At 39.4% G+C, this 144,179-nt stretch overlaps 1 protein-coding gene across 3 annotated transcripts; it reads right to left on the bottom strand.

Annotated features, from left to right (window-relative positions):
* Positions 1-15,754: 15,754 nt before the first annotated feature.
* LOC149260870 (uncharacterized) lies at positions 15,755-102,302 on the bottom strand. Of its 3 annotated transcripts, none has more exons than XM_089421186.1 (3): positions 101,570-102,302; positions 100,204-101,100; positions 15,755-18,394 (listed from the first exon to the last, which is right to left on the bottom strand). In XM_089421186.1, exon 3 carries the CDS (start codon positions 18,309-18,311, stop codon positions 15,933-15,935), a length of 2,379 nt encoding a protein of 792 aa, XP_089277312.1. In that variant the 5' UTR covers positions 18,312-18,394; positions 100,204-101,100; positions 101,570-102,302; the 3' UTR covers positions 15,755-15,932. The 3 variants fall into 3 exon arrangements, with proteins under 3 accessions (XP_089277312.1, XP_089277307.1, XP_089277310.1); XM_089421181.1 differs by having other exon boundaries at positions 100,204-101,137; XM_089421184.1 differs by lacking the exon at positions 100,204-101,100.
* Positions 102,303-144,179: the final 41,877 nt, after the last annotated feature.

The following is a 144,179-nucleotide window of genomic DNA, read 5'->3' on the forward strand; positions in this document are numbered from 1 at the left end:
TTTCAAAAAGATGATTTCATTCAAATTGTTGACTTCATACATGTCATTTATCTTATCATACATGTCCTTAGACTTTCTCAAATTTCCAACATACGCAAGTAAATTATCTTGTAAACCATCAGCTATAATTTGCTTTGCTTTTAACTCACCTTTCTTATGCTTGTTTTTGACAGCAATGGAAGCATTCTCTGGAGGCTCAGGTACTCTTCCTTGAATGAAGTCCAAAACATCATTGTTGTCAGCTATGATCTCCAACCTGACTTTCCATGCAGCAAAGTTAGATGAGTCACCCAACTTCTCATGCTCCTTGAAGAAAGAGGAAGACATTTTTACCAAAAGATTTTCCCTTTTTCGATCAACTGCTAGAAAATGGATGCTCTTGCTCTATGTCTCTTGGGCTTGTCTTCACCTCAGCTCTGAAACCATGTTAATTTTTCATCAATTTGTTCTATGTTGCAACTATCACTTCAACAATATCCAATAACATCCAATTTAACAATTTTACTTCTTCAATTATCCAATGACAATAGAGCAATAGTAGATAGAACAATTAAAAAATGCACAATGAAAGACAGCCAAGAGACAAGAGACACAAATTTTGGTCAATGACCAAAGAAAAATCCACTATGGGGAAAACCCTTGCAAATCTTCTTCTATTAGATTGTCTTCAAATGTTTAGCAGAGAAAGAGTACATCATCCAATATCCAATTTCAATATTCAATCCACTATCAAAAACAGAGACAAAAAGAGAGAGTTAACAAGAGTCAACTCAAGTTCAAATTGTCCCAGTCAACAGCAGAGAAATACAACAGTGTGTGCCCTAACCAGTGAACTTTCCATGATCAAAATAACTCTTCAGCAGCTCGATCAAAGGCAATCAAATGTGGCCTTGAATGAAGGACAAAGTCAGCCCAAAAACAACCCCCAAAACCTTAGCCAAACTCAGTCAAAGGAGAGAGAAAGTTCGCTATTGCAGTTTGCAATTTTCAATGATCAGACCAAAAAGTCAATCCCAGTCAAGCTGCTCAGAATTCCTCATTTTGTGTGTCCTCTAATGCAGCCTAGAGAAATCGAAATTTTCCACCCAAAAATACAGTCAAAGGAGGTCAACTTCACCCAAGTCAATGTTGGTCAACACCCTGAAACAATCCCGCAACTCGGCCCAATCAGAATCAACCACCTGTCCTTCACATGTGTGAGAGAAACCTTCCACTTCTGAGTTGTATGAACCAATAGGAAGAGGAGAGAGAAGATGTGTTGTGAGTTGATGAAGTGTCAAATGAGGTTTGAGGTCTCTTGTATTTATATGAATCCATGCAGGTGAAAAGGCATGTCTTTTGGGCTTCATCAGCCTACATGATGTTGTAGCCGACCTTGATAATCTGCACAAGAGTGGGTTTGAATTCAAAAACACACTTCTTCTTATCCGATTTGAGTTATCTTTAGGTCAATTTTGGTCCTCTCAAAAAGAGGAATTGAATGCAATATTTATCTTCATCAAATGAGTTGTCCAAAGTGGAATTTGACCCTAGTTTCATAAAGAAGGTCAAGGTTCTTGGGCTCAATATCATCTTCATTTGATGGTTCTCATCATGCCGATTCTATTGATAAGTAGTACACTTCAAAACTCCTCACAGTTGAGGAGATAGGCCTCTTTAAATATTGGAGCCCCATTCAATCGCTAAGAAACCCAAAGGAGATGCTACAAACTATCCAAGAAAATTTAAATTAAATGGGTGTATCCTAGTCAAAGTCAAAAAGAGAATTTTATTAAGGATTAATTGGCCCCGAAATCAGCACCTAAAGTTAAATTAGAAATATTTCCTATCTCCTAAAGTCGGCCTCAAGGGAAACTTATTTTTGGCTATAAAGTTAAATTCAAAAATCAAATTTGAAATTAAAATTTTCCCTCCAAGAGTCCAAGGCAACCTCCCTCCTAAAGGCCTCCACATCCAATATAAATAGGGCACTTTAACCCTCCAAAAGATCATCAATTTGTGTGCATAAGGAAGGTTATTTCTACAGCCTTGTGGAGTAACACCATATCTAAACAAGAGGAAGTCTGAAGCATTAGGTTTGTTTATCTTTTACAAGTTTTGGTTCTAGGTATGCGCTAGGCTACTGATCCCTATCTAAGGCCCTTCGGCCTTCATCAAGATCTGGTTCAATACAAGTATGTGGCATTTTCTAAGGTCGTGGCATGGATAGACGGCATAGGATCGTCAACCCTATGTTAGGGCAATTTCTAGTCACATTTGATGTAATTTTTTTGTGGAAGCGGTCACAATCCTTAGGTTAATCTAATTTGCATTTCTGAGGACATTCGGCCCTCCAAGCCAGACAACTTTGAAAGCTCACATCCACTAGGGATCAAACCATTGGTTGGCATCTTTGCGGCCTTTTCTGGGCATTTTGTAGCTTTACTCGTTGAAGTTTCAAGCTATGGTTCACCTTTGTATCAGCGTACCTAGGGTTTGGATTTGACTGATATCAAGAGACCTATTTGGCCCTTTAAAGGAACTAGGGTGCATACCTGTTTGAGTTAATTTCAATGGCTCCTAAGGTCACTTTCAGCCTACCAAAATCTCGCATTAAACTTGTCATATGCTCAAAAATAAAACTTTGTTCTCTCTTTTGAACTTGATCATATAGTATGATTATGTGGTTGAACTCTCAATATTGGTAGCAAGGCCCATTTTTTAGGCAATTTATGTCATGTGAATTAAATAAAATGAGCCCTGATCAGTGACCATTTGCTCAACATTGTAGTCACTTCAATGTTCTTTGTAGCATAATTTCTAAGGACTTTTGCAATCAAATTGTAATCACATATTTGTGGAAATTTGTGATTGAGGATTGCTTGATTTAAATCTCCTTTTTGAAGTTCATTTGTACTTGATAAAGAACAAGTGATCGTGTGGCTTACTACAAGAGAGAAGGATTCAAACTCAAACCCTTCTAAGGAATATTTTCATGGTTGACACAACAAGGTTGACCCTTGTGAGGTCTATTTTCATGGTTGACATGACATGGTTGACTCATAAAATATTAGAAAAGCAATCGATGGTTTTTCTCCCAAAAGGATTTCAACCTAAAAATTTCTTGCGTACTGTTCTTGTGATGTGTTGATGATTCTTATTTTGATTTATTGTTAATTCTCTGAAAACTAATAATTATCTAATTGTAAGTGAAATATTGATTCATCCCCCTCTCAATATTTCCAATAATTGGTATCAGAGTTGGTTCCTTCACAAGCCGTCTAACCACTGGAAGGGAGATGATGCATTACACAAAGAACGGAATTCTTGTATTCAATGGAGAGAGCTATGCACTTTAGAGTAGAACGATGAAGGCATATGTGCAAGCACAAGTATATAATGTTTGCCACTCTGTAAAGACTGGATATACAAAACCCTTAACTCCTCCAACAAATGATGCAAGTAAAAAGCTTTATGATAGTAATGTTAAAGTCGTGAGTGTTATTTTGAATTGTCTAACAGAGTCATTATGCATTAAAGTAATGCATTGCAAATCGGCAAAAGACGTTTGGGATAAGCTCCAAAATATATATGAAGGGGACAAAAAGGTCAAGGAGGCCAAGCTTCAAACTTTCAAAGGAAAATTTGAGTAGCTAAAAATGAATGAAGATGAAAATATTGTAGCTTATTTTCTCTGGGTTGATGAAGTAGTAAACGCCATACAAGGATTAGGAGAACCAATGGAAACAAGGTAATTGTCCGAAAGATACTAAGATCACTTCCGATGAGATTTGATGTTAAAGTCTCAATGTTAGAAGAAAGATTGGACTCAGAAAGTGTCACCATGGACAACCTACATGGAATACTTATAGCCTACGAAATGAGAACAGAGCAGGAGAATCCATCCAAGAAAGAAGTAGATTTTTCAACATCCACGAAGACGGGGAAAGACAAGCAACAGTCAAATCCAAGCCCCAGTAGCAGTTGTAGCAGAATTTTAGATGAAGAAATAGCCAACTTTGTGAGAAAGTTAAAAAGAGGAACAGGCAAGTACAAAGGTAAGCTTCCTTTAAAGTGTTTCAATTGTGGTGAAATTGGTCATTTTGCTTCAAAGTGTCCCTATGCAAAGAACTATGATGATGAAGAAGAAGTTCCTAGGAAAGTGAAAAATTCAAAGAAGATACAAGAAGCAAGGTAAAAAGAAAGGCTTCAAGAAAAGTTTCTACTCAAAGGAAGATAGCTCTTCATCCAAAGAAGAGAGTGATAGCGACAGTGAAAATGACACAGGAAGAGTATTATTCATGGCAAGGGATAACCAAAAGGAATCTCTTGAAGCACAAGAAGAAGATGAAGAAGAAGGCGAGGTTGATCTTGAAAGAGAACTTATCAATGCCCTAAAAGACCTTAAGGTGGAAAGAAGAAATGTCAAAGCATTGGAAGTTGAGTTAAGAGAACTAAAGGAACATGCCAAAAGTCTCAACAAGAAGACTATAAGAGTCAGATAAGATCATTATCAATCTTAAAGTACAATTAGAAGAGGCTAGAAAAATTGAAGAATCACTTAAAATGGAATTGGAAGAAAGTACCAAGACAAAGGAAGATTTGGAAGTAGAGATAGTCTCTTTGCGAAAGGAAGCACATAAAAGGAATGTCCACCAGAACTTTCTGAACAACTCCAAAGTGTTGGATAAAATTATCAGCAGTCAAAGATCATGAGATGACAAAACAAGATTAGCATTAGGGGAATTTGGAAGTCTAAAATGGGCCTCTTAAGAAAAATGTACAACCAAAATAAATTTTATAAGAACAAATAGGATTCAAGATGATGATGTCAACCATGGGGGATGATTCGCCATTTTTGGAGTAAAAAAGTAAAAAGATTAAAAAATAATAAAATTACTTTTTCAACTTGTATTTTTAACTTATCTCCCTAAAAGGTTTTACTCAAATTTCGAGCAGGAGTACTCGTTGGATGCAATATTTAATTCCTAATCCAAGGAGTACCCATGTTGCATACTGTCGATAGACCCTACTACACGAAAAATGAGAAATACATGAAAAACGTGATTGCAATCACATTTTTCATGTATTTCTCATGTTTCGTGTAGCAGTGTCCATCGAAAGCATGCAACATGGGTACTCTTTGGATGAGGAATCAAATTTTGCTTCCAACAAGTGTTGCCGCTCGAAACTTGAGTAAACCCATAGGGAGATAAGTTGAAAACACGAGTTGAAAAAATATTTTTTTCTTTTTTCCCTCTAAAATTTGATGATGTAATCTAATCTCATTTTATTATTTCCACTATTATTTTATAATTTCCTTAGGAGGCCCATTTTAGACCTCAAAACTCCCCTAATGGATACAAGCCCATGTTCGTTAAAGGTTCAAGCTCCACAATAACAGAAAAGGATGTCGAACAAAAAACATATGCAAATATCCTTTAGGATCCCATCAAGAAATATGAAAGCTTGTCAGCAAAAGAGAAGGCTCAAGATCAAAAGAAGCAAAATCAACAGCTTGCTATGAAGAGACCTCAAGAGGAAGGCCTCTGGAGAACTATACCATGAAGAAGATCTCCTCCCAGTTATCAAACCATCTTCCTTCGTGTATGTTATTCTTGCAATAATTTTGGACATAAGGTTGTAAGTTGTAAAGCTTATGCTAGGAATAGAAGCAACTTTGGAAACTACTCCAGGAATGATTATCTTAGAAGATCTCGGGAAGATTACAAACAAAGTTATAACAAATTTGGATACTTGAGTAATGAAGTAGAGTGCTACAAATGCAACAACTTTGGACATTTGGCTAAAGACTGCAAGTTAACCACTCCTCCAAGGGAACCACAGCATGTTGTAAATGCTCCCAGAAAGTTTGGAAGAAGAAAAATGAAAGTTGTGCAATTGCTCTAAAAGCACAAAGCAATAAAAGTGTATGTTATGTCGATAGTGGTTGCTCAACACATATGACAAGGGATAAGACAAAATTTGTATCTCTACAAGAAGAAAGTAATGGAACAATCTCATTCGGAAATGATGGCTCTGCAAAGGTGACAGAAAAGGGTACAGTTAAGCTCGGAAGCAAGAATACCACAACACAAGATGTGTTACTCATTGAAAACTTGAACCACAATTTGCTAAGTATGAGTCAATGGTGTGATCAAGGGCACACATTGTTGTTTGACTCAAATAAATGTGAAATAAGAAGTGAGAAATCAGGTAGGTTAGTAGCGACAACAACAAGAAATCCAAATGATATATACACCCTGGATGAAATTGGAAAGGAAGGTTGTTTCTTGGCAAAGGAGAATGAAAGTTGGCTTTGTCACAGGAGAATGGGTCACATAAATTTCAAAATTTTGGTAAAGATCGGTAGAAAGGACGTTGTCAGCGAAATGCTAGAAATTTCAAAACCAGCTAGCACCATGTGTAAGCACTATAAACATAAAAAACAAAGAAGAGTTGAGATCAAGACCAAGGAACATTCCATTTCAAAACCGTTAGAGTTGGTACACACCAACCTATGTGGACTGGTGAGAACCAAAGGATTGGATGGTGAACAATAGTTCATGCAATGATCAACAATTACACTAGTATGACAGCAGTAAGTTTTTTGAAGAAAAAGTCAGAAGCATTTGAATGTTTCAGAATTTACACAGCGATGGTTGAAAATGAAATTGATCTGAGAATAAAGCGTTTCAGATCAGATAATGGAGGGGAATTCACATCTATAGAATTCCAGTACTTCTATGAAGAACAGGAGATAAAAGGACAATTCTTAGCAACCAGAACACCACAACAAAATGGAGTCGTTGAAAGAAAAAACAAAGCAGTAGAAGAAATGGCTAGGACCACGTTGAATGATTCCAAATTAATCGATGTCTTTTGGGTTCAAGCAGTGGAGACAGTTGTGCACATTCAGAACAAAGGAATGCTTCGAAGCAATTGTGACAAGACACCATATGAATTATGGAAAGGGAGACCGACTAACATCAAGCATTTCAGAATCTTCAGAAGCAAATGCGACATAAAGAGGGAAAACAAGAAGATTGGAAAATTTGATTCCTGAGTAGACAAAGAAATATTTGTTGGGTACTCACACAAAAGCAAGGCATACAAATGCTATAATTTGAGACTCAACAAGATAGTTGAAAGCATCAATGTAACATTTGATGAATTTCATGGACAGAAAGACAAGCAAGGAGGCCCATCTTCAGAGAAACAAAAAGAAGAAGTAGCAGAACAAGAAGGAATAATAAAGGAAGAAGAACAATCAGACAAAGAGTCAACTGTCAACCAGGAAGAAGCAGAAGATAATCAACAGGCACCTTCTAAACCCCCGCCATTAGAACAAATCATCGGTGATATGAATGCAGGAATAGGAGCTAGAAGAATTTGGCAAATACGCATGCTAGAACAACGTCATCTTGTGTTCTCATCCACAGTTGAGCCTAGCAGCTTTGAAGAAGCTAGCTATGATGAGCATTGGATCAAAGCCATGGAAGAAAAACTGGAACAGATTGAAAAGAATAAAACATGGTAATTGGTTCCAAGACCTAGGGACAAAAATGTCATTGGCACAAAATGGGTCTTCAGGAATAAGCTGAATGAAAATGGACAAGTGACCAAGAACAAAGCAAGATTGGTTTGTAAAGAATACGTGCAGGTTGAAGGAATAGACTTCGAAGAAATGTTTGTCCTTGTTGCCAAGATGGAAGCTATCATAATGCTTTTGGGCTATGTTTGCTCAAGAAAGATTAAGGTGTAACAAATGAATGTAAAATCAGCTTTTCTGAACGGTGAATAGGAAGAAGTCTACATAGAGCAACCCAAAGGTTTTTTGCTTATTGAAATGAAAGGTTATGTTTGCAGGTTAAAGAAAGCCTTGTACGGTCTCAAACAAGCTCCTAGAGCTTGGTATGCTCATCTCGACTAGTATTTGCAGCAACAAGGGTTCAAAAGAGGAAGCGTTGCTAGCAACCTATACCTAAAGATTGAGCAAGACAGCTTGACTCTCATTGAATTGTATGTGGATGACATCATTTTTGGCAACAATGATGACACGCTGAGCAAAAAGTTTACCACCGATATCCAAAGTGAGTTTGAGATGTCTTTACTTGGTGAGTTGACTTTCTTCTTAGGACTTCAAATATCTCAAGAAGATGATGGCATATTCATCTCTCAAACCAAGTACATCAAAGAAATGATGAGGAGGTTCCAAATGGAAGATTGTAAACCAGTTAACACTCCCATGGTGACCAGCTGCAAGTTGAACAAGGGCGATGAATCCAAGGAAGTAAGCCTGAGACTATATAGATGGATGATTAGAAGTGTGTTGTATGTGACAGCTTCGAGACCAGATGTGATGCAAGCATTTGGGTAGGTGGCACGATTCCAAGAAGAAACAAAAGAATCCCATGTTATTGTTGTTAAAAGGATCTTCAGATACCTTAAAGGAACAGCATATTTTGGACTATGGCATCCGAAGGGGAATAAATTGACTTTAACAACGTATATGAATGCAAAATGGGTAGGCAATATTGATGATCACAAAAGCACCAGTGGAGTAGCCTTTTATCTGGGTGATTGTCTTGTTTCATGGTTGAGCAAGAAGTAGTCTTCAGTCTCCTTGACCACAGCAGAAGCAAAATATATCGTAGCAGTAGCATGTTGTACTCGAGTTCTCTACATGAAGCAAACTCTATAGGATCTCTAAGTAAAATTTGAGGAGCCAATTCTGTATTTTGTGACAACACCAACACCATAGTCTCTCCAAGAATCCTATAATGCATTCAAAGATAAAACACATTCCTATTAAATACCATTTTCTTCGGGAGCAGGTTGTTGAAAAGAATATCAAGGTAGAATACATTGGAACAAATGAACAAATAGTCGACATCTTCACCAAACATCTACCTCGAGAGACTTTGATTATCTTCGACAAAAGCTTGGGATTCTACTAGATTCACATTGATATGCATGTCATCCATCCAAGTAGACAGGAGGAGAAAGGCATGTTAAAGGAAGAGAGAAGAAGGTGTCTTGTCAGGGAGAGTCACCCTTTGCCATTTATGTGAAAGGGGGAGAGCAATCAAGAGAAAAAGATTAGAAGCATGGAATCAAGGGGGGCAATGTTCACAGGGGGAGCAAGTGTGTTGCCATCAATGACAAAGGGGGTGATTGTTGAAATTTGGTTGTCATTGATGTCAACCCAAGCAGCAGCCAGAAGAAGCCCCACTTTCAATGACAACAATGACAGGGAAGGTAAAGGTTCTTGGGCTCAAGATCATCTTCATTTGATGGTTCTCGTCGTGTTGATTCTATTGATAGGTAGTATGCCTCATAACTTCTCACGGTTGAGGAGATATGCCTCTTTAAAGATTGGAGCCCCATTTAGTGGCTAAGAAACCCAAAGGAGATGCTACAAATTATCCAAGAAAATTTAAATTAAATGGGTCTATCCTACTCAAAATCGAAAGAGGATTTTATTAAGGATTAATTGGCCCCAAAATCAGCTCCTCAAGTTAAATTAAAAATATTTCCTATTTCCTAAAGTTGGCCTCAAGGGAAACCTGTTTTTGGCTCCAAAGTTAAATTCAAAAATCAATTTGAAATTAAAATTTTCCCTCCAAAAGTCCAGGTCGGTGTCCCTCCTAAAGGCCTCCACTTCCAATATATATTATAAATAGGGCACTTTAGCCCTCCAAAAGATCACCAATTTGTGCACATAAGGAAGGTTGTCACTGCAGCCTTGTGGAGTAACGCCATATCTGAAGAAGAGGCAAGTTTGAAGCATTAGTTTTGGTTTGTCTTTTACAAGTTTTGGTTTTGGGTATTCGTTGGGCTACTGATTGATCACTGTCTAGGGCTATTTGGCCTTCATCGATCTGGTTCAATAAAAGTTCGCGGCATTTTCTGAGGTTGTCGTACGGATAGACGGCAGAGGATCGTCAACCCTGTGGTAGGGCAATTTCTGGGTTTGATGCAATTTTTTTGTGGAAGCAGTGACAATACTGAGGCTGATCTAATTCACATTTTTGAGGCCATTCAGCCCTCTAAGCCAGACAACTCTGAAGCTTGCATCCACTAGGGATCAAACCATTGACTGGCCTCTTTGTAGCCTTTTCTGGGCATTTTGTGGTTTTACTCGCTGAAGTTTCAAGATATGGTTCACCTCTGTATCAACTTACCTAGGGTTTGGATTTGACTGATATCAAGAGACCTATTTAGCCCTTTAAAGGACATATTTTGCAGACCTGTTTGATTTAATTTCAATGGCTCCTGAGGTCACTTTCAGCCTGCCAAAAACTCGCATTAAACTTGTCATCTGCTCAGAAATAAAACTATGTTCTCTCTTTTGAACTTCATCATATAGTATGATTATGTGGGTGAACTCTTAGAGTTGCTAACAAGGCAAATTTTTGAGGCAATTTATGACATGCGAATTGAATAAACTAAGCCCTGATTGATGACCATTTGCTCAACATTACAGTCGCTTAGTGCTATCTGTAGCATAATCTCTGAGGATTTTAAAATTTTTGCGGTCAGATTGTAATCATATATTTGTGGAAATTTGTGACCGAGAATTGCTTGATTTAAATCTCCTTTTTGAAGTTCATTTGTACCTGATCAAGAGCAATTGATCCTGTGGTTCAATATAAGAGAGAAGGATTCAAACTCAAACCCTTTTGAAGTCTATTTTCATGGCTGACACGACAGCTTAAGGCACAGATCTGAGCACTAATCAAAGAGAAAGTAGCTTGGTTGCGGTAGAAGTTGAGTCGCCTCTGTGCTATTATAATACACAGGGCTTGTTGTGATTAACTTGATAATATGGACAGAGTTAGATAAAGATCTCTCTCCCTGTGATCTAAGGAACTTTCTGGTTGTCTACTTGTGGAGCAAACTTTTATCCTTGTCTGCGACATTGAGCAGTCTGCAGGCATCTAGAGACAGAATTGTAATCATTCAGGACAGATTTGAGAGGGATTTCAAGTCATTGTTTTAGGAGCAGTGAAAATTGAACCAGAGATACAACTTGGTTGAAAATATCAGTGGCACTTTCCAGTGACTCCAAGCAGCTAGCAAATCTGAAACGATCTACAAGTAAAACAACGGCAGAGGACTAAAGGTACATATATTTCTCAGTCTGTGCATTTCAATAGCATTGTTATTCAGAAGCAATGAATTCTGAAGAAGCTCGAGGGTCACATTGGCAGGAAGAATTGGTTGAATTTTCTTGTAAGTGGGCCATTATCCCTGGTACGGGAGCCCACGGTTATTTCTCTACTCTATCATTATATTCAGGGTGGTTGGGTGGTGCAAGGCAGGAGAGTGAAGTCTCCTTCAGGGTGGAGCCTGAAAATACTTCAGGGTGGCAGGGTGGTGCTAGGGCAAGTTGAAGCTTGCAGAGTGTTCGAGGCTGGAGCAACCTTTCAGTTGCAGCGGATAAAACTAAGGCATTGGAGCGTCCTTCCAGTCTGAGCTGGTAAAACCAAGGTGTAGGAGCATCCTTTCTAGAGTACTAGGAAGTCGGGGCTTTCCTATTCAGTTGGCGTGGAAGTATTTTTGTACTCAATAAAATATTAGAAAGCATTCAGTGGTATTTCTCCCAGAAGGGTTTCAACCTAAAATTTTCTTGTGCATTGTGCTTGTGATATGTTGATGATTCTCGTTTCAGTTTATTGTTAACGCTCTAAAAATTAATAATTAACCAATTGTAAGTGAAATATTGATTCACTGCCCTCTTAGTATTTCCAACACAAAAACTTGCATTGTAAACCAAGCTTATAATCCAATCAAGGCACAAATTTGCAGCCACGATCAAAGGCCGAATTCAAACCCAAGTAGAGTACGAATTCACAAGCCAAAACAAAGCACAAGTTTAAGAATACAGAGGGCATATTCATGGTAGTCACAAATTGGAGAAAGTCTGGGAAATCGATTTTTAAAAGTGCAGGGACAGAGGCATGTACGGTTGTTATCTCAAGAAGAATAAAAAATCATTTTTTCGAATTTCACAACTTGTTCATAGACATTCAAGTAATTTCACTGAAAAGGGAGGGCATATTCGTGGTAGTCACAAATTGGAGAAAGTCTGGGAAATCGATTTTTCAAAGTGCAGGGACAGAGGTATGTACGGTTGTTATCTCAAGAAGAATAAAAAATCATTTTTTCGAATTTCACAACTTGTTCATAGACATTCAAGTAATTTCACTGAAAAGGGGTTTCTATAATAAAAAATTTACACAGTATTCAAAGGGTTATGATGATTATCACTCAGTTTTGTTATTTTTCAAACATTTTCGGGATTAAACTAATCACAAAACTGGTAAGTGTATGCACAGAGGAAAGAAACAATTATGTTTTGAATTTTTGCTCAAAATCAAAGGGATATATTTCTTCAAAATACATTATGGCTCATATATATATTTGGCTCTTGATATGATGAGTTTTTGGTAACAGTTGGAAGCCACAAAGATACTTTCTTCTTATTGATATTTCAGAGGAACTATACCCTATTTTTCAAGATCAGAATTGTGATATTTTTTATGGTAAAAACACTTTATCATTTTTCTTTTTCAACAGCAGAAGCATTGACTAGTTTGTAGTACATTTTTCACAGAGTTTGACATACAGTTGACATCAGCATACAAGCATTGCATAGAGATTGTCACAAGGATTAAAATATGGCAGTCCGAATTGAACCCTATGGGTTTGTGGTGGCTAAATATTACAATGACACCATCAGAATCTTGGAAAGCAAGGAAATGAATGGATTTCCTTTTCAAATTCAAAGGTTATAATAAAAATGTCTCAAAAGCCTTTGCACTTTTTTTATGGTGATTGTACCAAGATAGGCAATCTAAAAATTCACTTATCAGAGCATATAATCAGTGAAGTCATAGGATTGCCTCAGCAGGGTGAAAAGTGGTTTAAAACACATCATTTAGAAGGGAAGCCTTGGACCTATTTTATCAAGAAATCAAGGACAAATCCCAACTGGAAAAGAGGAATGCCCAGCACTTGGTTTAGACATCTTTGGGATGAAATTGCTTTGATAGTGCAAAGGTACATTACTTGTAAAGGGAGATTCAATTGATTTACCTTTATCATATCAGAGTGCTACAACATTTGAGTGGAGAAAAGGCAATGAACTTCCCCTGCTAATTTCTAAGAAGTCTTACCAAAATGGCAAAACAGATACAAAAGCATTCTGATAGTGAAATCAAGAGTTTATATCATCAAGGATTGATCAAGATGACCGTAGAGTGGGAATTGTCCAAGACTCAGCAAACTTGGGAATTATTCCTAAAATAAAATCAATTTGTTGAAATGGATGAAGATGAACCAATGGAAGGGAAGCACACTTCCATGGGGGAAGGGGCAAATGCAAGAAGATGAACAGGTATACATACAACAAAAGGAACAAGTACAGCAAACAGGTCAAAAGACCACGAGGATTACAAGATCAATGTCCAAACAAATTGAAAAAGGGGAAGAAAAGGGTCCAGCACTCATTAGCATAGCTAAAAGGCCATGAACCAGGAATACCCCAAGCACTGTTGAGATTGATGAAAACCAACAAATCCTATATGATTATACAGAATTGTTAGAGGCAAAGGATTAAAAAAAACAGCCATCCACAGAAAATAGTACAAAATACCTGAGCAGTACATTCTTGTTGATGAGAAGGATGATTACACTCTTATTGAAGATGAAATTGAAGAAATCATGAGAAACATACCATTAAGAGAGACTGAAAAAGTTTCCATAACTTCTCAAGAAGAAGCTTTAGATAAAAAGAAAAGGAAAATGAAGAAAACCATTCAAGAAATGGAAGTGCTAGAAAGATACCTCAAAACTCAAAATGAATTACTAACTAGGCACAACTTAAACTTTGTGGAAGAAAATGAGAGGGTTAAGGAAGAAAACAGGAAGCTACAAGAGGATAATGATATGATATCACAACAAGCTTATCTCTGGTATGAGAAGAAGAAAGCCCTTAAAGCTAAGAACAAAAATCTCAAGGTAAAGTTGCTCATGAAGAAACCACAACAAGAAGGTCAAACATCACAAGCACAATCCAAGGACAATGTAGACATCTCACTACAAACAGCAAAATCTATTTGACAAGGACAGCCACACACTTTCGTGAGACAATTTTAAGTTTGAGGACATGCTCTACCTTCAGTTCGGAGAGATGTCAGTCCTTTATTGTGACTCAATTTTCCTATGGTTTATCACTTCATTTGGCCTTAGGAAATCCATTTTGAGTCGCTTTTGATACTTTTTTATCATATTTTTCATAATGAATACATTCCCTGAGGTATTTTGTTGGTCATTCTTAATTTTTAGAAATTTATGAAATAACTACATTGTAAAACGCATTCACAAAACTGCAGTAAATTTTGTAATTGATCATTCATTCTCATATATGCAGGCCACCTAAGCGAAATCCACAACACGAGTTTTGTCGCCCAGCATCCAGAGATGGATGAATACCTATCCACTCAACCAAAATCAATGTTGAGATGCCTGGTTAATGCACAGTCAATGTGCCCGGTCTAGCAGAAAAAACACAGGGTAGTTTTATATTTTCATTCAGATCTTATTTTTATTAATTCTCTTCAGAATGTTGTTAAAAATTAACATGAGCAAGACAAGACAAATAGATTGGCAGAAAAGGCCTTAAGCCCTTTGTGTTCCATTGTGTTGATCTCAACATGTGAATTTATAATACATCAGTGTGACCTTCTAGATCTTCTAGATCTCACCGACAACTCATCAGTGGATCATGATGACACCTCATGAAGATAAACTTTACAACTCATGGTCTCGGACCTTGTGATTGTCTAGGGACTCACAGTCTAACATCCCCCCCCCCTCAATCACAAGTCTGAATAATTGTACAGCAACCTTTGTTATTTTCAATTTGAAACTGTTGAATTGAGATTTGATGAAAATATTCCTGAAAAACCGCCAATATCTGAATGTTTGGAAGTGAACAATAGCTATGTCTGAACATTTCTATTGAATAATTGAAATGATTTTCTATTGAGGAGACCAATTGCTACGCTGGAATTCTCAATTTATGAGTAAATGTTGATTGAAATGACTAATAAGATTCAGAAAGTCGAAGCCCGATATCTGATATTCCCCCCTATCAGGTGCAAGGTGAGGTGTAAGGTGAGAAGTTTTTCAATAGTGTTTATGTTTGGAAAGGATCCAAGCTGGGGCTTTGGATTCTTTAGGTGGTGGTTTTTTCGGTTGCCCACTAAAGATAGAAACTAGTGGTTAATGGTTTACCACTACCCATTTGCTTTGATTAATGTAGTGGTTTCTGGATTACCACTATCCAATCCACTTTGAATAATGCAGTGGTTTCTGGCTTACAACTAACCCATCTGCTTGAATAAGGCAGTGGTTTTTGGATGACCACTAACCAACTTCACTTCATTTATTTGTTCCCCCCCTTAGTGGTGTAGGAGAGTTTCTTTTATCATTGTGCTACCCCCCTTAAGGTGTGGAGAGTACAATACTTTTCTGGAATAATTGGTTCAAGACTTTTTGTTTTGTTCATTTCTTCAAGTAGCTTGTCTTTACTTCTGCCTTGACCAAATTGTAGGACTTATGGCATGTTCAATGGTTCATTGTTCACAGTTCAATGTTGATTCTTGAATCTTCATGTTATAACTTATTAACAATTGTACAAGGCTACAAGCACATAAGAAACTACTAACTAGAAATTTAGAAGAAATTAGATATTAAAACCATAAAATGCAGATTTTCCATTAAGTCATCAAAATCAAAATGTATTACATAGATACTGAGGGAATGCCACTGGAAAATACAAAAGAGTAGATACAAAATAAGTAGGAATATCATAGCTCGTCACTGTCATCAGTGGTACTGGTCATGACTCACTAGCCACGAGTCCACGACTTATCACTCTATCAATAGTCCATGTCCTCCTCCATGTCATAATCACCATCACTGCCACTACCATCTGACTCTACTCCATCCTCCTCCTCTATGCCCAATCCAAGATCTGCTATTGCATTTGTTGGTGTGGAGGATGACCCCTCAAGAGACTCATCATCAAAAGTCACTGGCTCTAGCACTGGGTCATTAAGATCCATGTTGGCTAACGCCAACTCAACACTATCGTCCAAACCCATATCATTAGGAAACACATCCCACATCTTTGTCTTTCCCTTCAACCACTCCTGCCTTTGCCTATAAATAAGACGAAGGTTGGTGTGCACATAGACCATTGTCTCCACCTTGGCTTGCTCAAGCTTGCTCTTTTTCAAACTATATAGATTCCCATAAGTGCTCCAATTCCTCTCACAACAAGAAGATGAAGTAACTTGAGAGAGGACCCTCAAGGCTAATTGTTGTAGAATAGGGCATGTTGCCCCATGAGTTGCCCACCAAGCATAGGCATCTTTGACCCCCCTATCTCCAAGTACATCATACCCCCCAAATCTCTTAGTGCCAGTGGAGAACTCTACAAAGCCTTCCTCCACCTCAAGAAAAGATGCTCTATCTTGAAATATCCTTCTAAATGCTATCTTCCTCCCCTGTGAAATCTCTCCATCCATGTGAGGAGGGTATCTGTGTGAGTCCCCACCACGGAGCCACTCTTGACTGTAGTACTTGGGATTCAAAGAGTGAGCTAAGCAATGCAAAGGTGTGCAATTCTTATCCCACCTAGAGATAAGAATATCTTGTATGGTGGACCATAAGCTCTCTGCTAATGTCTCATATCCAGGGCACTCATTCTCCATAACAATAGTCTTCACAGACTTCATCATGGAATCCCAACCCTCATAAACCTCTCCTAAGATGGGCTTGTCTGTGTCTGCAAACCGCAAGAAAGATATGATAGGGTTCACAATCTTTATGGTTAGATCCACCCTCTCCCACCAACCATCATTTAACACTATGTCCTTTACCTTTTTTGAAGCAGCTTGATCTGTCTTTCTCCAAAAAGACCAAAGATCTGAAATAACCATGGCCCTAAGAGCAGCCTTCACCTTCTTCAACCTCTTAAGCATGATGAATGAGGAAACAAACCGAGTATTTGCAATCTTCAACAATAATAGATGTGTGTACTCTTTATATATCGTAAGGGCATTGGTATGGTTTCGTACAAAATTTCGGATATGGCGTGCATCCTCAATAAGATTGCCAATCCATGTCACATCTGAAGCAATAGATTCAAGTGCTAAATTCAAGGAATGAACAATGCATGGTGTCCAAAATACTTGTGGATATTTAGTTTCCACAATCAAGCCAACAGCTTTGCAAAAAGGTGCATTATTTGTGATGATTTGCACACAACATTCAACACCTACATCTTCAATAACTTTAATAAACAACTCACCCATATATTGTGCATCCTTGTATTGTCCAAGAGCATCAACTGCTTTCAAGAAGACTGGTCCATTTTGGGAATATACCATGAAATTGATGAGAGGATGGTGTGTTGTATCTGTCCATCCATCAGAAACAATACTGACACCAGATGAGATCCATGATGATTTAATAGGTTGTAGAATTTTATCCACCTCCTTCCTTGCCTTAACCAACAATGTGGTTCTAAGCTTCTCTGAACTTGGAGGCACATACCTAATTGGAGCCATATCAACTAGAGCTCGACACATCTCAATAAACAAAGGAGACCGTGCAACATTAAAAGAAATGAAGTTGAGATAGAAAAATAATGCAATTGTAAGATCAACCTCATCTCGCTTCTCACGCTGAAAAATCTTGTCCATTGGACCACAAGTTTGGGCTGCCCTCTTTTTTGTTGGCTGAATTTCAGCCCCACTCCCAAATCTACTACTACTAGTATTCCTCAAGAATGGAAGAGGATCTTCAGTTTTTCTAATTTTCTTGCTTGCTGCCACCACATTCCCCAAGCCAGTTGCATCCTCCCTTTCCAAATCCGTTCTTTCTTTAGCACTGATATTTATGCATGCTCCAATTCCACAAGGAAGGCCCAACAAATGGCCCTTAACTCGAGAGTAAGTGCTCTTAAATTCACCCTTGCAGAAATTACAAGACCAAAGCACATTCCCTCCCGCACCAACCTTTGGCCCTTGTTTCTTGGTTACATACTTCCATAGAGGGTATTTTTTTAGTTGTGCTTGTTGTCTTGCTACAACAGCACCATATGTGGGCTGAGAAGCACCTAAAGCTTCACTTGAAGCACTTTGGGCACTATGACCAACAGATGTTGAAAAACTTGGACAGGGGGGACCACGAACAGCACCAACCTTGTCTTTCCTTTGACCTCTGCCAGCTGCCTTGGATGATTGAGCCATTAATCTTCTTGCTGTTATAAAGTCCACAGGTGTAATAAAAATGACTTGCAAGTGCAAGTTGCAACAGTCGCCAAATCCTTCACCTACAAAAAAAATGATTAAACAATTATGAAATTTCTTGAACAACAATATGGTGAAAAGTTAAAACACATGCCTTTTATAACAGTACAAGACAATCTAATTTTGTTTGAGGAAGCTTCTATTTGGGGGCAGCTGATATTTACAAACCACAATTCAACAAGCTTCTGAAACAGGTATTAATCTGAATTTCAGAAATGCTGAATACCAATTATGCTTGGCATGACTGAAATATGAACTGGCATTATTTGCTTTTATTAATTTAATTTTGTTTTAGGCTGCTTTTTAATCCACCGACTTCCTTTTTTTATAGAAGCCCCAAATCAGGACTGCAAGGAAACTTGGGGATGTCTTCCTTTGATTGTATTTAGTGACTTGGAAAACTTCATGTCTTCAGGTTTTTACTGTGGGAAATGATTTGTAAATTGCAATGTTTCTTGATTTAAGCTGGGTAATCTATCCAATGATCAATCTTATGCACCTACTGGAAACAGTGCATTTACAGCAACAACTATGATGTATTTATCTTGCACACAGTCAATTGATTAGGACAAGTTAACTAAAGAAGCTTATTAGATACAAACGAAAATGAATTCACACAAGAGCATACATGATTTGCACAAATATTTGGGCAGAGTAGCAACTTCAAAATATTTTTAAAGAAATAAGTTTATACAACAATGATGTGAACAACATGAAGCTTTACAACACATGTATCTATCTGACAATCAGCAATGCCATGAATGGAACCCCCATTATAATCAGAAGTCAGGGAATTAACACATCCCAAGGGCATACAATGCATTTTGCATGCTTAAATAATTGTGTACAGATGTCAGGAAGATGAGGAGATAGAGGGAAGGAGATGATGATCCATTATAAGTTAAATTCGCTTTATTTAACTGGCATAAGTGCATGTGCATCTTGGAAGAGGATTTGATGGACTGCTGAGGTTGGTGTATTCCTGGAAAGAAGGCCATTTACAGCTACACAGAAGACAGTAGATGGTCCAACTATGAAGGATTGGTGTGGAGGTCGTGGTGCTGGACAACATATCATTCCAAGGATCCAAGCTCAACTGGTGCTGCAAAGGCAGTTGGGAAGGTCCTTCCAGAGTTGAATGGAAAGCTAACTGGAATGGATTTCCGTGTCGCAACACCCAATGTCTCAGTCGTGGATCTGACATGTTGCCTTGTGAAACCAACATCTTACGATGATGTAAAAGCAACAATAAAGGTTGCGTCTGAAGGGTCACTAAAAGGCATCCTTGGCTACACTGATGAAGATGTTGTTTCGAATGATCGTTTTGAATGATTTCGTCGGCGATGCAAGGTCGAGTATCTTTGATGCTAAGGCTCAGAACAAACAGGAATTTGGACAAGGTTAGAGTTAGGCTCAAAACAAACAAGAATTTGGAAAATGCATACCTATTACCTGGCCCCACGCAAACATTGACCAGCAACTTCAGCGAGCTTTGACGGAGAAAAATTACCGAAAAAATGAAGCTTGCATGGGCTTTATGAGTGATTTTTGTGGGACACGTGTCCTAAAAGGAAAAAATGCTAGCGCATGTTTTTGCCGCATCAAACACGTGTCTCGATTGGAGGACACGATCAAAACCATATTGGACATGTTTTAGGTCGTATTTCATGTCCAGCACGTGAAATACACAACACGTGACCCTGGGGGATGATGCAAGAGCATGCGACTTGGAGGAAAAAATCTTCAAACTTATTCAAAAAATCAAAAAAAAAATCTACAGGCAAAGGAGTGGGGTCCTTTAGCCATCAATTTCCATGCTTTTCTAGTTTAGGATAAGGATAGAATTTAAGAATAAGATCATGTTGTAATAATCGCTTTATGGATAAGTTGTAGTAAGCTTTATGGATAATTGCTTTAATCGCTCTATGTAATTGGCATGCTTTTGTAAAGGGATAAGGACCGAGAGGGCTTTATCTATTATTTTAAAAAGGAAATAACGGGACTTCTCTGAGTTAGTCAATCCCGGAGGCATTGTGATCTTCGAAGAACTCTCTCTGTGCATTTGAACTGACGGTTCTCTGTTAACTGGTATTTGCATGTGTATTTGGTTGCGATTCTTTTCTTCTGAACCTTGTTAATGGTGATTCGACATTGTTTTCCCTATTAATACTTGATTTAAGCTTGTTGGTATGGTTTTTCCCTTATATCGGCACGCTTGTTTTCCTTATAAGCATTGTTGAGTTCCGCAAGTGGAAACTCTGTTTACACAGGAAACCCGTGAAAATACTTAGTCTGAATGAAGTTCTGGACCTAAAATCTTATTAAATTTGGCTCATACCCGTATTGAGTCCGAACCATTATCGCATTGCAGAATCACAAGTGGAGTGGGAAGGACCTTTGGAACCGCCGAAGTCCAAAACTCCGATAGCTCGGACCCGAAATGCTATAGAGCAGGGTGGATAAGTTATCGGGTCTGCAAGGCTTATCGCATCGCAAGATCGGAGCTGGAGGAGCCTAGCGTTTGGGATACTGGAATCGCTGATTGTGATTTCCAATAACACTACGTGTTATCGCATCGGGGGAAAGAATATTGAAAGGCCGATAGTACCGCCGATAGTGTTATCTTGTGCCGATAGTGTAATTCTTTGGAATTAACACTATAGTGGTTTTAAAGCGCCGATAGTGTTATTCTGTTCCTTTGGAACAAAAGCCCGCCGACTGTGTATTTTGTGTTTAAAACGCAGTTTCCTCATTTTAAAGCAACGATAGTGTATTTTTATAATTCCTATGGAATTATAGTCCCGAAGGAGGAAAACAGGCCTATGGTATGATTTGTGCCCGATAACAAGGGTTGGGGTGATCAAAAGGAAAACTCATGAAGCAGTCAATCTAACAATAGATGACTGATACACCAATTGAAACAAAAGGAGAAATTCAGCGAAAGTTAGAAGAAATTATATCAGGTTTCGGCCATTTGTCCATATTGCCTGCACCCAGGCCACCAGGGGACGTGTCTTGTGACTTAGCCTCTTACACCTTACTTCCCAAAATAAATATTACTAAACAAATTGTCATAAATTTTATGACATAAAAAAATGCCCATTAAAAGACAATACCCCTCAGTTTTATCCGTCATGTTTTTCTTTCTTTTTCAAAAGCTTTAAAATAATGATTTTCCATTTGTTTTTAAAACTAATGTCATCCATCTCATGAGAATGTCTTTTCAATGCATGTGACACACACACATGTTTTGCAAAAAAATCAAAAATGGACTCCTTTTCTTTTTACCTTTTCTCCCTGATCCCAAAGTATAGCTTCTTTGTGTTGAAGTTGATGATGACACACGAGATCCAAAATGGAACTGTATGCAACATGAATGTCTTCCAACAACCAAGCAGCCACACATTGATGTCGAGTGACAACCAAATATATGGCGATATAGCTCTTGATTTTTAACTTTGTAGATCTCTGTATAAAGCAGATTATGTTAGAGGAAACTTAAAAACTGCAATTTGACGTGCTTCACACTCTAGCTTTGCACCAACTAGATCATATACCTCACACCCAGTGTAATTCTACAATAAAAACCCTATTTATTATGCTAATTAGAACAAAACCCATGGAAACTTAGAAATCCACAGTTGTTGTAACCGTGAATCGAACCAAGTACTACTACACAAACTAAAGCAATCCAAACCTCAATTTGAAAATGAATCTCTACAAATCACTAACCAAAAACGCTCATCACATTTCCATAATGCAGATGGTCATAAATGTTGGAGTCTTGCTTCATCTGGTCATAGTCGGTGGGTTGCCTCCATGGACCTATAAAAAGAAAACTTGGTTCTATTGCATACCAAAGGAGGAATTTTGTGTTGCGGCTCTTATGTTTCCAACCCTGGCTATCATGTCCCTACCACAGTCACATGGAGATACTATGTCAAGTTTCTCTTATCATTTAGTAATAACAATAGTAACCAGTTGCTATACATGGGAAATGCTTCATTTAATTCTTCTTCACATAGTACATCGATCTCACTCCATCACAAAACATTGCATCCAGTGCTTCCCATCAGTTCCTCTCACATGTATAACTGCACCGGAAATGTTCTTTACTGTGAACCAATCACAATCTTCTTGACCATATTTACAACCACCTTCACCATATCCATTCAAAAGATTCCCCTTCCTAACGAGCTAAAGAATGTCAATGGCAATGGACTGGCCTTCATAAAAGTCCACAACTACAAACCCTTTATCCCCGATAGCTGTAGAGGTTTTATGGGCTTGTTCGATTAATCCATCGAGGGAAACACAACAAATTAGCTAGCCATTGAATTTGACAACAAAATTAGCATACCCTCTGTATCAAAAGGGCTAAAATTTCCAAAGAAAGATGTGGAGCACCTTCTTGTGTCTTTAATTTTAGATAGTCGTATTCTAGGGCTTGTTCTGTTGGACTTGTTGAAGTAGGTGTTGTTGTATATGACAATCTATGCATTGTTGTCTATGAACAAGACTTTGGGGCTCTAGATTTGCTACTAGTCGTCGCCAACGTTAATAATCTTGTTCCAGCTATGGGCCTTGGGACCAAAGTTGTATACCACAGCTAGAAAGGAGGTGTTAAGGAAGCACAGGCATAGATGATTGTGGCTTTGTTGCCGCCTTCAATGGCTTTACCAAGCCATCCATGTAACAGATTTGAAATTGCGTCACAAATCCATGCTTCTATAGATTTGGTGAAGTGTGTTAATCCATGTCTCAATCGTCCTTCCTCGCTAGATCTTGAAAGTTGATCCTCTAGATAGGATCTTATTTGATCATGATTCACAATTATTTCTCAAAAACAATGGCTTGCATATTTGTTTTGGGCAAATCTTCTATGGAGCAATTGCAGCTAGGGTTTGGCTTTTCATTGGCAGAATAGCTCAAATGACTAATAGTCACTCTTCTCAGTGGAAAACAAACCTCAGATTTGTATTTCTTCACACAGCGATAGCCTCTTCTAACAACGAATTGCACACTTAGATCATGTGCCCTCTCTCACACTGCAACCTTCTCCTCCTAACTGTAAGATGCACAAACTGCCACACTGCCAAATCTCATTGCTCTATTAAACCTCACCGCAACTCCAATATATTCATTCTCTCATAAGCTTCTAAACCTGGGCCAAAGCTCTGATACCATGTTAAGAATTAACATGATCGAGACACAAGAAGCAAATTGGCAAAAAAGGCCTTAAGCCCTTTGTGTTCCATTGTATTGATCTCAACATGTGAATTTATAATACATCAATATGACCTTCTAGATCTCATTGACAAATCATCAGTGGATCATGATGACACCTCATGAAGAAAAGGATTACAACTCATGGTCTCGAACTTTATGATTGTCTAGGGACTCACAGTCTAACAAATATGAGCCCAGCATAAGGTTGATTCGATCTATTTATAGTCCCAGGATAGCACATAATAATCAGTAAGGAGGAATTGTATGTTTTTAGTTTCATTGTTACCTATAAAATCAAGCAAATGGTGCTTGCTATGTAAGTTTGTGATTTCAAAACCTTGGAGAAATATTTAGTGAGCTCAGACTTGAGCTTTGAAGCTTTGCTTCAGCTTTAGTTCATATAATATATGCAACTCTTTCGATTCCTAATTGTTGGTAGTCACTGGTGTGCTCACTAAGGCATAGAGGGCCCCCACAACCTAAGCTTGTACACTCCATTTCATTTGATGTTCATCATTTATATGCTAGTATATCTTGCTTATATGACTTTATTTCATGTTCATACTTTATAACTTTCAATTTTTATGTCTTCTCAATTATTTTGTTCATACTTGTATTTTATGTTATTGTGCTTATAGTTTGCATATGAAATTGATATCCATATTTTATCATATATTGTTGTCTATGTTTCATTGATTAGAATATTGTTTATGAGCCATAATTATCACAAAATAAATGTTTCCTATGAAAACAAGCTAATTGATAAGTTAACATAGAGGACAAGGAGTGTCATCCACTACATTTCCTGGTGGAAAAGGCCCTAGCTCGTTCACAACTTCTCACTTAGTGTTGCAGCAACAAGCATCATAGTTCCTTGTTTTCTTGCTTTCATTCTTTCCTAGATTAAATCAATGATTTAGGTATACACCAACTAATGAGTTGAGTAAAAGACTACATGAGTGTACATCCACTTTCTCTTTCTTCGTGGAAAAGGCCACGTGCATTCTTGACTTTTTAAGTAGTGTTACATCGAAGTTTATTAAATTGGATAAAAGACTATTGAAGTCTCTGTGTGCTCTCACCGGCAGAAAAGGCCCTAGTGCATTACCAATCCATCAAACTCAACCTCTTAATCATTGTTTCTGATACCTGTCATTACAAGTATTTGATTTTAGTGTGAAAACTTGCAAATCCATTGAACATGATTACATAGAAGACCATGACCCGTGTGAAGGGCCTTAGTGCATGCTCAATCCTAAGTGTTCATATTTCAAGTATGTGTGTTTTATTTTCCAAGCAGTGTGATTAGATTAAGTTTTGTTTCATGCTTTCTTAGCTTAGCCTTTAACTTTTGCTAAAATCCTAGATTTTGACCTTTATTAGCTAACTTTAGTACTTAATCTTAGATGTGACAGCCAATCTAGCCTGGCTCTTTACAAAATGTATTGCGCTTCTAAGTTTATGAACTCCTAATTTAAGCAACTAAATTACCTTGACAATATGATCAAAAAAAGAATAAACCAAACCCTCAAATTAAACCTCAAGTTGAAGCCTTAGCTAGGGTTAGGGTTTCTTGGGCATAAAAATACTTTAGAGGATGACATCAGCACTACTAGGGTAAGTTTAACAATGCAAATGGCCACATTTTGAGTTAGAAGGATAACCAAGATAAAATTCAAGTTTCATTACCTCCAACGTACATCCACAAAAGCCCTAGATGAATCCGACCTTGCCTAAATGCCTTAGCAACTAGCCTTAAGGGGCATAGATGATAAGAAAAAGGGAAAATATTAAGGTTTTATAGTTATTTTATCAACACCGAGGTTGTCAATCCCTGATTCTACTTGGGTGATGGTGTCTTTAGGGCTACAATAGGAGATAATGGAAAAATGCTTGGAGTAAGGGCGAAAACCTCTTGTTTTCACTGAGATAAACCCTAACTATCTTTTTTGTGAGGGGAGAAATTAAATAGGAAATGCACACTAGGATTTTTCTATGTATTTCAAGGAAGATGTATCCAACATGCAAAAAATAACCAAGATTTTCCATATATAATTTGCATTTAGACATGGAGCATAGAAAAAACCTAATATAATTAATTACATTTAAAACAATGAAAAATCTGCAATAAGCTTACAATTCTTCCATGAAAAGACATTCCTTGAATCCCAACAAGACACCTCCAAGACAAAAGCCAATCTCCAATAGCAAAAACACCATAAAAATTAGATCTCCACAAGTGGCGAGTTCCATGAAGGCTCAGTCAAGCTCTCAAGAAGAGGCTAAATTCCAAGTTTGATAACGAAAATTGAGAAGTTAGTGATCCTCAATATATATGAGGTCTATCACTCATTAAAATTAGCCTAAAGCCCTATGGCAAGTTCAATTTTGAGTATACATCAAGAAAATCGGTTACAAGCTAGCCCCATAGCTCAACATAACAAAAGTATACCACAAAGGCCTGTGTTCCACGGGGTCGCGTCCACCCACTTGGGGGTTGAATTTCCTAGCTCCCTCGTGTTAGGGGGCTTGGGGAGGACTAGGGGTTGTTTCCCCACGCTCCCAAAAAGCAGGGTACGTGTGAAAACTTGTAAGGGGGCATTTCCTCGATTTTCAGGTAGAATCCTCCAAATGGGGTCGTTTCCTAGGTGAAAGGGGTCGTGTGGGATCGTGTGGGGTCATGAGGGGTCGTTTCCCTAGACAAAAATCGCAATTTTTTTAATGAAACAAAAAAATCCTAATTTTTATGAACCGAGAAGGGTTTAAACTTTATTTCCAATGTTCATTTCATATTGTTTCATCTTTTCATGATATCGCTCTTTTCAGTTGGATGCAGAGACTAGCGACTCATTACTTTGAGCAATTATGCTCATTTATGATTTATCATTTGATATGTTCTTATGTTATTAACTTATTTGCTTTTTTGTTTTAAACTTCAATTTATTTTGAATCTTGATATATGACATATTAGACTTGAGTCTTCACTCTATAAAAAATTGACTCTTGATGTATCAAACTTGACTTTTATTTCAATATTCAATGTTCATAGTTGGAACTTCAATATGGTTTAAACTTTAAAACTTTAAACATTTATTTCATTGTACATTGTTAGTAGTTACATTGTACAGTTACAAACTTACATGTATGATGTATGATTATATGATATCATGCTTTTTGTTTTAAATTTGTTTCAAAGTTCAATTATATGATTCATCGATTTATCATTTACCCTTCATGATGTAAGCATTACATATTATATAATGATAAAGGCAGTTACATTATAAATATTAAAATTTCAATGACATATCACATATTTTTATATTTATAAGTTTTTAAGTACCCGACATCCCCCCACGTTTCCTAAAAATTGGTGGTGAGCTTTTGCATAGGCCGCTCCTGCGTATCCCCGCTCCCTCGCCCCCACGTCCTGGAAACTTGGTGGAACATTGACAAAAGCCCACATGCATGGGTTGAAATTCTCCTCTAGCATAATGGCATGCCATTTTTGGGCAATTAAAAATCTAAAAGAGAATGGAATGGGCAAGGTGGATGTCCAATCACCATAACTAACCTTATTCTTGAGGGGAATCCCTCAAGACATGCCTCAAAATGCCTCCATGTGTCAAAACTCTGCTCGAGATGCCCTGCATCATCTTCAAGGATTCTAGAAGTATGATGTGGCACAATCTCTCTCAAGCACTGGGGCTCCAAATGGTAGCACAAGCCCTCCCTTGTCATCCTAGGGATGACCATCATTCGAAGTCAGGATCAAGTCATGCCCATCAAAAAGTGTCAAGGTCAACCTGGAGGCATGTTGGGTCTGTTAGATACAACACCAGGAATATCCAACACCAAGCAAAAAGAGCTCAACGTTTCAGCATCTAGGGGTGCTCTAAGGTGTTAATCAACAACTGGTATCATCAAAGAGCCCAACGCTCTACTTTGGAGCAGCAATGCTACATCTAAAAAGTCATTACTACTCTTTGAAATCATGGTACGACTTGGCCATCATGCGTTGTGTAGGCATGGAAAGTGAGCCCTCAAGGCCTCTACTACTATATGAAGGACCACCTAGAAAAACCATCTCAAACTCAAGTGAAAGTCACCAATCATTAGAGATAATGACCATAGATGCATCATAGTGGACAATACTTAATTATTAAGGGCATAATAAGACTTCAAATATCTAACTAGACCAAGTCCCATAAAAGTGTTCCCTACCTTGTTAGGGATGGCTAGATGGTCAACCCTATTAGATGCTTCCAGCACCTAAGAGAAGGTGACATGTCTAAGGTCAAACCTTCAATTCACAAGTGTTTGTCATAATGTGGCAACGGAGGGGAAATGCTTCATGGCAAGTTGCCATGATCATGGGACCAACTAATGGAGGTCCATCATCCTGAGTGTATACATGTGTGGAGGGAGCAATCATGGAAGCATGAGTTACCCCTTTCCTCGGCCTACTTTTACCACCCCTTTGGTGTGTCTTTTACCTTTTTCTATATATTTTGATAGAGAGAATAGCTCAAGTGTCCAAGCTTGCGTTTAATGATATAGCATTGATATACCCTTAAGATGAGTCAGCTTCTCGCTCATCAGCGTTGGGACATGCAAAGGTTCCTAATTATGTGATGAAGCATCAAGTGCTCGGGAATCGAGTGATGGCTAATGAAGGGGGTAAAGCTCATACTAGGCTTTTGCCCACTTGCTAATTAATGTCCTGCCCATCTTCTGCATTTTAACTTTTCTTTTTCTTTCATTGTGGCCATTTTTTGCTTTTACCTTTAACTACATCAACCCCCAGGCAAAGTTTTTTAGCCCTAACTCAAGGACACGAACACAAGGATGCCAGTCCCAATATACCAATGACAACAAACCCAAATGATGGACATGAAATCAAGGGAATGGTGAAAGGTGGCAAGTTTCCCAAGTGGTTCCCCTCCTATATGTTGAAAATTGTAACTAGGTTCGGTCTTCATAATCACCTAATTGTAATCATGACATTGTATATTCTTTATAAAGAAAGAAAAAGAAATTATATTTTGTTTTGGAGTATGGGTTTCATACTCATGTTTGAGTCAAAAGCATGTTCTTCGTGCTCTTAAGTTTTCTATGTCTTTCTAGGATAATGAATAATATTGGTCATGTGTCATAGTCCCATTGGACTAATTGAAATAAAGAAAGATATTTATTTTATCAAGAAAAAAACATTTTGTATCCCAAGACGAAGTCGACCCAAGAGCAGATCAACTCAACCTAAAGGAGGGTAACTCGACCCTCAAGAAAGGCTATATAAAGAAAGAATTTGACTCACTTGGAGAACATCTCATCTCAAGTTCGATCTACAATAGCGAAGAAGAGAAAGAGTAGTTGGGAGGGTGAAGAAGAGGAGCAGAAGTCGAAATCTTTGGAAGATTATCTTTTCTTGTCCACATGTGTGAAGTTGCTAGGGTTTGTGAAGCTGCAGGAGGCCAAAATTGCAGGGCCGAAATTCTGAGGAGCAGTTGCATGGCCGAAATTCTAAGGAGCAGTTGCATGGCCGAAATTCCAGATGAAGTTGCAGTAGGTTGAAGTTCTAGAAGCTGCCTTGAAGAAGATCTAGTTGAGGGTTGACTTGGCGCTTGGAAGGGTTGTTGGCTTTCGGCTTTAGGTCTTAGAAGTCTCATTGTAAGAAGATTATATAAGAAGAGAAGCATTTCTTTTTGGGTTTTCCTCTTGGAGGGGTTTTTCCCTCGCTTGGAGCCTATATCTTGTGTACTTTGTCTTGTTGTGATCTTCATTGTTTTGGTAATTGCTTGATGAACAAGAATTAAAGATATAATAAAAGGCCAACTAACATCTCAAGTAATTATCAAGTAAAGGAAAATCTATATAATCTCTAAGTATACTGATTTTTCGACATGGTTTTGGAGCTAAGGTTCAAAAGGGAGACTGAAGATCACATTCTAGTTGGCACTATGACAAAGGTTATAGAGAAGGATTTTAAGCGTCTTGGGAATCTCGCTACATCCATCAAAGATTGCATATTGAAGATAATCTCCCAGCTAGCAAAAAGATGAATAGAAGGAAGTTTGTTCTCCACTTTATCTAGCACTTTCAAAGACGAGAATGTGTGGGTTATTGACAATGGTGCCTCCAGACATATGACAAGAGAATGCAGTCAACTTCAAACCCCATCTAAGGAAACTCCTCTCACTCAATCAAACTTGAAGACAACAAGAGCTATCCAGTAAAAGGCATTGGATCTACTTCATTGGAGCTCGAGTCTGGTGGAAGCATTCACCTCAACAATATTCTATATGTTTCAATTTTGAAGAAAACTTACTTTCCATTTCTTGTCTAGAGGATAAGGGTGATAGAGTTGCTTTTGTTGATGGCTGGTTTGGGGTAAGGGCTCTAGTATTGATGATGCTAGGGTGATTGGGATTCGTGAGGGGACATTATATATACTTTTTACACCTCTATCTCAAGCCCTAGTCCACTTGGAAGTGAATCCTTCTGAACTATGGCATAGAAGGTATGGACACCTTCATTATAATATTTTTCCATCTCTAAGTCAAATGGTCAATGGCATCCCCGAATTGAAGGAAGAACATGAAGGGACCTGTAAGGGATGTGCTCTAGGCAAGAACGTGAAGAAGCCATTTGCAAGAAGTGATACCAGATCTAAGGAAGTTTTAGATCTCATACACTCAAATGTATGTGGACCTATGGCAGTTAAGTCTCTTGCCACTTGGTGGACATCAATAGTATGTGATCTTCATTGATGATTTCTCAAGGAAAACTTGGTTATACCTCCTCAAGAACAAAGATGAGGTATTCGAGAAATTTCAGGAATTCAAGAATGAAGTGCATAATCTAACCAAGAAAAAGATCAAGACTTTTAGGTCTGACAATGGTGGAGAATACACCTCTAAAGAACTAACAACTTTCTGTAAGGAAGTAGGGATCAAGAAAGAGCTTATCATTCCTTATAATCCTGAATAGAATGGAGTGGCCGAAAGGAAGAACATAACTATTGAAGAATGTGTCAGGGCCATGCTGCATGATTAAGATCTCCCTCAATTCCTATGGGGAGAGGCATGTGTGACAGTTGTTTACTTACAAAACCGAAGTTCTCACAAGATTCTCAACAACATGACTCCGAAAAAAGCATTTACAGGAAAGAAGCCAAGTGTGGATCACCTTCGAATACTTGGATGTCTTGTGTATATTCATATACCCAAGGACAAGAGAAATAAGTTAGATCCTACCAATGTAAAGGGCATATTTGTTAGGTATAGTGCTTCATCTAAAGCATACAGAATCTATATTAATTTGAACCATCGAATTGAAGTAAGCAGGGATGTTGTCTTTGATGAAAGTATAGCTTACAAGAAATTGAAGGATGTTCCAGTTGACTCTGATGAAGAAGAGATACCTATCTTTGAGGATATCACAAGGGACATGATGGTCAAGATCTGGCATCTACTCAAGAAGATGTTGAAGGTCCTAGTGAGCCTATACAACAAGTGATTATTCCAAAAAATCAAAAGAGGCTTGCTTGGTTGAGAACTACTCTATAAGAAGCAGAAGGACATACAGCATCAGGGACCTTCAGGGAAAGTAAAAGACCAAAGAGGTATTCTGGGTATGTTGCATATATGACAAAGCTTATTGAAGTAGAACCTTCCTCCTATGAAGATGCAACTAAACATCAAGAGTGGAGGAATGCAATGCAGGAAGAATACTAGTCCATAATGAAAATGATGTTTGGGAGATTGTCCCTAGGCCAAGTGACAAATCTATAGTCAATTCAAAATGGATTTACAAGATAAAGCAAACTGCAAATGGGAGCATTGATAAATATAAAGCAAGGTTTGTAGCAAGAGGCTTCTCACGGAAAGAAGGGATTGATTACGAGGAAACCTTTGCTCCTACAGCTACATATATAACAATAAGATAACTTGTTTTGTTAGTTGCTACTATGGGATGGAACATCCATCAAATGGATGTCAAGACAACTTTCTTGAATGGGACTATTGATGAGGAGGTTTACATTGAGTAGCCTCAAGGCTAAGTTGCATGAAACGCTGAAACTTTTCAGAGTTTCCAAAACGGGTACGTTTAGAAACGTCACCTCCCAAAAATGGAAACGTCGGCCGAAACGTCAGTTGAAACGTCATATATGTCCAGATATGTATAAAAAAGGGTTATAAATATGTGAATAACACATTATCTTGCAAGAAAAAAGGGAATAAGACCCATAGATGACAATTTAGGAGGAAAACCAAGTCTATATTAACTCTCATACATGATTACATGATGGTTGAGTTTTAGTCTAGTTTCGGCTGAGTTTTGGAGTTTGGAGTACGGGTACGGACCGAAACATCGGGTTCCTAGAAGTTTCATGCAACATAGCCTCAAGGATTTGAAATAAATCAGAGGGAGACTCATGTTTGCAAGCTGAAGAAAGCTCTATATGGCTTAAAGCAAGCAACTAGAGCTTGGTACGCAAGAATGGATGCATACCTATTGGGACTTGGTTTTACCAAGAGTTTTGTAGATCCTAACCTATACATCAAGGTGGTCCAGGGAAACTAGTTATCATACTCATGTATGTGGATGATCTACTTGTTACAGGAGTAGGGCCTCGAATCCAGGAATGCAAGAAGTAGCTAGCAGCCGAGTTTGATATGAAGGATCTTGGGATTATGCATTATTATTTTGGACTAGAAGTTTGGCAGAAGACAAGTGAGATATATTTTGGTCAACGTAAATATGTGATCAAGATTCTTCAGAAGTTTGGCATGATGGATAGCAAGTCGATGATGACTCCTATGATTACCAATTTAAAGAAGTTGAGGAGTTCAGAGTCTAGTTTGATGGATTCTACTTGCTACAAATTGTTGTTTGGGTCCTTGATATATCTAGTAAAAACAAGACCGGACATTTATTTTGCAGTAAATGTCCTTAGTCAGTTTTAGATGGAGCCAAAACATGATCATTGGATTGCAACTAAGCATATCCTAAACTATTTGTGTGGAACCATACAACACTGGCTCTGGTATACTAGTAATGAAATCCAATTTACGGGATATACAAATTTAGATTGGGGTGGTAGTGAGACAGATGGAAAAAGCACAACAGGTGGACGTTTCAGCCTAGGGTCTTCCATGGTCTCATGGATGAGCAAAAAGCAGGATACAGTTGCTTTGAGTAGTGTTGAAGCAAAGTATGTTGCTGCAAGTGAAGTCTGTCAGGAAGTTGTTTGGCTCAAGAATTTATTATCAGATTTGTTTGAAGGACCGATTAGCCCTACACATATACACTGTGACAATGAAAGTTGTATAAAATTGATAGCAGACCCAATGTTTCATGTTAGGGCAAAGCATATAAACAACAAGTACCACTACATTAGAATCTTGGTAGGATATCGGGTCGTAGAGTTGCATTATATGCCTATTGATGAACAGGTAGCAGATATACTGACTAAAGCATTACCAAACAAGAAGCTTGAGTATTTAAGAAACAAGCCTGGTTTGGTAGATATCTCTTCCCTAATTGAGAGGGAGTGATACTGGATAGTTCTTGTCTTTATGGGTTAGGCACAGTGTTGCAAGAAACGTCCCCCCTCCCGGATCAAAACCCCGATCCGCGATCCGTACGGATGCGTGGGGGAACCGTCGTCCGAATCGTGTTTCGGAAAAACCAAAATGCGTTTCGGACTAATAAACACGCTTCCTGGAAATTTCAGGAAGCGTGTGCCCGAAACGCGTTTCGGATGGCGCTCCGACCGTACGAAGCATCAAGCTTCGGAGTACGAAGCGGTACGGATCGTGAGCTTCCTCCATGTTTTTTTTTTGTATGAATTTTTTGAGCAATTCCAAGATGATGATGATCGTGTTGAGATGCCACCCCCATCTGGGCCCTTGGTTCCTAGGTTCCATGGTTCAACACCAACAGCAGGGGGTTCGTCTTCATCAGTTTCAGTGCCACAACTTCCACAGGCACCATCTTCTTCATTGTCACCACGTGGAGGCCCGCCACCACATTCTCTTCGTGGTGGAAGGAGGATTGATTAGTAGATATATTCACAATTTACTACTTTTGTCATAGATTAATCATTAGACTTTTTTTGGCTTGGCGGTGACCAAGTGACCTATTTTGTAAACATTATTATTTGAATTTTGGACATGACAAATGTTCACAGTTGCTCACTTGCTAGATAAATCATGATATACTCTATGTTTTATGTTTTATAATATGCTTAAATGTTTTATGTTTTATAATATGCTTAAAAGTTTGATGTATGTTTGTAATTGCTAGAAAATAGATGGTTGATGCTCGAATAATTAATCATTGGTGTACATACTACATACTAGTAACTACAATGGAATCTTGGATGCCATATCTATCTTGATTTATGCAAAAATATGCATGTGTTCATGTCTTCTACAACTAATTTAGTATTTGGGATGTTTGTTTTGAATATAAATGCAAAAAAAATATAAATATATATATATATAGCAGACGCTTCGCTTCCTAGATTTTTGGAAAATGATGCTTCCGCATCCCTGCTTCCAAAAAACATCCCCGTTTCGTCCCCACTTCGTGCAACATTGGTTAGGCACTAAACTAGGACTAACAATTGTAAGTCTTAGTGAAGGCCATAAAGAAAGAACGGAGTCCAGAGGATTGGATAAGCATCTAAGATTGGAACTTCTTATGGATTAGAGAATCCAAGAAAAAGAAGTTCTTAATCGATACTCTTTGAAGATGAGATAGGACGTCCAAGATAAGAGTAGTCAAAGAGGACAGATATTCTTTGAGGATTCAGGATTGGAAATCCAAGATAAGAATAGTCCTAAAAGGACATACCTGGTGAACATCCAAATGGGGTATGTGCTTTAGAGGTTGTGTAGCGGCTCACGTAAAGCCTCCCAGCATAATGCTCTCGAATAAAGATGAGCTTGTCTAGTTAAGGCCTTCAAGGACAGTTTTGGTTATGATAAAGATGCTTGACAAAGATGGCTTATCAATCTAACTCCTCTTTTGAGAATGCTTCAAGATTGATATTCCTTGTACTATGTAATGGGATTATGAATACCTTTCTGGTTAAGAGGGAGTGTTAAAAATTGTAACTAGGTTCGGTCTTCATAATGACCTAATTGTAATCATAACATTGTATATTCTTTATAAAGAAAGAAAAAGAAATTATATTTTATTTTGGAGTATGGGTTTTGTTACCGCTCAAACTAGCAGGGGTTCTAGGAGGGGATCCTAAAGGGACAACTACTAGGTCAAGGGCAACAATGGAGCGATAGCCCAATATCACCTTAGTGAAAGCTCCCTGCCTTTTACAGAGTTTCACCAATGGGAGGAGACCTAGTGTGAAGGGAATCACTAGATGAATAAGTCAATGAAGGGATAAAGGGTGATTCCTAAGGGCCTATTCACAAGAGAGACTCAATTTTGTGGTTTGCTTGCTTGAGAAGCAAAGTGTCAGGCTATTTAGGAAGGGCCAAGGGGATTTCAAGGGCTAGGGTTTGCAAAGAAGACTTGTAAGGGAGGGACATAGTCCTAGAGATCTTTGTGACAACTTGGATTCCAAGTGGTCTTTGTGAAATTATCTTCAAGAGGTCGTGGGACCACACGGGACGAAGTGGACCCAAAATTATGTCAAGTAAGAGGAATTGGTCACTTGAGGAGGGGCTTGACCTAATTGTGGAAGAGAAGAGGATCAATGGACAAATCTTCTTGCAGTGGAATGCAATAATCCAGATGAGGTCACTAGCCAAGGGAAACCTAGGGACAAAAACGGTCCTCGAGCTAGGGCTTGCAATATCTCAAGATCCCACTGTCGGATTTGCTTCAAATTTGGAGGGCCACTAGAGCAAACTCCAGCGCAGTTGTGGACCAAACATCGAAGTGTTTGGATGGCTAGATTATGAGATAATTGATGCCCTAGGTGACCTATGTAGGCTAGGCCTACAAAGAAAGAGAGAAAGGTGAGAAAAATATGCTTTTAGGTGACCACCTATGGAGGACCAATGCCTAATCCTTTAGAAGAAATGGAGTCAAGATGATCCCAATGCTTGGGATGATTTCACTTGGTCAAGGAGGCCTCTGGAACAATTTCACATTAGGGCATGCGACAATTGCTTCAAGGTCTTTATAATTCGATATGCAATATGTGATGACTTATCAAGATAAAATTTTGAAAAAATATCTTTAGGAACATTCACTTATTCAAACATGGCCCACGACATGATGCAACGCTATAAAAAGACAAATTTCCACCATTTCACACAAGGAAACCAGCAAATTTCAGCCTAGTATAGCGAAATTCCCCAACAACATGCATGGGACATAAGAAAAAGACAAAATAGCATTAAAAGAGCACTCACATGTCAGAACAAGTATATCCAAACATCATCATATGCCAATATAGAAGCTCCAAGACAAAAATGAAGAGATCCAAATATCAAAATTCATCCATTCATCCAATTTCATCCTCCAAAAGAGTAGCGAAAATCTCCCAAGAGAGAATGATCCAATCCAAGTGATGATGATCAAATGGTTCCATTTATACACTTCCTAATGAATTCGATTTAGCTAATTAGGCCTAGTTTAGCCCCTAAAATAAAATAATGTGCATAATAATAAAACTTTTGGTGACAAGCCCACCAAATAGCTCAATAATGTAAAGATAAGTCTCTCAAGAGGGTCAAATGATCAACAAATTGATGTCATTGGGCCTTTGAGGAGGCCTGATGAAGTCCAACGGGTGCCATGATGAAGAAAAAGACTCCAAACATAGTGGACAAGGGGTTCGCCCCTTGTTATCCAATCAAGAACCTGTGGTGTCGCCAAGTGGGTGCGGGGGCACAAGGACATCCTCATGAGTCTCCAAATGGATCAAATATGCCTATAGACCATCTGTGAGGGTTGGAGTGATGACATAAACCCTCCATCTGTAGCGAGAGGCATCCCGGAACATCTGCCAACTGTATGGTGCAACTAGGGAGTCGGCTAGGCATGGTGGACCAAGTGCATCATCCTCATCCAAAAGGTGGAACACGAGCAATCAATGAACACTTTTGGGGATCCATGAAGTAAAATCTACTATGGCGGAGAGCCATGGCTCTCAACGCTCACCCTACAAGTGCCAATGTGGCCCTCTGGAGGGGTAGGACCTTGTATAGGGAGACCAAGCCCCAAATGAAGACCCACCTGCAATCCTGCATAAGATCTAATGCGTCCCCTTGCCTTCCAATACAACAAATCATTAGAATAATCAAGTAATAATGCTTACAAGTTATGGGATCAATGGGGCACTTCATGGTGGTATGCCCTTCCATAATGGGCTTTGGCATGTACAAGTGCCTCCAAACTCAATAAAGGGTTAACCAAGAACCCTTTTAGATTGTTTCAACCTCTAAAGGGGGTGGCATGTCCATAGTACATCCTTTAAGAGGTAGGTGGCAAGTGATATAATAATGGAATGGAATGGGGGGTCAAGGGAATCATCCAGACCACATGTCAAGGTGCATGGGTAGTTATAATAAGGAAAGCCCACACCTGGGTATATGAGCGTAGGAGGGAGCATATCATGGTACATGAGTTACCCCGACCTTTGTTTTTTTTAATCCTTCTTCATATGTCTTTTGCCTTTTATTGATTCTTCTGCATAACTGCTTGGGGCAGTGTTGCAAGAAACGTCCACCCCCTCGATCAAAACCCCGATCCGCGATCCGTACGGACGCATGGGAGAAGCGCCGTCAAAAACGGGTTTCGGAAAAACCAAAACGTGTTTCAAGCTGATAAACACACTTCCTGGAAATTTCAAGAAGCGTGTGTCCGAAACGCGTTTCGAACAGTGCTTTGGTCGTACGAAGCGTCAAGCTTCGGAGTACGAAGCGTACGGCTCGTGAGCATCCTCCATGTTTTCTTTTGTATGAATTTTTTGAGCGATTCCAGGATGATGATGATCATGTTGAGATGCCACCCCCATCTGGTCCCTTGGTTCCTAGGTTCCATGGTTCAACACCAACAGCAGGGGGTTCGTCTTCATCACTTTCAGTGCCACAACTTCCACAGGCACCATCTTCTTCATTGTCATACGTGGAGGCCCACCGCCACATTCTCTTCCTGGTGGAAGGAGGAGAGATTAGTAGATATATTCACAATTTACTACTTTTGTCATAGATTAATCATTAGACTTGTACGCTTGTGAATTTGAACATTTTTGGCTTGGCGGTGACCAAGTGACCTATTTTGTAAACATTATTATTTGAATTTTGGACATGACAAATGTTGACAGTTGCTCACTTGCTAGATAAATCATAATATGCTCTATATTTTATGTTTTATAACATGCTTAAATGTTTTATGTTTTATAATATGCTTAAAAATTTGACGTATGTTTGTAATTGCTAGAATATAGATGGTTGATGCTTGAATAATTAATCATTGATGTACATACTACATACTAGTAACTACAATGGAATCATGGATGCCATATCTATCTTGATTTATGCAAAAATATGCATTTTTTCATGTCTTCTACAACTAATTTGGTATTTGCGATGTTTGTTTTGAATATAAATGCAAAAAAAATATAAAAATATATATATATAGCAGACGCTTCGCTTCCTAGATTTTTGGAAAATGACGCTTCCGCGTCCCCACATTCAAAAACCATCCCTGTTTCGTCCCCGCTTCGTGCAACATTGGCTCGGGGCTCCAGGGGATGGAGAGCATGATGTGTAATATATAGCATTGAATACCCCCTTGAGGTGTGGTAGTTCATTGCCCACCAGGGGTTGGGGCAATCATGGGTTCCTTAATAATGGAGGGGGCTCATCTAGGGCCCATAGGAACCAGGGTGATGGCCAAGAATAAGGGGTAGTAGAACTCATGTTTGGCTTTTGCCCACGTGCTAAATTTGTATGTCCCGGCCATCTTTTGCATTTTGTAGTACCTCCAGGGCATCGTTCCAAGCCCAACCCAAGGTGTGGACGAGGGGAGGGGAAGGCTAACCCTATGTGGACCCAGATGGGAAAAGAGATGAATGGGGCTCAAATGAGTGGAAAGAGGGTAATGTAGGTGGTGTCGGGAAGTGAGACCATGCAACCAAAATCAAGATTTCCCATGTAGTGCCAACCTAAAGCTAATGGCCAGTAAAGGAGATCCCACGAGACTAGGATATAAGGGTAACCACGAAATCGGGCAGTGGAGATAAGAATACAAACCAACCGACTCTTTCTGCTAAATCCCCCCACCAATTCGTGCCCAAAAGGGACCATGACAAGTAAGGAAAACTACTCCACTATACCAATGAAAAGTCGTACCTTTGGGGTCAGGAGGCCCACCTTCAAACATACATTCATAATAGATGGGTGAGGGACCACATGGCTGGCGCAGGTGGCAAAAAAAATGGCACATCGAGCTATCTAGGGGCTACAAGGGGTTATTGGATGTCGATTGAGGACCATCTAAGAGAAAAAAATTCTCCTATATATACTACCCACAGGTGGTGGATAATATCTGGCTCCAACTGGGACATGAGCTCTCGGAAAAGTGGGCGAAGCTACTCGAACAGGAGGTTATGAGAACTCCAGCAATCTCTTAGTTACCGTAGACCTATTACCTGCACATATCAAAGACCAAGCACATGGGGCAACATGTTTCTGTGGTGTCTTATGATCACCCATGCTTAGTGTTAAGTTGTAAAATCAACAGAAAAGTAAAAGCATGCAAATTTAATCTAAATGCAACTACTCTACCATGAGAAATAGCATATGATGTTAGTTCTAATGAGAAAATGAGCATGCAATGCATCCTACCTTAACATGCATACAACGAAGCTAATATTAAATGTAATCATAAAGTCAATACAACCAACGTATCATCAAATCAATATAAATATGTCTGCTTATATGATTACTCATGTAGCAAATCCTGAAGCGAATGCAAACCCAAACACATGGAGGACATTGCGGGCGGGAGGTGGGAAAATATGGTTTCCACGTGAGGTAAGATGAATCCCTAAGAGAAGGAACACGAGTCAATCTAGAGATGCGGAGCTCTCCCTCTAAGTACACATTGGTGGAATGAAAGATTATCCTTAAGAACTTATTATCACAACCATTGCTCATAATATTGTGCTTTGTACATGCCACAAGGTTGTGATGAGTGGGGAACGAAGGGGTGAGGGAAAGAAAGAGCGCAAGAAATAGGTTGCTCAAGGTGATGGTCACATTAGAGAGGGGAGGTCATGGAGTGATCAAAACCCTGAGAGTGTGTTCAAGGAGGTAAAGTATAATCAATGAGGGGCCCTTCCTCGACATTATACTCGAAAGGGGGAAGGGCTCACGATCACTTGAGATCATATGACAAGGGGTGAGGGAATCACTTGATGAAGACTCAAGATGATGAACAATAGGAAAAGGCAAAAGGGAGGGTGAAGTATTGTATTCAACAGGTTTCTCTTCCCCAAAATCATAATCTAAAGGCTCAAGTGATTTGAATATAGAATCATACTGAGGATAGGTGGGAGCCTTATCGATTTCCTTAGTATCAAAGATTGGGTCTCTCCTAAAAGGAGAATCGATCACTTCCAACTGCCCCTCTTCATGCAAGGGAAAATAATAATTCTCCTTCCCAAGGGTATCAATGGATATGTCATCATAAATAATGCCTAAGAGAAAGGGAAGACCAATCTCAACCTCATCCTCCTTGTTGGTGTCGTAAATGGGAGCACAATCAAATTGAGGACCAACAATTTTCCATTTCTCCTTTTCAATGTGGAAGTAATCTCCAATGTCATCTTCCAAGGGGCTAATGGGATCACCTTCCTCAAGGTTCTCAAAAGGAGAGTCATCAGGAGTAATATCCTTGAGAAAGGTAAGGTTAGTCTCAACTTCACCTTCCATAGACTCATCCTTCCCAACACGTGTTCTCAAAATCATCCTTTTCATCATGTGGACCCAATGAGGACTCATCTTCCTACTCATTACTTGATTTACAATGTCTTGATGATGCTCGATGAAGACTTCCTCTTGGATGCTTAATGCAAGGTATAGTTGAAAATGTCTAAGAAAGTCGTCAACGAACTCCTCAATATATGAGATGCTCTTAGGTTCATGATCATGCAACCATGAGTTATGACCACTGAGAGATCCCATGAACAACAACATAAGGACATCCCGGTGAACCACTTTCTCTTTTGAAGCATGTGCATTAAATCTTTCTACATGGTCAACTGCGGAGAGTGGATCACCATCAAACACAAGCACCCCACATAACATCCTTCCAGTGACATGATTAGGGTGCCCAGGGACGCTATTGATGTCCAAAGTGAGAAATCATCAAAGAAAGACACCCTATTTGAGATATACATGTAAATTATGTAAAAGTCGCCAAGGTGAATTTAAAGATGCCTAGAAAAATGCTTGCTTCACCGTACAAGCATCAACATTAAAGTTCAATCAAGAACTAGGGCATCGTTCTTCCAATGGAGTCGCAAATAATGATATGTTAATATGTCGTATGGGGAACAAAACACACGCCTTGTGTGTCTGGCAACGATGCCAAAATGTTACTGCTCAAACTAGAAGGGGTCCTAGGAGGGGATCCTAAAGGGACAACTATTAGGTCAACGGCAACAATGGAGCGATAGCCCACTGTCACCTCAGCTAAAGCTCCTTGCTCTTTACGAACTTTCACCAATGGGAGCAGACCTGGTATGAAGGGAATCACTAGATGAATAAGTCAATGAAGGGATAAAGAGTGATTCCTAAGGGACTATTCACAAGAGAGACTCAATTTTGTGGTTTGCTTGCTTGAGAAGAAAGGTGTAAGGTTCTCTAGGAAGGGCCAAGGGGATTTCAAGGGCTAGGGTTTGCAAATAAGACTTGTAAAGGAGGGACCTAGTCCTAGAGATCCTTGCGAAAACTTGGATTCCAACTGGTCTTTATGAAATTATCTTCAAAAGGTTGTGGGACCACACGGGACCAAGTGGACCCAAAATTAGGTCAAGTAAGAGGAATTGGTCACTCGAGGAGAGGCTTGACCTAATTGTGGAAGAGAAGAGGACCAATGAGCAAATCTTCTTGGAATGGAATTCAATGATTCAGATGAGGTCACTAGCCAAGCGAAACTTAGGGCAAGAAACAATCCTCAAGCTAGGGCTTGCAATATCTCGAGATCCCACTATCGAATTTGCTTCAAATTTGGAGGGCCTCTAGAGCAAACTCCAACGCAGTTGTGGACCAAAAATCGAAGTGTTTGGATGGCTAGATAGTGAGATAATTGATGCCCTATGTGACCTATGTAGGCTAGGCCTAGAGAGAAAGAGAGAAAGGTGAGAAAAATATGCTTTTAGGTGATTACCTATTGAGGACCAGCGCCTAATCCTTTGGGAGAAATGGAGTCCAGATGATTCCAATGCTTAGGATGAATTCACTTGGTCAAGGAGGCCTCTAGAACAATTTTGCATGGCAATGAGGGCATGGGACAATTGCTTCAAGGTCTCTATACTTCGATATGCAATATGTGATGACTTATCGAGATAAAATTTTGAAAAAATATCTCTAGAAACATTCACCTATTCAAACATGGCCCATGACATGATGCAATACTATAAAAACACAAACTTTTGCCATTTCAGACAAGTAAAGCAGCAAATTTCAGCGTAGTATAGCGAAATTCCCCAACAACATGCATGTGACATAAGAAAAAGACAAAATAGCATTAAAAGAGCACTTACATGTGAGAAAAAGTATATCCAATCATCATCATATGCCAATATAGAAGCTCCAAGACAAAAATATCCAAACATCAAAATTCATCCATTCATCCAATTTCGTCCTCCAAATGAATAGTGAAAATCTCCCAAGAGAGAATAATCCAATCCAAGTGATGACGATCAAATTCTTCCATCACACTTCTATTTATACACTCCCTAATGAATTTGATTTAGCAAATTAGGCCTAATTTAGCCCCTAAAATAAAATAATGTGCATAATAACAAAACTTTTGGTGACAAGCCCAGTTGAATAATGTAAAAATAAGCCTCTCAAGAGGGTCAATGATCAACAAAGTGATGTCGTTGGGTCTTTAAGGAGGCCTGCTGAAGTCCAAGGGGTGCCATGATGAAGAAAGGGACTCCAAACATAGTGGAAAAGGGGTTGGCCCCTTGTTATCCAATCAAGAACCTATGGTGCTCCCAAATGGGTGTTGGGGTACAAGGACATCCTCATGAGTCTCCAAATGGATCAAATATGCCTATAGACCATCTGAAAGGGCTGGAGTGATGACATAAACCCTCCATCTGTAGCGGGAGGCATCCTAGAACATTTGCCAAGTGTATGGTAAAACTGTGGAGCCGACTAGGCATGGTGGACCAGGTGTGTCATCCTCATCCAAAAGGTGGAACACGAGCAATCAATGAACATTGTTGTGGATCCATGAAGTAATATATGCTATGGCGGAGACCCATGGCTCTCAACGCTCACCCTACAAATGCAAATGTGGCCCTCTGGAAGGCAGGGACCCCGTATAGGGAGACCAAGTCCCAAATGAAGACCCACCTGCAATCCTGCATAAGATCCCATGTGTCCCCTTGCCTTCCAATACAACAAATCATTAGAATAATCAAGTAATAATGCTTACAAGTTATGGAATAAATGGGTCACTTCATGGTGGCACGCCCTTCCATATTGGGCTTTGGCATGTACAAGTGTCTCCAAGCTCAATAAGGGGTTAACCAAGGACCCTATTAGGTGGTTTCAGCCTCTAAAGGGAGTTGCATGTCCATAGTACATCCTTTAAGAGGTAGGTGGCAAGTGATATAATAATGGAATGGAGTGGGAGGTCAAGGGAATCATCCAGACCACATGTCAAGGTGCATGGCTAACTATAATAAGGGGAGCCCATACCTGGATATATGAGTGTAGGAGGGAGCAGATAATGGTACATGAATTACTCCGACCTTTGTTTTTTTCTACCCTTTTTCATATGCCTTTTTCCTTTTATTGATTTTTCTTCATAACTGCTCGAGGCTCCAGGGGATGGAGAGCATGATGTTAATATATAGCAGTGGATACATCCTTGCGATGGGGCAATTCATTGCCATGATGAAGAAAAGGACTCCAAACATAGTGGACAAGGGGTTGGCCCCTTGTTATCCAATCAAGAACCTATGGGGCTCCCAAATGGGTGTGGGGGTACAAGGACATCCTCATGAGTCTCCAAATGGATCAAATATGCCTGTAGACCATCTGTAAGGGCTGGAGTGATGACATAAACCCTCCATCTGTAGCGGGAGGCATCCTGGAACATTTGCCAAGTGCATGGTAAAACTGTGGAGCCGACTAGGCATGGTGGACCTGGTGTGTCATCCTCATCCAAAACGTGGAACACGAACAATCAATGAACATTGTTAGGGATCCATGAAGTAATATATGCTATGGCGGAGACCCATGGCTCTCAACACTCACCCTACAAGTGCAAATGTGGCCCTCTAGAAGGCAGGGACCCCGTATAAGGAGACCAAGTCCCAAATGAAGACCCACCTGCAATCCTGCATAACATCCAATGTGTCCCCTTGCCTTCCAATACAACAAATCATTAGAATAATCAAGTAATAATGCTTACAAGTTATGGAATAAATGGGTCACTTCATGGTGGCACGCCCTTCCATATTGGGCTTTGGCATGTACAAGTGTCTCCAAGCTCAATAAGGGGTTAACAAAGGACCCTATTAGGTGGTTTCAGCCTCTAAAGGGAGTGGCATGTCCATAGTACATCCTTTAAGAGGTAGGTGGCAAGTGCTATAATAATGGAATGGAGTGGGGGGTCAAGGGAATCATCCAGACCACATGTCAAGGTACATGGCTAGCTATAATAAGGGGAGCCCATACCTGGGTAAATGAGTGTAGGAGGGAGCAGATCGTGGTACATGAGTTACTCCGACCTTTTTTTTTTACCCTTCTTCATATGCCTTTTGCCTTTTATTGATTTTTCTTCATAACTGCTCGAAGCTCCAGGGGATGGAGAGCATGATGTGTAATATATAGCAGTGGATACCTCCTTGAGGTGGGGCAGTTCATTGCCCACTAGGGGTTGGGACAATCATGGGTTCTTTGATGATGGAGGGAGCTCATATAGGGCCCATAGGAACCAAGGTGATGGCCATGAATAAGGGGTAGAGCTCATGTTTGGTTTTTTCCCACGTGCTAAATTTGTATGTCTTGTCCATCTTTTGCATTTTGTGGTATGTTTCCTGTTGAGAGTAGCCAAATTATGCTTTTTACTTTCTTTTTAGCTGCATCAACCTCTGCGGCATCGTTCCAAGCCCAACCCAAGGTGTGGACGCGGGGAGGGAGAGGCTAACCCTATGTGGATCCAGATGGGAAAAGAGATGAATGGGGCTCAAATGAGTGGAAAGGGGGTAATGTGGTGTTGTCGGGACGCGGAACCACGCAACCAAAATCAAGATTTCCCATGTAGTACCAACCCTAAAGCTAATGGCCAGTAAAGGAGATCCCACAGGACTAGGATACAAGGGTAACCACGAAATCGGGCAATGGAGATAAGAATACAAACCTAACCCACTCTTTCCGCCGAAACCCTCCACCAATTCATGCCCGAAAGTGCTCATGACAAGTAAGGAAAACTACTCAACTATACCAATGAAAAGTCGTACCTTTGGAGTCCGGAGGCCCACCTTCAAACATACATTCACAACAGATGAGCGAGGGACCACATGGTTGGCTCAAGTGGCGAAGAAAATGGCACAACGAGCTATCTAGGGGTTGTTGACTGCTGGTTGAGGACCATCTAGAAAAAAAAAATCTCCTATATATACTACCCATAGGTGGTGGGTAACAAGTTTCGTACTCAAGTTTGAGTCAAAAGCATGTTCTTCGTGCTTTTAAGTTTTCTAGGTCTTTCTAGGATAAAGAATAATATTGGTCATGTGTCATAGTCCCATTTGGACTCATTGAAATAAAGAAAGATATTTATTTTATCAAGAAAAAACCATTTTGTATCCCAAGGCCAAGTCAGCGCAAGAGCAAATCAAGTCAGCCTAAAGGAGGGTAATTTGGCCCTCAAGAAAGACTATATAAAGGTGGAATTCTACTCACTTGGAGAACATCTCATCTCAAGTTCGATCTGCAGAAAAGGAGAGAAAGAGTAGTTAGGAGGACGAAGAAGAGGAGCAGAAGTCAAAATCTTTGGAAGAGTACATTTTCTTGTCCACACATGCGAAGCTGCTAGGGTTTCTGAAGTTGTGAAGTTGCAAGAGGCCCAGGGCCGAAATTCTGAGGAGCAGTTGCAAGGGCCGAAATTCTGAGGAGCAGTTGCAGGGGCCGAAATTCTGAGGAGCGGTTGCACGGTCAAAATTCTGAGGAGCAGTTGCAAGGCCGAAATTCTGAGGAGCGGTTGCACGGTCAAAATTCTGAGGAGCAGTTGCAGGGCTGAAATTCTAAGGAGCGGTTGCAGGGCCGAAATTCTGGACAAAGTTGCAGTAGGTTGAAGTTATGGAAGCTGCCTTGAAGAAGATCAAGCTAAGGGTTGACTTGGGCTTTGAAGGGTTGTAACTTGTTGGCTTTGGTCTTTGAGTCTTGGAAGTCTCATTGTAAGAAGATTCTATAAGAAGAGAAGCATTTCTTTCTAGGTTTTCCCTTTGGAGGGGTTTTGCCCTGGCTTGGAGCCTATATCTTGTGTACTTTGTCTTGTTGTGATCTTCATTGTTTTGGTAATTGCTTGATGAACAAGAATTAAAGAAGTAATAAAAGGCCAACTAACATCACAGGTAACTATCAAGTAAAGGAAAATCTATATAATCTCTAAGTCTCCTGATTTCCCAACACTATAACCCTAAGGCCTCAGAGGAGGTGCCACTAGACTAGAGCCAAAAACTAACCACCCTGGTAAGGTGAGAGAACAATTCTACAGTCAAGATCAATCAATCATCCAAATCACCACTTAATCCATGTTAAAATGCCCCTAAACATTAAATAAAAGCACATGATTACAAAATAGTTAAAAAACCTATGAAGTGGTGACCCACCTTCCTTAAAGAGGAATGTTGGATGCTAAGAGGTGTCTAACTTGTGCAAATGGTGGAGGAATGTGGCATATCATCATATACTAAGCAAATATAGGGATGTTGACTAGCTAATTGTCCAAGGCAAGAGAAAAAAGTTCTCCTATGGGATTACCCACTTTTGGTGGTTAACATCTAGCTCTAACTCGAGGACATGTGCTCACCATAGAGCGCATGATCCATATGCTCCAATAGGGAGTTCATGAGAACCCCAACAATATTTAGGCTCGCATACCTGTTACCTGCACACTCAAATCAACTTGTTTCCTAGCATGTCTACAAGGTGTTGATTGTCACCCTTGCATTTATATGATATATAAAACCATACTGAAAAGAAAAGATTAGCTAAATGCGATTTAATCTAGAATGCAAATACATCAACATGAATAATGAATAATTAAGATGCGCACACAATAATGTAACACACAAATGCAATGCAACTACATAAATATAAATGCATCATGTTCCATTAAACAAAGTAAGATGTTTGCCTCCCACAAGGGAAGGCAATAGCTCACCATCAAGTTTTGCAATATAGAAATATCTAACCCCTACTTTGCCATGGACCCTAAATTTTATGGGTTGTTGTCGACAAGGACTAAATCACCAACATAAAAATCTTTACCTTGTCTTTGAACCCATTGTTTCTTTTTGATGCTTTGGAAAATCGATTTCTTACTCTAGTTTACATGGGCATTTTTTATTTAACATACATTCCCTAATGATGATTCAACCTCCTTAGGTTTATTGTTAAAAATGTAGAGATGGGAGGTCTTCTGGCTTGTGCCTTAGCCAGTGAAGACCACAAATTAGTCCTTCTCTCACATGAGTGGAAATTCATGAGATAGACTTTAGTTCTGATGCGTTGATTTCCAGTTTACTGTAATGGTCATCAAATTTGCATGCGTAATGTTGGAGCTTCAGTTAGTTGGAATCTTCTTCAGTTTAACTATAGGATGAGGTGGTTGTGACAAGTTGAGTTAGAAAGAATTAAGACTTCAATGTTGATTGGAGAAAGAACAAGTTGAGTTCTCAATTAACTCGCAATCACAACTAGAGTAAATCAAGGAGGTGTTGAAGAATGTAACTAGGTTTGGTCTTCATTATTGTATTTGAGTCAAATGCAATATATTTGTAACGCAAAAATAATTTTATTATTATTGAAATTGGCTTATCAAAGCATGGGTTTCATGCTCAGATCATTTGTCTTAGGCCAAGCCTCCATTGTAGGCTTTATGTTATTGTCAAAGTCAATTTGTTTATTGGTCAAAGACTCCTCCATCAAAGTCTCCTTCAAGTCGACCTCAAAGGAATAGTCATGAAATGAACTCATGTTGGCCTACAACAAAGACACATCTCTTCATGATTCATGTCGGCTCTTCAAGTATCTTTGTGGCGAATTTCGGTGATCTCAGGACAGAAGTTTGAACAAGGCATTTCAGAGTTTTGGTGGCATTACAAGGATGAGTTTAGATGATTTCGATATAACCACAATTCGAGTGATGCTCCCACAGATCGGTGTTCTCACAGTTTGCTATTATGTTTGGTACTATGTTCCCACAGTTCGGTGCTACTTTAGTTCAATGTTACCACAGTGAGGTCTCTATGTAATCACAGTGTTGAAATCTCGGTGATGAAGTCCCAGTGTAGCAAAGTGACAAGAAATCGGAGTTAACACAGTGACATGGATCATGGTATGCAAACACAGTGAAAGGAGGATGACTTGATGGAGGTAGTCTCGAGTCTAAGTTGTAAGGGTCTTGGTCGTCTCATCTTGAATCTACTAAAGGAAGAATTTTGATTGGGTTTTCCCCTAGAGAGGGGTTTTGCCCTGACAGCGTGCCTACATCTTGTGTTCTCTTTTATTTGTTGCTTGGCATTAGTCTTGATGATAAGAAAAGATAATTCAAAAGAACTAATAATAATAATGAAAAACATCACAAGATAATGTCATAATAAGAGAAATCGTTTAACTGTCATCTCTATGGATTTCTCTAACATGGTATCAGAGCTATGGTCATGGTCAAAGGTAGTTTGAAGAAGCGCAATTTGAAGATTACAGTGAGCATATTAAAGACACCTAGAATGAAGGAGAAAGAAGTTGGATCATTCCAGAGAATGAGCTTGTAAAATTTCAGTGAATACACAGTACATCAAAGGAGTGACTTCACTATAAATTGTAGAAAGATTCTCGGCATATAAGTAACAATGAAAACAAGAGAGACAACTTCGGTGATATAACAAGTTCGGATCTTTTCCAGGATAGATTTATAGCATTTCCGATGATGGCACAGCCTTAATATTAATATTTTCGGTGAAAGAACAGTCTCAACACTTCTTGAAGGCACAATATTGACATTCCGGTTAATGTACTATAAAGATAGATATAACTTTGCTATATATTTCAGAGATGGCTTAAGTGATACTTCAATGACAGGGTCCCGGTATAGTAACACAGTGTCAGTGCATTCATTGTTTCAGTGCAATAACAGAAAGATCTCAGCGACACATCACAGTGAAGTCTTCGGAGCTTCCAACAGTGAGTAGGTTTTGATGAGAAGGTTTCAGTGTTACTATAATAACAGTTTTTTTACTTCATGAAGGAAAAGGAGTTTGGTGCTACCACAATGGTTCGATGTCACTATAATGTGAGGAGTTCACTACAGTGAGAAGGGATGGAACTTGGTACAACTGCCTATGAAGATCTATCAAGTACAAGCACAAGAAACCAACTTAAGAAGTTCAAGTAAGTATTGTCAAAATGCACATGCAAGTCTAAGAAGTTATCAGAGGTATGTAATCACAAGGTACATATAACATAATCTTTTAACTTTTCGATGATCCTTGTTTATGGCTAGTCTAGGATAAAGATTGCAACATGCATTCTTATCCTCTAGGGATTACAAGTAATCTAGGATGTCAAGTAGAAGTCCTTGATTGAAAGAAGGAATAACTTTTATAGGATACCATCCTCCATGGTTATGTAGGAGATCTAACTTAAGAAATTAAATCATGTTCATGGTATCACGTGTTTTGCTTGAAAGTATGTGTTATCGCTATAGAAGACCATGGTTTACACTTCCTACAAGGTTTGTCAAGAAACATCTCCAGGTATGTCTTAGACCATACATCTTGTAAAATTCTCTTCATCTTATTTTGAAATTTGTGTTACTAACATCGTTATGTCTAGTTGTCTTGAATCATAAAGATTCTTGTTTTGGGTGATTCATCACTTGATAAATCTACCCCCCCTCATATTCTTAACTGACTTTGTAGAACCCTAGACAGGTTCTCGGAAAACCCTAACCTAAGGGTATGCTAATGTTAATGTCTGAAACCCTAAACTGCTTACGGTTATTGAGAAATGTTATTTGAAGTTTTTATTGATGATGTCATGGTGATTTTGGTATGATCAAGAAAACCTAACTTGTTAGGGTTGAATGATAAAGTCTAAAATCCAGAACCTTTGAAGTATGGGTAATTTTGGGTTTGTTATGTTCTTATATTGAAACCCTGACTCATTAGGGTTTGGTGGAATGTGTAAGCAAAACCTTTATAATGTCTTAGAAATGATTTCCTCGGAATGTGTGTTTGTCCGATCAAACCCTAGCCTAATCAAGTTTGTTATATGTCTAACTCTTATTGATATTTGTGAAATTGGGATTGACTAACACATGATATGAAATGCTTATGCATGATAATGAAGTCTTAGATGTATGAGTTGACCTGTTTATCGGTGATCATGAATCCTAGGGTTTGGAACTAAGCCCTAGTCAAAGTTTGTTTCTCTAGGATGGTAAGCATTTGTGAAATTCTAGGGTTTTCGAATTAAACCTTAGTAGAAGTGAAAAATCTCTAATGTACAATGACAATGTGATAATTTGAGATTTGTGTAAGATAGTTGAAATCTGAGTTTTAGTTGTGATTGATGTTTGATTGAAAAATCTAGGGTTTTGCAACTAACCCTAGTGGAAGTTGGTCATGTTGACAACTAATCTGTTTTCATGTATGAAATCTAGGATTTGTATGAAACCCTAGTGGGAAGTCTAACATATGAATTTTGAAAGTTGTTAGATGCTTTGTAGATATATATCTGTTTGAATTGTTTCTAGTGTTTGCTATATGTTGTAGTAGGGTATGTCATACCTTTGGAAGAAACATTGAAACCCTAAATGTAATGAAAGTTGTTATGAAGTAGTCTAGGGTTTATGACAAAGTCCCTAGCAAGATGTTGAAGAGTATGTGTCTCTTGTTTGTAATTAAGTTTGGGTATCTGATATATATATAAGGTTGAAATGCTTCTGTAATTCTAATATGACTAACTTCATGCTTCTATAGATTTGCTTGTACTTGCTATCTAAGTTGTGCAGGGACACAATCTTCAATATGGTGAATATGTTCGTTGATAAGCATGATGTGAATAATGATGGCAATAATAACTCTAATGAAATGGTTGGAAGCCACAAAAGATTCTCCGATGTCGAAGTAAAGAAGTAGATCTCCCTGAGATTAAGAGGGAGCCTGGATAAAGGGAAGCTCCCTGGTTGAGAGGGAGGGCATAACATAGGTTTGACTGGAGAATGAATTTTTAAGGATATGTTGTTGCATGTGAAGTAGGAAAGGAAAGTGTATGATTAAGGAATCTTCTGTCAAAGATTCAGTTGATCGTCCCACTATGTTGAGAAGCAAAACCTGTTGTCTAAAAGACCCCGAAGGTTTGTGTTTGAATATGTGAAAGTATATTATTGATTGGGGTTGTGCTTGTACAGATAAATCTCTCGAAGGTTTTGATAGCATGTTGGTTACTGCTCAGTTTGATAGGGAGAGATTTCTTGTCCTTGATCTGCAAGATCAAGGGGTGTTGAGGCTTTGTCAGTGAAGCATTGCCTAGGAGGACATTTGGCAGGCACTTTGTGTTGATGTCTAGGTCTCGAAGTTGGAAAGGTGGTGTTGGTTGTAGAGATATGATTTTGGATACACACCTAGATCCCTAGGTTGATGGTTAGTAAGTAAGCCTGATGGTACCTAGAGAGGCTGAAAGCTTGAGTCCATCTTAGTCCCACCCAGATAGATTGCCCTAGTCAGGAATCTAGTCTATGGCATTGCAGTGCCTAAATTGTTGAAAGACCAATGGATAGATTACCCTGGTCAGGAATCTAGTCTGTGGCATTGCGGTGCCTAAATTGTTGAGAGACCAATGGATAAATTGCCCTGGTCAGGAATCTAGTCAGTGGCATTGCAGTGCCTAAACTATTGAAAGACCAATGGATAGATTGCCCAGGTCAGGAATCTAGTCCATGGCATTGCAGTGCCTAAACTTCTTCATAGAGAAAGTGAGATCTTCCATGTACCTCTTTGATTATATGTAAATATGAATACCTCCCTAGTTTGAAGAATGTAACTACGTTCGGTCTTCATTATTGTATTTGAGTCAAACGTAATATATTTGTAACGCAAAAAGAATTTTATTATTATTGAAATTGACTTATTAAAGCATGGGTTTCATGCTTGGGTCATTTGTCTTAGGTCAAGCCTCCATTGTAGGCTTTAGGTTATTGTCAAAGTCAATTTGTTTATTGGTCAAAGACTCCTCCATCAAAGTCTCCTTGATCATCATCAAGTCATCCTCCTCAAAGTCTCCTTCAAGTCAGCCTCAAAGGAATAGTCATCAAATGAACTCATGTCGGCCTACAACAAAGACACATCTCTTCATGATTCATGTCGGCTCATTTAGGATGGACATACCACTATATATACAATCCTGTGATCTTCGCATTACACCAGCTCAATAGCTCGGATTTCAAAGAAAGTTTCAGGTGTCTCTATGGAGAATTTCAGTGATCTCAGGACAGATGTTTGGACAAGCAATTTCAGAGTTTCGATGGCATTACAAGGATGAGTTTAGATGATTTTTGTATAACCAAAGTTCGAGCGATGCTCCCATAGTTCGGTGTTCTCACAGTTTGCTATTATGTTCAGTAGTATGTTCCCACAGTGAGGTCTCTATGTAATGGCAGTGTTGAAATCTCGGTGATGAAGTCTCAGTGTAGCAAAGTGACAACAAATCGGAGTTAACACAGTGACGTTGATAGGTGGTTGTCATTGATGTCAACCCAAGCAGCCCCAGGAGCTACCCTGATCTTCCATGGCAAATTTTACATGATAATTGATGGAATCTTGTGTCAAGATACTTCCAGATAGATTCTCCTCGACGAGATGTTTCCGTTGTTATATGGTACGCCTCGTGGTTCCTCCTGGTTTGAGAGAAAATTGAGGTTGCAGTTGAAGACCCAATTCTGTGTGCTGAAACCCCAAGGGGTAGAGACATGACACCTTATTCACCAACGATTGTCAATATATGACAGGGATTCTCACCGTAATCTCACCACATATAAGTTGAATAACTTCAAGATCCAAAGGTAGTAAACCAATCATTGACTTCACACTCAAGTAGGACCATATGCACTAAGCCAATCATTGATTTCACATTTCTAAGTGGAATTGAAAATATTTCTAAGAAAGATCCTTAACACAATATTAAGGGTTAGTTATTATTATTTAATTAATATTAATAAAATTATATTATTTTGTTAAATTATTTTTACTTATCAAATGAATTAACATTATTTTAAAGGATTATTCTTTTCTCCAACAGATTACTAAGAAACCCTTTGAGATCGAAAGGTCTAGGTATTATTAAGTGTTGATTTGGGGTAGCATCAGATGTTCTCTAGCCACGAAATTTGGTGGAGAGGCTAAGGCACATGAGATCTCCAATACCTAGAAAGGGTTTGGGCAGATTCTAAACAGTTTGGGAGATATTAAAATAATTAATATTTTTAATGGAGCCACTAAGTCTAAACTTAGGGAAATTAAAATATTGATGTGAATTAATATAAAACTGTGTTAGAATGGTCCAAAAGTCATGGATCAAGCCAGATCTAATCTTAGTCGTTGATTAGAGACTTAATCTCGGTCGTTGATTTGTCAACGAGAAAAGTATAAGAGGAGGCTTGAGGGTCACTTGGAGAACACACCAAGAGATCAAGATTTCGATTTTTTGGGGTTGGGTTTGCTGAGAAAGTTGAGAGAGTGATCTGGAGTTACAGCTGAGGGGCAGTGAATACAGAAGCAGAGAGGCAGAGATAGTGCCAGGAGGATCAGCGGAACTGCCGGGAACAGCCAGAACTGTCGGGAACTGCCGGAACAGTGGGGAAAGCTAACACAAAGGGCAAATGTTGGAACTATCGAGAACAGCCGAAACTGCCGGGAACTGCCGGAACTGTCGGGAACGTTGATGCAGAGGGCAAAAGCCGGAACTGCCGGAAAAGCTGGCGCAGAGGGCAGAAGCCGGAACTACCGGGAATTGCCAGAACTACCAAGAAAGTTGGCGCAAAGGGCAGAAGCCGGAACTGCCGGGAACAGTCGGAACTACGGGGACTGCCGGGAAAGCTGACGCAGAGAACAGAAGAGGCTAACGTTGGGGTTTTTCGTGGGGCAGATTGGAGCTAAGAAGTTGTCGGAGTGTTTATCCGGGGTTTCAGCCAGAGCATCTGTCTCCAAAGGAGAGGTACTACTGCCAAGATTTTTCTCTGTTGGGTGAGCCGGATTTGGCACCCAGATTGTATTCTGAAACTGCTTAATAAATCAAACCCTCAGATAGTTGCACCGGTTTTCCCGCATTGGGTTTTTCCGGGGACATTAGTCCAAAAATAACAGTGTCATTTGTGTGCTTGTTTCTGTTTCCTTCAGTTGATGATCTATAATGTGTTGAGCATGTACTTGTGTTTATTTTCAGTATTTACATGGTAAATAACTTGTTAATTAATCAAAACAAGTAGGAATGAATAAATCAGAAAGTACATGGAGAGTTTCTAACTGTTAGACTTAAAAACTTCAACATGGTATCAGAGCGTGGTTGCAAATCACAGGAGAACTGAGGACATCAGCCATGCAGAGCAGCAGTAGTAGAAAACAGTTGTCCCGAGTGACAGAAGTTGTTCCTAGCAGCAAACAACAAGGAAGGGTGACGCAGTGCCTGCATCATCAAGTTTGGGCCAAGAAGAGGTTGCGCAGAGGTTGAGGGAGGCAAAGACAAGCTCACGCAAAGCCACACAGAGGCCAGGAGGGTTGACGCAGTTGACTTAGGGAGCTAGTTTGTCGGTGTTGGGACTGCGCATAGCCTAGGAGCTCTCACCTTCAGGTTGTTGGGGTTTAGAAGGTTGTGGATAAGTTGCAGAGTGGAGCTAGTGGGGTACTGTTGTCAGAACAGTACCTAACAAGGCAAGGCCAAGGAGGAGGGAGTTGCTACCGAGGGTTTCTAGTTGAGAAATCTGGATCAATGGTGCGGTTGCACAGACGATCAGAGTAGGGGGCATCTCGACATCGGCAAAAGGATTTCCAGGAGGGAAATCGAGGCTCAGAGGGAGTCACATCGAGAACTTCTAGGAGGGAAGTAGAAGAGCAGCGGAATGGCACTACATGGAGTAAGAGACCAGGACAGACTAGACGGAGCCTCAAACTTCGTAGTCTGGAAGGCCAGAATCTTATCCGTACTTGACAGAAATCGTGTCAAGCACTTCGCCTTGAAGACGATAGCGGTCCCAGTTGACCCAGCTGACAATGACAGGTATGAGGAAGCAATGGCGAGGGCCAAGAGTATCATTCTTGATGGGGTCAAAGATCATATAGTACCAACATATTGTCGAGAAGAATACGCACGGGAGATGTGGGAGGCCCTGACCAAGTTGTATCAGCATACTTCCGTGCAGAGGAAGATGCTCCTAGAAAATCAGCTGCAGTCATACCAGATGCAGAAAGGAGAACAGATCGACACCTTCCTCAATCGATTGAAGGAGATCCGAGATCAGTTGACTTCCATAAGGGCCACACCAGATCCAAAGTTGATGTTGATGACATCCCTGAATGCAATCTCAGAAGACTGGGAGGTGTTTGTCCAGAGCAAACTGGGCAGGGCGACCCTTCCAGATTGGGAGGAAATGTCGACGGCTCTTCGCCAAGAAGAGATCAGGAGGGTGACCAAGATGGGAAGCAGCAACAAGGGGATCAGAATCAAGAAGGAGGAGGAGGTGGATGCTACCCTAACATCTGAGGGTAAGCAAGAAAAGTGGAAGACGAAGGACCTCTCCAAGGTCAAATGCTTCCATTGTGGGGAGTTGGGTCATTATGCGACCCAGTGTCCGAGGAAGAAGAGCAAGGGAGAGGCTTCCGAGACCAAGGCAGCGCCAACAAGGACAGAGAAGGAAGTGGAGACAGACGATGACTGTGCCATGAGTGCACACACACCACTTGAGCAAAAGTGGGGAGCCATCGAGTTGTAGTCAAGAGGACTACAGAAGATGAGGGGCAGGATCCTCGAGGTACCCAACCTCTTGGATTATATCTGGCTACGGGAGCCCCGAAGAGGAGTAGCAAGACTGGCGGATGTCGGTAGAGACGGATGAGGATGGAGCGGCAGAGAGAGCTACACTGCAGGATTCCCAGGACAGTGCGAGAGGCACGAGAGTGTTGCACCAGTGCAGAATGGCACAAAGGGGTGTGCAACGGTGACAGATGCAGGGAGTTGTTGCAGCAGCGCAGAGGTCAGAGAGGGAGCACTTGTCAACGACAGAGGGAGCTTCAGCATTGGGAGTGTCTCTACCCTGAAAGAGATGTCAGAGTTGGGAGATCAGTTACTTACTTCTCAGTAACTAAGTTGCAATGCAGCAGTTAGCAGTGGTGGTGCTATGGGCAGCACGATGCAGCATGATGAGAGGGGATGAAGTGCAGACGGAGCAGTGGCAGTGGCAGGGCCATGTGCAGCAGCACAGATGCAGAGGGAGCTGTCGTATAGATGCAACAGTGGCAGTGGTAGAGCAATGGGTGGCAATACGAGATGCGGCAGTACAGATGATGGGCAGTAGGCCTAGCATCAGGGACCGATGCCAGATGATCAAAGTAATACTCAGTAAGGAGTATTGTTAGAGCATAGTCCTCGCTAAGAGGGAGTATTGATTTGGGATAACATCGGATGTGCTCTAGCCACGAAATTTGGTGGAGAGGCTAAGGCACATGGGATCTCCAATACCCAAAAAGGGTTTGGGCAGATTCTAAACAGTTTAGGAGATATTAAAATAATTAATATTTTTAATGGAGTCTCTAAGTCTAAACTTAGGGAAATTAAAATATTAATGTGAATTAATATAAAACTGTGTTAGAATGGTCCAAAAGTCATGGATCAAGCCAGATCTAATCTTAGTCGTTGATTAGGGACTTAATCTCGACCGTTGATTTGTCAACAAGAAAAGTATAAGAGGAGGCTTGAGGGTCACTTGGAAAACACACCAAAAGATCAAGATTTCAACTTTTTGGGGCTGGGTTTGCTGAGAAAGTTGAGAGAGTGATCTGGAGTTGCAGCTGAGGGGCAGCGAATACATAAGCAGAGAGGCAGAGATAGTGCCGAGAGGATCGGTGGAACAACCGGGAAAGTTGATGCAAAGGGCAGAAGCCGGAACTGCCGGAACAACCGGGAAAGCCGACGCAGATGGCAAAAGCTGGAACTACCGGGAACAGCTGGAACTGCCGGGAAAGCTGACGCAGAGGGCAAAAGCCGGAACTGCCAGGAACAGCCGGAACTGCCGAGAAAGCTAACGCAGAGGGCAGAAGTCGGAACTGTCGGGAACTGCTGGGAAAGCTGATGCAGAGGGCAGAAGAGGCTGACGCAGTCCCTAGAGGATGACGCTAGGGTTTTTCGTGGGGCAGATTGGAGCTGAGGAGTTGTCAGAGTGTTTATATGAGGTTTCAACCGGAGCATCTGTCTTCGAAGGAGAGGTACTACTGCCGAGATTTTTCTCTGTTGGGTGAGTCAGATTTGGCACCCAGATTGTATTCTGAAACTGCTTAATAAATCAAACCCTCAGATAGCTGCACCGGTTTTCCCGCATTGGGTTTTTTCGGGGACATTAGTCCAAAAATAACGGTGTCATTTGTGTGCTTGTTTCTGTTTCCTTCAATTGATGATCTGTAATGTGTTGAGCATGTACTTGTGTTTATTTTCAGTATTTACATGGTAAATAACTTGTTAATTAATCAGAACAAGTAGGAAGGAATAAACCAGAAAGTACATGGAGGGTTTCTAACTATTAGACTTAGAAACTTCAACATTAAGGTTGAAAATATATTAAAATTAAGTGCCAAAAAGATAGTGATCCTTCCCTAATCAAGGAGACTTTTATTAAATGTTTTTGAGCACTCCCTTGACCTCAAACAGTCATCTTGTAAAGCCCTTACATTATACTCAAAAGTATAAATTTAGCTCTCATTTCTTACAAAAAAATGTGTGCACTTCTAACAAAAGATCATTAGGAAATTGCTCTAAAAAATTTTGGCTACCTGATGGAGATAACACAGACATTCGCTAAAGATCACGGTTTGGTCAAATTTTTGTTTGGTTTTGGAGATTCGTTTGAGTATTTGCTTTGCAAATTCAAGTGAACATTCAAACTGAAGTATATCTGCAATCAAGAATTTGGAGATAGAAGTCTGAGTTTCGAAGGGTATTTATTACAAAACAGCGAAGGAGATTATGGCATAAAATAATTACAACTGGTTGCAAGGACGTAACATAATAAGGATTCAACGGAGGTGTTCTCTGTCACATCATTGTCTACACAGCACATCTAAGACTTTCTAGCAAAGAAATATATGGTCTACCTTCTGAAATTTTGTAACTAAAGTCGGATCCCAATCACAGTAAAGTGGCACCAGTTTTGGTCATAATATGCATCATTTTAAGGCTCAAATTATCACTGTAATGAAGTAACAAAAAGAATTGAGGCTTCAAGTGGAGCAAAGTCTGTTGTAGCCTTTCAGCATCTCATCTAGGGCACAAAAATAACTACAGGACTCAACTTCGGGACAGCAAGTCCTAGGTTGATCGTAAAGTTGGTGGACAAGTCAAGAGACATCATAAGGGCAGTACACAAAGCACAAGCTTACTTCAGGTACGTATCATTATCATTTAATTTATAAACCTTGCATATTTATTGTTTTATCTTTAAGTTGGGGTTTTGCTTGGATACGTCTTATTTGCAGGTGCAGACCTTCTCCAAGAAAAGATCATCCACATCACCTACAGCTGTGAAGACATGAGAAGAAAGGGCAGCATGGAAGAGCAACGTTGTTGAAAGACAAATTAAAATACCACAAGCAACCAAGCCTTGAAAGGGCAGTCCATCATCCCTGACCACTTCTACGGCAATTATGATCATCAGCAGCAAGGACAAATTGTACAACAAATGTCAAGTCCCGTAGTATTTTGTAAAGAGTCTATTTTCCTAGAGTTGAATGAGGCAATTTTTGGGGACAAGGGTTTAGGTCCTAATGTTATTGATCAGTCAAAGAAAATCATTGTAATATCATTGTAACGTGGATCATTGTCCCTAGTACGGGAGTCCACACTTTTGTATTTATTTTTTGTCTTTATAGGGCAGTAGGGGGGTGCTAGGCAAGTGAATGAAGTCACCTACAGGTGGCCTGTAAACACTTCAGGGTGGTAGGGTGGTGCTAGGGGGAGTTGAGGCTCGCTAGGGTGTTGGGGCATCCATTCCACTGAGTGCTGATAAAACCAGGGCGTTGGGGCGTCCTTCTAGTGGACGCTGGAGAAGAATGCTTTTCTAGAGTTATAGGAAGTCGTAGCTTTCTTTTCAGTTGAGGCTGAAGATTACAAAACTTATTAGAAAAGCGTTCAGTGGTTTTTGACCCGAAGGGGGTTTTCCACCTAAAAATCTTGTCCCTACTGTCTCTATTTTTGCATTGTTGTTTACTACTCTCGCTGAACAATAATAATAATAACTGAAGATTAACTAATGCTTTGAAAAGATTAATAAAGTGCTAATTGCTAAGAAATATTGATTCACCCCCCCTCTCAGTATTTCCAATAATCGATCATGGTATGCAAACACAGTGAAAGGAGGATGACTTGATGGAGGTAGTCTCGAGTCTAAGTTGTAAGGGTCTTGGTCATTTCATCTTGAATCTACTGAAGGAAGAATTTTGACTGGGTTTTCCCCTAGAGAGGGGTTTTTCCCTGGCAGCGTGCCCACATCTTGTGTTCTCTTTGATTTGTTGCTTGGCATTAGTCTTGATGATAAGAAAAGATAATTCAAAAGAACTAATAATAATAACAAAAAACATCACAAGATAATGTCATAATAAGAGAAATCGTGTAACTGTCGTCTCTATGGATTTCTCTAACAGGAGGAACTCGAGCTAGCAAACTAGGACTTGCTCTGGTTAACTTGCAAAGGAAACGCGTGACACTAGTGTGAACTGAAATTCGACTAGGTCGCCCGCATGCATCGAATCCTACCTATAAAGAGAAGGACGAAGGCACAAGAACACAAATCATTCTTTATGTGTGGAGTGTGTATGATTGAGGATCAATTGTGCACAAGGATTTAGGAGCAAAGTGCACTAGGAAATAGAAGCTAGTGCGCAAAGAAAATAGGCCCAAGTGCGCAAGAATTTAGTAGAAAAATAGGGCCTCAAGTGCACAAGGATTATGGAGCAAGAGGATCAAGATTCTCAAGGCAGGTCTAGACTATCTTCAACAAAGATCGAGATCAAGAGCTAAGAATAGAGAGGAGAAGCTTAGCGCTTTCTCATAGACAGAATGTTGGTTGCAGTAGCAACGTGAATTGTAAAAGATCCATTTTCTCAAGAACAATCAACAAAATACCACAACAAAGAACGCAAGTTTTCCCTAGTTTCCTGGGTAAAACTTGCGTGCATGTTTTTTACCTCTAGTGTTTTTTTCGCTGCTTATTTATTGTTAAGAAACTCTATATCTTAGTGAGAGTAAATTTGGTTCAATTTTCAGTAATTCATCTAAGTAGTGCGCAAAGTTTCAAGAAAATTAACATTTATTAAGGATCATTGGCTCAAAGTGTTTTTGCTCCAAATGTAGGTCTTTATTAAGCATCTTGGTCTTGGCTTTGCCAGTGGGCTTGGGAAAAGGGAATGGCTCTATGTTTTCAACATGCTCAAGCATGGGTGGCTCTCTATGTTATTGCATCCACAATGAGTACAGTGGGTATGGTAGCATATGATAGATCCATCTGTAATTGCCTATCTATAGAGGCACACCATTTTCTAGGCAAGAGCATACCCCAAGCATCCTACACATCAATGACTACAATATCTATTAGCATTGAAATATCTTTATTAGTAGCCAATGACACTTTAACGTTTTTCATCAAACCATACACAAGGTTATACTTTGAGTCAAAGCGACACATTCTTATATGGCATAGTGATTGTATTTCCAATTGATTCATGACTCTCAAAGGCATTAGATTCGCTGAGGCATCAAAGTCAAACATATAGTTGTGTAAGATCATATTATTCACAACTAGAGACAGTAAGAAAGGTGCATGCCTTCCATTTTTTCAATCATGATACATGTTTTGAAGGATCACAAGAGGGTATTCAAACTCTTTTTCAAGGTTGAATGGTTGTTAACTTGCCACTTTTAGGGTTCCAACTTAGCCAACTCCAAAAGAGGGAATTGCACATTCATCTTTGCTAAAATACTTCCAAGTCAACATCCAAGGACATGTTAGGACTAGGTGCATTGGGCTTTTGGATGCTATTAGGAAATGAGGGTCACCTAACACTCTTTTGGGGGGCACTATTACTACTAGTACTTGCTTGAGAGCGTTTTTGGTCATTGTTTCTCCCAGAGTAGTGCAATCCTTTCAATATTCCTCCCTCTTCGACAGCCATAATCAGCTCATCACGATCACTACTAGGTTCTTCAGTGGTCTCCTCATGTTGTTGTTGAGAAGAGCAAAATGATTCTCCAAGCAAGGTATTAAATGGGGCATTCTCATTAATTGTGTTAAGATGCTCCAACTTTCCTCCTCTTCCATGGGATTATATGGCCACTCCTCGACTATGAAATTCATTACATATTTGACACCGAGAGGGCCCTTCTTGGCCAACCACATTAGTTGGGGCAAGAGTATTGGACACATTTTGTTGTGAGACGTTGCTTCCATTATAGGGATTCTTCTTGGAAGACCATTCCTCCTCTTCCACTTGACAATATGGGCACTCGTGACTATGAAATTCATTACATGTCTGATACCAAGAGGGCCCTTCTTGGCAAACCACATTGAGCACATTTTGTTGTGAGACATTGCTTCCATTGTAAAGGTTCTTCTTAGGAAGCCTTTCCTTATTGAACTGTGGTTAAGGAGGAAAATTTTGACAGGCTCCCCTTTCTCTTTCCAAAATTGAGAACTTGCTCATCATGGCGATCTCTCCTTGCATTAGATCGGTAATGACTCTATCAAGCTTTTGGGCAAATGCCTGCAAGGCATGGTCAACTTGGGCACTTGGCTTAGCTTTAAATTCAACTTTAGCCCTTGGGTAAGCAAGAAAATCAATCTTGGATGAGCTTAAATCATGCTCAATTTTCACAGCTAGGACCTTGGAAGAGAAGGACTTAGATCCCTTGTCAAGGATAGTCTAGTTAGTAGGATTGTATAGGGGAAAGACTTCCTTGAGCAATTTGTCAAACCTTTGTGTGAATTCTTTAACAGACACATTCCTGGGTTTATTGGCTCCCTCAAACTTATCTAGGAGTTGTATGCCTTCTTTGACCATGGCCCATCTTTTGTCAAATGCTTGATGGAAGAGATCTCAGCTTTTAAGACTTCCTTCAGGGAAATCTAGGTAACAATCCCTAGCACTCCCTTCTAAGGACAAGGCAAACAACATCATTGCAACATCTTTCTCTTCTATCAACCTTCCACCCACAGCCTAATAGAATTCATGCATGTGTTTCTCAATTGTGCAACATCAGTACCCTTGAATTTAGGCAACCACTCTTCATATTTATCAGGAAATTTGTGAGAAGCATAAAGGAAGCCACTCACATCCAACGGTTAAAATGCAGCAATGAGCCATGGTTTAGCCATGGTGTCAAGGGTGGATGAAGTGCCAAAGCAACTCCCAACCACAAGATTCCTAGTAACTATGGGAGAAGTGGAAGTATTGACAGTCGTCTTGCGGGTAGTTCCTTTCTTTCTTGGAGTTATGGTCTCATCAGTGTTAGAAAATCAAAAAAGTAGAAATATTTTCTTATCTTGATAATTACTTGTGATTTCTTAGCAATCTTATTAACTTATTTTATGTCTTATTTTATCTTCTTATCATCAAGCAACTACCAAAACATAAATGAATGAAGATCAAAACAACAAGGACACAAGATATATGCTCTCAGCTAGGGAAAAACCCCTCTCCTAGGGGAAAAGCCAAAATTCTCCTCTTCCTTTAGAACCAAACCAAATGAGACAACCAAGACCCTTGACAAAGACAAAGACCTCCTTCAATCCACCAAGTCAGCCTCCCAAGATAGTCCTTCCAATCAACTTCTAATCAACAATAGTCAACCTTCTTTAGTACTGCAACAACCATAAATTTCGGCCTTACTACATCAGAATTCTGGCCTTACTGCAGAAATGTAATTTCGGCCCTTTCTGCAACTTAGAATCTCTCACATGTGAGGGTAAACAAGAGAAAAATGAGCTTCTCTTCTTCGCTAGGGTTCCTCCTATCTTCGCTAGGTTTTTTCCTTCTTCTTCAAGTCTTCTTCACTTCTTTGCACCTCTCTTTTATTGCAGATCGAACTTCCTTGGTTGGATGCTCAAATAGGTCAAATGCACTTATATATATAGTCTCTTCAAGGTGGTCAAATCCCTTCAATGATGCCGACTTATCTCCTTTTGAGGTTGACTTGGTGGAGGAGTGACAAGTGACCTTTTACATCAAAAACAATTGTATTTTTCAATACAATGAGCCTAAGAAGGGTCTAGTACATAATGACGAGAACAATGACTCAAGACACAAATCTTAGAATCACTTAATGGGTGCCTTGACCTAGAAACAAAATAAATAAAGCATGAAACCCATGCTTATAAATAATTTTCTTTTACAATATTTTTTACTTTTCTTTTCTTTTGACAAATACATAAGAATTACAATCAATTATGAAGACCGATACTAGTTACATTTCTCAACAATCAGGCAAATTACTAGGGAAAATATATGGATTGGACCTTGGAGTCGCCAGGAGAGAATCCATGTTGTTGCTTATTAGGTATTCTCACCAAAATGTTAATGAAACTTAGACTTAGGATTTCAAGAAGGTTGACTCAACTCCTCCCTAGCAATGACACCAAAAATATTACCTTGAAATCTAACAAGCCTTGTGTGAGAGGACTCATAGGGCAAAGGCCATACCTTGTTGTAATAATGAGGTAGATTGCCATTATCACCTCAGCAATCTTCCTTCTACTCTTTAGTGGAATTGCATCACAAAGGAGGCTTACCAGTGATCACTTGAGAGGATATTCTATTTTATAAGGTTTAAGGTGATAAATAATAAATACATAAAAGAGTTGAAGACACTCTTTAATGGACAAAGGCTCAATTCTTCTTATTAAGGAATAGTGTATCATACACCAAACTTAGAGATGGTACATATGGCCTAGGGTTTATTGATATGTAGCAACAAAGGAGTTTCTAGATACATATGATCAAAGAAAGGGTTCACTAAAGATATGATCAACAAAGGAATAAAGCAAACCCTCAAATCAAGCTCAAGTTGAATCCCTAGCTAGGGTTAAGGTTTCTAGGGCACAAAAATACTTAGAGGAGGATGACATCAGCCCTACTAGGGTAATTTTAACCATGCAAAAGACTAGATTTTGAGTTAGAAGGATCACCAAGGAAAAACTCAAGTTTTATTACCTTCAACGTCCACTCACAAAAGCTCTAAATGAATTCAGCCCAAGCAGCTTGCTTGAAAGACTTTGAAGATAAGAAAAAAGTAAAAATATTAATGTTTCTAAAGTTTTTTATCAACACCAAGGTTGCCAATGCCTAATCCTACTTGGGTGATGGAGTCTTTAGGGCTACTTCAGGAGATAATGTACAAATGCTTGAGTAAGGGGTAAAACCTCTTGTTTTCACGTAGATAAAACCTATCTTTTTTGTGATGGGAAAAATTAAATAGGAAATACACACTAGGACTTTTCCTATGGATTTCAAGGAAAAAGTATCCAACGTGCAAAAATTAACCAATATTTTCCATAAATAATTTGCATTTAGACATGTAGCATAAAAAGACCCTCGATATAATTAGTTACATGTAAAACAATAAAAAATCTGCAATAAACTTACAATTCTTCCATGAAAAGACCTTCTTTCAATCCCAAAAAGACATCTCTGAGACAAAAGTCAATATCCAATAGTAAGAGCACCCTAAAAATTACATCTCACAAGTAGCGAATTTAACAAAGGCTAAGTTGAGCTCTCAAGAAGAGGCCAAATTCCAAGTGTGATGACGAAAAATAAGTAGGTGATCCTTAATATATATATAAGTTCTATCAGACACTGATATTAGCCCAAAAGCCATATGATAAGTTCTATTTTGAGCTTATATATAGAAAATGGATTACAAGCCAACCCAAGAGCTCGAAATAACAAAAAATGCCACAAAACCCAGGCGTGTGGGTCAAAACTCTCATCTAACATGACGTCATGCCCTTTTTGGGCAATAAATGCTCTAAAAGTGCATGGAATGGGCAAAGGCGGATGTCGAATCACCATAATGAACTCTATCCTTGAGGGGAAGCCCTCAAGACATGCCTCAAAATGCCTCCACAAGTCAAAACCCTACTCTGGGTGCCTTGCGTCATCTTCAAGGGTGCTAGAAGTATGACATGCCACAATCTCTCTCAAGTGTCAAGGATCCAAGCGGTAGTACAAGCCCCTTGTCATCCTAGCGATGACCATCACCATTTGGACTCTAGATCAAGTTATGCCCATCAAACAATGTCAGGGCCAGCCTGGGGAAATGTTGGGTTCGTTGGGTACATCATCAAAAATATCCAACACCAAGCAAAAGGAGCTTAACGTTTCAGCATGTGGGGGTGCTCTGAGGTGTCAATCAATTGCCGGAATCATCAAAGTGCCCAACGCACTACTCTAGAGGGGCAACGCTGCATCTAGAAGGTCATCATTGCTCTCTAGAAATCTAATATGGTTTGGGCATCATGATTAGTGTAGGCATGGAGTGTGTGCTCTCAAGGCCTTTGTTGCTCTGTGAAGGACCACCTGGAAAAACCATCTCAAACTCAAGTGAAAGTTACCAATCATTAGAAACAATGACCATAGATGCAACATAGTGGACCATACTTAGTTGTTAAAGGCATAATAAGACTTTAAATTGGGATCACCTTCAAATATCTAACTAATCCAAGCCCCATATGTTAACACTCAGGTTGTTCCCTTTGACTCCTAAGGGAATACGGCCGAGGTAACCACTAACCAATCTTTGGCCACAGGTCCTAGCCTACCTGTAACTAGAGAGGGTTCTCTCTTTCTGTTTAACTTTGTGTTGATAAGGTTTTAGGCTAGCTATGATGCACAAGGTTTTGTTTTGAATTTGTTGGATGGTGATTTCAGTCAGAATAGGTATGTTTTTGCAGGGTGATCTTGGCCATTGGGCATGGAGTCCATGATGTTTAATTGCTTGATATGCTTGTTTTGAAGAAACAGTGATGCTACAGAGCCAGACAGGTGTCTGCAGAACAATTTTTCGAATCTGTAATATGATGGGATGAAATCAGGGAGTGAAAGGCAACTAAGGATCTTTCAGTAAACTGATATGGGGAATAGTGGAAACATTACTTAGGAGCATTTGAGAATTCCTTAATAACATTTATGTTGATAGAACGAATACAAACATGAGCAACTAAGAATTCATGTTTATGATTAATTCTGAAGAAAACATATTTAACAACAGAGATTGAGCACAGGGTGTGATCAAACATTTCCTATACCATTCTTTTTCTCTATTGCTAGATTAGTGAAACATGTATATGATTTAAGTAGACATAAAAAAGGACAAAACATAGTTCAGGATAACTTATTGTTCCATTAGACACCACAGGAATTCTGTAACAGCACGCAGAGCTTCATTGAGACATCAAACACTCAAGGGATAATGAACTTCTCCAGTCTTTTCATTAGACCATCTGAAAATATACAATATAATGTCTCAGAGAGAAAATCACCAACCCCAAATACGCTGTAAGGGGAGGTATATATACAAAATTTAGGTACAAAAATATCTCGCTGATGAATTAATGGCTCATAAATACTGTGCCAACTCCTGAAGAATTACAGTTGAGAGAGTAAATGCTGAAATAACTGCTCAGTGCATTAGCTGTCCAAAATTGTCAGAAAGTTTTGACTTTGTGACCCATTGAGTCGGCTGGAGCCGTGTTGCCCACATTTGCGTGTTTCCTTTGCCTTGGCTTGCTGTCGCAATGTCACGCTGAGTCACTTCTTTTAGCCGCTTTGCCTGCTCTCCTGATTCTGCTTTTTGACTTTGGTTGACCGGAAGCTGACTACGATAGACCAAACTGAGATTATTGAGGCAAAATCTGGAGCATTGCCTGCCACCAATCTTCCTTGGGCAGTTGGTGTCTTCGTATTTTTATCAAAGTTTCATCTGCCTCTGTATACCTGTAAAAATTTGGTGGGACCTCAAATAAGTGATTAATCTCATGTTCAATGTAGAATAGATTTTCAAGCTTGTCATATAGGCTCTGCCCTGATGGAGGTCCTATTTCCTCAGAGGTACTGGTGGATGCTGTGATCTGATTTTCAATAAAATTTGTCATCCTAGTAGCATATTGCTCACGGGTGAGCAGTCTTCCTGTGCCGGTCAATAGGCTGGGCAATCCTTTATCTTGCAATGCTCCCATTCTAAGTTTGTAGTCATCTAACTCAGCCTGCATTTCCTGACATTTTCTTTCTACAGTCTGCACAAAATTTCTGAGGGTCAGCACTTTTTTAACTGTTAGAACAACATCTGTTCTGTTGCTGATGTTCAGGGCTGCCAACTCCTCCTTGGTGTGATTATTGAGGAAATATATCATCCTGTTGGCTTGCTCAAGCTTATTCCCTAGTGCTGCTCTGGCCTTCTGGCTTTCAAATTGTGCTTGGCCTATTAATTCCATCTGCTCATGCACTGTTTTGATTGACTTCCACTGTCTGGTAATGGAGTGGTCAATCCGGGCCCACAAAATCTTTTTTATTTCTACCAGAGTATTTTCTAATTTTAGCTCCTTCTTTAAGGCCTTTATTTTGTCCTTTAGGGCCTTAATCTCTCTGGTCTGCTCGGCCACTGTCATTTTAGATCTATCATACTTAGTTTCCAGCTCTGCCAATTTCTCTTTGGCTTGTTTGATCTCTGTAGCCTGCAGTTCCAGTTCTTTGACAGCTTTGGTCAAATCATCTAGGCTTATATTAGCCTCAGGAGCTGTTGTTGTTGCTGCTGCCGCATCTGTTGTTGTTGTAGCCGTTGCAGGGGTCGCTGCTGCCTCTGTAGTTGCTGCAGTAGTTGGGGCAGTTTGAGGAGGTTGGGAGGTTGATTCTCCCTGTTTGTCTTGGAGTGCTTTTTCTAGCTCCCCTTCCAGATCAATCACTCTTTGGTTCAGCTGCATCATTAGATCCAATTGATCCTCAGCTTCCTTTTCTTTCTGCAATTCTCCTGTTTGAGGGTGCTCAGTAGGAAGCAATTTTAGTCTCTTCTTTAATGCAGCAATGTCATCATCTTTCTTCTTCATAAGGGCCCTCACACCCTTAGGATCCTTAGGATCATGTCCTAAGTCCACAATAATGTCCTCCAGTGTCTTGATTCTGTTATCTTTGGCCGTGGAGGACATTCTCTCTAAGTCTAGCTGAGTATTGGTGTTCTTCAGAGATTCTTTTAATTCATGGGCCATTGTGGCCCTGTCTACCAGTGTGGCATAGACCATTTCCCCCGTTTGCTTATGTAGCTCTATCTGATCCATGGGGTGAATGTCTTTTGCCATGACCTCCAGTTTTGTTCTAACAAAATCTGCAGCTGAGTGAGGCTGCGGTATTTTGGGTTTGAAATGGCTGAGGACTATCTTTTCCTCTTTGATATCATATGCTGCCATTAGCCTTTCTTGCTTAGCCGGCGTTGCCTTGAGAAATTGGTCGTATAGCTGCACTCTTAGCAGCTCATTTTGTGCCTTGATTTCTTTGAAAGTGGCCTTGGTACTGGATGGCTTCTTGCTTTGCTGTGTGGAGGAGGACACCTCCATGCCATGTTGTCTTTCCTGCTCTTGTTGAAAAGAGCTTGTGGCTGTCTGCTGGCTATCTTCTTTTTCTTTCCTTGGGCTTTCAAGGATCTCTTCACTGACTTCTTCTATGATTGGAGAATCAACCCTTTGCCTTTTGGCTTCGGGTTCCTGAGTGGACCCACTAGCCGGTGTAGACTCCTCTCGGTCTCGTTTCTTGCCTCTTTCCTCATGTGCAGGGGTCTGTAAGGCAGGCACTGTTGGTGCCTCTGTTTGTGGTGGAGGAGTCTGTTCTTGCTGCTGCCCAATTGAGGAGGCAGGCTTTTCTGTGACTATTTCTTTTTTTGCACCCAATATCCCCTTGCCCTTCTCTGTAGCTGTTGTTGATGTAGATGGCCCTTGGGTGGCTGGTGCGGTTGCAGCAGTGGATGTGCCTTCCCCGATTTTGTGTCGCTGTTTGAAAGTTACCTGCTGCAGAGAATCTAAGTCAAGAGTTTTTTCTAAATCCTTGACATTTTTTTCATTATTTCTTCTTGAGTTAGTTCCTTAACTAATGTGCCTTGCAACCATTCATCTTGGTTGGCATACTGCTCAATTTGTGGATATTTACAGTGATCATATCCTAGCAGCCTGTATTTGACTCTTCTAGCACTGATGAAGCCTTCGGAGTCATAAGGGACCCACCAGAAGCTTCTCTTTAGTTTATATTTATCTCTGAGAATTTGATCAGCCTCTTGCCAGCCCTCTTTCTTATTCATAATAAAGGGGCCCATATGGTCTTTGAATTTGAGGTGGGCTTTCTTCTTGGCACTATGAAAGTGGGTGAGGTCAGAGCTAATGAGTTGCCTATAGTATTCCAAGGCGAACAATCTCATCGGTACATATCTTGGGAGCCTATATGGACAGAGCTCACAGCCATAAATTCTAATCACTGTATGGTTTTGATATAGGTACCAATCACCTATTTTATAATTCTTGGACAGCTGCAGAGTTTTCTGGATCTCAAATGATAGTCTGGGAGGAGGGGATCTCATCAAAAGGCAAGAGACTGGGTAAACAAATTGGTCAACAAACTCACAGTAAGAATATGGTGAATCTTGAACTTGGTGGAAAACTGATGACCAAAAGATAACAGACCTCTTCTCTCCCCTGGAATCCAGTTTCTTGATGGGGCATTGAAAGACTTCAGATTGATAATACATGAACAAGTGGTAGATATAGGATGAATATTTGAACACACCCTCCCTATCCACTTTCAAGAGCTGGTCATGTATTTTATTGGCTATAAACTTGACAAAGTTATATTTGTAAGCAGGAGGCTGGCCTGGGCTATATGCAGCTAATAATACCAGCACCGTCTCATCAATGTGCTCACTAGTTTTGAAGCCAAGCACATAAGAGATCATATCAACTAGGAGCCTGCCCACATCAGTGAAATGGACATATAAGAAAGGAGGTGGCCCTGTAGGCTGGCGGTCTGCCCTCATGAATGTCTTGGTGATCTTTTCAATGTCAGCAGTGGAAAGTTTGGCTCCTGCATCTAGCAAATAGTTCATGGAGAAGGGAAACAGCGGCTGAGTCTGCTTGAAATTTAGTATTTGGTTGATAGACTCAGGATTGATGTGGAAAAGTATGCTCCCAGATGGAGACTTGACAGTTCTCTGAGTTGGATCATAATTCTCAGCACATAAGCGGATGATTTCTGGAAAAATATTAACAGATGGAAGGAAATAGTAAGGCAGATTGGATTCCCATATCCCATATGTGTCATTGTTGTTCAAAAAGCTGTCTCTCAATTGGCAGAAGGTCTGTAAATGGTTCCTGTCACCCACAAGATCTTGGATAAGGTAATCTCTGTCAGCAAGAGGCATGGCTTCAAGCTCTTTGTTTGGTGGGTTCATAGGAGTGACACTGAGAGCTGATGGTGTAGCCATGTGGAATTTTCAGGAGTTGACTATAGAATGCAGTTTCTTATTATAACAATCTGAATCTGATAGCTTATGAGGCTTAGAAGTGAGGTGGCAGAATGAGTGCAGTTGGGGCCAAATTTGCCTTTTGAAAGGAGTAACTTGAAAAATTTGGCTGAACTTTGGTTTCTTCTGTGGATTCTCAGGACTTATAGACAGTGAGGGCAATTTGCGGAGGAGAGCAGGATTACAACCTGGTGTAATGAGGTCTTTAAATTAAACACTCGGCAAAAGGGAACAATGTCGGGCAGTTGGGAGAGTAAGTCAAATTTAAGCCCGAGAACGACCGTGCAACGGTGAAAATTTGAACAGAGGGTGCTTTAGATCTTTTTATAACAGGCCAACACCATTAATTTAGGAGTTCTTAGGCAATTTAGTGGAAAATTTGCAGAGAATGGGAAGAACACGGGCAAACAGGTTGGTTTTGGCAAATACCTGGTTTAGCCAATGCCGAGGGTCGTCGAATTGATGAGAAGACGAAGAGTGTCGTTGAATTGGCGGGTGGCAGCGTCCGCAGCAGTGAATTTGAGCTCTAGAGGTAGTTGGAGGTGACCAGCGAAAACGGCGTAGCTGCGTTGTATCGTGAAAATGACACAAAATGGTCACTTTTGGCCTTTTAATAACAAATTTTCCGCATATGCACTTTTGGCGCTTTTCTGCGATGACGTCAGCATGACGTCATCAGCGGGCCCGGGTACGGATGGTGACGTGGGCGCTGACTGGGATGACAGCTTGGCGGGACACGGTGGCGGAATGCGGGAGCGGCAGAACAAAGTGGCAGATGACGTGGGAAAGCGGCGGGGACCCGGGCATGACATCGTGCTGACGAGGTGCTGACGTAACGGGCGCGGCGGTTTGCGGGAGGCGGTTTCCGGTTTCCCCGCACCGCCTTTGGGGAAAGGTGGTTTCGGGGGGGAGGGCTCCGAACACCCCGGGCTACCGACACGTGGCAGGGGTATGGCGGCAAAACCGCCCATCCCCCAGACGTTAAAGGTCGGCACATCTGGTGCCCATATCGCCCGCCCACCGTTGGATCAAGCCTGGCGGGAGATCAACGGTTGGCGGGGCGCGGCTGTGTGGCGTGCAAGTTTGGAAACGGGACCCGCCCAAAATTAAATTAATATTTTAATGGTGCGGGCCCAAAACCTTGGTCGGGTGGGTTTTTTAGTTTTGAATCAATGCATGCGATGGCGCCATAACACATAATAAAGGTTTTTAACCATTTTTGTCAAAACATTGGGTTTTAACTTTGAGGGGGTAAATACTTTGCAAGGGTTTTTGGATGAACTGTGGTTTAGGAATAGGCTATTAATTTAACCAGGGGTTAGATTAATTCCAGGGTAAGGACTCGGAAGGGTTGACTATAGTCCCAGATGGACTAATGTCTCCCATGACATGCTATTTAGCTATAATGCTAAAGGGGGGGGATATTTAATATATTTTTTGGGAATTTTCTATAGTTTTTGTAAGAAATAGGGGTGGGGATAGACTTAGGGAGCTATATAATAGGGTTAGAAGTTAATATGGGTATGTGTGGTGCAGTGGGGGGAACTAGAGATGGATGAAGTGTGAAGTGATGAGTTTACACAAGAAATGTGGCTTCCTTTTGAAGAAGAAGGCCCAGCTTGCAATGGTTTTCACAAAGGAGAAGTGCAGGGAGGACTGTTTAGGCTGGTCCTAAAGTCCTCAAGGGGATGTTAGTAAGAAATCCTCTGAAGGGGAATGAGGGAAGTTAGACATGCTTTGATAGTTTGCCATATAGACCATTGTTCTTTTTTTGTCTTATTGGTGAGATCAAATATGATATTCCATATATCATGTGGCTGGACCTTATTTCTGCAACCTCCAACTGCCTACCCTGGCTAACAGTCCTAACATTTTTTCTTCTTTTTGATGGGTGCACTTAGCCTTGCAAACCCTGATAATCGTCTTTTCTTTTTGCTGCCCTCCTATCTAAGTTTACCCTTATGCCTTCCAAGGGCCCAGATTAAGCAATTGGGCTCCTCCCTTTCTCTATCCAGCTAATCACCTGTCAAGCTTGAGCTGTTTGAACAGGTATTCATTCTCTAGTCTAGAATAGGCAATTTAAAACATGGCATGGCCCAGCTTGAACTGTTGGGTCACCCATCAAGATAGCAGTGGCATTTTGGTTGGCCACTTTCCTGGTCTTTCTTTGGGGTTCATTTCAATTATTTTTTCTGACCAATTCATTTTCTTGCCTTTTGATTATTCTTTTAAGGCATACCCTCTTTAAATTTTTTAACTGTCTGCCTTTTTTTTTTTTCACAAAAGATGGAACCTTTGTATCACAAAAGATGAACATTTTTTGCACTTCCACTGTCAATCATGAAAAATGAAATCCTATTGGTATAGGAGACTAACAGTGGCTCCACTTGGGGATGACTTTTCCAGATGAAAAGTCAAGAACAGCAGGTCAGACTGCCTTATTTTTTCAATCTTGCTGCAGCCTGAATTCTTCTCTTCTTTTGTTTAAAGATCACTCATCTAAATCTTTAGAAGCTTGTGTGAAATACCCTGCAAGCTGATTTGCTGTGAAATACAGCCCTGTTTTTTGCTTATTTCTCTTAGTTTTCATCATCACCTTGGTAGTTCCTAAGTAGCTTTCCCTTGTTTTCCGGTGATGGGATCAAAATATGTATCAAAAATGGTGTAGTACCCTGATCTTTCTCAAAATTAGATCCACTTGGTCTCTTATTTATTTGCTGTAAATAGAAATGCTGAAAATATAAATATTTATGTACAATATATGACTGTGCAGTGTTTCATCAAAGGGGGTCAAAATAATGCTTAAGCATCCTCCCGTTGACAGGGCCTTCCTCAGTGTTGGAGCCATCCATACTCTTTAGAAAATAAGTGTTATTACCTTGTACCGCATAAATGACATAGGGTCCTTTCCATAAGAAATCGAACTTGCCATGTTTTCCTTTATCCTCTCTCCTGGAATCCCATCTCAACACTTTACTTCCTATGAAGAAGTCTTCAGCTTTGGTTCTTTTGTCAAATATTTTCTTGAGCTTGTCCTGCAGTACTTGGGTTCTCTGATAGACTTCCTCTCTTGTTTGTTGTAGGTGAATTGTCTGATTGATCCTTCTTTGAATGTGATTTGGTTCAGCTTGTGTCTCCTGCAGTAACTTCATTACAGGGACCCCCAAGGATGAAGGAAATCTTGCTTCCATTCCATAAACTAGTTCATATGGGCTTGTGCCAATGGATCTCTTGGTGGTCAGCCTGTCTGCCCATAGTGCATTTACCAGCTTTTTATGCCAATTCTTTTTGTTTTCCTCCAAAACTTTCTTGATGATGTTGATGAGGCTTTTATTGGAGGACTCAGCTAGGCCATTACCCTGTGGGTAGTAAGCTGTGGAATGTCCCAAGGTGATATGATATTTATGGCAAAAGTTGATCATTTTTTTGGACTTGAAAGCAGCAGCATTGTCTGTAATAATTTTATCTGGACAGCCAAACCTGGACAAGATGTTGGTTTCTAGAAATTGTATAATAATGGAGTCATTGGCTTGCCTACAAGGGATGGCTTCTATCCATTTGGTAAAATAGTCTGTAGCAGTCAGAATCCACCTGTGCTGGCCAGAGGATGAAGGGTGGATTTCACCAATGAAGTCTAAACCCCATTGCTGGAATGGTCTCTCAGTTGAAATAGGTTTGAGTGGTAAAGGCAACAGCTTTCTTTTGCCTTCAAAGATTTGGCATTTGTGACAGGACATTACAAATTTTTTTACATCAGTAAACAAGGAGGGCCAATAAAAACCAGCCCTTAGGATTTTATCAGCTGTGGATTTCCAGTATAAATGTCCTCCACAGTCACCTGCATGAAATTCCTTGAGGACATTGTTAGTTTCATCCAAAGTTAGGCATTTAAGTAAAATTCCTTCATGATTTCTCCAAAACAAAACATTGTCTATGATACAAAACTTTGATGCTTTCATTTTCAAGAACCTTTTCTTAGTTCTGGACAACCCTGGAGGAGCTTGCAGGTTTAATAATACAAAACATATATCAGCATACCAGGGAGATTGCAAAAAGGCTTGGTTGATCTGTGGAGTCGCCATCTCCTGTTCGTTGTCCAATTCATTAATGTCAAGGGCTTGGAAATTAGTTTCAGTCATCAGCTTGGCTAGACCTTGTCCTTTTATAAGTTTGGTAGGCTTGATTTCAATGTCATATTCTAAGATGCTGGCAATCCATTTGCCCCTTTTGCCTTCAATTCCTTCTTGGGTCAAGATGCCCTTAACCACTGCATTAGGGACATAGGCAATTATATGAGAGTACAGAATATAGATTCTAAAGTCTTTGATGGCTTTTACCAGTACATAGGCTTGCTTTTCCATAATCTGATATTTCAAGGGAGTATCTCTAAGGGCTCTGCTAAAGAATGCAATGGGTTTTTCACAGCCCTGGTCATCTTTTTGTAATAGGACTGCAGCAATTGTATGCTCAGATGAAAAGGAAAAAATGATGAAGTCTCTATCAAACCTAGGACTTGTTAGAACTGGTGTGTTTGTCAACGCTCTTTTAATGTCTTCAAAGGCTTGCTTGGCTTCCATGGTCCATTTGACCTTGGAATCCTTCTTCAACATATTATTTAACAGTCTTATTAACTCGGCCAGATTAGGAATGAATCTTCTCAAGAAATTAATCTTTCCTAAAAAACCTTGTAGTTCTTTGATATTTCTTGGATGGGGAACCTGAAGGATAGCTTGAATTTTGTCCGGATCAATCCTAATACCATCTTTTGAAATGATATGCCCTAAGAGTTTACCTTCCTCCAGGCCGAACAGTGATTTCTTTGGATTCAAAGATATGCCATATTTTCTACAAATTAAGAAAACCTGCCTCAGATGCTCTAAGTGTTCTTGGTCTGATTTTGAAAAGGCAGTAAGATCATCCAAGTAGACCACCAGAAAATCATGGATTTCTTTGGCAAAGGCTATATCCATTGCTCTTTGGAATGTGGCCCCTGCATTTTTAAGTCCAAAAGGCATTTTGACATACTTGAAAGTCCCCCAAGGTGTTGTAAATGTAGTTTTGTCTTGATCATCAGGGTGAACTAAAATCTGATTGAATCCAGAGAATCCATCTAATAATGAGATCCTAGAGGCTCCCACTACCCTTTGTAGGATATGATCCATTTTTGGTAAGGGGTAATGGTCTTTGAGAGAGACTTTGTTCAAATTCCTTAGGTCAACACACAGCCTGATCTCTCCCGTCTTTTTCCTAGTAGGCACTAGGTTTGAAATCCATTCTGAGAACCTGATTGGAGCAATGATCCCTGCTTCATACATACGTTTTACTTCTTTTTCAATGAGGGGAAGGAGTACAGGGTTCACTCTTCTAAGCTTTTGTTTAAAAGGTTTTTGGTTTTCTTTTAAAGGTATGGTGTGCTGGATGACTGAGGTATCATAGGACTTAAGGTCCTCATAACTCCAGGCAAAGACATCTTGGAACTCTTTAAATAACTCAATGTATTTCAATTTCTGATCAGCTGGTAATGCTTTAGATAATTTTATCATTTTGGGATTTTCTGTGGTTCCAATGTTACAATCTTCAATTTCAGCATTCAGTGGTTGCATTTTTGGTTTTCTTGAGATATCATTTGAATCAAACAGATCCTCCAAAGGGGTTAAACCTGTGGGCAAAAAATTATCCTTTAACTCAATTACCTCGGCTTCTGTTTCAGCTATTTCATCTACATCTATTTGCCTCAATTCTTGTATATTTTCGTTGTTAAAGGTGGTAGGGTTCAAAACCAAATTTGTTGTTTCAGCTGATATATTTTGCTTGGCTGTGTGAGCCTGCGGTTGATCATTCATAGTGCTAGTATCAATGTTGATGCTGGAAAATTCTTCTTTTAGAGTGAGGAAGTTGTTTATTTGTGTGTCACTCTCAAAGACTTGCCAATTCTTGATGTTGTCCGGGACTGCAGGTCTATGTTTGATTTCAGCAGTGAAAGTGTGATTGGGTTTGAAAGGTAGCTTGCAAGTGCTGGCAAAGGTTGCCAAGCTATGAGCATGTAAATTGAGTTCTCTAGAAATTTTAGTTAACTGAGATTCTGAGAAGGTATCAAGTATTTGGATAGCTGCTCCTTTATAAGCTCTTAACCTTAGATCATTTGTGATAAAGTTTCCTTTCATCTGTTGTATGATCAGATCTGAATCTCCTAAGATTGAAATTTTGGTTGCACCTAAATTTTTTATGAGTTTGAGACCTAACAGAAGGGCTTCATACTCAGCCATATTATTTGTGCATCGAAAATTTAGCCTATATGCATGACCTTCAGCTCGGTCATTCCGCATATTGTGAATCCAGACTCCTGCTCCAGCTCCTAACTTGTTTACAGAGCCATCAAATTCTAGGTACCATAAGGTTTCATGATCAAGATTTGGATTGAGATTTTTAGAAAGTTGGATCATGGGCAGATTGGTTTCTTGCAAGTCACTTGATACATCATGCTCCTTTGTTATATCAGTTATGCCAAAAGTTTTTTGGTCTAGAGAGGCAATTGGTTCATTCAACCCCTCTGCCTCTGCTGCCATTAATAGTTCAGAATAAGCCTTGCTGCAGATGTCAGCATTATAGAGAATAAATGAATCCATGTCAGAGTGTATTGAATAGATTGGGAAGTTTTGGGGCTTCTCTTGACTGCTCACCACATATTTCATTAATGTTTCGCGGTATAATCTCTTTGGCTGCCCAAAGACTGAAATGGTAGCGTAAGACATGTCTAATTGCAAAGATCCTTGGAGTTTGGCCCCCCAAGATCTGGACAAGAGCATGTCATACTTAGGAGGTATGTCAGCTACCACCACATCCATTAAAATTGTTTTGGTTGGGTATTGGACCAGGGAGACACACAAATCTTTAATCAATCCGAGGCACCTAACTTGGCTTGAGTCAAATGAGAATAGATCTTTGTAAGGTCTTGTGATATCTAGGTCCAGTTTTTCCATTACAGATTTGGACATAAGTTGTGTGAGGCCCCGGAATCAAACATTGCATTGTGTAAAACCTTGTCATGAATGTTTAAACTAACATAGAAGGGTGGAACCCCTCCATTTGTTGTTTTTCCATTAACCTCAGGACCAAACAGTAACTCAGGTTGATCATCTAGAACATTCACAGCATCTTTATTGTCCGATACTTGGAGTGATCTGTTGATCTGCTGTCTATACACTTCGTGTTTAGCCAATTCGGAGAGAGGGACAGATATCTTTAGCTTACTTATTTCTGCTTCCAAGTTAAAGGGCTTTTCCATTTGAGTCTTGGCATTAAGTGCAGCAGATTTTTCCTTTTCAGCTAGGTTTTCAGTAATCCTTTCTTCATGATTGGTACGATTTTGAGTGAAATTGGTACCATATTTATTTTCAGGGATGGTGTTTGAACCTGCCTTTGAAGGATAGGGTGGGGCTGGCTGGTTTTCAGAGGGCTGTTGTTCTGAGATATCCTCCATAGTGACTTCTGTGGTATGTGGGTTTGAGTTATCAGCGGATTCTGGAAGAACAGTCTTGTCCTTGGTCTTTTTTGGCTGCTTACTGTCCTTTGGTTTAAGAGGTTCAGGTACATCTATAGTTCTACTCCTTAGTTTATACTGTTTATGTACCTCATATACTGCTGCATCATAACCTTCCCTAAAATCAAATGATTCTCCTGACTTAGTTTGAAATTGATTGCAATTATAAACCTCTTGATCTTCTTGTGTTAAAAAGACCTGATGTTCACTGTCTAGACCCATTAGGTTGATGTGAGGATCCTCGGTTGGTTCGCTAGATGTTGAAGCCTCAGCATAATTTTCTTGGAACGGAGGTCTAATATGTTGGTCAGGATCAACCCTTCCAACATTTGGATTTTGATTCTTTCTAAAATTAGGGTTTCTAGCAGTACTTGGTTGACCTTCCCATGATGATTTTCTTTCTATGGTTTCTACCCTGTCCCCAAGTCTGTCCATGCCTTTGATGATTGCATCTAGCTTTTGTTCAAATGCTGAGGGTTCTTCCTTAAAAGTGGTTCTTCTTTCAGCTCTTGCCCGATTTCTTTTGGCAATCAGATTTGCCTCTACACTTACAGCTATGTTTTGCATGTCTGCCAGGGTCGCAGGGGCTCTTTCCCTTAGTTGATATGCCATATCAGCATCAAACCCATCCGGGAATTTGATTAAGGCTAAATCAGGTGGAGGCCTAAGATTTTGAGGAATGGCATCATAAACACTGTTGAATCTGGTACAATAATCTAGGACAGTTTCTTGTGGGCCTCTCCTTATGGTGTCATACTCAGATAGAATATGTAGAGGGTCTTTTTTCTTTTCCCATCTGTTCAGGAAGGATTGATAAAGAGCACCCGAATTGGCTATGGAATTTGCAGCAAGTGCTCTGAACCAAGTTCTTACTTCACCTGTTAAACTTTGGACAAAAATTTTCATTCTCACATCATCATCGTCTATTTCATAGTTTTCAAAGTAATCTTGCATTTTCTTGGTATGCTGTAAGGCAGTATATGTGTTGGTTCCATCAAAGTAAGTGATCTTACTTTGGTAGTCCTGAGGCATAGCCCCAGGATTACCAGGTAACTGAAGGGGGGCAAAACGATTTGCCATATTTACAGGGATCGATGGGACAACAGGTAGAAGGGGGACAACTGGGAGAACAGGGACAGCAATAGCAGGGTGTGTATTGGATAGAGGAGTGAACAGTATGTTTTGAGAAGTGGATGAGGAAGAGGGGGAAGACGAGTTATGTAGGGGTGAACTGATGGTTTAACAGGGGTTGGGATATAAGTTTGCTGAACTGCCTCAGGGCTGGAATCAGCAAATTTTCCTGGTTCCTTTTGGTTCCTAAGAACCTTGGGAATCAAATTAGGATTATCGAAAACAGGTGGAGGATTTGGGTCAGGATTTGACCTGGTATGCCTAGTTCTCTTTTTAGGAGCCAGCTTCCGAATTTGTTTTAGGTATTTTTGAGAATATTTTCAGAATTGTCAAGGAACTGCTCAAATTTTGGAACAGCTGTCTAGAGCAGACAGAAGTTGAAAAAATTCGTTCTTTCCCCAGTGGAGTCGCCAATTATGTTAACACTTAGGTTGTTCCCTTTGACTCCTAAGGGAATACGGCCGAGGTAACCACTAACCAATCTTTTGGCCACAGGTCCTAGCCTACCTGTAACTAGAGAGGGCTCTCTCTTTCTGATTTAACTTTGTGTTGATAAGGTTTTAGGCTAGCTATGATGCACAAGGTTTTGTTTTGAATTTGTTGGATGATGATTTCAGTCAGAATAGGTATGTTTTTGCAGGGTGATCTAGGCCATTGGGCATGGAGTCCATGATGTTTAATTGCTTGATATGTCTGTTTTGAAGAAACAGTGATGCTACAGAGCCAGACAGGTGTCTGTGGAACAATTTTTCGAATCTGTAATATGATGGGATGAAATCAGGGAGTGAAAGGCAACTAAGGATCTTTCAGTAAACTGATATGGGGAATAGTGGAAACATTACTTAGGAGCATTTGAGAATTCCTGAATAACATTTATGTTGATAGAACGAATACAAACATGAGCAACTAAGAATTCATGTTTATGATTAATTCTGAAGAAAACATATTTAACAACAGAGATTGAGCACAGGGTGTAATCAAACATTTCCTATACCATTCTTTTTCTCTATTGCTAGATTAGTGAAACATGTATATGATTTAAGTAGACATAAAAAAGGACAAAACATAGTTCAGGATAACTTATTGTTCCATTAGACACCACAGGAATTCTGTAACAGCACGCAGAGCTTCATTGAGACATCAAACACTCAAGGGATAATGAACTTCTCCAGCCTTTTCATTAGATCATCTGAAAATATACAATATAGTGTCTCAGAGAGAAAATCACCAACCCCAAATACGCTGTAAGGGGAGGTATATATACAAAATTTAGATACAAAAATATCTAGCTGATGAATTAATGGCTCATAAATACTGTGCCAACTCCTGAAGAATTACAGCTGAGAGAGTAAATGCTGAAATAACTGCTCAGTGCATTAGCTGTCCAAAATTGTCAGAAAGTTTTGACTTTGTGACCCATTGAGTCGGCTGGAGCCGTGTTGCCCACATTTGCGCGTTTCCTTTGCCTTGGCTTGCTGTCGCAATGTCATGCTGAGTCACTTCTTTTAGCCGCTTTGCCTGCTGTCCTGATTCTGCTTTTTGACTTTGGTTGACCGGAAGCTGACTAGGATAGACCAAACTGAGATTATTGAGGCAAAATCTGGAGCATTGCCTGCCACCAATCTTCCTTGGGCAGTTGGTGTCTTCGTATTTTTATCAAAGTTTCATCTGCCTCTGTATACCTGTAAAAATTTGGTGGGACCTCAAACAAGTGATTAATCTCATGCTCAATGTAGAATAGATTTTCAAGCTTGTCATATAGGCTCTGCCCTGATGGAGGTCCTGTTTCCTCAGAGGTACTGGTGGATGCTGTGATCTGATTTTCAATAAAATTTGTCATCCTAGTAGCATATTGCTCACGGGTGAGCAGTCTTCCTGTGCCGGTCAATAGGCTGGGCAATCCTTTATCTTGCAATGCTCCCATTCTAAGTTTGTAGTCATCTACCTCAGCCTGCATTTCCTGACATTTTCTTTCTACAGTCTGCACAAAATTTCTGAGGGTCAGCACTTTTTTAACTGTTAGAACAGCATCTGTTCTGTTGCTGATGTTCAGGGCTGCCAACTCCTCCTTGGTGTGATTATTGAGGAAATGTATCATCCTGTTGGCTTGCTCAGGCTTATTCCCTAGTGCTGCTCTGGCCTTCTGGCTTTCAAATTGTGCTTGGCCTATTAATTCCATCTGCTCATGCACTGTTTTGATTGACTTCCACTGTCTGGTAATGGAGTGGTCAATCCGGGCCCACAAAATCTTTTTTATTTCTGCCAGAGTATTTTCTAATTTTAGCTCCTTCTCTAAGGCCTTTATTTTGTCCTTTAGGGCCTTAATCTCTCTGGTCTGCTCGGCCACTGTCATTTTAGATCTATCATACTTAGTTTCCAGCTCTGCCAATTTCTCTTTGGCTTGTTTGATCTCTGTAGCCTGCAGTTCCAGTTCTTTGACAGCTTTTGTCAAATCATCTAGGCTTATATTAGCCTCAGGAGCTGTTGTTGTCGCTGCTGCCGCATCTGTTGTTGTTGTAGCCGTTGCAGGGGTCGCTGCTGCCTCTGTAGTTGCTGCAGTAGTTGGGGCAGTTTGAGGAGGTTGGGAGGTTGATTCTCCCTGTTTGTCTTGGAGTGCTTTTTCTAGCTCCCCTTCCAGATCAATCACTCTTTGGTTCAGCTGCATCATTAGATCCAATTGATCCTCAGCTTCCTTTACTTTCTGCAATTATCCTGTTTGAGGGTGCTCAGTAGGAAGCAATTTTAGTCTCTTCTTTAATGCAGCAATGTCATCATCTTTCTTCTTCATAAGGGCCCTCACACCCTTAGGATCCTTAGGATCATGTCCTAAGTCCACAATAATGTCCTCCAGTGTCTTGATTCTGTTATCTTTGGCCGTGGAGGACATTCTCTCTAAGTCTAGCTGAGTATTGGTGTTCTTCAGAGATTCTTTTAATTCATGGGCCATTGTGGCCCTGTCTACCAGTGTGGCATAGACCATTTCCCCCGTTTGCTTATGTAGCTCTATCTGATCCATGGGGTGAATGTCTTTTGCCATGACCTCTAGTTTTGTTCTAACAAAATCTGCAGCTGAGTGAGGCTGCGGTATTTTGGGTTTGAAATGGCTGAGGACTATCTTTTCCTCTTTGATATCATATGCTGCCATTAGCCTTTCTTGCTTAGCCGGCGTTGCCTTGAGAAATTGGTCGTATAGCTGCACTCTTAGCAGCTCATTTTGTGCCTTGATTTCTTTGAAAGTGGCCTTGGTACTAGATGGCTTCTTGCTTTGCTGAGTGGAGGAGGACACCTCCATGCCATGCTGTCTTTCCTGCTCTTGTTGAAAAGAGCTTGTGGCTGTCTGCTGGCTATCTTCTTTTTCTTTCCTTGGGCTTTCAAGGATCTCTTCACTGACTTCTTCTATGATTGGAGAATCAACCCTTTGCCTTTTGGCTTCGGGTTCCTGAGTGGACCCACTAGCCGGTGTAGACTCCTCTCGGTCTCGTTTCTTGCCTCTTTCCTCATGTGCAGGGGTCTGTAAGGCAGGCACTGTTGGTGCCTCTGTTTGTGGTGGAGGAGTCTGTTCTTGCTGCTGCCCAATTGAGGAGGCAGGCTTTTCTGTGACTATTTCTTTTTCTGCACCCATTATCCCCTTGCCCTTCTCTGTAGCTGTTGCTGATGTAGATGGCCCTTGGGTGGCTGGTGCGGTTGCAGCAGTGGATGTGCCTTCCCCAATTTTGTGTGGCTGTTTGAAAGTTACCTGCTGCACAGAATCTAAGTCAAGAGTTTTTTCTAAATCCTTGACATTTTTTTCCATTATTTCTTCTTGAGTTAGTTCCTCAACTAATGTGCCTTGCAACCATTCATCTTGGTTGGCATACTGCTCAATTTGTGGATATTTACAGTGATCATATCCTAGCAGCCTGTATTTGACTCTTCTAGCACTGATGAAGCCTTCGGGGTCATAAGGGACCCACCAGAAGCTTCTCTTTAGTTTATATTTATCTCTGAGAATTTGATCAGCCTCTTGCCAACCCTCTTTCTTATTCATGATAAAGGGGCCCATATGGTCTTTGAATTTGAGGTGGGCTTTCTTCTTGGCACTATGAAAGTGGGTGAGGTCAGAACTAATGAGTTGCCTATAGTATTCCAAGGCGAACAATCTCATCGGTACATATCTTGGGAGCCTATATGGACAGAGCTCACAGCCATAAATTCTGATGACTGTATGGTTTTGATATAGGTACCAATCACCTATTTTATAATTCTTGGACAGCTGCAGAGTTTTCTGGATCTCAAATGATAGTCTGGGAGGAGGGGATCTCATCAAGAGGCAAGAGACTGGGTAAACAAATTGGTCAACAAACTCACAGTAAGAATATGGTGAATCTTGAACTTGGTGGAAAACTGATGACCAGAAGATAACAGACCTCTTCTCTCCCCTGGAATCCAGTTTCTTGATGGGGCATTGAAAGACTTCAGATTGATAATACATGAACAAGTGGTAGATATATGATGAATATTTGAACACACCCTCCCTATCCACTTTCAAGAGCTGGTCATGTATTTTATTGGCTATAAACTTGACAAAGTTATATTTGTAAGCAGGAGGCTGGCCTGGGCTATATGCAGCTAATAATACCAGCACCGTCTCATCAATATGCTCACTAGTTTTGAAGCCAAGCACATAAGAGATCATATCAACTAGGAGCCTGCCCACATCAGTGAAATGGACATATAAGAAAGGAGGTGGCCCTGTAGGCTGGCGGTCTGCCCTCATGAATGTCTTGGTGATCTTTTCAATGTCAGCAGTGGAAAGTTTGGCGCCTGCATCTAGCAAATAGTTCATGGAGAAGGGAAACAGCGGCTGAGTCTGCTTGAAATTTAGCATTTGGTTGATAGACTCAGGATTGATGTGGAAAAGTATGCTCCCAGATGGAGACTTGACAGTTCTCTGAGTTGGATCATAATTCTCAGCACATAAGCGGATGATTTCTGGAAAAATATTAACAGATGGCAGGAAATAGTAAGGCAGATTGGACTCCCATATCCCATATGTGTCATTGTTGTTCAAATAGCTGTCTCTCAATTGGCAGAAGGTCTGTAAATGGTTCCTGTCACCCACAAGATCTTGGATAAGGTAATCTCTGTCAGCAAGAGGCATGGCTTCAAGCTCCTTGTTTGGTGGGTTCATAGGAGTGACACTGAGAGCTGATGGTGTAGCCATGTAGAATTTTCAGGAGTTGACTATAGAATGCAGTTTCTTAGTATAACAATCTGAATATGATAGCTTATGAGGCTTAGAAGTGAGGTGGCAGAATGAGTGCAGCTGGGGCCAAATTTGCCTTTTGAAAGGAGTAACTTGAAAAATTTGACTGAACTTTGGTTTCTTCTGTGAATTCTCAGGATTTATAGACAGTGAGGGCAATTTGCAGAGGAGAGCAGGATTACAACCTGGTGTAATGAGGTCTTTAAATTAAACACTCGGCAAAAGGGAACAATGCCGGGCAGTTGGGAGAGTAAGTCAAATTTAAGCCCGAGAACGACCGTGCAACGGTGAAAATTTGAACAGAGGGTGCTTTAGATCTTTTTATAACAGGCCAACACCATTAATTTAGGAGTTCTTAGGCAATTCAGTGGAAAATTTGCAGAGAATGGGAAGAACACGGGCAAACGGGTTGGTTTTGGCAAATACCTGGTTTAGCCAATGCCGAGGGTCGTCGAATTGATGAGAAGACGGAGAATGCCGTTGAATTGGCGGGTGGCAGCATCCGCAGCAGTGAATTTGAACTCTGGAGGTAGTTGGAGGTGACCAGCGAAACGGCGCAGCTGCGTTGTATCGTGAAAATGACACAAAACGGTCACTTTTGGCCTTTTTAACAACAAATTTGCCGCATATGCGCTTTTGGCGCTTTTCCGCGATGACGTCAGCATGACGTCATCAGCGGGCCCCGGGTACGGATGGTGACGTGGACGCTGACTGGGATGACAGCTTGGCGGGACACGGTGGCGGAATGCGGGAGCGGCAGGACAAAGTGGCGGATGACGTGGGAAAGTGGCGGGGGCCCGGGCATGACGTCGTGCTGACGAGGTGCTGACGTAATGGGCGCGGCGGTTTGCGGGAGGCGGTTTCCGGTTTCCCCGCACCGCCTTTGGGGAAAGGTGGTTTCGGGGGGGAGGGCTCCGAACACCCCGGGCTGCCGACACGTGGCGGGGGTACGGCGGCAAAACCGCCCATCCCCCGGACGTTAAAGGTCGGCACATCCGGTGCCCATATCGCCCGCCCACCGTTGGATCAAGCCTGGCGGGAGATCAACGGTTGGCGGGGCGCGGCTGTGCGGCGTGCAAGTTTGGAAACGGGACCCGCCCAAAATTAAATTAATATTTTAATGGTGCGGGCCCAAAACCATGGTCGGGCGGGTTTTTTAGTTTTGAATCAATGCATGCGATGGCGCCATAACACATAATAAAGGTTTTTAACCATTTTTGTCAAAACATTGGGTTTTAACTTTGAGGGGGTAAATACTTTGCAAGGGTTTTTGGATGAACTGTGGTTTAGGAATAGGCTATTAATTTAACCAGGGGTTAGATTAATTCCGGGATAAGGACTCGGAAGGGTTGACTATAGTCCCAGATGGACTAATGTCTCCCATGACATGCTATTTAGCTATAATGCTAAAGGGGGGGGATATTTAATATATTTTTTGGGAATTTTCTATAGTTTTTGTAAGAAATAGGGGTGGGGATAGACTTAGGGGAGCTATATAATAGGGTTAGAAGTTAATATGGGTATGTGTGGTGCAGTGGGGGGAACTAGAGATGGATGAAGTGTGAAGTGATGAGTTTACACAAGAAATGTGGCTTCCTTTTGAAGAAGAAGGCCCAGCTTGCAATGGTTTTCACAAAGGAGAAGTGCAGGGAGGACTGTTTAGGCTGGTCCTAAAGTCCTCAAGGGGATGTTAGTAAGAAATCCTCTGAAGGGGAATGAGGGAAGTTAGACATGCTTTGATAGTTTGCCATATAGACCATTGTTCTTTTTTTGTCTTATTGGTGAGATCAGATATGATATTCCATATATCATGTGGCTGGACCTTATTTCTGCAACCTCCAACTGCCTACCCTGGCTAACAGTCCTAACATTTTTTCTTCTTTTTGATGGGTGCACTTAGCCTTGCAAACCCTGATAATCGTCTTTTCTTTTTGCTGCCCTCCTATCTAAGTTTACCCTTATGTCTTCCAAGGGCCCAGATTAAGCAATTGGGCTCCTCCCTTTCTCTATCCAGCTAATCATCTGTCAAGCTTGAGCTGTTTGAACAAGTATTCATTCTCTAGTCTAGAACAGGCAATTTAAAACATGGCATGGCCCAGCTTGAACTGTTGGGTCACCCATCAAGATAGCAGTGGCATTTTGGTTGGCCACTTTCCTGGTCTTTCTTTGGGGTTCATTTCAATTATTTTTTCTGACCAATTCATTTTCTTGCCTTTTGATTATTCTTTTAAGGCATACCCTCTTTACATTTTTTAACTGTCTGCCTTTTTTTTTTTCACAAAAGATGGAACCTTTGTATCACAAAAGATGAACATTTTTGGCACTTCCACTGTCAATCATGAAAAATGAAATCCTATTGGTATAGGAGACTAACACCGTAAAAGTGTTCCCTACCTTGTTAGGGATGGCTAGATGGTCAACATGTTGAAGTTTCTAAGTCTACTTAGTTAGAAACCCTCCATGCACTTTATCTGATTTATTCCTACCTACTTGTTATTTTACTTAACAAGTTATTTACAATGTAAATACTGAAAATAATTAAACACTAGTGCATGCTCAACATATTACAAATCAACAACTAAAGGAGACAGAAACAATCACACCATATGACACCATTATTTTTGGACCAATGTCCCTGGAAAAACCCAATGTGGAAAAATCGGTGCAGTTATCTGAGGGTTTTCTTATTATGCAATATCAGAGTACAATCTAGGTGTTGAAACTGGCCTACCTAACAGAGAATTTCCTTGGCAGTAATACCTCTCAGTTTGAGACAAATCTCCTAGCTGAAACCCCAAATAATCCTTCTGGCAGCTCCTCAACACCAATCCGCCCCAGAAACCCTAGTGTCAGCCTTTTCTGGACTGCATCAACCCCTCTCTGCCCAGCGTTGGTCCTGCGTTACCTCGGATGGGTCTGCATCAGCCTTAGGAGGCCGTGTGTCAGCCCTCTGGCCCTCTATGTCAGCAACGCTGGCCCCTCTGAGGCTCTGCACAGCTATCGGTTGCCTCTACGTGGCCCTACGTGAGCCCTGGCTGGCTCTGCATCACACTCCCTGGCTATTGCACTGCTCTCCGACACTATCTCTGCCTCTCTGTACTCAATGCCCCTCAGCTGCAACTCCCGATCACTAATTCTATCTCTCTTAGCAAACCTCGCTCTAGAGAATAGAATGACTAATCACTCTAGTGTGTTCTCCAAGTCACCCTCAAGCCTCCTCTTATACTTTTCCTGTTGACATATCAATGGCTGAGATTAAGTCCCTAATCAACGGCTACGATTAGATATGGCTTGATCCATGTCTTTTGGACCATTCTAACACAGTTTTATATTAATTCCCATTAATATTTTATTTTCCCTAAGTTTAGACTTAGGGACTCCATTAAAAATATTAATTATTTTAATATCTCCTGAACTGTTTAGAATCTGCCCAAACCCTTTCCAGGTATTGGAGATCACATGTGCCCTAGCCTCTCCACCAAATTTCATGGCTAGAACACATCCGATGCTACCCCAAATCAACACAGCACTATTAGGTGCTTCTAGTCCCTAAGGGGCGGTGACATGTCCAAGGTCAAGCATTTATTCATAGGTGTTTGTGATAATGTGGCAACAGAGGTCCATCATCCTAAGTGTATAGATATATGGAGGGACCAATCCTGGAGGCATGAGATACCACTTTCCTCGGCCTACATTTTCCACCCCTCTAGTGCACCTTTTACTTTTTTTTTTACAGTGCTTTGATAGGGAGCATAGCTCAAGTGTCCAAGCTTGCCATTAATGATATAGCATTGATTCACCCCTTAATTATGAGTCAGTTTCTCACTGATCAAGGTTGGGACATGCAAGGGTTCCTTATTATGTGATGAAGCATCAAGTGCTCAGCAACCGTGATGGCTAATGAGGGGGGTAGAGCCATGCTAGGCTTTTTCTCACACACTAATTAATATCCTGATCATCTTTTGCATTTTAACTTTTCTTTTTCTTTCATTGTGACCATTTTATGCTTTTACCTTTCTTTTAGCTACATCAACCTCCAAAGCAAATTTTTCAACCCTAACTCAAGAATGGGGATATGAGGGTGTCAAACCCAATGAACCAATGACAGCAAACCCAAAGGATGGCCATCAAATCAAGGGAATGGTGAAAAGTGGCAAGTATGGAAAGGTTATGGACATGCTACTTCAATCCAAGTTTCCCAAGTAGTGCCCCTCTTATAACCCTAAGGCCTCAAAGGAGGTCCCACTAGACTAGGGCCAAAAACTAACCTCCCTATTAAGGTGAGAGAACAAGTCTACAATCAAGATCTGTCAATTATTCAGATCACCCCTTAATCCATATTAGAATTCCCCAAACATTAAGTAAAAGCACGTGATTGCAAAATAGTTAAAGTACTTGCACAGTGGTGACCCACTTCCCTTGAATAGGAATGATAGGTTAAAGTACTTGCACAGTGGTGACCCACTTCCCTTCAATAGGAATGATAGATGGTGAGAGGTGTTTGACCAGTGTAAATGGCAAAGGAATGTGGCATATCATCATATGCTAAGCAAATATAGGGCTACAAGTTGGCAAGATGTCCAAGGCATGAGAATTTTTTTCTCATATTGTCAGACAACTACCATTGCATACATAATTACCCATGAGAGTGTTGATATGGGTACCACTCTCAACGACTACCAAGACATACACTTTTGGTGGGTAACACTCTCAACGACTACCAAGACATACAGAATTAAATTAACAAATAAATATGTCTTTCCATGCTCTAATTAGAATAGGAAAGAAATGTTCTTTCACATAAATACAAGATTATTTTCTATCACGGAGTTTTGTCATCTTTCATCTTAGAAAAGACAAGGCTATCAAAATCTGAGGCAATTATATATTGGAAAAGATTCAGCTATCAAACCCTCAAGATAGCTATAATCATTATATAAGGAACCAATTCACGAAGTCCAAATTAACCATCCATTTACTTATGTGTACAACATTGAAGTAATGGCGCTAATACAACAATACATGTAAATTATTCTGATTTTTGGTTTCAAATTCAACAAGGTAATTAAATACATATACATTACCAATTCAATACATGCTCAGCTAACTATTTCATCATCCCATGTAATCAATGGGCTTTAAATTCGAAGGGTTTAGGAACAGGTTTATAGCCTTCAACACATATCAACAACTACCATTGCATACATAATTAAATTAACAAGCAAATATGCCTTTCCATGCTCTATTTAGATAAGAAAGAAACTCCCTTTCACACAAATATGAGATTCTTTTCTATTACAAAGTTTCTTAGCTTTCATCTTGGAAAAGGCACAGTTATCAATACATGGGGTAATTATATATTGGAAGAGATTCAGTTATCAAACCCTGAAAATAGCTATAATCATTATATAACAAACCAATTCATGGATTCCAAATTAACCATCCATTTACTTATATGTACAGCATTGAAGTAATGGTACCAATACAACAAGACATGTAAATTATTCACACTTTTAGTTTCAAATTCGACAAGGTATTTAAATACCAATACATTACCAATTGAATCCATGCTCATCTGTCCTCATACCCATGTAATCATCGAGCTTTAAATACAAAAGGTTGAGGAACACCCTTTTAACCTTCAACACATGTCACATATCAATTTGCCTCCCGTGCAAGGACTATAACGAAGGAAATTTCAGGATTCTCAACATTACCCTTAGAGTCGTACAACTAGGTGACCAAGTGAACAATTGTATGAGGAAGACTTCCCTAACTAAGTGAACAATTGTATGAGGAAAGGTTGTAAGAAGTAATCCCCCCGTTGGCTCCTCTTCCATACACACAGTGACACGTAGCAGCGAGGAGAGAGAAGGAAACCGCTTTTCAGGTTGATTTGGAGTGCGCAAGTTAACGGGTCGATATGCGTGTGAGCCGTTAGATCTGGTGGAGCAAGATCGATGGTTGACAGACGTGGAGCAAGTTCGAGGTCGGGGAGTGTTGTGACCGTTGGATCTTGAACAGATCAACGGTGAAGAAGTGTCGACGAGTGTTTAGAAGGCGGATTTCAAATTTATTAAACTATCATTTGTACTACCGTCGGGTCTGGACTAGTGGAAGTTTAGCGGAACTCTGCGACTTTGGGATGGATCTGCTAACTTAGCGGAATCTCAAAAGTTGTCAGTGGATGACAAAGAGCCCGTTGAACCAACAAATACACCTGCAAACATAAGTAGAAGATATAATCTCACAATTTGGGAGATTAACACTCGTTCCTACACCCAGACCGTCGCCATTAGTGGTATCAGAGCAACCTGTTGACACTGAATTGAATCTTAGAAGCAAGAGAAGGAAATCCAATATGGCTTTCAGAGTTGGAAGAGGACGAGGACATGGTAGAAGAGGACGACCAGTTGCAAATGCTGAGGTGATGGAAGCTATGCAACAGATGCAGGCTAGATTAGAAGCATTAACAGCAGGGAGAAATATAGATGATGGAGATGTTAGTGAGCCTGAGGTTGAAACTGAAGAAGAGGAGGAAACTATAGCAGTTACTCCTGAGATGAGATTCTTCCAATCAGTGTTGAGATCCACAGCTAGGCCAAAAACTGAGGTTTCAATATATGCAGGAGGATTGAATCCAAAAGAATTGATAGACTGGATTAATGGCATGGAGAAATTCTTTGATTATGAAGAAACAGAAGATGAGAAGAAAGTAAAGTTTGTTGTCACCAAGCTAAAAGGACATGCAGCACTTTGGTGGGATGGAGTGTAGGCAGAAAGAAAGAGTCGTGGCAAGCAACCAATCAGAAATTGGAATATGATGGTAACAAAGCTAAGAGGTAAGTTTCTACCAAGTAATTATCAGCAAACCTTGTTCAAACAGATGCAGAATCTCAGACAGAGGTCTATGACGGTGAGGGAATATACAGAGGAATTTTATAAGGTAAGTATAAGAGCTGGACAAACTCAGGATAAAGATGAGAAGGTGGCTAGATATGTGAATGGTCTTAGGATGGACATCCAAGATGAGATAAGTATATTGTCTCCTAAAACAGTAGAAGAAGCTTATCAGGTGGTACTGAAGGCTGAAGAAAAACTCGTGAGGAAGCAGTCTGCCAAAGGAAGAGGTACTTTCCGAGGAAAAGGAAGTCAAGGTGGTAGAGGAAGATCTACAACACCTAGAGATGGAGCTAGCAGTAGCTCAAACCAGCATGCAACCACAGGAGGTGATGTAGGTGGCAGAGGGAGTTTTTCTAGAGGAAGAGGAGACAGAGGAAGAGGAAGAGAATTTAGATGTTACAGGTGTAACAAGCTGGGACATAGAGCTTTTGAGTGCCTAGAGAATGCAAGAACAAGTCAGAGGAATGCAATTGTTGCTCAAGTTGAGGAAGAAGCAGCAGCAGTGACAGAAGAAGAAGATGTACCAGAGAGAGGAGAATCTTTGGTAGTTAATAAAGTTTTGCTCAAGCCAGCAAAGGAGATAGTTGAACCATCACAAAGAAAGACTTTGTTTAGAACAGTGTGTAAGGTTCAAGGGAAATGCTGTCAGATGATCATTGATAGTGGCAGCGCAAATAATTTGGTCTCTACAGAAGTGGTGGAGAAATTGAAGTTGAAGACAATGAGACATCCAACACCTTACAAGGTGTCATGGTTACAAAAGGGACATCAGTTGTTAGTGAATGAACAGTGTGAAGTGGAGTTGCAGTTGGGCAAATATAAGGATAAAATTGTATGTGATGTGATGCCTATGGATGTGTGTTACATATTGCTTGGAAGACCTTGGCAATATGACAAAGGAGCTATGCATGATGGGAAAAGAAACACCTACAAGTTTGGTAAAGATGGTGTCAATCATACATTACTGCCTATGGAAGAAGAGGATGCATCAAGAAAGAAAACTGATCCAAAAACTCTATTACTAGGAGGAAAGGAATACTTACAACAGATTGAAGAAAACGAGGTAAATTTTGTTGTAATTTGCAAGCCCAAAGTAATAATGACTTCTACTAAAGTTTCTGATTTACCCATTGAAATTCAAGAAATGTTGGACAACTATTGTGATATCATTGTTGATGATTTGCCTAATGAGTTACCACCCATTAGAAGAATTAGCCATCATATAGATTTGATTCCTGGACCAAATCTACCAAACAATGCAGCTTACAGAATGACTCCTACAAAAAATGAAGAGGTTAGAAAGCAGGTTCAAGAACTGCTTGATAAAAGACTGATCAAAGAAAGTTTGAGTCCTTGTGCAGTACCAACAATGTTGAGTCCAAAGAAAGATGGAGGCTGGAGAATGTGTACTGATTCAAGAGCCATCAATAAAATCACAATCAGGGACAGATTTCCTTTACCCATAATTGAAAATTTGATGGATTGTTTGAGTGGAGCAAAGTATTTTACAAAACTAGATCTTAAGAGTGGGTATCATCAGATAAGGATAAGAGAAGGGGATGAGTGGAAAACTGCGTTTAAGACAAATGGAGGATTGTATGAATGGAGAGTAATGCATTTTGGGTTGTCAAATGCACCAAGTACGTTTATGAGACTCATGAATGAAGTTCTTAAAGAGTTTATTGGTAAATTTGTAATAGTATATCTGGACGATATATTAGTTTACAGCAGGTCTAAGGAGGAACACTCTTAGAAACACATGAGACATCTGAATTATGTCTTACAAAGGTTACAGCAAAAGAAATTACCGCTGAATTTGAAGAAATGTTCATCCATGAAAGAGGAATTAGTGTATTTGGGTTTTGTTATTTCCGCTGAAGGATTGAAGATGGATCCAGAGAAGATCAAGGCAATCATGGAGTGGCCTTCACCTAAAAGTATTTTTGAGGTAAGAAGTTTTCATGGTCTTGCTAGTTTTTATAGGAAATTCATAAAGAATTTTAGTAAGATCAATGCTCCTATTGTTGAGACTATAAAGAAGGATAAACAACCATTTAGATGGACTGCTGAAGCAGAAAAGAATTTTCAGCTGTTGAAGAAGAAGATCACTGAAAAACCTATTTTGGTTCTACTTGATTTTAGTAAACCTTTCCAAGTGAAATGTGATGCCAATGGAGAAGCTATTGGAGGTGTTTTAAGTCAGGAAGACAAACATATAGCTTAATTTAGTGAAAAGCTGAATGGTTCAAAGAAGAAGTATTCTTCTTATGATAAAGAGTTTTATGCAGTTGTGTAATCATTGAAGAAGTGGAGACATTATCTAATGTCAAAAGAGTTCATACTTTATTCAAATAACCATGCATTGCAGTATATTATGCAACAGCCAAAGCTTAACCAGAAACATGCCAAATGGGTAGAGTATCTTCAGGGTTTCCATTTTGTCTTGAAGCATATAAATGGCCAATCAAACAAAGTTGTAGATGCTTTAAGTAGGAGAAATACATTATTTCAAGAGAGTCAAATTCAAGTGTTGGGTTTTGATTTTCTTAAAGAATTGTATGAGACAGATTTAGATTTTAAAGAGGCATTTGAAGCTTGTAAGAATCATGTTTTGATGGATAGGAATAAATGGTTGGATTATTTCTTACAAGATGGATTGTTGTTTAAGAGAAATCAGTTGTGCATACCAAATTGTTCTATGAGGGAGAACTTAATCAAAGAGAAACATAGTGGTGGACTTGCAGGACATTTTGGTATAGATAAGACTTATGAGCAGTTGAACAGATTTTATTTCTGGCCGAAAATGAGATCTGAAGTGGAAAAGTATGTGAAAACTTGTAAAGTCTGTCAATATGCAAAGGGAAGAAGCCAAAACACAGGTTTGTATGTTCCATTACCAATTCCAGATAGGCCTTGGGATATGGTAAGTATGGATTTTGTTTTGGGCTTACCAAAGACTCAAAGAGGAAATGATTCAATTTTTGTTGTAGTGGACAAATTTTCAAAAATGGCACATTTTATTCCATGTTATAAAACTAGTGATGCTACTCACATTGCTAATTTGTTTTTCAAGGAGATTGTAAGATTGCATGGGTTGCCTAAGAGTATTGTCTCAGACAGGGATTCCAAATTTGTTGGACATTTTTGGAGGACACTATGGAAGAAGCTAGGAACTAAACTGAGTTTCAGTTCTGCCTATCATCCATAGACTGATGGACAGACTGAAGTTGTGAACGGGAGTTTGGGTAATCTTTTAAGGAATCTTACTGGGAAAAATCCAAAGCAATGGAATCAAGTATTGGCACAGGCTGAATATGCATATAATGACTCCCCTAACAGGAGTACAGGGCAGAGTCCATTCCACACAGTTTATGGAATGCATCCAAGAGGAGTGATTGAGTTAAGAAACTTGGGAAAAGATGAGATGAAAAGTGCAGAGGGAGAAGATTTTGCTTCAAAAATACAAGCAATACATGAACAGGTGAAACAACAACTATAGGATAGCAACATCAAGTACAAAAACAGAGCAAACATGAGAAGAAGAGAAGTAAACTTTGAAGTTGGGGATTTGGTTTTAGCACACCTAAGGAAGGAAAGATTTCAAAAGAGAGAGTATAACAAATTGAAGTTCAAGAAAATTGGACCATGCAAAGTATTAAGGAAATTTTCTGCAAATGCATATAAAATTGAATTACCCCCTAATGTTGGAATATCTCTAATTTTCAATGTTGCTGATTTGTACAAGTATGAAGGTGAAATTGCAAATGATACAGAAGAAGACCAAGAGACACAGGAAATTGACTGGGTAAAATAGTTCCCTACAGCAAAGGAATTACAACCAGAAAGGATTTTAGACAAGAAATTGTTCAAGAAAACCAGAGGATAGGAGTACTTTTAGTATTTGGTCAAATGGAAGGATCAGCCAATTGCTAAAGCTACTTGGGTAACAGAAAACATGCTACGAGAATTGGGCAGTTCTGTAGAAAAGCTCATGGACAGGAGCCCATGAAGAAGTTTGTCCTCAGGAGTCTAATACAGGAGCATAAGGCTTGAAGACAAATTTGAAGAATTATTCCAAAAATACAAAAAAATATTACAGGCAAAGGAGTGGGATCCTTTATCCATCAATTTCCATGTTTTTTAGTTAGGCATAGAGCTAGAATATAGGATTTGATCATGACGTAATAAATTTTAGTTAGTTAGCTGTAGTGGAGATTCTCGAGGAGAATGCCTCGCAGGACAAATAGGGTTAATAAATTTTAGCCTTTGAATTAGGATCTGGTTGTTAGGATGAACCAGTAGTTATGTAATCTTCACACTATTGTAAGGGGATTTTGACTGTTGAAGAAATTTGGCTTTCCTGGAGCGAATTCAATAAATTGGGAAAATTTAGTTTCTGTGTATGTGGATGAGAAATTCCCTATCAAATCCCGAAGGATAATCTCCTTCGAAATCTCTATGTTATTGTGAAATTTGAAGTTAAATGGTGTTTTGTGAGATTGAATGAAATTGTGTTGACTATGTTAAATTCCGTGTTTTTTTTCTTTTAACTGAGTTTCTCGTGAATTCTGAGTGTATTGAGCGGAAGGTTGAGATCAGCGGAGGAAGATCAAGGACACAGCACATGAAGATTGATTTTGGACCGATAGATCTCGATCGAGACAGATCAACGGTGTTCGGGCGAGGAAGTTACCCGACAGTTAATGAGTAGAAGTGGGTTGGAGAAACCCACAAGTGGATTTCGGGCAGAGGAAAGGCTGTAAGTGGTAATTCCCCCGTTGGCTCCGATTCCATACACACAGTGACACGTAGCAGCGAGGAGAGAGAGGGAAACCGCTTTTCGGGTTGATTTGGAGTGCGCAAGTTAACGGGCCGATATGTGTGTGAGCCGTTAGATCTGGTGGAGCGAGATCGACGGTTGACAGACGTGGAGCAAGTTCGAGGTCAGGGAGTGTTGTGACCGTTGGATCTTGAATAGATCAACGGTGAAGAAGTGCCGACGAGTTTTTAGAAGGCAGATTTCAAATTTATTAAACTATGGTTTGTACTACCGTCAGGTCCGGACTAGTGGAAGTTTAGCGGAACTCTGCGACTTTGGGAGGGATCTGCTAACTTAGCGAAATCTCAAAAGTTGTCAGTGGATGACAGAGAGCCTGTTGAACCAACAAATACACCTGCAAACAGAAGTAGAAGATATAATCTCACAATTTGGGATATTAACACTCGCTCCTGCACCCAAACCGTCATCACTTTCACATGACTTCAATGGATGGACCACCATCCAACAAAGTTGGGTTGCGGGGGAGCGCTCCCGCTCCCAATTCGCGCTCCGGGCGGGAGCGACTCGGGAGCGCGCTCCCCGCAAATAAAAAAAAGCGCTCCCTGGTTTTTCGGGAGTGTTTAGTCTTTTTTGCAAAAAAAAAAATGCAGTAATATTCCAAATGCAATTTTTTCAAAGAAACAAATAAGTTTTGGGTGGGGCAAGTTTTGAGTGGGGCAGCCTAATGATCAAGCCTATGGCCCTAGTATTGATATGTGATTCATCGTAATGTTAAATTCTTCAAGTAAAAGTGACATTCTCCTTAATCTTCATTTTCATCTGTTTACTTAAATTTTTAACATTATCATGAAATGACTCGGGATGTTTGAGAGTGGTTCCGACCTCATTGGATTTCATATGGAGAAAGTAGAATTTTAGATTTCATTCAAAATCCAGCAGATTTATCAGTTTTTCAAGATTTCAAGATTGGTGGGATTGGAATGTTTCCATTGGATTTTGTCATGTATTAGTGTATGGAACTCGTATTTAATCAAGAGCACCAATCCCTCTATGTACCTTGATGTTAGTGAAATTGGTTGTCGAACTCCTCTATCATGACCCTCCTAAAAATGTACTCATCACTCAAACAAAATCTTGACTTGACATGCTATGTTTTTTCTATCTTATGTTAATGCTTAGAGGGTGATATTAATGACAAAGATCCCTATACAGATCTAGAGGTAATGACAAAGATACCTCTGGATATTAATGCTTAGAGGGTGATATTGATGATAGATCCTGATTTTCCAACAAGACTAAAAAATTAGACATTTCTCATGGCTCAATATGTTGTATGTTACTAACTTATGGACGTGGTTGATGAAAATTATAACTTCTAGATGATTGTTGTTATATGGTTTAATCTATGTTTGTTATGTTTTTTTATATCTAATTCATCATTCTACATGCTTTTGTTGGCATATGCATCAAAATAATAAAAATATAAAAAACGCTCCCGAAATCGCTCCCAGACCAAGAGCTTCTGAAAATGTCGCTCCCGCTCCCGCTCCTACTCCCAAGTAACCTTGCAATGAATCAAAGAATGTTGTCAAGTGTTGGACCCCCAACCAAGCATCCACACTAACGCCCAATGTCCAACATCCTCCAAACAGAAACTAAGCCAACTCCGTCATTGTAGCACCCCCATATGGAAATGAGAGGGCATCAAGCCAAGCATTCTCACCTGCACTATACCACCCAAGAGACTTCCCAAGCTCTACTCAACAAGGAATCCTAGCATAACATGAGAAATGCTTTCGAAAATTGGATTCAAGCAAGGATTTCAGGCACAATCTTATCATGTATATCTGCATACATTGCATATAAGATGCCTAATTACCCATCATTATCATCATTCTTCACCATGATCCCATTTCCACACAACTAATGCAATCAAAGTAAACACACATGAGGACTACTCCCATCAAAGGATCCTCAATTCCCTATATCAACATTCTCGTATTCTGGCATCCACACAAGAAATTCCTACATCTAAGAAACAGAAACACAACAAAAGCATCACTTAGTCTTAACTACAAATCATCACTCATAATACATTGGATAGTCATCAAGAAAAGAAGCCTTAACACTCATCTCAAATCTCAAGTTGCCAATTGACTAGAAATGGGCTATTTTCCACCCAACCATAGGCTCAACTGCACACAGGGCTTTTTACAGTTGACCACCCCCAGCCAAGCCATGATACCACCACGGGAACTCTTAGTTCCTTGGGCAATAGTAATTGCAAAAGGCCACTCTCTCTCACAAGCAATAAACCGCAGAAGTCCCTCTTGCCCGTTGAGCATAGGGTGTCCACGAATTTTAGAGGCCTCTCCAACGGGCTCGCATAACACTAGAAAACCCTTTCACTACTAAAACAATCCCTCAACAGTTCCTTCTCAGTGTCGCCCTTGCTTGCTTAGCAATGCACCAATTTCACAGCCCTCTCAACTCGTGGGGGATACCAGAGTTTCCCTGTTCTATCTCAAGGAAAAATTTGAGTGTAATGGTCCTGAATCTACCAACAAGCTTCTACACACATGTGGGTGTCTTCTCTACACGATTTTGGCAACCAACTCAAGCTCTACTCACCCAGAATGCTCAAGGAATGAATTCCTTTGAAAACGCACCCATGCATAAAACAGTGCTAAACCACCCATTTTTCCCTCACTCCCTTGCACATGATAAATTGTCTTCCCCAAAACCACCCATGCACCTCCCTACTGCTCGATTGACTCTACCCATGTGAATGCTCTAATTCTTCCATCCATGAAATAGAAATTCGTGGGTCAGTGGGAAAATCAAGGTGGGTACTTGCCCGTACCTCTGCTTGACATTCCCCAATTGTTTCAACCACCTCTCCATTCTTGTGGCAAGTGGGCTCTAAACCACCAAGCTCCCTCATTAACCAAGTTTTTGGGAAAATGGAAGGAAGAGGGAATACTTTTCAAATTCAAATTCTAGCACATGGCCTTGGTGAGGTTTTGGCAATTGCAAGCAAAGTCAATTCCCCTAACCCCTCACCAATTCCCGTTCACGGTATCATAATCTGTATCGGTGCTCATATTCCCACTCAGCTACTCAGCATTTTCGTTGTAGAGAAAGTAATAAAAACATGTATATCTTTTTGGTTTAACTTTATTCAACTCATCATAACAACGACAAATAAATGCCAATACAAGCATTGTCAACATAATTAATTAGAAATTCTGGGGTCAAAAGGGGGAGCCATTTAGAACATCATATGTGCTTATGTAGTGATGCAGTTCACCTAATTCCCTGCATGTTTTGTGTGTGGGGGGGGTATACATGCACACTACTATGTGTGTGTGTGTCTATATATAAATAGGCATAGACACACACATATGCACACTACTGTTTATATCTATACACAGACCTTACAGACAACAAAAATTCTGTTCAATAGAGATATTATTTTTTTAAAGGGTAACAAAAAAATTTAGATTAATATAGAGACAACAAGATTAAATAAGTATATAGAAAACAAGTACAGCAAGGGAACCCCAGCCATTCCTGTAAATGTTACAAGATGCTTGAACACAGACAATTAAAATACATTCGTACCTGAATTGCGATAACAAGATTAAATAAATATATAGAAAACAAGTACATCAAGGGCATCCCAGCCATTCCTGTAAACACTAGAAAATGCTTGAACGCGGACAATAAAAATACATTCTTACGTGAATTGCCAAATTTCTGTCATAAACTGTGTAGGAATCAACACATAAGTAAGCATAGTGACCAATATCATTAGTTTCATCCTTTCCCCTTGCTTGAGAACAACTTTGAAAATTTGTAGAGCTGAGGTGACTTTATGGTAGTTGGCACGGAAAATTTTAGGGGTTAAACTCATCATTTGGTTAATTCTCCTTTTTCTTTCCAAAAAGGATTTCACCATTTTTGCTTAAGGTTTCTACAGATTAAGATAAATATGAATCGATAAGATTTTCCCTAATAACTGGATTTTCACATCCTTCTGATGCATGAGCTCAGCAAAGGTGGAGTCTTCCTCTCCTCGATCTTCTTTCGTGTTAATTTTTCCTTTCTGTTGACAAGTTAAACGAGCTTAATCTTTTGCTAATTCTTCAGTGCCTAGTTCTTCACCTCTGACTGTTTTACCATCCACCTGTCTTTCTTTTCCTTCACTTAATTTTTTTAAAGCTATCCTTGGTTTGTTGTAATTTAGTCAGTGTAGCCGTTGAAGAGTACCCTTGACACTTTGGATCAGCTTCTTGAATTTGATCCCTCTTTGGAAAGGCTCCCATTAGATGCCCTGATACCTGACAGTGCCTACACCAGAATGTTGTATTTTCATATTCCAATGAAATCCTTCACCTTCCGAGTTGATATGATCAGGAAACCCTTTGCTTAAATATAGCTCTACACATTCCAGCATAACTAAAAATTCCGTCTTGCTCCATAGTTTTATCATCTCTGATACACTGACCCAATTAGTTGCATATCGTCTCTAATGCGCCCTCTTCCCAGCAGAGGAGAGAATGGCTCGGAAGCTTCACCCGCGCGAGAGTTGAGGTTGAGGTCATGGGAACCGATTAAAATCCAGCAACCGGGACTTTCTGAATAGACAAGTGCCGCTCTATGATCCGATTTTATCTTCAAAGTTTTCAAAGTAGATGATTTAAAATACCCTTAAATAGAAAGTTACAACCCTATCTTTTGTCCAGTGTTCATTTATTGAAAACCAAAAAATTTAAAATGCTTGGCTAGATGCTTTTATATCTACATATTTAAGCACTTTTCTCGTCTATTCTTACATAATATGATGCATTATCTCCAAGGTTTTCGAAGCAAAACATTAAAAAAAACTTTGAAAAGAAATTTCTCTCGTCAAGTGTTCATTTATCGAATCCAGAGGATCTGGAATGATTGAAAAGAGGCCATTAACTCAACGATTAAAATCGTTTTCATTGTATATCCTTATACAATATGATGCACATTCTGGAATCTAAAAAACAGACATACCCCTTTTCGTGTAACAAAGAATTTCCCCAAAGGAACCGAGTACATCCAAGAATGCGGTCTTACCTGACAAAAGAGCATTCTTTAACAGGCGTGATTGCAAAGGGTATGCATTCCCGGAGGAGCAAGAACCTGACAGCCACCAGAGCCACGGATAAAAGACTAGACGGCTGCATTCTTTGAACAAAGACGCTGGAGACTTCCGGAAAACTGAATTTCCAATCGGAAAGTGGTGTGGAGAAGCGTTCTCATCCTGCACCTGAAAGGCAGCCAAGCTTCTCTGACTCCAACAGAGCACAGAAAAACAGGGAAACGGACGGAGAATAGCATATGCCTTTACACCGCTACATGGCCTGGCCAAACTGTTTCGCCTCGCGACCACCCGATGCGTCTTTACTTAAGCTCTGGTCATTACTGCGTCATCCGATATTATGGTTCAACTTTTCAAAAAGAAAAAGCCAGCACAATGTTTACGTTTTCATGAAATATCCTTGATGTGTTCCATACACAGAGTTGCTACATTTTCATGAAATATCCTTGATGTGTTCCATACCCTGGCCAAACTGTTTCGCCTCGCGACCACCCCGTGCGTCTTTACTTAAGCTCTGGTCATTACTGCGTTATCCAATATTATGGTTCAACTTTTCAAAAAAAAAAACCAGGTCCTTGATGTGTTCCATACACAGGGGTTGCTACATTTTCATGAAATATCCTTGATGTGTTCCATACGGGTTGCTACATTTTCATGAAATATCCTTGATGTGTTCCATACACATGGTTGCTACATCTTCATGAAATATCCTTGATGGTTTCTACGATTTGGCTTTTGTACTTTATTTTATTAGGATTTTGTACTTTATATTATTATTATCTAATTTTAAAGTTATTATATAATTAAATTATTTTAATATTATTATTATTGAGTAAAGATTATATTTTTATGAAATATTTTTGATGTGTTCTCTACAGAGGGTTGCTACAATCATGTGTAGATTTTGTCCTCTATTCGAATATTATTATTATCTAATTTTAAACTCATTATGAAGTGAGGGATCACATTTTCATGAAATATCTTTGATATGTTCCTTACACAGGGTTGCTACGATTATGTGTGGATTTTGTCCTCTATTCTAATATTATTATTATCTAATTTTAAAGTCACTACCAAGGGAGGGATCACATTTTCATGAAATATCCTTGATGTGTTCCACACACAGGGTTGCTACGATCACGTGTGGATTTTGTCCTCTATTCTAATATTATTATTATCTAATTTTAAAGTCACTACCAAGCGAGGGATCAAATTGGTGTATGAGATTCTCTTGTTTGTGGGATCAAATTGGTGTATAAGATTTTCTTGTTTGTGGGACATTTTGTCCTCTATTCTAATATTATTATTATCTAATTTTAAAGTCACTACCAAGCGAGGGATCAAATTGGTGTATGAGATTCTCTTGTTTGTGGGATCAAATTGGTGTATGAGATTTTCTTGTTTGTGGGACAAGGGACCCACCTGTACGAAGGCATACATACTCTACTTCTCTCTGGTTTTGAACTTTTGACCTCTTAGGAGGAAACACCTGCTCTTAACCATTAGGCCCACTAAGCCTATATCTTTTGAAACTCAGGGAGACTATCTACCTCCTTTTGACCCAAAAAAAAAAAAAACCTAATCCGTGGACTTTCAAAAAAATCAAGAAATTTGACCATGAAAATCTATTATGCCTTCAATGTCATCAAAATACAGCTTACAATAAAAATATATATTGAACGACACATATATATATATATATATATATATATATATATATATCCCCATTCTCTCAAGCAAATCATGGCATAGAGCTGAAAAATAGATTTCTCTAGGTTATTTATTGCAATCTTCTTTTACAAGAAAATTGGAGGAGCATAAATGGTGCACACAAACAATTCGTATATTTCATTCAAAGCCAAATTACAAGCCACATAAATAGTGCTCATGAGATCCAACAGATTCCAAACAAGGAGAATATTGTTGAGAAAATATCTCAACAAAACTCCAACAACCAACAACTCAATCCTACTTATATACTAATGTAAGCATTATTCCAAGTCCCCCATTTAATGCTTACATTACATCATTACAAAGATTAATACAAAAATGACAAATTACAATTCACATGTCACATCTGTCTAACTGGTCTTCCTCGACACTTATCCCCACTCTGAAGTTTCCCTGACAACATTATTTTCACCACCACAATCTTCGAGCATCCCATTCAACTCATTTAAGACATAATCGCCTCTATCCATCTTTGATGAACTTTGTAGTTGACGTTTCTCGATCTCCCAAAGGACAATCTCAATATTGGACTGTATACATCAGTCAATTATGCAACTGACCTTTCTACACACATGGATCTCATAACATAACTTGTAACTAATGTTCTTGAAGCCCGAAGCACAACAAGGTCCATCAGCATATAACAAATTCACACAATTAACTTAGCGATACATTCTCTTGGCACTGAAGAACGAAGAGAATCACTAATTTAATTATATTACTTTGTTCATTTAATTGGTTCTGCACTTTCACTTATCTGGCAACTAAACCAATAACATGACATCCTATAATTTTCATCCCACTACAACATAACTTTAACGAATGAATAAAAAAGATTCACTAATATCCTACTGACCAACGGAAAAAAATGTATCACATGGGGATTTTGCAGGTTAAGGGAATAGAAAGAGCCAAACCTAACCCTCGGTGCAATTCCTATGAGTTTGGTGTTATATAAAAATTAATTACTCTGTAACTAATAATTTAATTAAGACAAAGGGCATGGTCAAAGATCATGCCCATTCACCAAGAGGAACCTAGGGTTGTATTTAAGTCAGGGTCTCTCACTCTGTAACCATAAATTCATTCATTATATATATATATATATATATATATATATCTTTTGTGAGAATTGTTGAGTTTGACTCTTTCATCTGGTATCAGAGCAGTTTCCGTTGTCCCTACGTCATTCCTCTTGCATCATTGCTCCATCCGCTGTCAGCACTGGTCCATGCCCACGCCTGTTCCCCCACCTTCTCCTCCACCATTGTAGTATTTGCTTCCTCTGTCGACTAGTATCCACACTGCCACCACATCGGACGTCCTTCGCCACAGTTCCTGTTCAAACTGCTATCGGAATCCTGTTGAACTGATATGATGTTCATCTGTTGACCGACAAGCTCCCAAACGTCAAGTTTTTTTAATTTACAGTGGACACGATTTCGTGATATATATATATATATATATATAGACACACACACATTGGATAAGTATACCCCACCTCATACACGCTCGATGGTCGCATCAATGTTGATGGTCGATTTCAATAAAAAATCGATAGAACTTGAGGCTAAGGTGACCGAACATGGTGACAAAATCGAGGTAGTGCAAGACACAACAAAGAAAATAGAGAATTAGCTCGAGGAGAATAAAAATGAATTTAAAAAGGATCAAGTAGACCTTTAAGTTAAAGTGGATAAAGAGATGGTGACATTGCCCTGTATTTGTAACACTATGAAGATTACACCCGATCAAATACCCTAGAATAATGAAGCTACTCAACATCTCAATTCTCCAGATTCGTCAAACTCGTCAGACTCACATGAGAAGCCCGAGTCTCCAAAGACATCTTCCACACCTAATCAAGGAAATAGTAACACAAATTTTGAAAATAGGCAGCTCTGGAATCCATACACCAATATGTCGTTTTCAAATCAATACCCTTCTTTACTCCGCTAATAGTGACATATCAACGAAGAGCAAAGCTTGAGCTATCCAAATTTAACGATAACGAAAAATGCAATGTTGCTTGGTTCAATAAAGCAGAAGAATATTTCGATATTTACAATATTGACAATGATGACGAAAAGATCAGGCATGCTTCCATGAAAATGGAAGGCGAAGCATATAATTGGTATATGTGGTGGAAAAAGATGACACTTGCAATCAGTTGGAGGAAATTCAAAAATGCATTCTTTAAAAGGTTCCAAGGTGTCAAGGAAGAAGAATTCTTCTCAACACTCACCAGATTACAACAAAAGGGAGATGTGGATGAATACACTCGAGAATGGGAGACTTTAGCAACACGAGTACCTGGATTATCAGAAACTCGTCTCATTCAATCGTACACCTCGGGACTTAAACCCCATCTACAAGCAAAACTTGAGCTTCATGACATTACCTCGATAGAAGTAGCAAGACAAAAAGCAAAAGTTGTTGAAAAGAAATTTGAAAAGATGTTGTGGTCAAAGGCTGAAAGAGTATATTCGAGACAAAGATTTCCCTAGTTTGCAAACATGGATAATACAAAATATGTTCCACCACATCTTCATGAAGGAGACAAAACTAACGTGGAAATGCAAAGGATGAAAGAGGGCAAGTGCAAACGTTGTGGTGAAAAGTGGGATCCTAGACATAAGTGTGTTAAAGGAAAGGAGACCAAGAACCTGTATAAATGTGAAGCAACTAATGATTCAGGCAGTGATGAATCAAACGTAGAAGAAATCAAAGATACCCCAAAATTCTCTCCAGAACTAGATGATGAGAGCATTATGTAAGTATCATTATCAACTATGACACGTATATCACAACCCCATACATTAAAGTTAAAAGGACATATCAAGAAGAACAATGTGATGGTTCTAATTGATATCGGTAGCACCCATAATTTTTTGGACTCAACCACGGCGAAGAGACTCAACATTTTCTCATTTCCCATGCCCAACATGAAGGTTATGGTAGCTGACGAAAAAAAATAAATGAAAAATGTAGGGAAATGCCATAAAGTCAAATTGCAAATTCAAGACTTTAATTTAGAATCCTCATTCTACACTATACCATTAGGGGGAGAGGATGTGGTCTTAGGTATCCAATGGCTACAAACCCTCGGTACTTGCTTTGCCAACCATCAAAAGTAATTTATAAAATTTAAATGGGAAGGGCAGAAATACAAATTATATGGGTTCCATCCACCTGAAAACCAAATTGTATCATCATCCCAGATGATGAAAATGGTTTGGAAGGGAGCACCAACTTATGTAGTATAATGTCATCAGTTAGAATGTTAACTTCAAATATGGTCAATGAAGAATCACCAGAAGTACATGAGCTTATTCAAAAACACGAAAAAAAATATTCCAAGACTTGCCAATGAAGATGTCGCCTAAAAGAGAAATCGAGCATACAATAGAAGTCAAAGCAAGATCAAATCCCATCAACATCAAACCATATCGATATCCACATCATCAAAAAACTGAAATTGAGAGATCAGTCCAAGATCTTTTAAAGTGTGGCATCATCTCAAAAAGTGATAGTTTGTATGTTGCTCCAGTTGTATTAGTTTGAAAGAAAGATGGATCATTCAGATTATGCATCGATTATCAAGGGCTAAACAAAATAACAATTAAAAACAAGTTTCCAATTCCTTTTATCGATGAAATGTTGGATGAATTACATGGCGCTAAATACTTCTCCAAATTGGACCCAAGGTCAAGATATTACCAAATCAGAATAAGATTGGAAGATGTAGCAAAAACTGTGTTTTGAACACATGAAGGTCTTTACGAGTTTAAAGTAATGCCCTTCGGTTTAAGCAATGTGTCGGCAACATTCCAAGCTACTATGAATGAGCTATTATGTCCATATCTAAGGAAGTTTGTGTTAGTGTTCTTTGATGACATTTTAATTTATAGTAAAACTTGGAAGGAGCACCTACAACATTTGGAGAAAGTTCTTACTGTGTTGGAAGAGCATCTATGCCAAGAAGTCCAAATGCACTTTTGGGAAGGAAGAAGTAGAATATCTCAAACATATAATATCCAAGGAAGGAGTTAAAGTAGATCCTAACAAGATCAAGGCTATAAGGGAATGGCCCAAACCAATTAATATCTCCAAGCTAAGAGGATTCTTAGGATTAACCGGGTATTATCGAAGATTTATTAAAAACTATGCCCATATAACCGCACCCCTATCGAACCTTCTTAAGAAGAATTCATTTCGATGGAACCATGAAGCATAAAAGTGTTTTGAAGACTTGAAGGGAGTTATGTGTAATGCCCTTGTATTGGCAACTCCAGACTTCTCAAAACCATTTGTAATTAAATGTGATGCTTCGGGCTTTGGCATAGGAGCAGTGCTAATGCAAGATGGTCACCCAATTACATTTGAAAGCAAAAAGCTCAATAAGCACGAACGTCTCCAGTCTACATACAACAAGGAAATGCTTGCTATTATGCATGCATTAGCTAAATGGAGAAGACAATATCTCTTAGGAAGTAAGTTCTTATTACAGACAAATCATAATAGTCTTCAACATCTCCTCCAACAACAAAAACATTATCTACAGAACAACAAAAATGGATAGAAAAAATCACTACATTTGGCATGGATATATTACATAATAAAGGGAAAGATAACGTAGTGGCTGATGTGTTGTCAAGGAAAGACGAAGAACTATCATTACTTGCAGTTGTAGTTCTTGTGCCGAAATGGCTTGATGAGATTCGAAGTGAATATGCAAAAGACCCAGAAACAAGTGCTATAATCAATAATCTTCCTCATAATTCAAAATTTGAATGGAAGAACGTTATTCTATGGTATAAGGGAATAATTTATCTGAATGCATATTCCAAATTTAAAATCAAGATTCTTAAAGAGTCGCATGATTCACTATTAGCCGAACATGTAGGATTTTTTAAAACCTACTATAACGCACACCAGCCATTCTTTTGGAAGGTAACGAGTAAGGATATTCAAACATATGTAGTCGAATGCAATAAATGCCAAAGGAATAAAAATGAAAATATTATGACACCCAAACTTCTTCAACCCTTCAACATTTTGAATCATAAATGGGAGGAAATATCAATGGACTTTATTGAAGGTTTACCTGTGTCTAATGACAAGGATAAAATTATTGTAGTAGTTGACAGACTCACCAAGTATGTTCATTTTATTGCAATGAGGGAAACAAACTTTGCGAAACAAATCGTTGACATATTTTGCAAAAATGTTTACAAATTACATGGATTTCCCAAGGTCATTGTGAACGATAGAGATGCTAAATTTAAGGGTAATTTTTGGAAGGAAATTTTCAATCATTTAGGAACCTACCTCAACATGATTTTGCTTACCACCCTCAGACAGATGGTCAAACAGAGGTTGTCAATAAATGTTTGAAAGCCTACCTATGTTGTTATTCCACAGATAAAAAAAATAAGTGGGTTCAATGGTTACACCTCGCTAAATGGTGGTACAATTCTACTTACCAAATGTCAGTTAAAATGACACCATTTCAAGCTTTATACGGTATGAACCTCCGAAATGGAAGGACTTTGCTATCATCAAGACGAAAATACCTATTAAAAACCAGTTAGAAGAAACCCAAAAATTCGTCCAAACTCTAAAAGAAAATCTAAATAATGCAAGAAACCGTATGAAGTAGCAAGTTGACCAAAACAGAACATAGAAGGAATTTGAAGTTGGAGAATGGGTATTTGTCAAACTTCAACCATACAAGCAGTTGTCCTTAAAATAAAAAGGAAAAAATAAATTGGCACGAGGTTTTATGGACCATATCAGATCAACAAAAAGATCAGCCAAGTCACATACAGTTTAAGCCTTCTTGATAAAAGTCATGTTCATAATGTCTTCCATGTATCCTGCCTCAAAAAGGCACTTAGTGAACATCAATCAACACAGACAACACTTCCGACTTTAGATGATGAAGGAAGGGTTATTCTAGATCCATAAGGTATCATATCCAATAGGGAAAGGAAGCTACAATCACGAGTAATCAAAGAATACTTGATCAAGTGGAAGGACTTACCAGAAGAAGAAGCTTCTTGGGAGACTGAAGTGTTTCGTCAACAACATCTATCGTTACGTATGCTTTGAGGACAAAGCATCTTTTTGGGAGGAAAGCAATGTTATATAAAAATAAATTTCTCTTTAACTAATAGTTTAATTAGTGCAAAGGGCATGATCAAAGATCATGCCCATTCACCAAGAGGCACCTAGGGTTGTATTTAAGCCAGGGCCTCTCACTCTGTAAACCATAAATTCATTTATATATATATATATATATATATATATATATCGTTTATGATAATTATTGAGTTGGTCTCTTTCATTCGGAGAAATTATGGAGTCGTTTAGTCTTTCTTTAACTTGCCACATATCGGTCATTTGCCTCCTTCCACGTATTATGAAATTAATAATGTATGTAATTGCATTCATAGAATTATAAGAGACAAAAGTCGTTTCTTCAAAGAAAACAATTTATTCAATACACGATTCTGGCTCCCAAGACTAGGAAGATTATTTTGAGGCTTTACAAGGGGCGGCCACTCCCCCATCAAAGTGGCAACCATCTGAAATTTCTCTTGGATTCTATTGATCCCCTCATTTTCCTCGGAATCCTCAGCCTTTGACATAAGAAACCAATTTACTTTAAGCGCAATCCTGAGATATTTAGTGCAGATGTCGATAACAAATTTGTCAAGAGAAGGTTTGGGCTTGTGCACGAGCATATAGAAAATCTAAAAGAGGTAGATCTCGATCCCAAAGTGCGGAAAAATATACATTTTGTTGCAAATATAGTCTCTGACCAAGGGATGTTCATGTTTGTACAAATAGCTTATTGTAATCCACTCAAAGAAAAATGCCAAATCAAATAAATGAATGAGCCACCCGTTGTCTCATGTCCAATCTTCGCATCAATTGCAAAGTACGCTAGCACCGTGGGTTAGTGGTCCACTCTACAATTGCAACATTGGTTCATCAACTTCCTCCATCCTGCTCTGATCTCCACGTAGATCTTCACAATGTTAATGTCATGGGGAATGCCTTACACTCAGCAACAAGCAACATTGTAATAGATGCCAATTTTTAGATGCAATCGCACTCAACAAACACAAAAATAATTATCAAATTCAACACTCTAACAATCAAGAAATAAATACTCTCACACAACAACACACAGACACTGTGCTATGTACAGAAAACAAAACCTCAAATCTTTTCCATCTATCTGGACCCTCCCTTGAGGGAGTCAAGCTCATAGAGGCTCTGATACCAATAAGAAAATTGAAGGAGCAAACATGGTGCACACAAACAATTCGTATGTTTCAATCAAAGCCACATTACAAGCCACATAAATAGTGCTCATGAGATTCAACGGATTCCAAACAAGGAGAATATTGTTGAGAAAATCTCTCAACAAAACTCCAACAACCAACAACCTAATCCTACCTATATACTAATATAAGCATTATTCCAAGTCTTTTCATAATGTGTCTACGACTATATTTTGCTTCCTGTAAATGTGTGTGAAATGCAACCTTTGGAATTTTCTAATCAGTGATTTGATGCACCTCATCTAGTTGATGAGTGAACGAGGTTCAAGAGAAGATCCCTGACTTCACCCAGTCATTGACTGCTCTGGAATCTCCAAAAACTTGTATAAACTCGATTGATAGTCAATTAGCATAGAAAAGTACACCCCACAGGGCAATAATCTTTGCTCTGGTATTTGTACCTGACCCGCTTTGCCAATAGAAATGATAATACTTACCAAGTTCGATGACAATAAATACCCTACAACCATATCATTTTTGCAAGTTGCCCCATCAGAAAAGCCTACAAGAAAGTTGGACCAAATATCCACCTATTTAATCACTCTCATAGCAACCTTTCTCTAGACAAGACCAATTTCAGAGTAGTATGCCATAAATTTCCTACGAATGATATTAATGTCCACTGAAGAATCCTGAAAAATGTGAGCATTTGTACTTCTCCAAATTCTCCATAAGATATATAATGAGAGAGTGTAGTGTTCCTTATAATTCGCGGCCCAATCCAAAAGGTTCTCTTCAATAGAATTTGAATTCCATTCCATTGAAATATGCAAGGGAAGTAAAACATGTAATCAAGTTTTTATCCAACTTGTTATTGTTCAACTTGTAATCAAGTTGTTATTCATGTTTCAACGTGCCTTTAAAATATCTTAGCGATATTTTTTTAATACTCGGTTAAAAAAATATATTATTAATATTTGAGATAGATGGAGCTTTGGAAACCCTTGTGGCATCTAGGGTTTCACCTTAGCTGACCATTCTATGCTTAGTTATCATGAATATTTTATAGATGTCTTTTGTAATTCGTTCAATGGCGAATTCTAGTGATTCAGAGAAAAAAGACAGTTTATTTTGCAGGTATGGTTGTCGGTCAAGCAAGGCCTTCTTCAGTTTAATATAGTGCAATGCTAAAATTTGGTTTTGGTCTTCCTGTGGTTCAAGAAATTCCTTCCCTCAATGTTCCCATGGATGAGGAAGCTTTCAGTTGTGAAAAAAAAAATCAAAGCAAGGTTTGGTTTGCATGTTAATGGATTCTAGTTGTCGCTGACTAATCTGCACAAATGGATCTTTGAGTCATGGAAGCCCGTTTTGAAGGATGAGCCGAATATTACCCTGTGGCTTGGGATTTTCTCGTTGTGGTTTTTGATAATATAGAGGACAAGAAGGCCATTTGCGAAATTGGGTCGTGGTTTTGGGGTAGTGTCGGTCTCTTCATGCAGCCTTAGACTCCCACTTTTGATCCAATAACGACATCAATCTCTACAACTCCAATTTGGGTAAGGATTTTGAACCTTCCCTTGCATTTTTTGAATCTTCCATTACTTTCCTCTATTGGAAATGCGTTGGGAAATTTTTATCACCATCGTCTAGAAACTGCAAAAAAAATTCAAGACTACTTATGCCCGAATATGTGTGGACATGGACTTCAACAAGGGTTTTCCCGTGGAGATTGACTTGATGGCTCCAAACTTTTGGGTCCAAAAGCTCTACTATGATAATATTTCATTTCGGTGTAGATCATGCTATGAAATAGGGCACATAATTACAAATTTCCCCAATCATTTACAAAATAGCAAAGACTGGAAAAAACCCGAAGGCCCAAATGGTGGAAAGGAGCTAAGTGTGATCACTATATGATATTCAAAAAGAAAGAGCTTCAGGATAAGAAAGAACTAGAAGACAAGAAGGAAGAAGATACGACCAAAGCAATTACATCAATTGCAACATAAACCAAATAGGAAAAAATGCATGCCAATGAGGACCCCCCAAACTTAGAGAAAGTGGAAAAGTAACAAACCCTCATGGAAAATGGATCCCCCCTTGAATCCACAAGAATTCTTGCTGGAAAAGCATCTTCTTGGGTGGATCACATAGAGGAGGAAGAATCCAAATTTCATTTGCTAAAGAATAATTTGTTAGAAATAGAAGAAAACACGGGTTTAACTCAAGTTGGGAATAAAGGAAAAGGCATTTCGCTAGGGAAAGCAAGAAGTCACACTAAGTTAAAATAAAAGTAGTGAATAATGGAATGTAAATGTATTTGGATATTGGGAATTTTTTGGATGATTTTTAGTTGGAAAGAGTCTAAAAATTGTGTGTCATGACGAACTTGTTTGAGGGTTTGGATTGATCCTTCATGCTCAATTCAAAACCTCCAAGGAAGATTGGAATATGTAAAGGTTATGGCCTAGTAACCATATTTTTTTATACAAATCCTACATGTTTCTTTGAAGAAGAAAAAATAAGTTGAATAATGGGATAATCGATATTTATTAATACGACCTCTCTGCTACTATATTTGGTAGGATACTATGTTAAAATTTGAAGTTCTATTTTAATGCTGGAGAACTTTATTCTTATAAAGTTTGGATGATTTTAATTTTACATGGATTATTGGGTTTTCAAACAGCTAAAGGTGAAACTTTGATTTATTGGAAAAAAACCACTTTCACTAAAAATGGGAAGATTTAAGTGTCCCATATATAATGTATTTAATATGTTATTAGACAAAACATTTCAAGGAAATAATATTTAACATAGAAAAGCCACAACACATGTTAAGGCAATGCCCAAAGTAGATGTCTAATCTTTTACTATGAATAATATTAAAACAAAATGAGTGTAGTAAGGAAATCTAGCCATTATCTATGAATCATTTTACAAAAGTGCAAATAGAACAACACACAACTACCTTAATACCATTCCACTTGCACAATCGAACCCCTAAAACTCTTATGGATTTACCTCTTATAGATCATGTTCTTCAACCGCAACAATCATAGCTTACCCATACATTTTCCAAGTCATCTACGCCTCCTTGCACACCTCCTTATATATCTACATGCATCCTAGTGCTCATTGCGTCAAATGTTACATTTATCACTCACTTGAACTCTATAACCAACACCATGTTGGGCCTTCCTTTATTAAATCTTGATGATGCAATTGTGTAATGCTTTCATCTTCTTATATAGGTGGGACGTGCCTCAATTGTTTCCTTCTTCTAAAGTGTATTTCACCATGCCTAATACCAAATGGATACAAAAGTGCAATTCACCCATGTCTAAACTTTCAACGGTTGTAACCACCTTATCTTAACAATGATTGAGGTGTCTTACACCCATGAACCATCCATAATCCACTTTGGACCATTGTGTCCATTGTCCAAGTCATCTGCAACCTCTATAAGAAGTCACTTCACGACAATGCTAAATGTATATCCATACTCACTAAATTACGTCTGTCAAGCCTTTTTAGCACTTAAGCATGCCTTGAGATTATGCAAGACCACCCAAGACATGCATCATCTAGCCCTACAACCCTTTGTCATATATTGTTGTTCCTTGACAAAGACCATCTATCACAAACCTAATAGTCTTGCCTACAAATTTTCTTTTCATCATCTTCAGTCATGCGACACTACCTTACCTCAGCCATAATGACTTGACCAACTAACACTTATTACAAACTACATCACTTCACTGAAAGCCTACCCTTAACTTCTCTTTAAGTTACATCAAGTTAGATGCACAAGTAAGTCCAACATAACCTAGTTCATCCAATAATAGGCACACATCCAATCATAGCCTTAAAACATCCCAATAAGATGTTGATTTAGATGATATTTCATAACTTAACCAACATAAAGTAGATCAAGGAACATAATATCCATCCAAGTAAAGAAACCATAATTCACAAGTATATGTGGAAACCTAGGTGGATGCTTCAACTGTATTTATAGGAAGAATATTACAATGTGGCAGGTAGTTACTTGCGCATTAATGAGCTCCACTTCCCCAACTTCCTAAGACAATGTCTTGTCTTTTTGGGGAAGTTATTGATTGATAAATTCTCCATAATTAAATAATATAATCCTCAAATTAGATGCCTAGGTCTTACATCATCCAAGGGTTAATAAATTCAACCACTAACTTGCAGTCCATAGTTTTATCTTTGGCCATTTACAACCTCAAAATTATTTTCCAGATTTTTATTAATAACTTAACAAAATATATTTACATAAAGTAGCTTATGAGTAACACAACATTGATATACTAGTTCCAATTAAGTCTTAAAATATGAACATCAACACACTTGACATATATAATATTCACAATTTAAAACTAAGTAAGGGGATATCACATCACCCTTCTTGGCAACCCTTGCATTGCTTGATTTGTCAAAGCTGATAAATGACCCCGTTAAGCACACTCTTACATGGCTCCCAGTAGTACATAAACTACTAACATACATACATAACTTCGATAGCAAACCTAGAGAAGACCCTGCAACCCACATTACCACTTATCACTCATGGTGCTCGTCCAACTCTTTCATGGATGATAACATTATGTTACATCTTTTCTAGCAGACTCTTATTGGCGGTGCCACCAAATGGTACATTGATCTCAAGAGTGTTGCTTATAATACCTTCATGTCTTTAGCCCAGGCCTTTGTTAATCACTATCAACTACCTATTAGGTATGAAACTGGAACTGACATTTTCACTAGCTTCCATTAGGAGACCTCCACCCACATTTATGATCATATTCATGAGTGGAGAAGAAGACGAAGTCTCTTTATAACCAAGTTTCCCGATGATTTGTTTCATGAGTGGTTTACTAAGTCCCTCTTGCCTAGGATTGGTAAAGATGTGGCTAAGGTAGGAGCCCAAAATTAACAAGCCATCATGTGTGTCTGTCAATTAGATTTGATTTATTCTCAAGTGGGTACATTATATGAGATAATTCCTAATGCTCCATTGCCCTTGAATAATCCAATAAATCACAAACCCAACAACCATGTTGATGCTGTGGCGGGGTCTATATCCTCAGTAAACATAGGCTAGCTAGCCACACAAATGGGACAAATGAACATCTCTTCTAGTGCCTCAGTTGCTCAACCTACCTCTCAAACTCCTGGTGCTCTTGTTCCAACCTTCGAGATAAATTGTGTACAGTCCACATATGAAAAGAACCCTTAGAAAATAGGAGGTAAGAAGAAAAATAACAAATCTAATAAACCTTCAAATGATGAATAAGAAGCACCTCAAGCACAAGACAATGTTGAGTGTGGCATGAAAGATAAGAAGAAGAAGAATCATTTTCCTTGAAAAAATTGTGGGGAAGACCACCTTACTCATGAGTTCCCCTGTATAGATGAGATCCATGTGAAAATTCCTTGAAATGCAACAATTGGAAATAATTCTTCTAACCAAGAAATTAATTATGCAGTTTATGTTGTTTACCACAAAATAAAGAATTATTCACACTGCAATTTCTTCGCCAAAAAATATCGTGGAAGCAAAAATAGGAACTGAGAAATACCAGTGCACACATAAAAATTGACACAAATATTTTTGGACAAATGTCCCTGAAAAACCCAATGTGGGAAAATTAGTGCAGCAGCTAAGGGTTTTATTATTATTACTATGTAACAACAAATTCCGAGTACAATAAATTTGGATGCGCAACTCGTTATCCAACCTGAGAGAAATACTAGCAAAATCAACTGAGGGAATTTACCCTCTTCTCCAAGCAATCTAGGCTCAACCTGACAAACCCAAGCAAGTCGTCCAAACCCTCTACGCAGGCTCTGCATCACCCCTATGTAGCTTGGCACACGCTCAGCCCGGAATAGCTACTACTCAAGTTGTCCTACCTGCTGCTGACTGAGGAAGTGTCTCTCCTACCTACTGTAAAAAAATTTCGACCTTTGGAGTATGAAACAACCTCCACTCTAGCTAAATCGAACTACATCTTTGAGGCTCTGTGCATGCCCTGCATTGCCTCCTTGAGAAAACAATTTGGTCTACTCTTTGTGCCTCTCTAGAACTAGAAAACTTCCTCTAGATTATTGTCTCTACCATCTCTAGCCCTGCATCCTTTATCTGGCTCAAACTTTGTTACTGGTTAGCTTGAACTACCTAAGGAACTTGCACTCAATGTGTTTCTCCATATACCCATCGACCTCCTCTTATAATCTCCAGTTGGGAATGCAACAACCAAGATTAAAACTTAATAGATCACTGAGATCATCTCTAAGTCGATCCATGTGAGTTTCTAGAGAATTTTCAACTTTCTCAATTAATTGTTATTAATTAATCAATTTCCCTTAGTTAGACTTAGGAATTTTTTAATTATCAATCAATTAATTTTGATTGAACCATCTCTTGGTGGAATTTCCAAAAATGATTTATGGGTTTTGGGGAAATCCTATATTTTAGCCTCTCCACAAAGTTTTGAGACTAGAACACCATCCGATGTTACAAAAAATAACACTCCCACTTAGCAAGGAAGATGTTCTCTCTCTAGTGCCGCACAATCTGAACAACACCCTATCTTTGCAACATCCTCCATAGACGCTGCTGATGTTTGACAACTGTAGCTACCTACCACTATCCACCAATCACTGGGCTAACTCTGGTTCATCTACCACAGATTGTTGTTGAACCATGTTGCATCTATGTTGTTGTTGACACTGTACTGTACAACCTGTACTACTGCCAACTCTACATCTGCACTGCAACGTGTTAGTTGGGTAACACTCCCTCTCAACTATTGTGGCTGCTATTGCAACTACTGCAACTGAGAAGCATCCAAAATATTGAACTATGTCTCTATGCAACAACTATCTCCTAAGGCTCTAATTGTTGCTAGCTTCTGCTCTATCCATTGGGGAATCTGCACTATTGTTGACTCTACCACTGAGCCTCTTGCTTTGCTATCAACACTGCTCTGCAATCTTCAGTATCTGACTGCCACTAGTCTGAACCATCACTCTAGAATCTGACTGCTTCAACTAACACTAACCCTTCTTCTACTAAATATTGTGGGCCCCTGTAGTAAAGGTAATGATCCATTAGGAAACATCCTTTGATTCTCACCTCAATGGACCCTCCCCAAATCTCTACTCAACTCTCAGACTAAAGCTCCACATCGCCCCACCTCACTCCCGGATGTATAGCTGCAAAAATGGTGAATTGTTCCTCCAACTGGGAGGACACCTGGTCTATCTTTGTAGATGTTGGCACTTGATCCTAGTTCTCCTTCTTTTCCTTCTTCCTTTGAGGACACTAAGTATTGTAGTAGCCAAATTCACCACACCTCAAGGACTTGATCATGGACAAATCCTTTTTCTTCTTCTTCTCTCCCTATGAGCCTTGTCCCTTACTAGGAACTTTTGCTTTCCCCTTTGATGGAAGGGCCACATTATCTTCCTCCTTCACACCTTTCAATCCCTTGTTGCTATTGTCATTTATGGATCTATTTACTAGAGATTGCCTCATCTCCTCTTGCTGCAAGTTTGACCACATCTGATCCCACCGTGGTAATGTATCTTGTCCCAAAATTTCTTGGAAAAAGATTTTCCATTCCTTTGAGAAATTGTTCAAGGCCAAACACACAAGTTTTGTAGCTTGATGCACTTCTATCACGACTCCAAGTTAATCTTGAATATCTTGAATTCTGGTGGGAAAGGGATATATGCCTTCACCCTTCTGCATCCTAGTATTCCACAACTTCTCTTTCATAAACATATTCCAATGCTCGAAAGGATTGCCATATAACCCTGTGAGAGGATCCCATATCTCTTTGGTTGTATTCTTTCCAGGTATGTGTGAGACAATATGGTCCCAGACTCCATCTAGGATCAACCGCTTCTCTTTGTGCATCTCTTACTTGAAAGTCGCTAATTGCTACTGGTATGTAGGTTCTACCACAACGTTGTCTGCATAATTTTTCAGACCCTGCTCATCTAAGAGAAAGGATATTCTAGCCTTCCAGATGATATAGTTGGAGGCATTGTCCAATCTCTCTTGATCTCTAAGCCCGAATGTGGCCATTTCTGCATAAACTCAACCTGTAGTGGAAATCTCCTTCTTTCTCTTGCTCAACTGTTAGCTCTGTGTTGATGGCGCTGGACCCGCCAACATTCAAGGGATCTCCCCGGTATGAAGTCCCAACTAGACCTCACACCATTTGGTGTAGGAGTCCCATCCAGTACGATGGCCCTGTTGCCATTATCTTAAATATTTGCCTGAGCTCTTGCTTGTTAGCACATGAGAGTGGTTTACTTTGTCTTCAAATAGCGAGGTTCGTGTGCCCAGTGAGTGCTTAGTGTCGCTTGTGTCAAGGTTCTTTCACTGCAGAGGGAGATGGTGAGAGTGAGTCTCAAGTCGAAAGGGAATAGTCCCAAATTTGTTAGAGACACACAACATGGCAGGACATGTGCAACTTCCGACGGATAGTCGACATAGATGCGGCAGTCACAAATACAAAGTGAACAGATAACACGTACAACACCCATCGGAATAGTCCACACGAGTGTGGCGGTCATTATAACAAGTTTACGAGAATGAATTTGTTGAGTGTTCGGCGGAATGGTCCACACGGGAGAGACAACGTTAATAACTGATACAATACATTTCCAACAACATATGTACTAAAACAACTGAAATAGTTCAACTGTCTTAATACAGGTTAAAGCAACATGCATTACACACGTCTAAAGAATAGTCTTAAAAGCGAATATAATACATGTGTGAAAATGTGTTGGCCTATTAACAAGCTTCTGAATTAAGCGAAAGTTCCAAGACATACTCATACACCATTACATCACTAACCCCGATAGCGGGGCGTTGGAGCCACTACTCGCTCCTCAAAGAAAAGATTACAGACTCTCAAGGCTATGTGGGAGGAGCCAAGGTGAAAAGTCCTTTGCATGTACAAATGAGGGGTATATATAGCCAAGGGTGAACTTGACCCTTGTGACTCTTCAACTTCCCTCATGACTATTTGACTTACATGACTCTTCAACTTTACATGTGGGTCTCTTGGACTTCCACATTACATTACATTAATTACAATAGTATGGCCCACAGTAGTGATGTGGCCAAGATGACTCATGACATGACTCGACATGATAGTGCTGGTATGTTCATGCTGATGGTGGTGTCCATGTCGAGCTGTAGTGCTACTGAGTGATGAGTGTGCTCTTGGTGTATCATAGCTTCACCTCCACATGGCAAGGTGTGCGGAGTCTTCAATGGTCTTGGTGTTTGCTTGATGTTGCACGTGCATGTATCCCCTTTGTTGGTACTTGGCATGCTTCATGTGTTCATCCATTTGCGAACAAGTCTCCTAGCATGCGCTCCTTGTTCATCTCGTTCATCATTGCATCATGTCTCATCCATATACATGTATCATATGTACTCTCAAGATGATCACGCATCTGATAGAGTTTGCATGCGATCTTAATCTCTTCCATTACTTGGTCTCTTGGTCCTTCTCCTCAACTCCTTGGGAGTGATATTAACATGTCACCTTTTCCTGTTGTCACTGAGCGACAGTTCAATGTTGATTCAGTGGGCAGTGACTGCTGTTGGAATGAGGCCCAGGGAAGCCCATCTACGCAGTTTTTGCAAGCAAGACAGACAGGGCAGCTTGGACAACACTGTGCAATTTTGAGGCACATGACATTATTGTGAGATGGGGGTCCTGGGAGCACACCTTTGTGCAATTTGAGAGTAGTGATGGCTACTTGACTTCTCTGCACATTTCTGGAGAGCAGTGTTGGCTGGGGTCTCTGCGGACTGTGGGATTTCAGCAGGCAAGGGGGGAAGGTTGATAGTTGTAGAAGCAAAGTGCAAAGTTTCGGGAAGCTGCATGAGGGTAGGTTGCTTGGGAAATGGCTAAGTGTGAGATCAGTGACACTACGCAAACAATGATAGGACTTGACTGTGATCGCACACAGGCACTTAGTGACACAACATAGACCATCTAGAATGCATAAGCCATACTTTGCTTGATGCAACAATCTTTGTGACAAGAGTGTGTGGAGTGAGTGTGAAACATGTCTATGTGATGATAACCACTCATACACACACAATTACCTTGAAGCAAAACAACATTCCCTTTGCATGACAAACAATAACTCCTATGCCCAAAGATGACACATGCTGCATAAAGATGAGAATGTGGACAACTCTTAAGATCAAGGAGGGGAGCCTGAAATCATCAGTTTACCAACAAGTGACCAAGGATGATCGATCACAGGATCCAAGGTAGGATCCAAAATTTGCATACGAGCCAAAATTTTGAAGGGTGGTTGTAGTTGCTACAACATTGGTGACACACTGGTAGAACTCCAACTCTCTTTATGGACCTTGTTTCATGAAAAGCGAGTCTAACCCTTTCGGAAGTATTGTTCAATTCCTTGATCGTGATGGCTTCCACACTAGCTTGTGTGAAATATGTAGTCCCTACCATTCTCTTGATCAACCAACACACATTCCAAGCCAAATCAACTTAGTTGTTTCAATTGGGGATGAGGGGTATATTGATACACAAGTAATATAATTGTTAGAGTTTAAGTTTCATCTCTGGTGTTGCTTCGCTGCCAGCAGGCGTAGACAGTACCCCGACGGAGTCATGCAAGAACACAAGCATCACTCCGATGCCAGTGAGCCTGGTCAGTACCCTGGCAGAGTTACTTGCATCACCTCTCTGTGCAAGAAGCCTTTCTCTTCGTTCGCCTTATTTATTTTTCATTTTTTTAAAGAAATGTGCATATGCACTTATTTATTTTAGAGGCGGAAGAGGGATCCCGACTTATTGAGAGAAAAAGAGGTTGTTCCTTCAGAGAAATATGTTATATATACCTCTAACATACTTTTTAAGGTTCCCCCTCTCACCTTACTCTACTTGACTGAGCTGACAAGGGTTAACCCAAAAGAAATGATTAGAGTAGGCGGTACTAGTTAATAGTGCAAGCATTGTGTTTTCATCAAGACTCACTCTGAACAGAACGCATTTTCCATCACGACATCATCAACTGAAGACAACAAGCTCTTCATAAAGAGAGAGGACAACGAATAACCAATTGTTGATAGTTGTACAAGTCCTCTTAGATTTGCCCAGCTAGTTTCGAGAGTCGAACACGGTTTCACGAGAGGCTAACCTATGGGTAAAAGAAAGCAAAAAAGAAAAAAGAAGAAGTAAAGCGAAAGCAAAACAAGTAATCAAACCAACCAACCGAGCAAAGTAAAACAAGTAAGCAAGCAAAGAAAACATGCAAACCAGGAAGCAAAGCAAAGCAAGAAAGCAAACACCACTCCTACTCCTACGCTAAACAGTGCATGGGCCTACTCACGTGAAGCGATATTTCCAATGCAACCACTAATGCATTAGCTGGCCCATGTTGGTGAAGGCAAGAAAGGTATGCATGTAAACTAGTGAACAAGAAAGATAGATCAGTGAAGACCAACACACTTCGAGTTCTAAAACATCCACAAAAAAAAGAAAAGAGTGAATGCACAAGGCAAACATTCTACAGACTTAACATGGTGTTGTGACACACTGCATGCAGATGATAAGCATGCACACTCGCTTGACTACGAAAGACAAGAAAACATGAGAAAGAGATACAACTTGCACCTTGCAAGTGTTCTTGTTGTGTATGATTCCTCCAATGCATGATCGATGGGATCATGTCATTTCGATGGAGGAAGCGAAATTTGTGTGTTGGATTGATCTTCAGTGCAGACAAATAAGTGATGAGGAGCCTTGAGTGTTTAACAAATTTTCTGATTAGAAGTGGAACTATCCTTAGGACAGCGAGGGCCTGACATAACCATCAGCTTAGGCTGAAGTGCCTCGACAACCTGAGGGGTTTCCACTTCGTCAATAGATAGATCATCGGAGACCAGTGGCTTAGGAAGATTAATAGTGAGTGAATCAACATCGTGATCAAATGAAGAAGTACGTAGATCATGATAACCATGATCAAAAAATTTGGGATGTTTGTCGGCATCCTCATGATCTGATGAATCATGCAGAGGGGTTGATGAGAAACAAGGAAGTTCACCCTCTGTGTTTTCAAAAATGACAGATGACAAATGGGATGGATTTTTAGAGGAAGATGTGTCCTCTCCACAATGTAATGACAGGCTGACATCTGGTGTGTCCTGTGAATGATCGGAAGTAGAAACATTCGGAGATGAGTTTTCACAGGGAAAATCAAAAGTGGCAGAATCACAAGAGATGTCAAGATAGAGCGGATGAGGCACAGATGGAAGGGAGTCATCCTTCATCGCGGGTTCTTCTTCAGATTCCTGCACACACTCATCATGAATGATAGCACAGGTTGGCTGCACAACACCAACTCCGTCGACAACTTGATCCTCGTTCACAACAAGTGTGGAGTCTAGAACGGAAGAACACAAGACAATACAATCTGGAGGATCAATGGAACGCAGTGATAGAGGTTGAGGGAACAAATCCACGTGACAACCATCAGGCTTGTAAGCCAAATCTATGCAGACATTGAGAGTAGGTGGGGTGGGAGGATGTGATAGTTCAACAAATGTGTGCACACCTTCTCCCACCTCGCACTACGGAGCTAGAGCTGTTTGATGAGAAGAGGACGGACAATCACTTGTGACAGTGACCTCGTCTGCCTTAGATTTGGCAATTATAACACTGAGGTATGTTGGGACGTACTAAAGTGATTCTATGAATTGCGTATTTTCGGATATGTAACAAAGATACTTAAATCTTCCAACGAGAAATTCCCAATCAATTTCATCTTTGGGAAATCGATATGCAAGATTGCAAAAGCGTGCGTGAAGTTTCTCAACAGATTCATCAGGTGCTTTCCATAATTTCAGAATTTATTTATTGAGTGCTTGACGGTCAAAATGATGGAAAGCACAGTCTATCTCTATGATCAACTAAGTGAGAGAGTGAATATAGTTCTCGAGCAGCATGGCACACCAATGCAACACGTGCCCTTGAAGTGTGTGTGCGAACAACACGCACCTCATGTAATCTTCATAGATTTTATACTTTTGATATATAACTACTAAGGCCATTTTGAGTTCAAGCCAGACCATTCCGCCTTCACCTTCATATGTGCATTGTGACAAGAAATTCCAAATCTTCTCCGAGATTTCAAAGTCGTTCCCATTAGACACCATAAATGTTGACGGTGTTGGACCCGCCAACATTCAGTGGATCTCCCCGGTATGAAGTCCCAACTAGACCTCACACCATTTGGTGTAGGAGTCCCATTTAGTACGATGGTCTGGTTGCCATTATCTTAAATATTTGCCTTAGCTCTTGCTTGTCAGCACATGAGAGTGGTTTACTTTGTCTTCAAATAGTGAGGTTCGTGTGCCTAGTGAGTGATTAGTGTCGTTTGTGTCAAGGTTCTTTCATTGTAGAGGGAGAGGGTGAGAGTGAGTCTCAAGTTGAAAGGGAATAGTCCCAGCTCTGTTAGAGACACACAACATAACAAGACATGCGCAGCTTCCGGTGGAGTAGTCCACACGGATGTGGAAATCACAAACACAAAGTGAACATATAGCACGTACAACACCCAACAGAATAGTCCACACAAGTGCGACGGTCATTATAACAAGTTTATGAGAATGAATCTGTTGAGTGTCCAACAGAATAGTACACATGCGTGAGACAACGTTAACAACTGGTACAACACATTTCCAACAGCATATGTACTAAAACATCTGAAATAGCTCAATTGTCTTAATACATGTTAAAGCAACATGCATTACAAGCATCCAAAGAATAGTCTTACAAACAAATACAATACATGTGTGAAAATGTGCTGGCCTGTTAACATGCTTCTGAATTAAGTGAAAGTTCCAAGACACATCCGTACACCATTACATCACTAACCCTGATAGCAGGGCATTGGATCCACTGCTCGCTCCTCAAAGAAAATATTATAGACTCTCAAGGCTATGTGGGAGGAGCCAAGGTGAAAAGTCCTTTTGCATGTACAAATGAGGGGTATTTATAGCCAAGGGTGAAATTGACCCTTGTGACTCTTTGACTTCCCTCATGACTCTTTGACTTACATGACTCTTCAACTAACACGACTCTTCAACTTTACATGTGGGTCTCTTGGACATCCACGTTACATTACATTAATTACAATAGTATGGCCAACAATAGTGATGTGGTTGAGATGACTCATGACATGACTCGACATGACAGTGTTGGTATGTTCATGTTGATGGTGGTGTCCATGTCGAGTTGTAGTGCTGCTATGTGATGAGTGTGCTCTTGGTGTATCATAGCTTCACCTCTGCATGGCAAGGTGTGCAGAGTCCTCGATGGTCTTGGTGTTCGCTTGATGTTGCATATGCATGTATCCCCTTCGCTAGTACTTGGCGTGCTTCATGTGTTCATTCGTTCGCAAACAAGTCTCCTGGCATGCTCTCCTTGTTCATCGCGTTCATTTTTGTGCCATGTCTCATCCATGTACGTATCATACTTACCCTCGAGATGATCATGCATCAGACGAGTTTGCATGCAGCCCTAATCTCTTCCATTACTTGGTCTCTTGGTCCTCCTCCACAAATCCTTGGGAGTGATCTTAGCATGTCAGCTTTTCCTGTTGTCACTAAGCAATAGGTTAGCGTTGTTTCAGCGGGAAGTGACTGCTGCCAGAATGAGGCCCTGGGAAGCCCATCTGCATAGTTTCTAAATGCAAGACAGATAGGGCAGCTTGGACAACACTGCATAGTTTTGAGGCACAGGACATTGCTAGAAGATGGGGATCCTGGGAGAACACCTCTGTGCAATTTCTTAGAGAAGTATTGGTTGCCTTACTGCTTTGTGCATTTTTGGAGAGAAGTGTTGGATGGGGTCTCTACGGGCTGCGGGGTTTGAGCAGGTAAGGGAGGAAGTTTGATGGTTGTAGAAGCAAAGTGCTAAGATCAGGACGCTGAATGAGGCTAGGTTGCTTGGAAATGGCTAAGTGTGAGATCAATGACACATATGCAAACCGTGATAGGACTCGACTGTGATCGCACACAGACACTTAGTGATACAAAGTAGACCATCCAGAATGCATAAGACATACTTTTCTTGATGTAATAACATTCATGACAAGAGTGTGTGAAGTGAGTGTGAAACATGTCTGTGTGATGACAACCACTCATACACACACAATTCCCTTGAAGCAAAACAACACCCCTTTGCATGACAAACAACAACCCCTATGCCCAAAGATGACACACGCTGCATAAAGATGAGAATGCAGACAACTCTTAAGCTCAAGGAGGGGAGCTTGAAATCACCATCTTATCAACAAGTGACCAAGAATGATCGATTGCAGGATCTAAGGTAGGCTCCGAAATTTTCATGCGAGCCAAAATTTTGGAGGGTGGTTGTAGCCGCTACAACACTCTATTGTTAGCACTCCCTTCTGGAGTGAGAAAAATCTGTTTACTATCACTGCCTATTGCAACTGGAAATTTGGATTTTGGAAGCTAGAAACCCTCTAAGAGAAATCTCCCTCTGTGTGTGCACTTTCTCTTCCACCAGACATTGATTATGATTCAACACACTACTGCAAAAACCTTTGTGCCCATACAAGAAATAAGCTCTATGAAAATACTAAGTTTTTGCTTCTCCATTTGCCTACTGGAATCGTTATTTTGGACAAATCGAATTTTCTGCCACCCTGCAATTGAAAATCGAACCCTTTCCCAAAAATTCGCATTGCCTGGCTAAGCACTGGGCAAGCTCTGGAAAATTTGTCATGTTGCTGCCTCTGAAGAGTGAAGTTATCTCTCTTCTACCTCTGAGCTTCATGTTTGTCAAATATTCTCTAATACCATGTGAAAATTCCTTGAAATGTAGCAACTGGAAATAATTCTTCTAATTGAAAACTTCATTATGCAGTTTATTTTGTTTACGACAAAATAACAAATTATTCACACTGCAATTTCTTCACTAAAAAATATCATGGAAGCAAAAATAGGAATTGAGAAACACTAGCACACACACATAAAAATTAACACAATTATTTTTGGACAAATGTCCCCAAAAAAACCCAATGTGGGAAAACCGATGCAACAAATGAGGGTTTTATTATTATGCAACAATGAATTTTAAGTACAATAAATTTGGATGCCCAACTGGTTATCCAACCTGAGAGAAATAATGGCAAAATTGACTTAGGGAATTTACCCTCTTGTTAGAGAAATCCTGACTCAACCTAAAAAACCCAAGCAAGCCTTCCAAACCTTATGAATAGGCTCTTCGTCGCCTTTGTGCAACCTCTCACAGACTTAGCCCAAAATAGTTGTTACTCAATCCATCCTTCCTACTGCTGACTGAGGAAATATATGTCTTTCCTATTGGAAAATATTCCCAACCTCTGGAACATCTCCAGCTAAATTGAATGACTTCTTTGAGGCTCTGCGTAGGCCCTACAATGCCTCCTAAAGAAAATAATTCAACCTCCTCTCTATGCCTCTCTGGAACTGGAAAATTTTCTCTGAATCACTGTCTCTACCCCTCTCTAGCCCCGCATCCTTTCTTTGGCTTGAACTCTGCTGCTAGCTAGCTCGATCTGCCCAATGAACTCACACTCAAGTGTGTTTCTCCATCTACCCATCGACCTCCTCTTATAAGCTCCAGTTGGGATTCCAATGGTCAAGATTAAAACTCAATCGATTGTTGAGATCATCTCCAAGTCGATCTGTGCAAGTTTCAAGAGAATTCTCACCTTTCTCAATTGATAGCTATTAATTAGTCAATTTCACTAAATTAGACTTAGACATTTTTTAATTTATGATCAATTAATTTAATTGAGCCATCTCTAGGTGGAATTTACAGAAACAATTTATGGGTTTTGGATAACTCCCGTGTTTTAGCCTCTCAACAAAGTTTCGAGACTAGAACATTGTCTTATACTACAAAAAATAACTATCCATAGCTACTTCTTGCAGCAACCCACTACTCGTTAACATGTTGCCTTAATGAATCCTTTTTCGGCCCAGCAAAAACACATGGACCTCCTTAGCAAGAGGGTAGTGGGGGAAATTGTTCTAATAATGTCTCATCATTCACGTAAGATATCTTCATGGAAGAATAAATTATCAATGTCACCACTTGAGCGCACAACTATGAGAATCCTGAGAGTGGTTCTTACACATCAAAACCTGTGAACCATCCTCCACTTGATGGACTTATTCACTTTGATAAACCATTGTTGAACATTATGTCCCCCCCCCCCCCAAAAGTTCCCTTTGTAAGACTAAACATAATCCCAATGCAACGATTGCTCACAACTATACTATTGTCGAGGATATGGCCAAAGATCCTGCTACTATGTCGATGCTCAAAGTTTTTCAAAGTTTCCCAATGCAACACAAATAACTCTTAACTACTATTGGTGGAGTGGATTCCTTAGATTCAAATTTTATGATGTTTAACCCATATTCATGGAAATCCTGCCTTCCACATCATTTAGCCTTCTAGGTAATTGTCCATGTTTTCATAAAAAGTGTTCATTAAACAATATTGGATGAGGGGGCATATGCTTGTATCATGTCATCGAAGTGTTGGAAAGCTCTGGGTTCACCGACTCTATCTCTACCTAGGTTTATGTTAAAGGAATTTAATGGGCATACCTTGTAACCTCAAGGGGTTTTTATTGCTTGGCCTGTGAAGATTGGGGGCAAAACAATCTCAATTGAGGTTGAGGTCATTGATGCACCGTTAGATTATAACCTCTTTCTCAGGTGAAGTTGGTTTTATTCCATGATTGTTATTGTGTCGTCCATCTTCTGCATCATGATGTTCCCTCATTAAGGTAAAATAGTCTTTATCAACAAGTTAACCTTTTGCAAGCTTGACTTGTGTTTCCACGATAGTGAGTCGGTTCCCTTTGAGGTGATTCCTCTTCTACTGTTAAAAGCATCAAAACAAGGATGTTCAAAGACTCTTTGTTAATGGGCACCTTTCCCCTTGCTCCACTTGACCCATGTACATCTACTTCTAACATTAACATGATCTCTTTTGTCACCAATGAATCCCTTAGACTTCCTAATCCACGGGAAATTCCTACAGAATATGAATCTCATGGGGGCACAATGCCACCTCATGTGGAAGTGATCACCTCTTTAGTGGTCCCACCATCGCCCCATGATGTAGATCAAAAATTCCATCCCAATATGGAATATGATTAGGATACCCTGCCCACACGAGTCATCACTCCATCAATTTCAGATGACTCCCTTGATATTGAGTTTCCTTCAAACAAGACCATCTTGGAGGTCATGCCTTCGCATGATAAGCTAAGGGAGACTATGCCTCATGATGCCTCTACTCTCCCCAATATGGAAATGATGGAGCTTGGCAAACAAAATCTTGAATAGGGCCTGGGGACATTTCCTGAGTCATCTAGCGAAGTACCACCCTTGGACTAAGTCAAGTCCAGGATTTCTCACACTAAATGGCCATTGAATTCTCCACTCTAAACCCCCATATCGATGCATGTTTCATACCCTCTTCATGTCTTGATCGTCATTATCAAGGAGCCGTCTTAGCTCATGAGACCATTTTCCCTTTATGTCCTCGAGTCATTCCTGAGATTGCTATTGTTCTAAGTTATCTGTAGAATTGTCAATCTTTAGGAATGTGGATGTAACACCCCCTTTACCTTCTTTTTTTTAAGCCTGGAAGTATTTCTAGGGGAGAACCTTCCCTTGAATTGTCCCAAAAGCTTATAAGTTACTAGATGGACTTTTTAGAGTTTGAGTGGAAAAAACTGTAAATCAACCTGAAGTTTCTTACATCCTTGCAAGGGGGTCTTTGGTTGACCTCATATACTCAAAAAAATATAGTAGGCATCCATTTTCTCCCTAAAACCAAAACTTCAGTTTGTATTTTATGTTTTAGGGTTAAGTTAGGGTTTACAATAGCTTCACATAAGTTTTCAGCCTGAAGTAAGGTATCTGCCTCGGTAACTGTGCATCTATTTGACCTAAAATTACTCTTTTCACTGTCATCTTCATAATCTAACATCCAAACAAGGCACGTCATTTGGCATCTACTATGAGTGGCTAATCATACAAATATGGAGATGCTACAAGAAAGGGATCTTACTTTGTTAATACTAGAATAAAGAGGAAGACACATTACTTAATAAGATGTATTTCCCATATTTAATTAACTAAGTCCTAAATGTACACAGAATGGATATTCTGGTCAACATCCCAAATTTTCTTACAAACACAAATGTGCAATCATACACACACATCTCTTTGTCAACAATGTTGTGATTCAGTCTAGATTGTGACACAGTTCTATGAACAATAAGCTATAGGATGCCTTCCCTGTATATGATATGCACCTATGGTATATTGTGAAGTTTCTATCTTGAAATAAAAAATATTTTACATGCCAAGAACAACCAAAATTAGCACTGAAGAGCATTTAACTTCTAAAACACAATTTCATATCATGGTGCCATGCGAAATTCTTCTTCCTAGTAAGCCGATGTAAAGGGCAGGGTATATGGGAGAAATGGCGTGTTAATTTCCTGTAGAAATTTTTACTATCGAGGAAGTTATTCAATCATGCAAATGTAGTAAGACATAGCCAATCATTGAGCACCTTAATTTCACCTAGATTTGCATGAACTCCATTCTCATTCATGATGAAGCTTTCATACTTTACAAAGTTTGGTCAAAGAATAATTCCTTCCTCTTAGCCTACAACATGTTTTGACAAAGCAAAATCCAACATTACCTATACATGTCACATATGGTCTTCCCAAGCTTTTGGAAATTAAAACGTCAACTAGATAGATTGCCACAAGGTTTCCAAATGAGTCCTCACAACATCCATGATAATGCTCTAGAAAGTAGCAAAAGCTTTGGTAAGTCAAAATACATCACCAACCACTTAAAAATCCCAACTTAGGTTTGAAAGCAGTCTTCCAGGTGTCTTGAGATCCAACACAAATCCAAATATAGCTAATGCCAAGTCAATCTTCATAATGAAGCAATTCCCCCAATTTTGATCTGGTAGATGTTTAATCATGTGAAGAGGAATACAATTATTCATTGTTACCGTATTTAGTGCCATGTAGTCTATAAACAACCGTTGTTCACCCTATTCATTTTTGGATATAATAAACATAGGAGAACCATGAGGAGAAGAGTTGGGGAAAACCTTACCTTCTTCAAGTTACCGCTCAATCTGCTTTTCAAATTTTTTTGCGCTCCTAATAACAATAGCATTATAAGGAAGTTAATTAGGTAGATCATGGAATAACCTTCGCCTTATACATATATGAAGTGCATACCTACGAATATAACTGCTTTCTTACATGTGAGGTTATTGGCACATAAGCAGTTATTCACTTGAATAGATTGACCAATAATGATTGATACCAATCATGAATAATTGTATGATCAGAAAGAACCATATTTAATATTGCCTTAAAAAGGGCACATATCTAAGAAGGATCTTTGTCACTAAGAACTCTACAAACTCTGTACAAACTCTCTATCACTAAAAACTTTGTATACCTTGCCTTAGATAGGTAGTGGCCAAGCAAGAAGGTGGATTTAGCAGAGTCTTTTACTCTAGTCAGGTTGCAAGTATAGTTCCCATAGATCTTTTGTGTTTCCAATCACAACTATGAGGAATGCAAAATGGGTTAAATATTCAAAACACACATGTACTAAGCTAATTGTAACTCTACCCTTTCTGTTTTCAATTATATGCTAGCAAGGGTTTTATGCAAGTAGTAGCAACAAGTTTTGTGTAGGTTGCATTACTCATCTCAATAGAAGTTTGCTTGGGCACTCTATCTCGTACACCAATGATTTAATTAAATGGTGAATCAACTTGTGGCAGGCTGACAACAATTTGGTTAAGGAACAAAGAAGCCAATGCTTGCTTTTCCTTTCCACTTATCAATTTCCAATGGTTCTTGTAATGTAGACATATCAACAAATCTTTTAATATTCAAATACCCAACAAGATACAACTACAGCTAAAACAAGTAGAAATTATTTGCCTATATGTGAGAGCAGATAAACCTTGTTGGTATTAGCTTAACAATGAGCAATGCAGAGATTTTGGTACTGAACAACCTCTGGATACTATTAATGAATAATCACATTTGATAGGTTCTCATGTAATAATTCCCAAGACCAGTGGAGCAACATATAATTTGAGTTTCTCAGGTAATGGATATCAATTTCACAACATTATGGTATAATGTTCCAATAGTTTATAACTAGTCCACTCACCACATTCTACCATGGATACACATGTGAAATGCTTTACCTTATAGATTCTAGCACCCATGTATTATATGGGTGACATATTTACGAGAATGAAGGGAAATTGGAATGCCAACGATCTCCTACAACCATGTCTGGACTTTTCCTATGCTTATGGCCTCTTAAACAACCAAGGATCACCTCAAATTCACACAAAAAATTGAAAATAATGCTCAAAGGAGAGGGATACAACCCCAATAAGCAGAAATCCGTCCCCAAGAATGTCTAAAAAAGAAAAAATGCTCATGCAAATACGAAAGCGACCTAGGCAAGGATAAATCTTCCCAACAATGTCTAAAAACACCTCTACCCAACAATGTTTGAGAACACCTAGGCTAAGTGTATCCATCACCAAATTTACATAATGCATAGGAAACACAAGATAGGTGTCTTGGTAATATCATGGTTACAAGGGGAAAATAACCATCATCTATCCAAGCAACATGTATGATCATGAGTGGATGGAAGATATGCATCAGGCATTGCCACTTAAAAATCCAGGGAACAACGTGTCTGTACAATCATCATGCACTATCTTGCTAAAACATAGGAACCTCACTCATCAAAGCAATGGAAAGAAAATGGTGATTAATTTGAACCAAATGAATAACCAAAAGGAAACCAATTGTATGAAACTAACAATTTGGATGCTATCCTACCTTGAGCAATTTCACACAATTAATTGACATTTAAACAAGTCCAAAATGTAGACATGAAATTCAATGCTCACAAATATACTTATCTCAATATGAACTGGGCAACTAAGCTAGAGACCACAACTCTCCACCCAACCATTCACGCGCTACTTCCATATCTCTCATGCAACAGACACCCCCAAGCTAGATTCCAGGGCTTGAGGAGACTGCTCCAGGGAAAAAATCACACTGCTAGTGGACTAGGGATTCTAGAGGCCTAATCTACCTCCACCTTGATTATTCTACCACTGTGGTTCCACCCTTAAAGGAATCCATAACCCACATGCAAGGAAACTAGGAGTTCTTTCTCATGTTGGTCATACTCATAATCTGGTATATATATATGGAATTAATGTTGGAATACTCACACAACAACATAAGCATCGAGGAGTAATTAAGCATAGGTTCAATGATAGTGTATATTTTGGAGGCTTCTAACATATATAGGTGTATAAGACTTCTCTAAGGAGCTCTGAAAGGAAAATTCCTTGCTCTTTCTTGCAATTCTATAATTACTTATCATGGGTGGAATTGAAGGCGAGATGTTATAATGTGTATTGCTAGCACTGTAGTCTCGTAACTTGCATCATCTTCATAGAGTGATCATGGTCATGCACATTCTCATCCTCAAGGTCCAATATATTCCTGAAATCCTTATGTCTAAATTCATGATCCCCTTCCCACAATCATGGCTCGAATATCCCCTATCTGTCTTTGATTTCATGCACAAGAGGCTTTAGAATTACCTTCTCCTATAAACAACAATGTTGTGTGGCTCCTACTTACATTCCTATTTTATTATGTGTGTATGGTGATACATAGCCCTCAATTTCCTTCAACTTCTGGTCATACATGGACTACTTATACCCACTTTGCATCATTCTCTACCTACATAAAACTTGATTCATCCTCCTCTTGGTTGTTGAGTCCAGTCTGGCCCAAATCTTGTAAGCCAATCAGACTGATCCACCCAATTCCATGTTTCCATTTTTTTATAGCCTTGTCAGCTCTTGCTTTCCAGTCAGCTGAATGCCATATAGTCCCTAGCTCCGTACCTGCCATCTGTCCCAAAAAACATATCCTCCTTAGCCATGGAATTAGTGTCCATTTGACTTAGCACATGTTTAGTTTATTTAATTTACAATGAGTAGGAAAATGTAATCAAGGTTATTACAAACCCCTCCCCTTTGGCAGAACGTCGTCCTTAGTGTTCAATGACACATATAAATACATAAAAATATGCCCAAAATACCAAACTTAGCTGATATGGAGCTTTATATATTGCTTGTTTTATCTTTTACATCACATGTTATATGCATCATGTCTTACCCAACTACTCACTTATCATTACTTATAAATTTAGCCAATTGCTAATGACTCCTTTTTGTAGTCTTTTGGTGCTTAATATATGTAATCCAATCTGGGTTGTTCCCTTTCTCTAGAGTGTTGCCTGCCTCCAATGTTTGGCATTGCTACCATGTGCTCCTTGTTCCTTCAGTGAATAGTTTTTAGCTCATTGTTTCCGGGCACACCCCCAATGTGCTTCTGATTCTAACCAATTATGCTCACGACCAAAAACCAATTTATTTTTGGCCTTCCCTTCTTTGCTTCCCATTCCCTCGGGAAATTTGATCATGCCCCCTTCCATGCTTCCTCGTATCATAGGGGTCTCAAAACCAAGGCATATCCCTGCCCCAAAATTATCATACAAGTCATAGCATGCTTTATGGCCATTAGTTGGCACCCTTGGTGCTAGTGTCCCACAATGTCGTTGTTCTTGAAACTTTGGCTTTTGCACATTTCTATTGTTCCATCTTATGGCCCACTTTATCAATTTGAAATGGGTAGTCTCATGTCTATTCTTGCATCGTGGACATAAAAATTCTATGAGACTCATCATACGGAAAATGTAGTGAATGTGAATTATACCTCATTAGCTATTTATTTTTGCAGTGAACTTAGAATTTTCCGCAATTCCTATATCAACCAGGTTAGTGAATAAATCAAATCATTACAAACTAAAACATATCATTAGTTTAGCTCAAAAAACCTTGTTATCATAAATCATCTTCATAATTTAAAGATTTAGAAGATCAATAAAGCATGGGTACTTATCTTGATTTGGTGGCTTCTTCTTTTCTCGTACATGCATAGGGTCGACTGCCTACCCTAGAAAACACCTAGATGATAACATGTCCTTCATGATCAAATAAGATCCAAAGTGGCTACTCCAAGGCCTAGGTACCCTCTAGACTATTAGTCAAGGTACCAACTCAACAATCATGCTGCTACAGGGATGCCATTACCCTCCAGGCTAGTTGCCTAGGTACCCAACCCACGGTCATGTTAGATCACAGTCATGATGCTCTAGGGCTCCAGATACCCTGTATGCGAACTACCGAGGAACTTGCCCCACATTCATGCTAGATAAGCCCACTCGTGACTATGGGCACTACCAAACCAAGTAGTGTTATGTCGACAAAAATATTGGGACTCCAAAGGCTATCCTACTTCCACCTAGAAACAATACATAGTACATGGGCCCAAACAAGTAACATACACATATACATCTATGTGTGGTGCCATACCATGTACACATAGCATGATGCCATGTACAAAAATAAAAAAACACACTTATGACACGATACAATGTATACACATTTACACATGTACGACCCATGCACATATACGATCCATGCATATACAAAAGAATAAGGGCATCTAGAGACTCATATACCTCCACCCTCAAATCAATACAGGAATCCAAAACTTTGTTTGAGCTCCACCTAATACACAATAGGAGTCCAAATCACTTGCTCCACCTATATGCCTTTTTCCTCGTTGTACCATGTGCATCCATCATTCTTCCACGAGAATGATTCCTAACAAAACTTGTAAGTCAAAATGGAATTTTCATGTCAGCATAACTAGGTATACACTATATAATCACATGTGCAAATAAGTTAGAGTTAAGAGAACTCCCTTTGACCATTTTGTTGTCCATCATTTCTATGGATTCAACCAACCTACTTAGCTATCATATCACATTCCACTTACCTTTTTTCTTTTCTTGTTACCATGTGCATGCCAATTTACCTCATGATGTTCCATGTTACCTTTTTCCTTAGCATGTTTATATCCATGAAAATCATACATTACCTCTTCCTCATAAATTTATGGCTCTCCTGCCACCCAACCATCTTTCCCAAGGCCCCCAAGTATGTAAATCAAGGGACAAATATAAAATTAACAGGAAATGCAAGATGCAAAATCAAAGGCAACATCACAAAAGAAAACTAAAATCCACAATCGCAATCATGTAGGAAAACCACACACAGAAACAACATGACCATGCATATTCATAAATCAAATTGTACAATCAAAGTTCAACATCATAGCACATGAATAATCAAGTGAAATAGTCCCAACTATTGACTCAATTTCCTGAGTCCAACATTCATGGCACCCTCAATCATCATACCCTACATACATATGTGTAATGATATCAACTTCCTTTCCTTGTCTCTGACACTGAATCTTTCCGTGCGCAAGTGGACTCAACTTGTTTCCTGGCAGTTGTCATGCATCCATAGGATTGTTATATATATATATATATATATATATATAGTGTGCTTTCAAATTCAGGAATTCATATGCGTATTAGTCATAACTATTATCCTGCATTTGCCAATGTTATATCCATGCTAACAAGATAATTATAATCAACCTCTTTGTTGAAATCACCATTTAAAACAAATTATTTGAACACTTAGCAAGATTCGACCTTCTTAGGATAACACCCACATCCTCAGAAAATCAGTTAGCATGAATCACATTTTTAAGCTTTCTCACTCATAAAAGGAGAATGCATCACTAAATCTAAAACAAAGTCATCTACTCCATATTTGCATTCCCAAAATTTACTTTTAATTTTTGTTTTCTATTTTCCAGTATAAGATTTAATGCAAAAAAAAAACATTTCCAGATTGCATTAATTTCTAGATACTTCATTTCTAGATCTTAAATTAGACTCTTTTCACATATAAGGCATTATGGAATTCAATTTCTCGAGTTCTGTCGTATTTTCTTCATTCTTTCATAATATGTTTAAGTTTCTACCATTGAGCCAACATGGCATCTCAATATCCCAAAGGGTAGAATTGTTTCCTGACAATTGCTTTCTAGTTGTCCCAAGTCTTGATGGGAGGTAGGTTTATGGCCACTAGTTGCTAGAACATGGTCATTTTGTTGTACATCATTTCCCCCTAGAATTCATTATACATCAAGTACACCTAGTAATTAGTGGCATGGAAATTGTGCCATTGTTAAATCATTATGTGATTCCTATTTGCGTGCAAATTACTCACTTGGTCGCTGCAAATCCTAGCTACAAAGTAATCAATGTTGCTTCGATTTCCAATTGAATATTGTGAAATCAACAACTATTGTTCTTTTTTGGTCCTTGGCTTAGATGGTTTGGTGCCTTTAAAACAAAACCTAAAAAAATTAGTGCAATTGGTACTAGTGTCCCTACATAGAAGACACTACCATATGCAGCAAGTGTCTCATGCAGGCTCAACACCTTGCATTATTGAACATATGAGTTAATTTTTACTAGAATATGAGGTAGAAATTTTGTTGTCAAAGTATAGAGATGACTTCATGTACAACTAGTACCTAGATAATCTTAATCACATTATCCTCAAAGAGAACAAAACATTAAGTTAAATATGGACTTTGTGCATAAAAACTACATGTCATTTTCAGAGAGATTTCAAATTTCAAAAATTGATTGATTTACTGCAACTGATGAAAATGTATCAAAGTGATGGGCATAAGCAAATTCACAACAAAATCATTTTTCCCTACAAACAAAGAGCATAGAAAAGGTAATTTTAACAAACAACTTTCACTTGCAACCTATTTTATTTGTGTTAGGATAAGTAACAATCGAAAATATGTTAGAAGTCTTAGTAAAGTAGTATTCGACGAAACATTGTGAAAAGGATCATTAGACCCTATGTTAGTTATAAGTTGGTTATAGGATTGTCAATTAAAAATGAACAGATTACATGGCATATTAAAGAAATCAATGATTTGTTAATAAAATGCATTCTTCTTATGTCTCCTTATATCTCTCAAGCTTATGCAAGTTCAATTTTAACACCTTGAAGGTTGAGGACCACATCACTACATGTTGCTTGGATACATGTGGCTACCACAAGAAACAGATCTTGAGAGCCTTAGATATTGATAATCATTTCATTGACTAATGACGGTAAGTGGTAGGTGAAAGATGGAAGAGGAGTTAGCACAAGGAATATCATCACCAGAAAACAAAGACTTGGAAAACGCTGAAAATCCTTAAACATGAAAAAAAAACAAGAGAAAATCTTAGGTCACCTTTCTCCTATTTTGTGCCAAGGTAGGTTAGAGAAAATCTTTAGAACTTTTTCCATGATAATCAGTAATGGGATAGGTGGTATTAACAGAGCAACTAAATACTGATAAGATTCATCAAGTTGAGGCATTAGAGAACCTTTGCAAGAGTTCCTAAAACCAATTTGTTTCTTTAATTATTCAACCAAGTTTCATGCTAGTACAAAATCCACCTACTCCAACGTTTAAGGTATATAAGAAGTTGTTAACTACACCATTGCATGGGTGCATCTTGAATTATAACGAATATTAGAATGCATTTTGACATTTCTCATAAAAGACAAAAATGGCCACACAACAGTAAATTTAAAAGACATAGCCTTTATGATTATGGTGTCCTCTATGTTTTACAAAAATCCTTACTTAAAGGCTGACTCTATATTGGATAAAATATGCAAGATGCACTAAAGTTGTAGAAGATTAAATTAATTAACATTTCAGCTCCAGTTTTGTTGTTCTCATTCTCAAGCTTTTCATTCACGGGGACCGTACCCAACACACGAGCATCTAGAGCTTATGAAAAATGCAGTTAAAGCTTTATGTAATGCCGATTTATCTGAAGGATATTTTGTTTTGTAAAAGGATATATTCCTTCTTGAAAAAGAACCTTCACAGTGTTAGGCAGCCTCCCAAACATCTAGATAGCAACAATGCTTCACAAAGACCTATTATTTATTTCTTTGTTGGGGATATGCATGGAAGGGTAAGGCTAGTTCTTCTTTAGTACTGGAAGGATAAGGATGATGATATGTAAATCTATGAGCTCTTGCCTGCTCACATTGTAAAGAAGATTTCATGTGCCCAACATATGAAAACTAGTAAATATATTATTTGTCCCATGGGTTATGAGGTAAAGAGTCCCCAAGTAGTGGTGGTTATCTATTATGAATGTGTTCCGGTATTGCCAAGGTCATACACAAAATCATGCATGTAGTTCTGTAATGGTAAGATTCAATATCATGCTGAAATAATTTTTGGGGTTAGGATTCCATTTCGTAAGTAGGGTTACACCTTTATAATTTCATTCCTTTCGTGATAGAGCCCATTAGGTCCAAGTGTTGAACCTAAGAGCTCTTATACGACTTGTAACACTGCCTTTACATTTTTTTAAGCCTGGGAATATTTCTAGTGGAGAATATTCCCTTGAATTGTCCTGAAATATTGTAAGGTACTCAATGGAATTTCCAGATTTTGTAGTGGACAACACTATAAACCAACCTAGAGTTGCTTACATCCTTGCAAGGGGGTCTTTGGTTGACCTCATATGCCTAAAAAAATATGGTAAGCACTAGTTTTCTCCCTAAAACCAAAAGTTCAGTTCTTATTTATGTTTTAGGGTTAGGTTGTGGTTTATAATGGCTTCACATAAGTTTTTAGCCTTAAGTAACCTAACTTTCTCAGTAACTATGCATCTATTTGACCTAAAATTACTCTTGTCATTGTCATCTTTGTAATCTAACATCCAAACAAGGCACACCATTTGGCATCTACTGTGAGTGGTTAATCATACAAATATGGAGATGCTACACGAAAGGGATCTTACTTTGTCAATACTAAAAATAAAGAGGAAGGCACATTACTTAATAAGATGTCTTTTCCATTTTTAATTAAGTCCTAGATGTACACAGGATGTATATTCTTGTGAACGTCCCAAACTTGCCTATAAACACAAATGGACAATCATCCACACAAATATCTCTATCAACCGTGTTGTGATTCAGTCTCTATCGTGACACAATTCTATGAACAATAAGCTATAGAATGCCTTCCCTGCATACGATATGCATCTATGGTATACTGTGAAGTTTTTGTCTCTAAATAAAAAAACTTTTGCAGGTCTTGAACAACCAAAATTGGAAATAAAGAGTATTAGAGTTCTAAAAGACAATTTCATATGATGGTGCTCATGTGAAATTCTTCTTCTTAGTAAGCCGATGTAGAGGGCAGGTTATATGAGAGAAATGGTGTGTTATCTTACGGTAGAAATTTTTACTACCCAAGAAGTTCTTCAACTGTGCAAATGTAGCAGGACATGGCTAATCATTGAGCAACTTAATTTTACCTAGATTTGCATGAACTCCATGCTCATTTATGATTGCACCTACATACTTTACAAAGTTTTTTCAAATAAGAATTCCTTTCTCTTAGATTACAATATGTTTTGATAGAGAAAAATCCAACATTATGTGTACATGTCGCATATGGTCTTCCCAAGTTTTGTTGTAAATCAAAATGTCAACTAGATAGATTGCCACAAGATACCCATATGAGTCCTAAAAACGTCAATGATGATGTTTTAGAAAGTAGCATTAGTGTTGGTAAGCCAAAAGACATCACCAACCACTTAAAAAGCCCAACTTAGGTTTGAGTAGTCTTCTAGGTGTCTTGAAGTCCAACATGAATCCAAATATAGCCCAATGCCAAGTCAATCTTCATAGAAGTGATTCCCCCAGGTTTGATCTAGTAGATGTTTTATCATGTGAAGAGGAATACAATTATTCATTGTTACCATATTCAATGACCTATAGTCTAAATACAACAACCATTCACCCTATTCCTTCCTGGGTATAATAAACACAGGAGAACCATGAGGAGAAGAGTTGGGGAAAATCTCACCTTCTTCAAATAACTACTGAATCTACTTTTTCAATTTTTTTTTTCACTCCCAATAATAATAGCCTTATAAGGAATTTAATTGGGTAGAACATGGAATACCCTTTGTCTTATACATATATGAAGTGAATACCTACAAGTATAACTGCTTGCTTAGATGTGAAGTTATTGGCACACAAGAAACTATTCACTTACAAAGATTGACTAATAATAATTGATACTAATTGTATGATCAGAAAGAACCATATTTAATGCTTCCTTAAAAAGGGAACATGTCTAAGAAGGATCCATGTCACTAAGAACTCTACAATCTCTCTACAAACTGCCTCTAAGAACTTTGTATACCATGCCTCAGTTAGGTAGTGGCCGAGTAAGAAGGTAGCTTTAGTAGAGTCTTGTACTATGGTAAGGTTGCAAGTATAGTTCCCATATATCTTTTGTGGTTCCAGTCACAGCTATGAGGAATTGAAAATTGGTTAAAGATTCAAAACACACATGTACTAAGCCAATTGTAACTCTACCCATTCAGTTTTCAATTATATGCTAGCAAGTGTTATATGCAAGTAGTAGCAACAAATGTTGTGGAGGTTGCACTGCTCAGCTCAATAAAAGGTTTTTTTGGCACTCGAGCTCATACAACAATGATCCAATTAAATGGTGAATCGACCTATGGCAGGCTGGCAGCAGTTTGGTTAAGGAACAAAGAAACCAATGCTTGCTTTTCCTTGTCATTTATCAATTTCCAATGCTTCTCGTAATGTAGACATACCAACAACTCTTTTAAATATTCCAATAGCCACCAAGATACAACTCTAGCTAAAACAAGTATAAACTATCTTCCTATATATGAGAGTGGATAATCCTTGTTGGTATTAGCTCAACAATGAGTAATGCAAAGATTCTAGTACAAAACAACCTCTAGATATTATTAATGAATAATTACAGTTGGTAGGTTCTCATGTAATAATTACAGTTGATAAGTTCTCATGTAATTATAAAGGTTCTCATATAATTTGAGTCGCTCAAGTAATGGATATTAGTTTCACAACATTTTGGTATAATGTTCTAATAGTTTATCACTGGTCCACTCACCACATTCTACCATAGATACACATCATAAATGCTTTACCCTGTAGATTCTAGCACCCACATATTTGATGGGTAACATATTTACGGGAATGAAGAGAAATTGGAATGCTAACGATCTCCTTCAGCCATGTGTGGCTTTGTGTTGTGCCTGTGGCCTCTTAGACAACTAAGGTTCACCTCAAATTCACCCCAATAGGTGAAAATAATGCCTAGAGGAGAGGGATATGACTCGTATAAGCATAAATCCACCCCCTATAATGTTTAAAAAAGAAAATATGCTAATGCAAGTATGAACTCGACCTGGGAAAGGAGAAATCTACCCAACAATGTTTAAAGACACCTCCACCCAATAATGTCTAGGAACACCTAGGCTACGTGTAACCATCACCAAAAGTACATAATGCATAGAAATCACAAGATAGGTGTCTAGCCAATATCATGGCTACTAGGGGAAAATAACCATCATCTATACAAGCAACAAGTATAATCACGAGTGAATGGAAGATATGCATTAAACATTACCCCTTAAAATTCCATGGAACAATGTGTCTGAACAATCATCATGAACTGTATGGCTAAAACATAGAAACCTCACTCATCAAAGTAATGTAGAGAAGATGGTGATTAATTGGAAAGAAATGAACAACCAAAAGGAAACCAGTTGTATGAAACCAACAATTTAGATGCTATCCTACCCTGAGCGATTCCACACAGTTAATTGACGCTCAAACAAGCCAAAATGTAGACATGAAATTCAATGCTCATAGCACTGGCATTAGATACTTAGATATATGAACTGGGCAACTAAGCGAGAGACCACAACTCTCCACCCACCCATAGAAGCACTACTTCCATATCTCTCGTGCAAGGGTCACCCCTGACCCAAATTTTGGGGCTTGAGGAGACTGCTCCAGGGACAAATCACATTGCTAGTGGACCAAGGTTTCTAGAGGCCTAGTCTACCTCCACCATAAAACCATAGGCAATGATACTAGGAGTTTTTCCTCATTTTGTTCGTGCTCATAATATATGTGTGTGTGTGTGTGTGTGTGTAGAATTTATGTTGTAATACTCGCACAACAACATAAACACCGAGGAGTAATTAGGTTTAAGTTCAGTGACAATATATCTGTTGGAGGCTCCCGACATAAATAGGTGTATAAAACTTCTTTGAGGAGCTTTGAAAGGAAAATTCCTTCCCTTTCTTGAAATTTTATAATTAATTATCATGGATGGAATTTAAGGCAATATGTTGTAATGTGTATTGTTGGCACTGTAGTCTCATAACTTGCACAATCTTCATAGAGTGATCACGGTCATGCAAGTTCTTAGCTTCAAGGTGTAATCTATTCTTTAAATCCTTATGTTCGAATTCATGATCCCCTTCCCACAATCAAGGCTCAGATACCCCCTGTTTGTCTTCGATTTCATGCATGGGAAACTTTAGAATTCCCTTTATTTGCACGCAACAATGTTGTGTGGCTCCTACTTACATTCTTGTTTTCTTCCTTGTGTATGGTGATATGTATCCCTCGATTTCCTTCAAGTTTTGGTCATACTTCTACCTGTACCCATTGTGCATCATTCCCCCCACTTCCATTACCGACCTCCACCTAGATAAAACTCAATTCATCCTCCTCCTGGTTGTTGAGTCTAGTCTGGCCCAAATCTTGTAAGCCAATCACATTGATCCACCCAGTTCACTGTTTCCATATTTTTTTTATCAGCCTTGTCATATCTTGCTTTCCAATTAGTTGAATTCCAAAATAGTCCCTCGCTCCTTACCTACCATCTGCTCCAAACAACATTTCCTCCTTAGCCCTGGAATCAGTGTCCATTTGACTCAACCCATGTTTAGTTTATTTAATTTACAATAAGTGGGAAAATTTGAATAGGGTTATTATAGTGGAGATTCAATAAGATGTGGTGTAGCCCCATCTTAGTGTGTCATATGTTGCCAACAACTGCACATGAGTTCATACGCATCAATTAGGATCCTTGGCCTCTGCCCAATACTAGGCACTACATTGCCATAACCTATGAGATTGTGTCATACTTTATATATATGTATATAATGCATCATAAAAGTAAAAATAAAAACTAAAAAAAAATGAAAATTTCCACCTTGAGGTATCATGTTGAAATTGGCATATAGGATTAGGATTCATCAATCTTGTCACTACATTATGGTCCTTTCCCACACTAATTCAGTATGCCTTAGGACACACCCCCATTAGGTTACACCATTAACCATGTATTTTTGCGCATCATGCATTGTACCCACTATGACATCATATTTGAGCCTCGTGCCTCTCTTTATCTCTCA

This window comes from Pinus tabuliformis, chromosome 6, assembly GCF_031772625.1.
Source record: "Pinus tabuliformis cultivar Carrire ecotype Pingquan chromosome 6, CPIR1, whole genome shotgun sequence".
In the NCBI taxonomy this organism is placed as follows: domain Eukaryota; kingdom Viridiplantae; phylum Streptophyta; class Pinopsida; order Pinales; family Pinaceae; genus Pinus; species Pinus tabuliformis.

Excerpts from the sequence above, each read along its gene's own strand:
- LOC149260870 (XM_089421184.1), bottom strand. The coding sequence starts at position 18,311 with ATGGCTCAATCATCCAAGGCAGCTGGCAGAGGTCAAAGGAAAGACAAG.